The sequence below is a fragment of the Neofelis nebulosa genome, chromosome 7 (genome assembly GCF_028018385.1).
Source record: "Neofelis nebulosa isolate mNeoNeb1 chromosome 7, mNeoNeb1.pri, whole genome shotgun sequence".
Classification (NCBI taxonomy): domain Eukaryota; kingdom Metazoa; phylum Chordata; class Mammalia; order Carnivora; family Felidae; genus Neofelis; species Neofelis nebulosa.
The window spans coordinates 68,466,919-68,611,097 of NC_080788.1; the positions used below are offsets into that span (position 1 = coordinate 68,466,919).

At 37.6% G+C, this 144,179-nt stretch overlaps 2 protein-coding genes across 3 annotated transcripts; both read left to right on the plus strand.

Moving 5' to 3' along the window:
* The first annotated feature begins 1,199 nt into the window (after window positions 1-1,199).
* Window positions 1,200-12,317, plus strand: ZNF770 (zinc finger protein 770). 2 transcript variants are annotated; one of them, XM_058738277.1, is made up of 2 exons: window positions 1,200-1,379; window positions 7,530-12,317. In XM_058738277.1, the coding sequence occupies exon 2, from the start codon at window positions 7,583-7,585 to the stop codon at window positions 9,662-9,664; it is 2,082 nt and encodes a 693-aa protein (XP_058594260.1). In that variant the 5' UTR covers window positions 1,200-1,379; window positions 7,530-7,582; the 3' UTR covers window positions 9,665-12,317. The 2 variants fall into 2 exon arrangements, with proteins under 2 accessions (XP_058594260.1, XP_058594259.1); XM_058738276.1 differs by lacking the exon at window positions 1,200-1,379 and adding an exon at window positions 2,906-3,027.
* AQR (aquarius intron-binding spliceosomal factor) lies at window positions 8,822-107,780 on the plus strand. The gene is made up of 36 exons (XM_058738275.1): window positions 8,822-8,942; window positions 14,615-15,107; window positions 18,464-18,520; window positions 21,971-22,011; window positions 29,874-29,909; window positions 32,615-32,735; window positions 35,125-35,265; window positions 36,956-37,024; window positions 38,118-38,218; window positions 42,097-42,173; window positions 43,762-43,826; window positions 45,484-45,600; window positions 46,920-47,033; window positions 48,981-49,084; window positions 54,147-54,249; window positions 56,744-56,864; window positions 59,783-59,924; window positions 62,992-63,170; window positions 66,716-66,883; window positions 68,164-68,333; window positions 71,973-72,214; window positions 73,678-73,824; window positions 74,645-74,714; window positions 76,945-77,055; window positions 79,738-79,847; window positions 82,813-82,948; window positions 84,917-85,126; window positions 87,108-87,245; window positions 90,784-90,855; window positions 91,946-92,133; window positions 92,817-92,988; window positions 95,142-95,312; window positions 98,760-98,845; window positions 100,126-100,300; window positions 103,654-103,767; window positions 105,485-107,780. Exons 2-36 carry the CDS (start codon window positions 15,033-15,035, stop codon window positions 105,794-105,796), a joined length of 4,455 nt encoding a protein of 1,484 aa, XP_058594258.1. The 5' UTR covers window positions 8,822-8,942; window positions 14,615-15,032; the 3' UTR covers window positions 105,797-107,780.
* Window positions 107,781-144,179: the final 36,399 nt, after the last annotated feature.

Sequence of the window (144,179 nt, forward strand, 5' to 3'; positions counted from 1 at the left end):
CTCTGTGTCCTTTTCTTTTTTCTTTTTTAAAATGTTTTATTTATTTTTGAGAAAGCGCAAGTGGGAGATGGGCAGAGAGGGACGGAGGATCTGAAGCGGGCTCTATGATGACAGCGCCAGGGAGATGGATGTGGGGCTTGAACTCATGAACCGTGAGATCCTGACCTGAGCTGAAGTTGGACACTCAACCGACTGAGCCACCCAGGTGCCCCTCCTCTTCTTATAAGGCAAATCATCATTGGATTTAGGGCTTACCTCAAGCCAAGGATCACTTACTATCAAAATCCTTAATTCTATCTGCAAAGACCCTATTTCCAAATAAAGTCACATTTTCAGGTTCTTGGGCTTAGGACTTGAACACATCTTTTTGGGGGGACACAATGCAACTCAGTACAGGGCTGATGAAAGATTCCTTCTATAACTGCTACTTCCACTGAGTCAGGGTCTCTCATAGATCTGAACTGGGGACTGCCTCTTAGGACCCTCAGTGAGTGTCATGTACCACAAGAAATAAAGACATTTGGGGGTAATGCAGAAAAAAAAGGATTTTCATATTCCCTGAAATAGAGGAATGACAGCTGGAATGTAGACAATGATTAATTAAAAGTTTGTAGAATCCAGGAGAGTCTGGGTGGCTCATTTGGTTAAGTGTCCCTACTTCAGCTCAGGTCTTGATCTCGCAGTTGGGTGAGTTAGAGCCCCATGTGGGGCTCCGTGCTGACAGCTCAGAGCCTGGAGCCTGCTTCGGATTCTGTGTCTCCCTCTCTCTCTGCCTCTTCCCTGCTCACACTCTGTCTCTCTCTCTGTCTCAAAAATAAATAAACATTAAAAAATAAATAAAAACAAAAAAAGCCTCAGCTCAAAGACAGTCTCCACCTGAAGCCCCAGATAGCTTTAGACATTCCTCCTCCTCCCTCCTGCCCTCTACGTATCTTCTCTTATCACATTGTACTTCCTTGTACGTTGTTCTAAGCTGAAAACTACATTGACTTCAAGGACTTCATATGCTAAGAAATGAATCTTTCGCACTTTGTACAGGATATGTCATTGGTTGATTGATTCATTCATATGCCAATGAATGATTAATTATATCCCCATTTTACAGATGAGGGAACTGAGATTCAGAAAGGTTAAATAATTTTTAAAAAAAATGTTTTTTATTTATTTTTCAGAGTGAGAGTGCAAGCAGAAGGGCAGAGAGGGGGGGACAGAGGATCTGAAGTAGGCTCTGTGCTGACAGCAGTGAGCCTAACGTGGGGCTCGAACCCACGGACCCTGAGATCATGACCTGAGCCAAAGTTAGATGCTCAACCAACTGAGCCACCCCGGTGCCCCAAGGTTAAATAACTTTTGAGGACATATACTAGTGAGTTGCAGAGGTAAGATACTAACTCAAGGGTATGTCTTGCCATTTTTCCTTGTCACTTCTACCATCCCTCCCTACAATGTTCTATCCTGCCCTTACAGTTTCTGTTTATCCATATTGTACCCATTGCTGAGTCCCCATTCAAATCTTACCTAATCAGTGAAATCTTTCTGATGACCTATTTGTGATAACTTCTCCTTTTCCCCCAGAAGGCTCCTGAGATGGCTTTCAGAGTGAATGGGGGAAAGTTATGATGTAGGGTATGTGGCCTTGGAGAATTGCTTATTCATGTCTCATCTGTGTTCCACACTCCAAATTCAGGCTCTTGGTGCAAAGGCCTATGTATTTTGCAGGCAATGCACCCTCCATTGGTTCCAAATCTCACGTAATATTCTCTCACAGTTTCATATCTTTCCTGAGGATTTATGTGGCTGGTGATGGATGCAATTGTTTGCATGGTTTAGTCAGCTGAACTTCCAGGAGAAGCTGCAGAATGGAGCAAGTCCCCAAGGGTTATCTGAACACACAGAGTCCCCATACTGGGGTTAGTACTTAGGACACCTAAAGGTTTTCCCCTCCTCTCTCTGTCTCTGCTTCTGTTGAAAGTAAGGGCTTCAACCTTTTCCAAATGTGACTCCTCCAAGGTTGCTATATAAAAAGCAAAAGCTTATTTTCTATTAGCCATTTCCTCATGTTACCACACGGAAAATAGACACTTACTTTTCACTGGCCCAACTTTTTCCTTTTTAAATAGAGGAACGTATATCGACATTAGAAATAACCATTTTTGTTGTCAGTGGTCCTTGAAAAGTAATGCAGGAAGTTACTTACAGTTGAAAGAAAATGTGCTTGTTACCTGTCCTCATGACCTCATCTCTCAAGCTGAGACAGTTACAGTCTGAACCTGCAAAAATCCACAATAATTTTCCAATGTCTTTTGTACTTAAAATTTCGGGTAGATCTTATTCACATCTTAAACATCTTATTCAATAATAATGTGCCACCCAAGTCTGTAACTTAACTACAACATTTAACCCTTACTTGTGTCCACATACAATACAGAGATGATCTATAATTTGGGAAGAAGTAGTGAATTAAAAGTTCAGGTCTAGTACTAGCCTACCTGTGTTCAAATTCCATCTCTACCATCTATCAGCTGTGTGACATGGTGTGTTTCTTATCGCCTCAGCCTCATTTTGCTCATTTTTAAAATGAGATCCTATCACTTTATAAAGTTGTGTTTAATATAAAAAGTAATACATGATAAAGCTATTTAAGGGCTTACTACGCTCTAGGCACTATGTTGAGCACTTTACATTCATCTCCTCGAATTGTCAGAGCCATCTCAACAAACGCCCTTCTCCACTTTTCTATTCTCTTCCGCCCGCGAGGGCACTGCGGGGTGGGCGGCGCTGGGGGTAGGGACCCACCTCTGGAGCCCCCACCCACTATCACCCAGCCCCCTGGCAGACCACGCCTAAGGAAGGGCGGCCCTGGGGTGGGGGGAGCCGGTTTCCAGCCGGACCGCGTCCCTGGGCGCTCCCGAGCGCCGCGCCTGCGCGCTCAGCCCGTCGCCGCGCCAGCCCTGCGGACGTGCGCCCGTAGCCTTCGCGGCGTCTGGGCCCTGAGATGCGCGCCTACCCGGTCCGTGCCAGCTCCAGGTGCGTGAGGAGGACTTGAGGAGTCCGTGTGTGAGGTGGAGCGATCCTCGGGAAGGGTCGGGCCTGCCTCGATCTCTCCAAGGTGTCCGGGGACCCATAGCGGGGGCGCCAAGACCTTAGCCCCTTTCCTTTTCCACTTCCCCGCCTCCCGACTGCGTCTCATGGGGGACGGCAGTCTGTCTCCTAGAGGAAGGCGCAGAAAGGATGCTTTTCCCCTGCTGTGGGTCGAGTCGCCTTGTGGCATTTTTCCCCTGGCTGCGGCCAAAGCAGTTTTCACCCTTCCTTTCCTAGTGTGGGATTTTGCAGTCTCTGGATTCGGCTGGACCCCCTAGGTGCTTATTGGTTGTGGACGATTAGGGCGACGGCCAGATGTCAGGGTCCTCTGTCCATTTCAGCCCCTCTGGGACGAGAGGTGAGGGTTCAAGGCCACGAGAGTGGGCCAGGGGAAGTGGGGCAGAAGCGGCCACAAAGGAGGAAAGGTTGTGATCAATGTCGCCAGAGATTATTCCCCAGCTGGAAGTGATCCAAGTTTCTCTCCGGTCTTTTTTTGTTCACTTGCTTTTTGTGAGATCCTTATTTCGCTTTGATGGTGTTAGGTAAGGGTAAAAAACCAACAGGCTTTCAGTCGGGAAGCGTCTTGGAATTTTTTAAATCGTTTTTTACAGTCTTCCAACAGAGTGTTGTCTTGCAGTTGTCAGAATAATCTTCAGGTTGAACCTCTGAGGTTTACTTTTTTTATTTTCAATTTAACATAGGAAAAAGAACATGGTGTTGGCTTGGTCTTGTTTGTTTGTTTCTTCTTTGGGATTACCAACAACAAAAATATCAATTGAGAGCACAGAGAATCAGTTGAAGTGGGATTTGGAGCTTTATCAAATTAATATGCACCCTGTGTAAGTACATAGGGTACTGCACTTGGAGCATTGGGGATCCCGAAGCTATGGCTTATAAATAGCAGATGAGATCACTGGTTGCCACCAATGGTTCCAACAGTACAGGGCTCCCAGTAAGTGCTTTCCCACATGGTGTGAAGGCAAGTGACAACAGAATACAGTTTTAGTGCTAGTGGTAGGTGATCAGCCATAGACACTTTCTGGCATAGGAACCCTGTTAGAATCGGAGATGGTTGTTGTATGTGGTGCAAGTGTGGGATTTTTTCAAGAGTATTCCATGGAAACTATTAAAGAGGAAAACTATACAGTAGGAATCGAGGAGGTCAGCTGTAGGCCAGAATCCTTTGTGTGATCTTTCAGGCCCGACTGTAGACAATTGCATGGTTTTGGCTGGCTGGCCTTCTGGAGGAAACTGCCCTCTTCACACCAGACTTGTGCATGGCCAGTTTCTGGGGGGAGTTGCAGTCAAGGACTCACTCCTTCCCTCCTGCTACCCAGGCTTATACTAGATTGCATTGTTGGCTCAGGTACCTCCATTCTGAAGATCGTGGCTGAAGTATTTCCCAGGTGCCTCCGTGCCCACCAAGACCTCTTTGGGTAGGTGGGGGGAGGGACTTGCTTGAGGTACTTTTCTCCGTTTTGACTCAGGACCTTTCCACTCCTTCGTCTTCCCTTCCTTTGTCTTCCCCTGGCCCACAGATCCATGAGGAGGCAGAAGCCTTTTTGTTCTGGCCTCCTCTGCAGAAAGATGATTGTGTGCACTGCATCCATCTGATCCTCACCTAGTGTAGTTCTGTTCAATGGACCCTGGGGAACCAGTACTTGTTTTGCCTTTTGCTTACACTGTGGCAGTAAGTGAATAAAGGCTTGATTATTACTTTCATTTTGGCTCATTGTCCTAATTGACCACCTTGACACCTGATAGCTCGACAGGAATGAAATAAATTGCCAAGTTCTTGGCAATTTACTGGATTCATGACTTAATTTTAATACCCAAAACTGTTGCTGTGTTAGCATGTTTAGGGATTTGGAGGTTGTTCACCAGTAACTCCGTGTAGTGATAATGCATATTAATAGCACCAACAGCTGATTGTCGCTAACATGGATATCTGCGTTATATAGTACATTTTGTAAATTAATATAGTGGCTTGTAGTCAGAGTCTTTTATTTTGCATAGACTAGTGTGGCATATTCCATTTGGCCTCTAATTAAATTTTTTGATAAATTTGGGGGGTTATATGGGCCAAGTGAAGAAAATCAGATACTGTTGCTTTCCTTAGTAATCCTGTCTCATCCTGTGGGCCCCAATCTTACCTAATAGATTATTTGGTTACTTTGAATAAAGTGATTGATTTGTTGTGGGTTCCTCTGTCTAGTGTTGTCTGAAGAGATAACACCAGGAACAGCTTTCACAAACTTTCTTAATCTTTATACAGAAGTTTCACAAAACCGTATTTATCTTTACTATTTGTAATACAATCTGATATATTCTACTTTTTATAAACAAAATTGCTGATCATAACCCACTATATTGATTTCATAATCCATTAGTGGGTAGCGATGTACACTTTGAAAAACAGAGATAAAGCAACTGGTAGAAGATACTTGCTTAGTAAATGAATTTTTTGCATGTTTCTAATTCACATTGCTGAAGAGAACCACAGTGGGTGTGTTTGTGACTTTGTGTTTAAGGTGTCTTCTAGGACAAGGCAGTTAATAGCAAATAGCATATATGTTGAATATTCGCAAGATCAGCTGACAGAAAGAAGAACGCGGAGTTTCTGGTAGATTGATCAACTTTCGGATCTCAACGAGAAAATACATTAGATGAGAAAGCTAGAGGAGCTTTTTTTTTTTTTTTTTTTTTTTAAAATCTCTGATCCCCTTATTTAAGGTAGTAAAAGGATTAGAAGAAAATTGGTTTCTGATAAAAGGGAAGATAGGTTTTTGTGAAAATACCTGGTAAACTTTTGAATGTGTCCTCCAGGGGGATATTGGAGAAACCATTTTTATCTTCATATTAACTTCAAGACCAAAATGATCCTTTTATTATATTGTCTGAAAAGTGAACCACACTCAACTTTCAAATTACTTAACCATTGATAAATATAGAAGTAGCCAATTTGCCTCATTGCTTTTGTACATGTCTTTTGAGAGCTGAACAACAAAATGCAAAGAAGACATAACTACAAATTTAGTTAATGTATTTATTTCTTAGGTAGAAACCCTAAAAAAATATGCAGACGAGGATAAAGCTTTAAAATTTGATTAGTGTTGAGCTAAGTAATACCTTACATTTGTGTATTGCTTCACAGTTTTCCAGCACATTCAGATGCATTATCTCCATGATTCTCACAACAACTTGATATGGTAGGCAGGCCAGGAGGCATTTTCCCCATTTTAGAGATGAAGAATCTGTATTTCTTTCTTTCTGCCACTGAGATCATATGGTGGCAAATCTAGGACTAGAACTCCAGTTATCTGGGCCATTTTCTCCCAGCTGCCCATGTTGTCTTTGTTGGTCCAAAGAAGTAATTAAAAGTAAATACTGTTATGGGCGCCTGGATGACTCAGTCAGTTGAGCAGCTGACTCCATTTAGGCTCAGGCGTTGATCCCAGGGTCATGGGATCAAGCCCTGCATCAGGCTCTGAGCTGAGCATGGAGCCTACTTGGGATTCTGTCTCTCTCTCCCTCTGTCCCTTTGCCCCGTTCACACTCTCTCTATATAAAAATAAAAATAAAAAAATAAATACTGTTAATGAGGTGGCTAAGAAATCCAACTTTGGTATCTGAAACATTGCCTTCTCAGATTGTGCCCATGGTATGCTATAATTAAATGCAAATACATCTTATTTTTAGTATTATATTTTAATTCTTACACTTCTTACCTGTCTAGATTAATTTTTTTTAATGACAAAACAAATACTGACAAAGCTACTTACTAGAGAACTAGGAAAATTGGAATTAAAAGGTCTATTTAATGTTAAGAAATTCATTTCAGTCCCCTTTTAATGCATTATCTCAATTAGAAATCCAACTTTAAATTATATTGATTTTTAGATATATATTTTTTAATTTATTTTTTTAATTTCCCTCTCTTAATGTTTATTTATTTTTGACAGAGAGAGAGCATGAGTGAGGCAGAAGAGGGGCAGAGAGAGGGAGATGGGATCCAAAGTGGGCTCTGTGCTGACAGCAAAAAGCCCATTGTGGGGCTTAAACTTAGGAACTGCAAGATTATGACCTGAGTCGAAGTCAGACGCTGAACCAACTGAACCACCCGGGTGCCCCTAATTTTAGTTTTTCGAGTAAACTCTATACCCAACTTGGGTCTTGAACTCACAACCCTGAGATCAAGAGTCCTATGCTCTATCTCCTGAGTCAGCTAGACGCACCTAGAGATTTCTTTAATTTAAAGACTCATCATTTCTATGTATGAAGTTAGTTTTATGATTCTAAAGTATTCATCTAAAATAGTTATTAACTTACTTATAAACATAGAAAAAGTCCAGGTTCCTCTCTACCCTTAATATCTTTAGCCAAAAGACAAATTATTTCTTTCATATGGATAAATTTTAAATTAATACATTTTTATTTTTAATTTTTAGACATCTGTGGAGTTTAAGAACATGGAGTTCATCAGAGTATATCACTGAAGAATATGATGGCTGAAAACAATTTAAAAATGCTAAAGATTCAACAGTGTGTAGTAGCCAACAAACTACCTAGAAACAGGCCATATATTTGCAATATTTGCTTCAAGCACTTTGAAACGCCATCAAAATTAGCTAGGCATTATCTCATTCATACTGGTCAAAAGCCATTTGAATGTGATGTGTGTCATAAAACTTTTAGACAACTGGTTCATCTGGAGAGACATCAACTAACTCATAATCTGCCTTTTAAATGTAGCATTTGTCAACGCCACTTTAAAAATCTGAAGACGTTTGTGAAGCACCAACAACTTCACAATGAAACCTACCAGAATGACGTTAAACAGGTCAGAAGATTGCTGGAGGCCAAGCAAGAAAAGCCGGTATATGGGATATATCATACTTTTACCACAGAGGAAAGATGGGCATTACACCCGTGCTCTAAATCTGATCCTGCATACAGCCCTACAAAGAAAAGAAAGAATATTCATGCATGTACGATCTGCGGCAAGATGTTTCCATCACAATCAAAACTTGATAGGCATGCACTTATTCATACTGGTCAGAGGCCTTTTAAGTGTGTCCTGTGCAGTAAGTCTTTCCGACAGTCAACTCATTTAAAAATTCATCAACTCACGCATTCAGAAGAAAGACCTTTTCAATGTTGTTTTTGTCAAAAAGGATTTAAGATTCAAAGCAAACTTCTGAAGCATAAACAAATCCATACCAGGAATAAGACCTTTCAGACTCTTTCATTAAAGGTGAAGAGTCCAGAATCATGCCCGCTGCCTAATAAATTAAATGCAAAGCAGGATAGTTTGGAAAATGGTGATTTAGGTGAATCTGAGGAGAATAATCCACTTGGTGTCCACTCTATTTATATCGTCCCTTTTCAGTGTCCAGAGTGTGAAGAGTGTTTTGAATCAGAGCAGATTCTCAATGGACATAAGTGTTTTCCTGCCAGAGGTGGCAAAATGCCAAGCAGGCTCAAAAGAAGCCACAACTATAAAACCGTTGTTAAAAAAATCTTGGCTAAACTTAAACGTGCTGGGGGTAAGAAATTAGATAATCTTCGATCTGAGAAAAAAGTATTTAAAAACAATTTCTTGGAAAATTGTGATCTTATTTCTGGTGAGCAGAGCCCTGAACAAACCCAGAGAACATTTATGGGTCCTCTTGGCAAGCATGGAACATACAAGACAGTTGGCAATAAAAAGAAGAAAACATTGACTTTGCCATTTTCTTGGCAAAAACACTTCCAGAACCAAAATGTGGGTAAAAACTTGAAAGGTATCCTTACAACAGAAAACATGTTAACTATAGATAATTCAGCAAATAATAAAGACGTATCTATCTACGGTTCATCAGGTGAGGAATTCTTTAATAACTGTGAAGTGCTTCAGTGTGGTTTTTCAGTTCCAAGTGAAAACCTACATACTGGACATAAGATGTGTCCTTGTGACAAATGTGAGAAAGTGTTCCCTTCTATATCCAAACTACAAAGACACTATTTAATTCATACTGGACAGAGGCCTTTTGGCTGTAATGTTTGTGGGAAATCTTTTAGACAGTCAGCTCATTTAAAAAGACACAAATTAACTCATATTGATAAGATTCCTTATAGACGATCTCTTTGCCAAGTAGAATTTGAAAATTTGAACCAACTTCTCATTCATCCAGGTGATAATGTTAACTATAATGCTTCCCAACAATGTCAGACTCCCGGTTTCCAAAAATATGAGGCCTCAGAGTCAGATCAAATATCAGAAATAAAAGTTAAGGCAGAATCGGAGGATTTCATTCTTAGTCCCCCCTATAGGAACAGGCAGCCCTATCTCTCCAGTGTACTTTTGCAGTCAGAGCAGAGCCATCATGGTCACTGTTGTGGTTATTCAGGGCGGGCGGAGAGGAATGATGGCCTTCTCTACCAATGCAGCGTTTGTTCCAAGAGCTTTAGATCTCCATCTAAACTGGAAAGACACTATCTAATTCACGCAGGGCAGAAGCCATTTGAATGCTCAGTCTGTGGCAAAACATTCAGACAGGCTCCTCATTGGAAGAGACATCAACTTACTCACTTTAAGGAGTGACTAACCACAAGAGAAAGTGGTTCTCAAATTCAGTTACGTAACTGACAGAACCAGTAACACATTCGTAGTCTCTGATAATCTTGGTCTTAAAGCCTGTATCATTTTAAATGTATTTTTACCAAAAGGCCTTCACTAGGTTGGGTGATTTCATAGGCAGTTGCTTGTTCTGCATAGTAGGAAGCAAGATACAGTATGTAGAAAATTAATAGGATGTTTTAGGAACAGCCAAATTAAATTTAGGGGGAAGAACATGGTTTGATGCCACACAGTAAGCATTTATTTTATTTTAATATATACTTTGGCTGTACTGAAAATATAAATCCAAGATGTGGTACAATAACTCAGTTCATTCATTTTTTTTTTTAAAGGACTTATTCCTTAAGGCATGCCATCTCCTTAAGACTGAGAGATAAAAATTGGTTTTTAGCTGCAGCAAATAGCCCCACTACCTTTTACTTGTTTTATATTTCACACGAAAGCATAATTTTGTCCACCTATGGCTCAAATTCCATTGCAAAATTTTTTTCTCTTGTAAGTAAAAAATACAAAAGCAGTAAAAGTGAAGATGGATGAGAAAATCACAGTATTATTTTCATTGGTCTTTTGCAAGCTATTCTTAGGATTCTGGTAGCTTCACCTCCTTTTCCACAAGTGATTAGAATTGGTTTTTTGCCCAGCTTGCTGTTTTTCCCAAATTTAAAAGTAGGAGAGAAGTTAGTATGCACCTGTATACATTTACCATGTTTACTTATCAGGAATATTGTCCAAGTGCCATAATCTCTTTGATGTTCTGTATGCAATGTTATCTTTTCAGAGGAATAAATGCAATTCATCTATTTACTTGGTGATTGACAGCAGTAGCTGTAGACTTAAGACTCCCCTTTAGATCTGCATCTCCCTAAGACTTTGATTTACTTTAGTAAAACTTTGTTTTAATGCCTCATGCATTGGGTGGTTATATGACTTAAGTAAATCTGTTAAGTTTGATCAAATGGCAAGGACTAGGTCCAGTTCTAGTTTATTTTCTTTTTGATTTTTTTTAATGTTTATTTATTTTTGAGAGAGAGTGAGAGCATGAGTGGGGGAGGGGCAGAGAGAGAGATGGAGACACAGAATCTGAAGCAGGCTCCAGGCTCTGAGCTGTCAGCACAGAGCCCAATGCTGGACTCAAAACTATGAACTGTGAGATCATGACCTGAGCCAAAGTCAGAGGCTTAACCAACTAAGCCACCCAGATGTCCCAGGTCTAGTTCTAGTTTTTAAGTCTATGTTTCTTGCAAGAGTCTAATGCTAAAGAACATTATTTTGATAATTCATAAATTGTTTTGATAAGTAAGGTAATTATTCCCATATAGGAATAAAGTGCTTGCAGAATTGAGGGTATCCTTTTTCTAAACAGCACTGTCATTATTTGGGAAATATTGAATCTTAAGCTATAAAAGACTTACACAATCACAAATTGTCCTTCATATTTGCCATTTTTTAGTAAAATCTTTAAGAATGAGATTTCTTAGTAATTAAAGAAAATAACCATTAGCTTTCTAAAAGAACAGGTGGGTATTTGTCCTGTCACAAATATAGTGGCAAGCCCTCTATTGAGAATGGATAAAATGAACATTCTTTGCTTTGTAAGCTCTGTGTCATACTCTAAAAATTGTCTTTGTGTAGCAGGAGAGAGGAGGGGACATTGGTATCTTCTTTTCCAAACGCATTTTGAGAACCTTGGGTTTAATACACAGACATAAAACAACAGTACAGAGAATGCTCAGTGATGTATAAATGTGCAGGAGAATCATGTTTTAAAGAATAATTTATCTTAAATTTCCTTCAGATATGTTCCTCCAGTGCAGGCAACATGATGGTTTACAGAATTTGCTGTACACAAAACTTTTCAAGAACATACCTATTGCATAAAAACAAGGAATAACTAGTTCCTGTTTTCCAAGAATATAGGTTCAAGGGGTTTTCGTCTGAAGTTATGTATTTTGGGATTTTCCAAAACTATTTATGTAATTTTATTTGAAGTAAATGTCTCATTTAGTCCTTTCCCAACCCAAACAGGGAGAGTTCTAATAGTGTTGTGCTTGTATGATTATTAGACTTTCTTTACTTAAGTGATAACTACTATACTTTTTTTTGGCCCATGCCTTTTTAAGCTGTTTCATATTGAAAGTTGGAATATTGTACAAATTTTGTCAAAGATGTACTGTAGTGCTATTTGAAGTACCTGTAACAAAATACTTATTTACCTTTATCATTGCAAGCTTCTTGTGGAAACTTTATAGGAATGAAAGTAAACTGTATACATCCATAAGAAGATTAAACATTAGATGTTACATGATTTGCTGCATGCTAGAACTGTTGGTATTGTTGAATCAATCACTTTGGTTTTCTGAAAAAATAAACTTTATAAATATCTTTAAGGAGATTTATTAAAATTTTTTTGTTTTGGTGATTCCAGGCTATAGCATGATTACTTCCTGAAGTAGTTTGATTGGCTGAGTTAGTGGAATTATTGTTTCTTGTTTTGTACTGCAGTAGGGCCAACAATTTTAGGACAAAATGTGTGTGTGTTGAAGGAAAGTAGATGGTGATTAAGAGTCTTGGAGAATTCAAATTTCAGAATATTTTAAAAATAAACTTTCAAATTATACAGTTTGGACTTTTTTTTTCTTTAAAAAGGGAAAATCACATAATACTGGCATAAGGTACCAATTGCCAAACACTTTCCTGGGCCCACTCCAATCCACCTTCTACACTGAATTTCCTAACATGGATATTTAATCATTTCCATTTTTACCTATTTTTTAAAGTGTATTTATTTATTTTGAGAGAGAGGGGGAGAGAGAGAACCCCAAGCAGGCTCCACGCTAACAGCATGGGGCTTGAACCCCGGAACCATGAGATCGTGACCTGAGCCAAAAGGAGTGTGGGACGCTCATTTGACTGAGCCACCCAGGTGCCCCAACTTATTTTTTACTTTTCCTTTTTATTACATTTCTTTGATAGCTTCTTTTTTTTTTTTTAATGTTTATTTATTTTAGAGAGATTGAGCAGGGGAGGGGCAGAGAGAGAAGGAGACACAGAATCTGAAGCAGGCTCCAGACTCAGCTGTCTACACAGAGTCCGATGCGGGGCTCAAACTAATGAACTGCGAGATCATGACCTGAGCTGAAGTCGGATGCTTAACCGACTGAGCCAGCCAGGAGCCCCTGATACCTTCTTATCACCTACAAAAGGATATGTTAACTCCATTTCATGTCACATGATCTACCTGCTTAACCATTTATCCTCTGCCCTTCCTTTCCAGATTTGTACTAAAGAAATACAGAATTTGTTCCTCCCATGTATATTCTTGTCTCCATCTGGTTTACCTACTATTATTTTAAATTAGATATAGACTTTCACACTCTACTCAAAGATTAAATTTAGTTGAGCCGGATTTTATTTGGTTTTCCATAATTATGGGGAAAACTAAAGTTTAAAACTGGCTTGCAGAAAACTTTTTTTGAAATGATGAACTGACTTATTATTATTATTTTTTATTTTTAAGTAATCTCTATCCCAACATGGGGCTTGAACTCACAACCCTGACATCAAGAGTCACGTGTTCTACTGGCTGAGTCAGCCAGGCACCCTGAAAATATTTCAATTTACATGTTACAGAAGACAACCTATTAGAACTGCAGTTTTAAGACATAGCAACAATTTCGAAGTCTAGGTAACTTATGAGAATTTTTTGTTAGAAATAACATTTTCAAGGACTACTGTTTGTTTTAGTAATCTCTACACTGAACACAGGAGCTCAAACTCAAAGCTCTGAAATCAAGAATCCATGCTCCACCTACTGAGCCAGCCAAGCACCCCAAGGTGTGTTTGATGGTACAGAATATCTGCTCTTTACAATCAGGGAAAGAACATTTAATTCCTATCTTGTCGAGCTTTCTGTTGCTGGTTAGAAGAGCTTAAGTTTCAGGGCTAACTGCTGGAGTTCTGTTAGCATTAGGAGGGGGAAAGAACTGAAAAGAAAAATGGCACCATGGTATTATTAAATGAATATGGAACACATAATATTTTGCATATACATTGGCAAGTTTCTACTCATGCTTTGAGTTTGAACTTAAATGTTACAACTTCCTTCAGAAGCTTTTCTGATTTGCCTTAAACACTCCATCCCCTATGCTCGCACTGCTTTTCGTTCATAACTCTCTTGTCACTGTTGATCAGTGGTTTTTAAACTTTAGTGTGCACTGAAATCATGTAAAGGGTTTGTTAAAAGCACAGATTACTAAACCGCACCCTCAGAGTTTCTGATGTCTGGTGTTGGGCCCAGGAATTTGCACTTATGCAGGTTAGCTGTTATTGCTATATTGAGACTACTACCCTTTGAGAATCACTGAACAAAACTACATGCTTCTGGAAAGCAAGGGAATGCATCTTTTTATGTTTTCTATTTTACATATACAATATAAAACAGTATGGATATGGATAATGGTTAAATTTGAAGTTGTGTTTGGAAAGAAGGGAGGATAGGCAATCAAAAATTTCCACTGCGCTTAGCGTAAAAAGAGATACCCCTTAAGACAAACAACGTCAGTCTTATCTGTTCTCAGGTTACTGTTATATTTTTTTCCTTTATGTTGAAAATGCATTTTACACCTACTTCCTCCATTGCCTCTTCAGTCACGAACCTCTTAGCCCCTTATCTGGGCGACAGGGATGGATTGCAAAAGTCATGAGGAAACTTTGAGGGGCGTTGAATATGCGTATTATCTTGATTTTGGTGATGGTTTCACGGACGTATGACTGAAAACGGATCAAATTTTACACCCTAAATCTGTGCATGCAGTACATTGTATGTCAACTTATATACCTCCATGAATCTGTTAAAAACAGTTAAAACTGAGCCCTGCATACCAGGCTGGTTTTTTTTTTCTTTTTTTTTTTTAGGGTGGAGAGAACCCCCTCGTCAAGTCTCCCCCCTCCTCTGCAACTAACTCTACCACGAAAAACCCTCACAACACCACCTACCTGAGATTTATCACTGAGACCCGGTCCAGACTGCTGGGTGTGTTCTCTCAGATGTCCGCTAGGGGGAGCATGCGGAGGAGGCCGAAGCCCCTGCTTTCTCTAGCTCAGACCCAACGCCTACACGAACTTCCGGCCCTGTTCAGTTCCGCTTCCGGGGAAATGTACGGGCTGTTGTACGCGTTTCTTGTGGGACTGTGAAGGCTGAGGACCTACTGGCTGGCTGGCCCTTGCTTCGGGGAATTAGGCAGCCGTGGCTGCCTGTTACGGGAAGTGTATCGGGTTCACCGTTCCTCCTACGGACCTTTCCTTACCACTGGAGCGTAGTAAGAGTGCTGCCATGGCGGCCCCTGCTCAGCCCAAGAAAATCGTGGCTCCTACTGTGTCCCAGATCAACGCGGAGTTCGTAACGCAGGTGCGCTTGGGCGACTCTGGTGTGTGTGAAGGGAGGAGATGTCGAGGCCCCAAGTCCTGGGGGGTAGGATTTTCCTTGGGACTGGGAGCACCCAGGAGGCATTCGTTCGTCGCTTCATTCACTCGTTTCTTCGCAGAAGAAACAGCACCCTAGCCTATTTGAGACTGGCAAAGTTTCGTAGCAGAGATAATGGCTAAGAGAGGGCGGAATAGGGTTTTTCTTAGCCGTAGAATAACTTAGGCTTTGAGTGGAGTGATGAGAGTCTGACAAGACACCTGCTCCAAGTAGATGCATCTGTGACGAAAGCAATCGTTTTATCCGAGAGCGTGCATTTACAACCTGTTTACTGTGTTGCATTGTGAACCGCGGTTGGCTGTAATTAGGGAAACAGCCCTGTGGCCCTCAGCAGCATAACTAATCTTTACATTTTACATGTTTCTATTCTAAGTATCTTTTAAATCTGTCTGCTTCTCTGTAGACTAAGTCAGGTCGCCCTTGTTTTCTCTCTGGACTTAGGCATCCAAATCTTTTGTCTTTCCTCTTGCTCTCCTCCAGCCCATTCTTCATATTGCTCATATTGCTGTCAGTGATTTTACGCAAATGCAAATCTGATCATATCACTTACCTTCTTAAAATCTTTAAAGAGTTATAATTTTCCTTAGGGTAATGACTAGGATCCCTCAAAGTATTGGCCTGTGCTTACATCCATTTTTCTCTCTCTTTCTAACTCTGCTTCAGCCACACTGAACTGCCTGTATTTGAATTTGCCATGCTTTTACCTCCTGGTCTTTCAGCATTGTTCCTTCTGCTCAGAATCCTCATCTTTTCCCACCTTCCTTTATATGGTTAATTCATTGTCATCCATCTACGTTACTTTGGAGTAGCTTTCCTGACAACTTTAACTAGATTAGATCTCCCTTTTCCCATTTACCTGCATTTTGTGGTTAAAGCCGTTTATTAGTTTCTTCATTTTAAGAAGTTTGCATTTTACAGAGATGAGTCAGACAAAGGTGCAGTATAGTTTCAAACAGTAATAAGTGCTGTCAGGAAAATGAAACGGCGTTGTGACAGTGATGGGGGTGGGGTGTATGAAAGGCAGTCAGGAAAGTCCTAGCTGAGGTGACATTTGAGCTAAGACCTAACTGCAAAGTAGGAGCCAGTTTTGGGAAGAACAGGAAAACAGTCCAGGGAATAGCAAGTGCAAATGCCCTGTGGTGTGAATATCAAGAAGGCCAGGATAGCAAACATAAGAGACAGGAGAGAGGGGCACCTGGGTGGCTCAGTTAGTTAAGTGTCCCACTCTTGGTTTCTGCTCAGGTCATGGTCTCCCAGTTTAGTGGGTTCAAGCCCCACTTCAGGCTCTGTGCTGACAGTGCAGGGTCTGCTTGGGATTCTCTTTCTCCTCTCTCTTCCCCTCTCCGATTCATGCTGTCTCTCTCTCAAAATAAAAAAATAAACTTTAAAATTTTTTTTAAAAAGTAAGAGAATGGTATGAAATGAGAGTATGTAGGGATCAGATCATATACACTTGGAGGCTGAGATAAGTTTGGATTTCATTCTCAATACAGTAGTTTGGGGTTTTTTTAATTAATTTTTTTAAATATTTATTTTTGAGAGGAGAGAGCGGCTATGCTAAGTGGGAATTGGGAAGAGTTTCTATTTTGCGTGAGGCTGGAGAGTGTTGGGGAGGGCAGTATATTCCTGGAGGTGGTAGTGTTGGAGAGGTCACAGGTTACACCCTAAGGGAAAAGCTGTATCATATATTTACAGTAAGCAGTTTGGATCAGAAGATAAGATTTACATATTTGTTTGGAAGACCCTGAATCATAAAAACAGAGCAGATTCAGTTCTCTTGATGGTATGAGGTAAAGAAAAGATGGCTAGATGTCATAGGCGGTGGAATAAGGAAATGAGACTAGCATAGAATAACTGAGGGTGAAGTGTTTTCTCTCAGGTTGGAGGGTGATTGATAGTTTAGTAAGGTATCACATAAGTGGGCCGTTATTTTACTGGTTTGGAGAGACTTGGTCAAGACCAGTGTCCTCACTGCTTGAAAGGCCCTTTGAGTGTGTTTACTGTGATAAGTGCTTAGCTATAGAAGCAAAAAAGACATGGGTCCCATCTCATAAGTGTTCCAGTTAAGTGGGCAGGAAAGCTAGATAAGCAATCAAATAATAATACAGAAACACAAGACTATTCAGTAGAGTTCAGAAGTAATTATCACCATCAGGTAGGGTTGAGGAAAGCTTCACAGAAGAGGTAACCATTTCAGATTTTATTTTATTTGTTCATTCATCCATGCACACATGCCTACATGCATGCATCAGTCCATCAGCTATTATTTGAGTTCCTCCAATACACTAGACCCTGTGCAGATTCACTTTTTTATGAATATATTGAGTCTTTGTGCTTGCTAGAGTTTTCATTTTTGAAGAGATTGTAGTTGAGTTTCTTTAAAATTTTTTTTTTTTTTAACGTTTATTTATTTTTGAGACAGAGCATGAACGGGGGAGGGTCAGAGAGAGGGAGACACAGAATCTGAAACAGGCTCCAGGCTCTGAGCTGTCAGCACACAGCCCGATGCAGGGCTTGAACTCACGGACCGTGAGATCATGACCTGAGCTGAAGCCGGATGCTTAACCGACTGAGCCACCCAGGCACCCCTGTAGTTGAGTTTCTTTAAAAAACATATATTAATAAAACCACTTTTTTCTTGAATATAATATTATGCAATCCAACTAAATGTCTGGAAATATTGAATGTATGTGTTTAGAATTCACAATTTCCAAGTGAAACCAAATCTGTTAAAGTATACCAGCTCTTTTATTCTCTGTAATAATCCGCTTATAGATAACTTTTTAGGTTTTGTTACATGTGTCCACTAATCACTTGAAGGTTATTGTTTTATACATATAACTGAAGATTTTGAATCTGTTTTTCTAATACTGGCTCAACTCTTAACTAATTGTAATCTTGGGTAGCTCACTTAATCTGTAGGTTCTAGGGTGTTCTTTCTAGGAGGTTCCTGGGTTTTCTTATCTCTAGCTGAAGATATTTGACTGTGGTTATTAATTGGGTCCTACCATTTCTTTAGCGGTGATTAGAAAAGTATATTTTGTTTTTTAAAATTACAATGACAGAGTGCAGTGCAGGGCCTTACTGGCATTTAGTGGGCTGGGGCCAAGGATGCTAACTGGCCTTCTTGCCCATATAGTCCTCTTAGAAAGTAGAATTACTCTGTCCCCCAGTGCCTGTAGTGTTTGTTAAAAAATAGCTTATTGATATATGATCTCAGTCTTTGTGCTCGACAATGATATGAACCTGTGACTTATTGTTTATACTATTTACTTTTGCAGTTAGCATGTAAATACTGGGCTCCGCATATCAAGAAAAAATCACCTTTTGATATAAAGGTAAGTATTTTTGGTTTACAACATTCTTTTTGAATAGGTACGTTCTTTGTATCTCTTTTTTTAAGGGCTAATTCAACAGAAGCATTCCATGATTTCTTTTTAAGTTCAAATTACACTTTTCTAATTATCAGACTAACAATTACTCATGTTAGAATATTTGGAAAATGTAGAAGTTACACATTAGAAAATAAAAATCACTACCCAGAGATCACCTCTACTGTCATTTTACTGTGTTAAGCTTTTCAAAAATTGTGTGTATAATTTGTTTTCCTGTTTATAGATTCTTAGATTATTTTAAATTTATTATTATTATAATGACCATGTAATGAATATCTTTGTAAATATACAGGAATTTCTGTACAATTTTTGACAGTACATGTAGGATAGAAGATATATATTTTTTTAATTTTTAGGTTGATGAACTGAGATAAAAATTTGTAAAACTGGTGGAAGCAGTGGGAGTTGTTTAGGGTAGAGGATTAGATAACTAAAGACCAGTAATATTTAAATAAGGGAATGGACTTATGGTTCAACTGGAACAATTTAGGATAAATGAAAACAAAAATTCCTAAATGTAGGATTCATTCTCATTGAAATGTTTTGTTTTCTTTTGTTTGTTTGTTTTGTTAATTTATTTTTGCTTATTTTTGAGAGAGAGCATATGAATGCTTGTGTGGAGCTGAGGAGGGTCAGAGAGAAAGAATCCCAGTCAGGCTTTGTACTGTCAGCACTGCGCTGGATGCAGGGCTTGATCTCACCAACCATGAGATCATGACCTGAGCCAAAAATCAAGAGTCAGACACTTAACTGACTGAGCCACCCAGGAGCCCCTGAAATAGATTCTTAAAAGAGAGATCTTTAAATGAAACAGATAACATTGAATGCCATTTAACAAGTATTGACCCTTGATCAACGTAAATTTGAACTACATGGGTCTGTGTATACATGTATGTATATATGCATCCACAGTATGGTGCTATAAATGTATCTTCTCTTCCTTATTTTTTTTTAATGTTTATTTTTGAGAGAGAGAGAGAGAGAGAAAAACTAGTGCAAGCAGGGGACGGGCAGAGAGGGAAGGAGACACAGAATCTGAGGCAGGCTCCACTTTCTGAGCTGTCAGCACAGAGCCTGATGCAGGGCTCAAACTCACGAACCGCAAGATCATGACCCAGCCGAAGTCGGATGCTTAACCAACTGAGCCACCAGGCTCCCCCTTTATGGTTTTCTTAGTAGCATTTTCTTTTTTTCTAGCAGTGTGTAATACAGTATATGCAGTAAGCATACAGTATATACTATATATATATATATATATATATATATACACACTGTATATAACATACAGTATATGATACAGTAAGAATACAGTATATAATATATATAGCATATGAAATGTGTTGTTTATGTTATCTGTAAGTCTTTCGTTCAACAGTGGACTATTGGTAGTTAAATTTGGGGAAAGTCCAAAGTTATACATGAATTTTTGAGTGTGTGGGGGATTGGCACCATTATTCAAGGGTCAGCTAATGAAGACTCCCTTTAGGTTCTGCCATTGTAAATTGAGTTGTGATGCTTTAGGCACACTTGGTAAAACTGAACTTAACCGAAAAGTTGTTTTGTTTTTTTTTTTTTTTAATTTTTAACACTTTATTTTTGAGAGAGAGAGAGAGACAGGAGGGGCAGAAAGAGAGAGGGGGGGACAGAGGATCCAAAGTGGGCTCTGCACTGACAACAGAGAGCCCAGTGTGGAGCTCGATCTCACTAACCATCATGACCTGACCCAAAGTTGGACGTTTAACCGACTGAGCCACCTAGATGCCCCTTAACCAGAAATTTCTTACATTATTTGAGCTTAAATGTTTCATTTGTAAATATATTTTTGTTTTGCCTGCAATCCCTGTATTCGTCGAGAGGTATTCATAAACATGTATGTGTTAATCACTCTAATTACTACCAGAATTGCTTTATTTTATATGCTGTTTGTATGTGTTTGTGTTTGTATATGTTGTCTGGGGGTTCCTAGGGTCATTTTTCACTAATAACAAGAATATTTTAATGATGCAACTAGATTGAGTTGAACCTAATTGTTAAGATTTTCATATATTTTTATTTTTTTAATTTTTAAAAAATGTTTTTATTTATTTTTGAGAGAGAGAGAGAGAGAGCACGAGCAGGGGAAGGGCAGAGAGAGAAGAAGACACAGAATCTGAAGCAGGCTCCAGGCTCTGAGCTGTCAGCACAGAGCCCAGCACGGGACTCAAACCCGTGAACCGTGAGGTCATGACCTGAGCTGAAGTCGGATGCTTAACTGACTGAGCCACCCAGGCTCAGCTCTATATTTAGATTTTCAAAGATTATATCCAGATCATTTTAGTTAACACTAGTTATAATACTGAATAAAGTTATGTATATCTGTTTAGAAGAACTTTATTGTAGGTTGGTATTTAAAGATTATGCCTTTCATTTTATTATTTAATTTGAATTTTTATAAAAAGAAAAGCAATAACAGAAATTTTTTCTAAATTGAATAAGACTTGTTTGCCTCACTGTCTTCCTCCCTCTATCACCCACATTTACGTGACAAATAACTTTGAGCAGTTAAAAGATATTATAGCTACAGTAAAATATATGACCATGTTAAAGGACTTCATAATTTTACAGTAGGATTTTTTAAACTATTATTAGTAGCATTTCTGTTACTTCTGTTGGTAACTGTTGTTAAAGACTCACCATATGCCAACATTTGCACTAAATTCTTTACATGTGGTATCTTATTTATAGCAACCCTGTGGGATACTTTTGTAGATTGGGAAAGTGAGCCTTAGAGCTGTCCTAGGCAAGGTTTCTAGCTATCTGCAATGAAAATGGGTGATTTGAACCAGGCTTCCAACATCAATGCTGATTTCTGAAGTATCACAGCATCCTGGCCTCACTAACCCAAAAGAATTGAAATTCTGAGGCTTTATTGTGTGTATTTGGAAAACCAACTTGTAATCTGCTTCTTTTATGTCTTCACACTTCTAGTTTACTGTCTGGCTTTTGAAAGTACATTGTTATGATTCTTAGATGGAGTCTGATAACATACACTTTTAAGTTTTTTAGAATATTCTTATTTGTGAATTTTTATTTTTCCTAGAAATATTATGAATAAGTCATCTTAGACGTTCACAATAGAGCCGCCTTGAATATATCGTTTAATGATTGTTTATACGAATCTTTTTATGTAGACATATTTTATTATTTATCTTCTTCTACAACTTTGCTTTCTGTTATTTTACATTTTGAGGAATGTGATGAGATTATATAGATCTCTTAATTATTATTTCATTAGTATTTGATATCCTAAACCAACTTATTTTGTGTAATCTCAGTAACTCAGTAATAGAAAACTATCAATTTAGGATAAAAAAATGTTTGAAATATTAAACATTTTTATATTTTTGATAACAGGTCATTGAAGATATATATGAAAAAGAGATTGTCAAATCGAGGTAAGAATGAGTTTAATTTTCTTTTTTTTTTTTTTTTTTTTTTCAACGTTTTTTATTTATTTTTGGGACAGAGAGAGACAAAGCATGAACGGGGGAGGGGCAGAGAGAGAGGGAGACACAGAATCCGAAACAGGCTCCAGGCTCCGAGCTGTCAGCACAGAGCCCGACGCGGGGCTCGAACTCACGGACCGCGAGATCGTGACCTGGCTGAAATCGGCCGCTTAACCGACTGCTCCACCCAGGCGCCCCTGAGTTTAATTTTCATACATAGGGATTAGGTGGGATCAAATTGGATCTCTTCTGTATTTCTAAGCTAAATGGGATCATAACTTGGACCTTTTATTTTTCTGTTAGATTTTGTCATCAGGGAGATGGTGGCTAGAAAAACTTTATATGTAGCTGCTGAAGAGCCATTTTCTTGCTTCCTAATTTTTGACTTCGTTTAGAGGGATTAAATCCCATCAGGTTTATTTTGTTTCTGATGAAACGTGAGGGACAGTAAACATGGAAATTTTATTTCAATTGAACTAATACTAATTTTCTTTGATAAATCTTTTAAAAATATTATTAAAAATTATAAAAGTAAAACATACATAATAATACTTTATACAAAGTAGTAAAATATACGTTTTATAAATGATGTATAGCATATATATAAAATAATAAAAATAAAAAATGAAAATTATATTTGAACAATGTAAAGAAGGAGGTAAGTTTCAAGAAATCTTCCCTATCCTTTAACCGTCAATTTATCTACATATATATCTGTATCTAGCCCCCTCCCTGATTTTTTTTTAAATACAGAAAGATTATACTCTACACACCATTCCATATCGTGTCTTTTTTTTTTAAACTAATGTATTTGAGGCATATTTTTATATTTGCACCTGCAGACATGGATGCCCAGTGAGTATCGTAGAAGAACAGTTGACTAAATGTGTTGTTTTTTTTTTTTTTGATGTTTGTTTATTTTTGAAAGAGAGAGACAGAGACAGCATGAGTGGGGGAGGGGCAGAAAGTGGGAGACACAGAACCCGAAGCAGGCTCCAGGCTCTGAGCTGTCAGCACAGAGCCCTACACGGGGCTGGAAACCATGAACTGCAAGATCATGACCTGAGCCGAAGTCGGACGCTCAACTGACTGAGCCACCCAGGTGCCCCTAAGTGTTTTAATATGAAATGAAAACATTTAGGTTATGAATGTAACAAAACTTTAAAATCTCAGATTTGTTATTTTTCATGTGTTTGATTCCTAGAAGGTTAATTTTACTAAATACCGTGAAGGTAAATCCATGTTATTGTCAAAATAAGAGGCTAGTTGTTTTTGTTTTAATGATTTATTCGTGAGCATGTAAAAGGAGACAGGGCCAAAGACCATGTTAAAGATTTTGTTTCTTATTTGAAGAATAATGGGAAGCCAGTTAAGAGTTGTAAGCGTGATGATGATCTTTTAAAAAAAGAATTTAGAGTTGATAAGAAGCAGGAAATAACGGTGAGTATTGTAGTAGTTAGGTTCACGATAATGATGGCTTGAATGACGTTTGAAGGTGGAGAAGAGTGCCAAATTGAGATAGAAATGAAAAGACGGTTGCTCGTTGGACTTGGTGGGTTAGGGAAAGGGGGGAATCAAGGGTGACTTCTAAGTTTTTGGCTCAGGTTGCCCGGTGATTAGTGAGTGATTCCATTACTGACTTCTGCTATTGTCATTAGGGCTGGGGTTGGGCATAGATCATAGTCCACTTTTGGAAATGTTGAATTCTAGGTACTAAAGAGCCATTTAGATGGAGATGTAGAATAAGCCATTGGGTATCTCCGTGTAGAGCTCAGAAGAGGACAAGGTTGAGCCTACATTATATCAACCACCATTTCAATGCTAAGGGTACAACAGTGAACATGACAGATAGTCTCTGCTCACCGAGCTTATGCTCTATTTCTAGTCTAGACAGATAGGAAATATAGAGGTATATAATGTCAGCAGGTAGTAAGTGCTATGAATTAAAATAAAGTGTGTTTAGGGGCACCTGGGTGGCTCAGTTGGTTAAGTGTCCAACTCTTGATTTTGGCTCAGGTTATGATCCCAGGGTCATGAGATCAAGCCCTATGTTGGGCTCTGTGCTGGGCATGGAGTCTGCTTAAGATTCTCTCTCTCCTGGGGCGTGTGGGTGGCTCAGTTAGTTGAGCATCCAACTTCAGCTCAGGTATCACAGTTCATGAGTTCGAGCTCCACGTCCGACTCTGTGCTGACAGCTCAGAGCCTGGAGCCTGCTTTGGATTCTGTGTCTCCCTGTCTCTCTCTACCCCTTCCCCGTTCACACTCTGTCTCTTTCTTTCTCTCAAAAAATGAATAAGTAAACTTAAAAAAAAGAAGTGTGTTTAGGGTAGTGACAAGGGCTTTTTTAGATTGAATGATCAGGGGAATCCTCTGAATATATGAACATCTGAGCAGGTATTTAATTTAACATATGTCTCATTGGTCTGGCATTGGGTATGGATGAAATTGCCTGAGAAAACTTAAATGAATGGGTAGATAAATTCTAGGATTCTTTTTTCTTACATATTAAGGATATACCAATCTGAAAATTATCTTGGACCTTCACAACTAGTTTTCTGTCTTTTTCAGAACAGGCTTTTATTCCAGTGGATAGTAATTGCTTGTTTTTTGTTTGTTTCATTTAACTTTAGCTATTAATATTTCTTCTTTAAAGATAGTTTTTATGTAACTAATAACCACTGCCAGTGATTTATAAGTTATATATTTGGCTACATTATTTTTAATTGCTGAAGGAAGTAACTTGTTGGCCAGACTCACTAGGACTTATGGCTCTCTTAATAGCCATTTTCTCGTCGTGTGTACATTGTTGAATACTTAAATGAAAGTAAGCTGATTACATTCTGCTTCCAAATCTCAAAGTTCAAAAAGTTAAATGCACTTCCATAACACAGAAACTATAATGTATATATGTTTTTCATCATGATAAGCATAGTCTTTAATCCCTATCCCTAATGTAAATGATGTTTATTTAAATTTTTAAACGACAATTTTTTAGACTAGTGCCTGAGGAAGCTGTTTTGCTGAGTTATGTGCTGATAGCATCTTCATTACTGGGGAAATGACTTGATGTAAGATTATTAACTTGTTTGTAGGCTATCAAAATAGGCCACTTATAGCCAGCCATAAGGTACTCTTTAGTATTCTACATTAAGGTTCTTGTAATATGCATTTTTGCATATCAACCCTATTTCTGAAGGAGGCATCTGGGAAATAAATCAGTCAGTTCTTAATATTCTCATGGTATAAATGATAACTTTCAGGATCTCAAAAGTAGTAAAATATATTGCCCAATAAGCCATGTGATTGATTCATATTTGCTATCTTTACCATTATCAAATTTGGCAAGCGTGTCTTAACACATTTTCATCTGTTTAATTTTAAAGCCTTCAAAATAATCGTAATTATTATTTGTTGAGTGCTTACTATGTGCCACATTCTGTTCTAAGCACCTTGCATATATAGTAGCTCATTTTTCCTCACGACAACCCTGTGCTACTCACTGTTATTATCCTCATTTTATTGATGAGTAAACTGCAGTACAGAGAGAGGTTAAGTAGCTAGCTCAAAATGTTTCCCAGTTAGAGGAAGAGCCAGGTATTAAATCCTGGTTCTTTGACTATTTTCCAGTACTATGTTCTTAAGTAGTACAGGGTCTATTGCCTTTTAGAACTCCCCTCACCAGTACACTTTGGTTATGACTGTTAATTCTGTTATGAATACATCTAAGTGGGTTTTGTGCAGGAAAAAAGTGAGTTATTGTGTAGTTTACTTTTTCCCATGTTTATATTTGTTTTCATTTAAAATATTTAAACCCCAGAGGGCCTGGCTGATTTAATCAGAAGAGCATGCAACTCTTGATTTTGGGGTTATGAATTTGAGCCCCACATGGTGCAGAGATTACTTAAATAAAGAAAAAAAAGACTTAAAAAATGTTTAAACTCCTTTACTATGAAATTTAACACAGAAAAGAGCATAAAACAGAAATGTATGGCCTTCTGAATTGTTATCATTCATAACCACCACCAAGTTAATAAAAGCCAACATTTGTCAGCATCCCAGAGGCCTTTTCATAGCCTTTTGCTTTAACACTGTAAAATGTAAGTATGGAAACATGAACACTGTAGTTTTGGTTGTTTTGAATAAATGGAACCACATGGCATACACTCTTTTGTGGCTGACCTCTTTTGTTCACTATTATTTGTTTTTTTAAATCATCTACTTTATTTTTTATTTATTTTTTTAATGTTTATTTATTTTTGAGACAGAGCGAGACAGAGCATGAACAGGGGAGGGGCAGAGAGAAATGGAGACACAGAATCCGAAGCAGGCTCCAGGCTCTGAGCCATCAGCACAGAGCCCCATGCAGGGCTCAAACTCACAGACTGTGAGATCATGACCTGAGCCAAAGTTGGACGCTTAACCGACGGAGCCACCCAGAGACCCCTTAATCATCTACTTTATAATAAATCTGGAAACAGGTAGTTCAGAAATTCATGTGAGGGCCTTCGTCAGCCTTTTCACAGGTGTGGTTTTTTTTTGGCTTTCCCTGTATGGTTGCAAGGGGGCTGCCACAACCTTAGACTTCATGTTTTCACACAACCATATCCCAAGAGAAGAAGCAGTGGGCAATTACAATAGCAAAACTTATTGGCAGAAGCATAAAACTCCAAATTTAATGAGTATGGCCGAAATTGCTAGAAGAGAAATTGAGTGTTTTTCAGAGTGTTTTTGTTTTATCTTGACCCATGACTTCTTTTTTTCTTGTCTAGTCATCCAGAAATAAATGGGCCACTTTGCCTCTTTTGAGTATGAGGAAACTGGGTCCCAGAGTGTTTCAAAGATGTTGTCAGGGTAACACTGAATCATGACCAGAATACTGTCTTCTGTCTCATGTGCTGGTATTTTTTCTCTCTTTCATCATGAGGTCCTATTTGGCTGACGAAATGAAGCATGCAGTTTTGTGCATAGTGGGCACTGAGTGAATTCTGTTCTCCAGCATGCTATTAAAGTGAAATGTCTGCAGCTGGAAGGAGACCTAGTGTGTCTGACACACAAGATGTTGTATCCACTCAGTGACCTGGCTGGCTGTAGAGGCCAGTACCTTGCCAGTGTTGTATCTTTGTGCTTTTTTGCACAATAAAAACCTGCATTTTATTCTCACTAAAGTTCTGTGACACTACTTGCTTAGTGAAACTATTTAAGAGATCAGAAGTCAGTGGAACAGGATTTTGACAGGATAATGGTCTCCTGGCGTATTATAAATTCATAATGCATAGACATTTAACTTTCTAAGCTGGAGAATATTATCTAGTGGCAGTGTTCTTGTCTGACTGCTTTATTTCCAGTATACTAAATGATAAAACTAAATTAGTGGACATTTGAACCAGCCTTTAGAGAGTTACCTGGTAGCTACAGCATCATTTATGCATGAAGTACAATACTTGTATTAAAAATAGACAGTAAAAAGAGCTAATATTCCTTCCACAATTTTCTTTTCTTTTTTTTTTTTAATTAAATTCAAGTTAGTTAACGAACAGTGTTGACTTCAGGAGTAGAACCCAGTGATTCATCTCTTACATATGATACCCAGTGCTCATTCTGAAAAGTGACCTCCCTATGCCCATCACCCATTTAACTCGTCTTCCCACTTACATCCCCTCCAGCAACCCTCAGTTTATTCTCTGTATTTAAGAGTCTCCTATGGGGCGCCTGGGTGGCGCAGTCGGTTAAGTGTCCGACTTCAGCCAGGTCACGATCTCGCGGTCCGTGAGTTCGAGCCCCGCGTCAGGCTCTGGGCTGATGGCTCGGAGCCTGGAGCCTGTTTCCGATTCTGTGTCTCCCTCTCTCTCTGCCCCTGCCCCGTTCATGCTTTGTCTCTCTCTGTCCCAAAAATAAATTAAAAACGTTGAAAAAAAAAAAATTAAAAAAAAAAAAAAAAAAAAAAAAAAAAGAGTCTCCTATGGTTTGTCTCCTTCTCTGTTTTTATCTTATTTTTCACTTCCCTTCCCCTGTGTTCATCTGTGGAGTTTCTCAAATTCCACATATGAGTGAAATCATACGATATCTTTCTCTGACTTATTTCACTTAGCATAATACCTTCTAGTTGTATCCACGTTGTTTCAAATGGCAAATTTTCATTATTTTTCATTGCTGAGTAATATTCCGTGTTTTGTGTGTGTGTGTGTGTGTGTGCGCGCGTGCTACACACACACACACACACACACACATATACATACCACATCTTTATCCATTGATCAGTCGATGGACATTTGGGCTCTTAACATACTTTGGCTATTGTTGATAGTGCTGCTATAAACATTGGGGTGCATGTGCCCCTTCAAATCAGCATTTTTGTGTCCTTTGGATAAATTCCTAGTAGTGCATTTGCTGGGTTATAATTTTTTGAGGAACCTCCACATTGTTTTCCAGAGTGGCTGCACCACTTTGCATTCCTATCAACAGTGCAAAAGAGTTTCCCTTTCTCCGCATCCTAGCCAAAACCTGTTGTTCCTTCCACAATTTTCTAATTTTGTAGACTTAATGTCAAAACTTATGAAACCTTTGAAAAATCTGATTCCTGTGTTTGTGATATAGATACATGTGTCTCTTGTACTTTTAGGAGGGCATGACTTTCAGGTAGGATACCTGGGTGGCTCAGTTGTTTGAGGATCTGACTATTTGGCTCAGGTAGTGATCTCATGGTTGGTGGGTTTGAGTCCCACTGAGTGTGGAGGCTGCTTGGGATTCTCTGTCTCCCTCTCTCTGCCCCTCTCCTGCTCATGCTCTGGCACGCACATGCTCTCTCTCTCTCTCTCTCTCTCTCTCTCTTTCTCTAAATAAGCTTAAAAAAAGAATGTTGGTCAATGCTAAGAAATTAAGATAGGTTAGGTTTTGGCAGTTGTGATCCAGTGTTATGAATAATGATGAGCATCTGTGTTTTCATTATAATTATTTGCCTTATTCTGGAGCCTGCTTCTGTGTCTCCCTCTCTCTGTCCCTCCCCCTCTTGCGCTAGCTCTGTCTCTCAAAAATAAACTTTAAAAAAAATTACTTGCCTTTTTAACTTATATATTTCAGTGTGTTGTGGTGCTTGTGTTTGCTATATGAGTAGGATAAGATTTCACTTAAGTAGGGGTGCCTGAGTGGCTCAGTCAGTTGAGCATCCGACTTTGGCTCAGGTCATGATCTCACAGCTCGTGAGTTCGAGCCCCACGTCAGGCTCTGTGCTGATAGCTCAGAGCCTGAAGCCTGCTTCAGATTCTGTATCTCTCTCTCTCTCTCTGCTCCTAACCCACTCACATTCTGTCTCTGTCTCTCTCAAAAATAAACAAACATTAAAAAAAAATGAAAAAGATTTCACTTAAGTAATTTCTGGTTTTAAAAATAAAATGGGGGGCACCTGGGTGGCTTAGTCAGTTAAGCTTCCAACTTCGGGGCAGGTCATGATCTCACATTTCATGGGTTCGAGCCCAACATCAGGCTCTGTGCTGACAGCTCAGAGCCTGGAGCCTGCTTTGGATTCTGTATCTCCCTCTCTCTCTGCCCTTCCACTGCTCACACTCTGTCTCTATCTCTCAAAAAGCAATAAACATTAAAGAAAAAAAGTTTTAAAAATAAAATAAACTCCCCTTACGAAATACAAAGAAAAAATATAAAAGCAAATTTAGCTTTTGTCAATGCATATTAAAATATGATTATTCTGCTATGTGAGTCAATATTAACACAAGATTCCAAAATGCATCTGCATCAGTAACTCTGAAATGTTTGTATTTTCTGTTTAAACACTTTTATTTTTACTTTTACACTTTTAGGTTTGCCATCAGAAAGATAATGCTCTTGGAATTTAGGTGAGTTTAAAGACGAAGTTAAAGATGGAGTATACCTTTTTTATTATTATTCTACTATAGTTAATATACAGTGTTACATTAGATTCAGGTGTACGATACAGTGATTCATCAATTCCAACTCTGTGCTCATCATGACAAGTGCACTCCTAAATCCCCATCATCTATTTCACCCATCCTCCCACCCACATACCTGTATCATCTTGAGCAAATCATTTACTCTCATAGCCTCGATTCCTCATCTGAAAATGTAAAGAATGGGTTTGGAGTTTGCTGTTAGTTAACTCCCAAAATAAAACATTACTGTTAAAAACTGTGGCAAGCCAGTGATATCTCTGAGGCATGTGGCAGAAACAAATATACACTTATGTATTCCAACTGTATTGCACAAAAATTCCCATAGATAAAACCCTGGTAAAGGTGAGTTCAAACTCCCAATTACAAAGCACGTTAGGATAAGAATCAACTATAAGCAAGTTGAAAGAACAGAATTCGTTCTCCACCCTGCCCACCCAGGACCTGAGATAATTAAATTATTTATATATACCACCAAATAGTATGTTTAAAGTTACTATATAAAATATATAAAAGAAGAAATTGAATATGTGAACATGGAACAAGATGCTAAAAATGGGTAGATTTGGAGAAAATGGAAGTAAAAACGTTTGAGATTTAAAAATTCAATGGACAAATTAAATGCAGGCATACCTTGGAGATATTGCAGGGGCATTTCCAGACCACTGCAATAAACCAAGGCAGACGTATTTTTTGGTTTCCTAGTGCATATGAAAGTTATATTTATAGTACCTATATTGTAGTCTATTAAGTGTGCAGTGCCATTATGTCTAAAAAAATTTACATGCCTTAATTTAAAAATACCTTACTATTAAAAAATGCTAAACATCTGAGTTTTCAACAAGTCATAATTACTAATCATGGGTTACCATAACAAATATAACAATAATGAAAAAGTTTGAAATATCCTGTTGCCAATTTTTTGGTAAATCTTACTACCAAAACGTGACAGACACAAAGTTAACAAATACTGTTGGAAAAAATGGTGCTAATAGACTTGCTTAGTGCAGCATTGCCACAAACGTTCAATTTGAAAAATGTGACATCTGCAATGAATAAAACAACGCACAATAAAACAACATAGGCCTGTGGCAGATTAGACACAGGTAAGAGGGAAATTAGTGAATTGGAATACAGGAAATTAATTAGATAATAGCAAAGAGAAATAGGGATGACAATATAAAAGGAAATTTAGAGATACAAAGGCTAAAATTAGAAAGTCCAATCAATTTCAGAAGAGATTTAGAAAAGAGGAGTAGCAATTTAGAAGAGATGGTGGTTGAGAATTTTCTACAGTTGAAATATGTGAGTCTTAGATTCAGGAAGTACAGTAAATTCTGAATAGAGCAACTGAAGAGTGGCAAAGATGGAATGAAGATCTTACCATATGCTAGAGGGGAAAAAAAACATAAAGAATGCATAGATTGTAGATTTCTCAGTTGTAGTAATAGAGAATGGAATAGAATGAGACTAATACAAGAAAAAAATCACCAACAACCCAGAAACAATTGTATAACCAGCTAAACTATCATGAAATAAATTTCAGACAGATAGATTAACACTAACAGACTTGTTGACAGACGTTCTGAAGGGTATAATTCAGGAAAAAGGAATTTATACTTGTAAGAGAGGAATGAAATGAAACTTTGTGCATATTATTTATGAAAGAGCACTCAGGTATCTTACTTGGAGCCTCTTGACCATTATTTCAGGTAAAATTCCACTTACTCAGTTTTCAAGATTCTTCTAAATAAACTAAGTATTGCTAAAGATAGACCTGTGGAAATACTGATGTAAGCATAAGAGGAAGTAGAAAAATTACAGTGCTGTAAAGGAGTATAAACACTTAATATGGGTGGGTGTGCGTGCATGGTTGCATGTGTGCATACATACGTACACACATATCTGAGTGATTGCAGCATGCATGCGGAGTGATTTAAAGTGGGAATAAAACACCTTGCTTTTTTTTTTAGTGCTTGAGGGTATTTTAACCCCTGTACAAAAATTGACATTTATAACTACCCTGAATGATTAAAAAAAAAAAAAGACTTAAGTTGTATTTTAGAAATTAGAAATACTTAAATTTCTTGAGGAATATTTTCACCACGGTCTTAAAATAAGAATTTTGGTATTTTAAGAGGAAAATGCTAGTTACCTTGTAAATCGACTTATGTTGAATATACCTAGTAAATTAGGTATTAAAATTAGCTTCTTTTTGATTGTTAAATCTCTTTAGTTTCTAGAAGTCAGTTGGTCTTTGTATGAGGTAGTATTAAGGTCTTAGATACATTTATCTGCTGAACCTGCCCATTATATCATTTTGGCTTTTTACTTCACAAAGAGACTTAGGGAATATCCAGTGTTCTGAGGGTGATAATTACATACGTTAGTAATCTTTGCTGTCTTCCTGCCTTGAAAGTGTAAACTCTCATTCTACAAAGCTGCAACTGCTGTATATAAGTTTGTAGCAGGTAGTGACCTAGATTATAGGTAAATTTGTGAAGGATTCTCAAGTTACATAGTTTTTTAAAAAGTTTCAGAAAGTTTTAGATAATTAACGCTTTTCCAGGCGAGTGACATATAGTGAGTGGTGATAACTAATGAAATATTCTGTGCTTTTTTACTCTTCACAGCCAGTATCTTGAAAATTACCTCTGGATGAATTATTCTCCAGAGGTGTCCAGCAAGGCCTATTTAATGTCAATCTGCTGTATGGTGAATGAGAAATTCAGAGAAAATGTCCCTGCATGGGAGGTAACAGATTTAAATTACTTTGTAGCTTTCATACTGTGCTCACTTTAAGCGATTAAAGAGTAGCAGAACTTTTTACTGATAATAAATAATGCTTTTATATATTTATTTTCTAGGTTTATTTATTTTGAGAAAGAGAGAAAGAAAGCGAGTGGGGGGAGGGCAGAGCGAGAGAGAGAATTCCCAGTTGTCTCTGCACACTATCAGCACAAAGCCCTCCATGGGGCTCGAACTCATGAACCCTGAGATCATGATCAGAGCTGAAATCAAGAGTCAGACACTTAACTGCTGAGCCACCCAGATGCCCCCAAATAATACTTTTAGAACAAAACTTCACCCAATAATAAAGTAACGTTGACAAAAAAATGGATATATGAAAAATGCTATTTTTTTTGGTTTCAATACATTGTTCAAACTAATTTACTATGAACTGAAAAATTATGAAAGTGAAATTATTTTTGTTTTGTGCTTGATATGAAGAATGGCATGGATTATAAAGACTTGTGCCTGAGATTAACATGAAGTTTGTATTATTAGCACAAATAGTGCTCAAATAGGATAATATTTTTCAGTGTCCTTTTTCACAACAGGGAGTATATATTTGTAGTTTTACGTACAGTAATGTTGCCAATGTAAAGACAGATGTTTATATTGTAATTTCAGTTTTCTCTTTATCCCTGATTTAGAGTCTGCTTTCCCTTTTAGAAATTTCTAATAGACATTTTTTCTTTGTGCTAGTGTAATAGAGGCTTGCTCAGTAGAGATCCAAAGTCTAGGTTTTCTTTGGCTGCCATAAAATGGTCAGCTCATCAACTCTTTTAAATAAAAAAAAGGCATGGGTAATTGTCATCTTTTTGTGGCAATGGTCTCTGAATTAAGAAAATGTTAGATTCTTTAAGATAAACCCATAGACCCTTCTCTCGAATATTCATTAAATAAGTGCCATCTTTGGGCAGATGAGAGCCCAAAGGAAACTGTGCTTTGTGTACTATTGAAAGGTCTTGGGTATTTCTTGAAGTTTATTCAAGCTACTATAGGAAGGGAGAAGGAAGATTTTTTTTTGAGCTAAACAATGACCTGATCAGTTTGCATGTTAAAATGACCATTTTGGTGATTAGGGCTTGAAAAAGAGAAATACAGATTAAGAAAAGAGGTTACACACAGATTTTCTAGAAAGTAGAATTGACTGCATTTCATAGCTGAATAATTAGTATTAGGGAAGGGTGTTATTTTCAATAATTTTCCAGGCTTGGGCAACTGAGTATAATAGATGATTCTGCCATTTACCAAGATAGGTAATCATAGAGGGTTGAGAAATACTCTGAAGGGTACAAAATTGTTGAATTGAGTTTTGGACTTCCTGAATTTAGATTGCCTTTCAGTTATCTAGATGAAATTGTCTAGTAGGCAGAGGAATCTTGGGATCTAGGGTTAATGAGAGTAATCTGGACTGAAGATATATATTTGGAATCATTAGTGTGTGGTCTTTGAAGTCATGGGAGGGAGAAAAGAAGAATGGGATTAGAACCCTAGAATAGTGCTGTGTATGCAGCAAGAGAAGAGGAACCCTCAGCACATTGTAGAGGGCTAGGGTAGGGGGCTGGTAAGATTCCATTGTCTTTGATAGCGATAAAGATTCAGGGGAGTGCTGGGGTGGAAGCTTGTAGAGAAGTACATGAAAACAACTAGTGTATACCACACATTTGGAGCACTTCTCTATGAAAGAAGAGGGATGTGGAAGTAACTAGATGGGGGGCATAGTTCAGTGAGAAACTTGAATGTATTTACCTAATTTACTTTTTTAAAATACTACTTTCATGTTGAAAGTAAAGAGCTAATACAAAGCAGGAGAGGCTGTCGTTGAGAGTCATCAGTGGGAAACTAACTTTTGCTAAAGATGTTGTTTTTCTTGCTTTAAGTCATAAGAATTAAAACATTTCAGATCCTTAGAAAACAAAGACTAAGCTAAATATGAACATAATCCATAAAAGAAAAAAAATAAAGGAATTAAAGCCATTATTTTAGGGGCACCAGGTTGACTTAGGCAGTAGAGCATGTGACTCTTAATCTTGGAGTCCTGAGTTCGAGCTCCCCGTTTGGTGTGGAGATTCCTTAAAAAAAAAAAAAAAATGAAAAAATAAAAATATTTTTAAAAAACAAGAAAAAAAAAACCCCATTATTTTATTAGGTGAAATTTTCTGCAACTCTTTCATGATCTTGCCAGAAACCTGTATTTGACTTGCTACTATTAATTATAAATAAGCAAATAGTCTTTTTTGCAATTATTTGCTTTTGTTAAAGACTTCTAAAGAATGACCAATTTTTTTTTAAGGGAGAAAAGAGAGGGCTTGCAAGCCATTTCAAATTAAATTTTTATTCTTTCTCTTTTCAGACTTTTAAGAAGAAGCCAGATCACTTCCCATTTTTTTTTAAGTGTATCTTGAAAGCAGCATTAGCTGAAACTGATGGTGAATTTTCACTCCATGAACAGACGGTCTTACTGCTTTTTCTTGATCATTGCTTCAATAGTTTGGTAATTTTACTTTATCTTTGGAGGAAACTCAGATTTTCTTGGTGGTGGTTTTATTTTTTATTTTAGTTTTTTTTTTAAGTTGAACATAAATGAGATATTACCTCTGTAGCCAACTCTTCATCCAATGGTAGTGGGGAATATGGATAATGCCAAAAGCTTAATTTTAGCCACTTCTCAATAAAAACATTTTAGAAGATCCATTCACTTTTTAAAATAGATTTGTACTGGATCTCTCCTTTTTTCTTAAGAAAAATGGTAATAGGAGCGGAAATTCTCCAAAGATAGAGCAGCAAAGAATCTGGTTTTTATGAACTTTGCATAATGAGATCTGTGCCGTAAGTTGCACACAAAAACTACCTTTATTACTTTTTCGTCCTGCTTCATGGCTGGCAGGCAAGAAGGAGAGTTCTAATTTGAGTTCACTCAATTAGGTGCAGTTTTCATCCTTCTAAAGAATTAAATATTTACAGTAATTAATATTTCATTTGCACTGCTCTGCTGTGGTTATCTGAAGGTCTATACCTATTTATTTAAAAATAAGTACTGCTGAGCTGAGAGTGCATTAGACCCATGCAGGAGAATGCATAGGGTTCTTTCTTATCCTGAAGACTGAATGTTGATAGATGGGTAGTTATTGCTTGTTCTAGGTCCTGCCTCAAATGAATCTTGTAAAGGCATTAAAAAAAAGATTTATGCCCCCAGTGGATGCCACTATTACCTCTAACATTGATTAAACTAAACAACGTCAATGTAAATATAGACATGATTATCAGAAATTAAGCAAAAACAAGATGAAATTAGTATTAGTAGTTTGGTACTTGGTTTAGTTAACTGAAAAACTTGTTTATTATTGAAATACTTTATTTTTTCCAACATGCCATCAGTACTTATTATTTGTGGTAGTTAGGTCTATGAGGCAGCTCCCGACACTGAATTAGCTAAAATTGAACCATTGCTCCTAGGGAGAATAAAGGGTTGGGTGCCTACAAGCCAATGTCACAACATTTCATCATTCCATCAGTACATAATCTTGTTTTATGTGTTTCTGTCTAAAGACACCTTATATAATATATATTGTTGCTTTATTGACGTGGAACTCATGGCCAGAAACACTATAACTTAAGTATGAATGAGCCTTCTGTAATACACTTATTTTCTGTATAAGACACATCACAGCCTTCTTGCACATAGGAACACTAACCAGCACTTCAACCATGTGCTTTACAATAGCAAAATCACCAACAAAAACCATAAAAATGTGAGAAAGGTAGCACTGAACAGACATACAGAAAAGGATGCTTCCTTATAGTATGAGAACTGAAACGAGAAGACGGATCATTACCTTGTTCACCCCCAGCTGAATACCTCAAGCCTGTAACCACTGCATGTTGGGCAACTTAGCATTTTTCACTGATCTGTGCCGCCCTTGGACAGCACTAGGCGTATTGAATTTGGGGTTACAAATACATATTTGTGAATAGATGAACTCGCAAATACAGAATCTGTAAATGGTGAAGATTGTATCTTTTTTGAAAAGTATTAAGCTTCTTAATATTAAAATATCATTAATTTGAAAGTATTGGTGACATGTTTTCACCCTGGGACTTAACAAGACAGTATTTCCTTATGTAAAGATTTAAGTTAAAATACTGATGTGTGTATAAATTTGTTTTCTTTGTGCCTTAAACAGGAAGTAGACTTGATACGGAGTCAAGTGCAGCAGCTTATCTCCCTCCCAATGTGGATGGGCTTACAGCCGGTAAGTATCTTCAGAAACTTAGGCGTATGTGTGTTACAAGTGGAAAATGTGGTTTTAGACTTTGTAGCTTTAACATAGGTATAAAATGGTGGCCAAAAACCCCTTTTCCTGTTTAGAAAATGTATTTATTATGCATTAATTTGTCATGGGTGCAGTTTTTTTCAGTTTTAAAGTTTTTATGTATCTGCAAGCTAGTAGATTTCACCTCATGTCAGTATTATAAGGTAAAATAAGATAATATCTATGGAGTTCATAAAGAAGGGGGATAAATTTAGCAAACTATGGTGATTATTTCTGCGTGTGCCTTTGGATGAGACTAAATATAGACTAGAATATTTTATTTTCTTAGATTAGAATGTACATATAGCTATAGGAGAAGGTCTGGAATATGTTTAATGACTTCCTTTTTTTCATCAAATACTTATTGGATAATATGTGCCTGTATCAAAACCCAATTAACTGATCTTGGGGAGTAAAGTTATAACTGTCAAATTTTAGTATAGTACTTTATTCAAAATACCATTTCCTACATATGGGTTTTTGCATAGAGCCAAATATGCAAGTTCATTCATAGGTACCGGCTGATGGTGATGAAAACAGGCATATATAAATAATTAGTGCTAAGCTAATTATTTAATGTTAACTGATAAGTGCCATTAGAAAGAATGTAGTCATATGGACATTTCCTTGTCTGCTTGTGACAGCTGTTTCTGTGTTCATTGTTTTAGACTCATTTTTCAAACTTCAGTGATTTTACTAATAAGTGTTAATGCTCATATTTTTCAAATTTAAATCCTTCATTTTAGAAATAAGAAATTTAATTGATTATTGAGCTTATGACCTTCATAAGAAAAGGCAGTTTCTTTTTTTTTTTTTTTTTACATTATTAGTAACAATTGTTAGAATTAAATAGTTTTTTTAAAATTAGAGTTGTTAGTTTCTTAGTTTTCAGGTTTTGTCATGTTGCTTTCAGGTTTTATCCCATTGCTTTATATTGTATCCACACATTAGAAAACTAGCTGATAGTTGATCTGATATTTACCTTTGTAAACTTCGAGGTTACTGGTGATTTAATATCACATCATTCTTTCAGGCACGATTGGAATTAGAATTAAAAAAAACCCCTAAGCTAAGAAAATTTTGGAACTTGATTAAAAAGAATGATGAAAAGATGGATCCAGAAGCAAGAGAACAGTATGTTGCCAAAATTTTGTTCCACATTGGTTTATTATTTTGGTTGTAAGTCCTAGATGATGTTGATTGGTTTGTTGTTTCCTTTATATAGGCTGAACTAAATAAATAAGAAGTGCTTTTACTGTCGTAGGAATATTTTTCATAAAGGTCTAAAGGGGAAACCACAACATTACCATGTTTTTCTTCTTTCTCTTCTCTCTGCTCCAGTGATAAGTATATCATTGATCCTCTCCCTGCCTCTTGACCGTAGTTTGTCTGTCATGGATGTTTTTCAATTTTCTGCACAATCTTCAAGCTATCAATCAACTTTTCTTTCTTTTTCTCACTCCCTTACTCTTAATAGTGACTTTTATACACTCCAGCCATCATTCATTTGTTCATTCATTTATTCATTCATTCAACAAATAGTGAATGTTTATCATTTTGCCAGGTGCTCTTCTAGGTATAGGGGACATAATAGAGAATGAAATGGAAGTAGTTCCTATTCTGTGGAGCTTACATTCTAGTTGGGGGCAGATAGCACCAAAAAAAGATCAATTATATAGTGTCTTAGATGGTGATACATGTTAGGGAGAAAGATAAGTCAAGTATAAGGATTAAAGAAGCAGGTGAGGATTATGGTTTCTTTTAATAGTAGTATTTATTATGAGTTGGGGAAGTCTGATAGCAAGTATTTATTTCACCACACAAAGTGCTATTAGTAGGAAACGGGAAGGATCCACATACTCTTAAAGAGGCTTTTCTCTGTCTCTCTCTCTCTCTGTGAGGCTAACTCGGTGACTAGTGCAGCGATACCCCTTGCACTGTCTCCATCTTTAAAATCTTTTTTTTTTTTTTAATGTTTATTTCTTTTTTTTTTTTTTTTTTTTTTTTTTTTTTTTAATTTTTTTTTTTTTAACGTTTATTTATTTTTGAGACAGAGAGAGACCGAGCATGAACGGGGGAGGGTCAGAGAGAGGGAAACACAGAATCTGAAACAAGCTCCAGGCTCCGAGCCATCAGCACAGAGCCCGACGCGGGGCTCGAACTCACGGACCCGCGAGATCATGACCTGAGCCGAAGTCGGCCGCCCAACCAACTGAGCCACCCAGGCGCCCCTTTAATGTTTATTTCTGAGAGAGAGAGACAGAGCATGAGTGAGGGAGGAGCAGAGGGAGAGGGAGACACAGAATCCAAAGCAGGCTTCCGGCTCTGAGCTGTCAGCACAGAGTCCGACGTGGGGCTCGAACCCACGAGCTGTGAGATCATGACCTGAGCCAAAGTTGGGCACTTAACCAACCGAGCCACCCAGGCACCCCGTGTCTCCATCTTTTATTGCTCTTTTCCATTCACTCCTTTTTTTCTGCATATGTATATATGCTGAAGACTCCCTTCCCTTGGACCTATGATGACTTTCTGGTTCTTTCTTATTGTTTGATCCACTCTGGAGAGTACTCTATACATGTGTAGCTGGTAATTAAATTCATGAGTATGGATGAGATTATTTAGTGAGATACATAAACCATGAAAAGAGGGTTGAGGACAAAAAGAAATGGAACCTGGAGTTGTGCTGGTGGTTACTGAAAATAGGAAGAACTAAGAAAAGCTACATGTCAGAAAAATGAGTTTGGGTGGGTGGGAGTGAGAGCCACGAGGAGAAAATATTAGGGACAGGGTAGGAAAATTCCTTCTTTAATTTCCAACTCTAGTCTCATTATTCATGGTGTCTTCCCACCCAGCAGCCTCTTGATTAGATTAATCACATGGCATCTGCATTACTTGACTATTTTTTCTTAAACCTACTCTTCCTGTTACCTCAACATGATTTAATCATAAATCTCTCTGGCCCTGTCTTTGAATAATTCTTTGCTGTATACAGTTGACCCTTGAACAGGGCAGGGATTAGGGGCACTGGCCACCCTCTCATACAGTCACAAGTCCTCATGTAACTCGTGACTTCCCAAAAACCTAACTGTTTATAGTCCTCTGTTGACCAGAAACCTTACTGATAACAGTTGGTGAACATGTATTTGTATATTTTGTATATCATATACTGTACTCTTATAGTAAATTAAGCTTAGAGAATAGAAAATATTATTAAGAAAATCATAAGGAAGAGAAGATATATTTCCAGTACTGTGCTGTATTTATTGAAAAAATCTGCATGTGAGTGGACCTATACATTTCAAACCTGTGTTGTTCAAGGGTTAGCTGTACTTCTGTTTGCCATGAATTCCAGTTTCACTTAAGTAACATTCATTGTTTTCCCTCCTAAACTTAATTTTCTGGCCAGTTTCTCTTAATTCTTTCAGAAATTGGGCTTAGAATATTCCAGTCCTTTGGCCAGCAATTTATATCCAGTCAGCCAATCCTGTTGATCTTTTGTCCTTCCTCTCTTTTGCCTGTTCACACTGCTGTCATCTTAATTCAAGCCTCCAGAGCCTCTTGACTAAAGCATTACAATGAATTCCTATTTGATGTTTCTTCCAGCTTTCCCACAACAATGAGTCTAACTAGCCATCTTCATAGAAAATTTTGTGGTTTTCCCATATTCACAAGCTTTGCCTATTCACAAGCTTACAGTGGTTTCCTTCTTAGAGGAGAAGCTCTAAACTCCTTGCAGTGGCATTCAGAAACCTCCAGCTGTTTTGTTTGTGACTCCCCCAAATCCCTGGGTATTGATTGTTTCTTCAACATTCCTTCCCTAAGTACCCTTTCCCCTCCACTCCACTTTATTGAAGGCTAACCTTCCCAACACTTCTGGACCAACTACTTCAAGCCACTGTGCTTTCTTCTGAACTTCAAACCACGCTGTGTGTTTTTTATTGAAACTCCAGCTGTTGGTATAATAGTTAAAATATGTGTAGTTGTTGAGGGGCATCAGGTGACTCAGTTGGTTAAGGTCATCTGAATTCAGGTCATGATCTCACAGTTGGTGGGTTTGAGCCCCATGTTGGGCCCTGTGCTGACAGCTTAGAGCCTGGGGACTGCTTCAGGTTCTGTGTCTCCCTCTGTCTCTGCCTCTCCCTCACTTGTGCTCCGTTTCTCTCTGTCTCTCTCTCTCAAAAATAAAAATTAAAACATTTTTTAAAAAAATACATGTGTAGTTGTTGAAAGAATAGGTTCTTCAGTTGGAACCTATTGGAACCGTAGTACCTGTTTAATGGGACTGTTGTCAGCATTTAATGAGATTATTCGAGTGAAGCACTTAACACAGCTCAGATCCTGACACAGTAAGTGCTCATTTAATGTCAGCCAGTTTTAGTAATTACATGTTGATTTGTGTTACTGCTTATCGTCATGTTATATGACTTGTTTCCGGTTATGTAGTCATTCCCCTCCTTTGTATTTCCCCCAGGACTGGCATAATCATTTACAGCTGTCCAATACCTGGTGAATGTTTGTTGATTGACTGGTACACAGTGCATCTTAAATTAGTAATGAGTAGAAAGTTGTTCTTTAAACCAGCATTTAAGTTTTAGACATTGTAATACTCTATTATATATAATACTTAAAATATACTAAAGTATAAAATTGCTTGTTTTAACTGTATACTTAAACGTTAAATTTTGAATGTTAAGGGCAGACTTTAAATGAAATTTTGAAAATTTCAAGTTCTGACCTTTAAATCTCAAGTGAAAACCTTCACAGTAACATGGTAAGAGAAAGTGGTGTTTTCTTTGCTTGCTCATTTAGGCCGGTAATGAGGCTCTTCTTTTCTTTACATAGTCTTGTGTATACATACAAAGAAGCAGGTGTGTGTTCAAATTATGATCCTAATTTCAGAGAGAAGTGGAACATTTGAATAGTGTAAGAAAAGCTTGTTCAGCATTTAAATTTTACTTTTGAAATAATTATTTTTCAAAAGCAATTTGGTCAACATTGTTCTCTGATTTTAGAGCCTACCAAGAAAGAAGATTCCTTTCACAACTCATCCAGAAGTTTATCTCTGTGTTGAAATCAGTGCCACCTTCTGGTAACTATCTTCTTCCTCTCAGCTTATTTGTGAAGTTGTGGTTTAGATGCTCCTATAGTATTGACTAGCCTCTAATCTAAAAACTGCTCCTAGAACAGTTTTAAATCATAAAGACAATGTACCTGCCCTCCCCTTTTCATATATATGACCAGTCTGAGTATTATGACTGCGTTAAAAATTCACATATTTTGGGGTGCCTGGGTAAGCTCTGTTGGTTGAGTGTCTGACGCTTGATTTCGGTTCGGGTCATCCATGGGATTGAGCTCTTCATTAGGCTCTGTGCTGAATGTGAAGCCTGCTTAAGATTCTCTCTTTCTCTCCCTCCGCCTCTCCCTCTCTCCTCTCTTTTTATATGGTTATTGAAATATTCATTTACTTAGCAAATCTTTTTTGAGTTTGCTTGCAAGACCTAGATCCTGAACAAGGTGCTAGGGTACAATGTTGAACAAGTCAGTCACAGACCCACATGGCATTTATCCTGTGGTACTGAATAGTGTTTTTAGACAGCATCAAATACTGATTGGACAGGAGACAGTGATTTTTGAGATAACAAGCTATCAGGCAAAATGGGAAAGATATTCCCTCCAATGTGGCCCCTATTTATTGATGAAACAAATACAAATATATACTATGTAGACTATGTACATGGCATAAAAATATGCCATGATTATACTGTATTTGTGTGTGTGTGTGTGTGTGTGTGTGTGTGTGTGTGTGTGTGTGAGACAGAGAGACAGAGAGACAGAGGGAGGGAGATACGCCTGTATATCCAGAGGGGCTAATTACATTATGTTGGGTTTGCAAGCTCTACATAGAATACTTTTTACTTAATAAAGGTGTATATATACTATGTAAGGTGTATCATTTGTTAATATTTTATTTCCTAAATGGGATATAATCTAAGAACAGTTCTGTAGATACACCATATTTATATTTTTGCATCAGAGATTGTTGCTTTGTTTACACTACAGTAGAACAGAATTACTTATAAATGCCAACCTTCCAAGTAATATTTTACAACTGAAAATCATACCTATAATTTAGTGAGGAATAGATACTAATGCTATACATCAGCTATACCTGATTTGAGGCATAATGTTACTCCAGCCTAAGTGTATAGAAAAACTTGTCATATGCTGATAATCTAAGTCACTTACTTAATATTAGTATTTTTATTATTTTATTTTTTTTTAATTTACATCTAAATTAGTTAGCATATAGTGAAACAGTGATTTCAGGAGTAGATTCCTTAATGCCCCTTACCCATTTAGCCCATCCCCCCTCCCACAATCCCTCCAGCAACCCTCAGTTTGTTCTCCACATCTATGAGTTGTTAATGTTAGCCATTCTGACAGGTGTGAGGTGGTATCTCAGTGTGGTTTTGATTTGTATTTCCCTGATGATGAGTGATGTTGAGCATTTTTTCGTGTGTCAGTTGGCCATCTGGATGTCTTCTTTGGAGAAGTGTCTGTTCATGTCTTTTGCCCATTTATTCACTGGATTATTTGTTTTTTGGGTGTTGAGTTTGATAAGTTCTTTGTAGATTCTAAGTAAGGAAATTTTAACATGTTCTGTCTGTTATGTCCAGAACCTGTCACTATGGACAAAGTTCATTACTGTGAAAGATTCATTGAACTTATGATTGATCTGGAGGTAAGAAATTTGCAGTGACTTTCCTGTTACATCATCATTACGGTGGATAAGGTTAAGCATATGATTGTGAAATATGTGAAATATTTCTTCATTACCTCAGACAGGCCTTAGATTTTACCTGTTTCTATGTGTAACAGAGAAACAAAAGTAAAATGCAGTTGGCTCTTTAAGTTTTCAAATAACTGTCAGATGGCTGCTATTTGTAGAAAAAAACATGTAGTATAGTTATTAAATATGGGTCCAGCAGTGGCAATTTATTTTCTATCATATTTTAATACCCCATCATGGAGTTTTTAATAGTGGCTGAAATTGTGGATTTATGGGCATCTCTTTAATCTCACTTTTCTAAATGTGCCTAATATTGTTGGTGAAGAAAGATATAGCTGCTATTGTCAATTTTTTAAATTAAGATCCTTGAAGAAGATTTCATAATACTAGGTGCAAGATTTTGACAGAGAGTTCAGATGCAGAGTTGGTATAATTCAGACTGAGTTCATTTCCTTTCCCTCTTTAATGCAGGAAATTGAAAGAAAATCCTTTGTGTTCATTTCTTATCTGGAGAGAGAAGGTAGTTTCTTGACATACGTATTAGAGTATTGGACTTGCAGCCATGCATGAGATCTTCATTCAGATTCTCATTCTGCCAGTAACTAATTTATAGCCTCTGAGGATCTCAATAACCTCATCTATAAAATGAGGATATTTGATTAGATTAGTGGTTTTCAAACTGATGATCCCAGTGTCTCAGCATTGTCTTGCTGACTGTCAGAGGACGATGTGGTAAGAGGAAATGGAGGACGAAGTCTCCATATAGGGGTCCCCAGTCCCTTTTCTCTCAGAGTAGCACCATTTTTTTTTTTTTTTTCAATATATGAAATTTATCGTCAGATTGGTTTCCATACAACACCCAGTGCTCATCCCAAAAGGTGCCCTCCTCAATACCCATCACCCACCCTCCCCTCCCTCCCACCCCCCATCAACCCTCAGTTTGTTCTCAGTTTTTAACAGTCTCTTATGCTTTGGCTCTCTCCCATTCTAACCTCTTTTTTTTTTTTTTTTTTTTTTCCTTCCCCTCCCCCATGGGTTTCTGTTAAGTTTCTCAGGATCCACATAAGAGTGAAACCATATGGTATCTGTCTTTCTCTGTATGGCTTATTTCACTTAGCATCACACTCTCCAGTTCCATCCATGTTGCTACAAAGGGCCATATTTCATTCTTTCTCATTGCCACGTAGTATTCCATTGTGTATATAAACCACAATTTCTTTATCCATTCATCAGTTGATGGACATTTAGGCTCTTTCCATAATTCGGCTATTGTTGAGAGTACTGCTATAAACATTGGGGTACAAGTGCCCCTAGTAGCACCATTTTTAAATCTATACCCAAAATATATTGAGATTTCATAGAAGATTTTGTTTGAAAACTACTGGCTTTCCTATCTGTGAAATTTCTTCTAATGTCGTATTTTATTTATAAACATTGCCACTGCGCCTATTTACACATGGACCAGACCCTTTGCTTTGTGCACAGTGTCTTTTGGGAGACTAGAGGGTACTTTGTACATGATTGACACTTCTGAGTGAAGGATCAGTAGAGTTTACCTCTAGCTGCAGAGAACATGCAGATTTATTGCCATGGTATTTATTTTTTTTAGGCCCTCCTCCCCACAAGGCGCTGGTTTAATACCATTCTGGATGACTCTCACCTTTTGGTTCACTGTTACCTTTCCAATCTTGTTCATAGAGAAGAGGATGGGCATCTTTTTTCCCAGGTGAGCATTGATATATCTGAACATATTTTCATTTCTAAATTGATTCTTTTTCTGCCATGCAACCAAGAGTGCCAGTGGTGATATAAAGGAAATTTTACTAAATATTGAATTAAGTAATGTAAATTCCCAATTAGTCATTTTAAAGTAAAATCAAATCTTAGTATAGAAGACGAATGAATGAAGAGCTTTGATTAATCATATGTGATTTTATTATTGGACTAAATTAGGATTTTGGCAGTGCAGTCGCACATACTCATATATTTTATGTTAGTAACCACTGTGGAATACAGTAGATGATGAGCATTAATTTCAAGAGAACTATGCCCTCCTCATGGCTGTCTTTCCATAAGATGGTGGTGACCAAAACCGTTGAGAGCATGGCAGTGCACTTCATTTGCTACCTTGAGTAGAGAGAAGTAATAGTGTTTCACATTTCCTGTTTCGCATCACCTCTTCAGGAAAGTCTTCTACCAAACTCCTAATACTTGCCTTTCAATGAGATCATAGTTGGAGATACAATTTTTGTGTGCTTATATATTCTTTTAAGAATTCTTTTATCTTGTATCTATATTTTTTCTCATTCTCTTACTAAATTTCTATCCAGTGATTTGCCACATACATTAAAACATACTAAAATTCTAGTATCTGTTCTGCCATAGGTTAGAATCAATAATGATGAAGATTTGGGGTAAATGTAGCCAGTAGACTGTGTCTCTGGGGAAAACAGGCCTTCATTATAGCAGCAGGAACTAAGCCAAAGAAAGGGCTTAATGGCTGTGGCGACTGATGAGAGGAATAAATATCTTAGCTTTCCTCACCTTGCTGCATTTCCCTAATAGTAGCAGCACACAGAGAAGAATATCTCCAATTATGAATTCCAAAACCCTCATTCAGAAAATTCTGTATTAAGTGGCCTACCTAAGTAAAGGACCTCAGGAGTTCCCTCTAGTGGTGTAGTTCCATAAATTGGCAGTGGTGTACTTTGTTTTTTTCCATTTAAGTGTTTGGCTTCCTTTGATTAAATCCTTAATGTCCGTTCAGTACTGGGATTTCAATTTAAGTTCCTCTCTGTAGAAGTAGACCGTGTATATGAAATAGACTCTTAACAATTTATTCACAAGAAACATACTTTTTCCTCACACAAATAAAACATGTTTGGATATGTTCTGAAGTGTTTGTTGCAGTGTTTATATTCCAGAGTTTTCCAGCACCTCGGAGAAGGTATACAGACTTACTTAATCTTTATAATAAGTAGTTTTTGTTTGTGGTTTCTTGTTCTTATGTTCACACAGTTTATTAATGTAAATGTATCCTTTCAGCTTTTGGACATGCTTAAGTTCTATACTGGTTTTGAGATTAACGACCAGACTGGGAACGCTCTGACAGAGAATGAGATGACCACAATTCACTATGACAGAATCACTTCTCTCCAGGTGACTGAAATGCAGTATAGCCTGTGCTTCTGCTCCCATCAAGTTGGTTCATAAATAATGTAGTTTCATGTAGTACAGGTATAAAAAACTACTAATTTAATAGTGTTTCATCTTGAACTTTTAAAATATTACTTTTAAAATTTTTAAATACTTAAAATAATGCTAATTTTTAAATTTTTTTTTTTTTTTTTTTTTTTTTATTTTTTATTTTTGGGACAGAGAGAGACAGAGCATGAACGGGGAAGGGGCAGAGAGAGAGGGAGACACAGAATCGGAAACAGGCTCCAGGCTCCGAGCCATCAGCCCAGAGCCTGACGCGGGGCTCGAACTCACGGACCGCGAGATCGTGACCTGGCTGAAGTCGGACGCTTAACCGACTGCGCCACCCAGGCGCCCCATTAATTTTTAAATTTTTTAAAAATATTACTTTTAAATATTTTATTTAAATATTTTATTTATTTTTTAAGTAAGTTTCTAAAATATTACTTAAAAAATTTTTTTTAAATATAACTTTTAAAATATTACTATTTCTAATGAATTCATGGGGAAAAAAATGGCTTTCTTTATAGTCTTCAATCTTGAGAATCAAGATACTGATATTTGACACTCAGAAATGTTTGATTAATTACTGGGCCAATTTGGTGCATATACTTACCAGTTTTATTTATGAAAGGGTATTCCCAGTGTACCGAAAAAGTATGTGTGAGCGTTTTATAAATTTTAAAGATAAACACACGTAATGGGACCGAAATTGACCAGTACAGCTCAGCTGTGTCAACAGAGTACCTTTGTTTTCTGTTCTTGATTTCCTCTTGCTCTTGCCCTTCCTGGTGGTAGAAAGAAGCTTTTATTTGTCACTTTGGAGAAATTCAGTCCTTTCTGTTTCAGTCTTTTTGGGGAAAGAGTCAAACTTAAGTTCAAAATGTCTTTCATAATCAATTCCACTATCTCTCAGGGACTCTCTGCTCTCCCTCTTCTTTCCCCAAATGGCATCTGGGTATATGGAAGCATTGAGATAGCCTCATTGTTTTGGAAGAAGAGTGACCTGCACAGCTTAACATGTCTTTTCTTGCTTTGCTCAGAGCATTGGTGTTTTTGTCCTTCTGCTTCTGCCCTTGAAGTAACCACAGCTGGCGCGGCTTGTGGTCTGCTCTTTTGGCACAGGCATGGCGTGATGATTCCCGAGGAGCTTGGCTATCTCCTTGCTGACGAGGCCGCACTCTTGCTCTTGGTGATGCTGGAGTCCTCCAGAGAGCTGACTCCCATTCGTTTCCTAGCTTCAACAGTTCACTCTCAGGCTTGGGTTGCAGGGTCATTTCACCATTGCCTGTAGTAACCCTATGGCATGCTCACCAGTAACCTTGGCAGGTTTTTATGTCATCCCACTGTGGGGCACATGAAAACTTCCGGATTTCTCTGTGCCACATGGGCATTGAGAAGACTAGGGATGTTATCACATACACTCTTACCCGGTCACTGTAGTGCTACTATTTCTGTTTTCTTGTGGCTTACCCCATGTCGGCTGGGGGTGTTAACCCTGTGAAGTCCTTTCTTTCCAGAGTTCCTAAGTAAAACAAAGCACAAACTCACTGTACTTTTGGCTTCTCCCTCAAGCTATCTCTTCAGGTATTTTATTTCTCTCCCTTCCTGTCAGTGAAGGTAGCTTTATTGGCTGTTTCATGTATGTTCAAAATACAACTTAGAAATAAAAAATTGAACATTGACTCTTTGTTTTTGCGTTCCTGCTAGAATAATTCTGGTTTTCCCCCATTGTTTTGAATGCTTCTGGCTAAATAAGGCAGAGGTCACATATGAGACGCATATAAGAAACAGAAGTGCATTAATATATTTTTTGATATTTTTATTATATAGTATATAAATTGTAGTTTATTGTTAATATGCAGACATTAGTTCTTGAGTTTTGTTTTTGTTTTTCCCGTTTTCTAGAGAGCTGCCTTTGCACATTTCCCTGAACTCTATGATTTTGCACTCTCAAATGTGGCAGAAGTAGATACTCGGGAATCTTTGGTCAAGTTTTTTGGACCACTTAGGTAAGTCAACATGGAAAGAAAACTGAATTTTAATTTTCTTTGTGTTTTTAATCATTCTGCACTATCTTAAATAATGTAACTTGTTGCACCACTCACTTTGTTGACAACTAAAACTAATGCTTCTCTCCAGCAGTTAGTATCGTTAAGTCACTTCGCTATAATTATTGATCATCTATTTTGGGAGCAAAATTAATATTTATTAATTTAATGGTTTTTATTTTTGTTTTGGAGAGACAGAGCATGAGCGGGGCAGGGGCAGAGAGAGAGAGGGAAGCACAGATTCGGACATGGGGCTTGAACTCATGAGCCATGAAATCATGACCTGAGCCGAAGTTGGACACTTAACCAACTGAGCCACCCAGGCGTCCCAAAATTTATATTATTCATAACTTAAACATTTTTCCTAGATCATAAAGTTTTCTTAAAGTAGAACATAAAACTGGTATCCCATCAGTCATATCAGTAAATGTTAATATGTGACATCAAAGGTATGAGTTAGAAACCTTTTTGTGTGTTTAAAATTTATGAAATTAGTAATATTCTTTGGCACTCAGCTAATAAACATTTTTGAAAATGTAGTAATACGTTTGTACCACGTGGTAGGCACTCTGCTAAGTATGTAAATAATCCTCAAGACTTTCATTCGTGTGAGGAGTAGGTACCATTTTAGGTATAAGGTCACTGAGACACAGAATTGTTAAGTCATTTGTCTAGGTCAAATAGCAAGTAAGCAGCAGAGATAGGATTCAAACCTAACTTTTATTTTTTTATTTAAAAAAAAATTTTTTTTAACGTTTATTTATTATTGAGAGACAGAGACAGACCGTGAGCAGGGGAGGGGCAGAGAGAGAGGGAGACACAGAATCTGAAGCAGGCTCCAGGCTCCGAGCTTGTCAGCACAGAGCCCGACACGGGGCTCAAACCCACAAACCGAGCGATCATGACCTGAGCCGAAGTCAGACGCTTAACTAACTAGCCATCCAGGCGCCCCTCAAACCAGACTTTTAACTGTGCTCTGTTATCTCCCTATTGTCCTTAACTCTTGGGAGAAATTATGTTTAGCTCATTATGGATCTCTAAAATGAAACAAACTTGGCTTTAACTTAGAAGTTGATTAACTTGGAAGATTATTGAATCTTCATAAGAAGATTTAATAACTCTTTTTTTTTTAATGTTTATTTTTGAGAGAGAGATACAGAGCGTGAGTGGGAGAAGGGCAGACAGAGAGGCACAGAATCTGAAGGAGGCGCCAGGCTCTGAGCTGTCAGCTCAGAGCCCAATGTGGGGCTCGAGCTCAAAAACTGTGAGATCATGACCTGAGCCAAAGTCGGACACTTAACCAACCGAGCCACTCAGGCACCCAAATAATAACTCTTATAATGACGCATAGAATTATTTCATTCTCTTAATGAACTGCAGAAAGTTCCTTTGAATAACTCTGCCATATTATTTTGTGATCACTCTCCAATTGACAAATCTTTAATTTCTAAATTTTTGGCCATTATTAATGACTCACTAATGAACAACATCCTTTTTATTTCTATGTAAAAATTTTTGGCACTGATTCACAGAAGCACAATGGCTGACTCAAAGGGGTTATGTATTTAAAATTTGTTATATATTGCTAAATTCCCTTCAAAAGTATGTACCAGTTATACCAACAGAATTTGAGGATTTATTTCTTTCCCTACCAGCTAGGTAAATTAGTCTTTAATTTTCGCCAGTCCAAAGATAAAAGAACCGTCATTGTTTTACTTTGCATTTTGTGATTATGTTGGGGAAATTGAGCATCTTTCTATTTTTCTTGGCCATTTGCATTTTGTCTGTAACTTTCTTGTTATCTTTTGCTATTTTGTATTTCATTGCTTGTCATATTGATTTCTTTAAGAACCTTTATTTTGCATACTAATATTTTGTCTAGTTTGTGTTGTAATTATTTTCTCTCAGTTTCTCACTTTAGATTTTGTGTTGGTATATTTTGTTATTACAGCATTTACAATTTTTAAATTATATGTCAAGTCTTCTTAACAACAATATCAAATGTTTTATGTTAGAAGGGCTTCCTCCCCATAAGATTATAAAGTAGTATGTTTTTAAAACACCTTTATAGATTTTTTTTTTTACATTAAACGTAGCTGCATAATCCATATGGGGAATTTATTTTTGCCCATATTACTTCTTTACAATCTTGTAAATTATAGATGATGTTAAAAACCTTTTTTTAAATGTGGATTATAGCCATTATATTTGCTATAATAGAAATTAAAACTGGAAAAATGTTAAATAATTTATTTAAAAAGCTAATTAAAAGCCTATTATGTTAGCATACATATTATTAATGGAAAATATATTCTCCCAAATTAAAAAAAATAGAGTGAAAAGTGGCATTGTTTACACTTTTGCAATCTCTTTAATGTCTGACTTAATCAAAGACAGTTGAATTTGCAGATGTGCTTCTGTATTTCATTTATTGTGAGATTGTTTTGGTTGAAGTAAATGAAGAAAATCAGGCCTTATGCAAAAAGGAAATATATTTCAGTAGCTTTTTCAAATAATTGTGAATATTTTTCTTTGATACAATATAAAAACTTGACAAGTGGTAGTTTCTTAAACGTTAGTTTTAGTGTGGTATCTGAAACCATATTAAGGAACTCTGTGCAATTAAAGTGAATTAATTTTAGAAATGGCGATATTTGCCTTTCTTATGGATGAGAGGACTCAATTAAGGTATGAATTCTTCCCAAACTGATCCATAGATATAATTCAGTTCCAATCAAAATTCCAACAGAATATTTTCTAGAAATTAACAGGCTTATTCAGAAATTAATATAGAAAGGCAGAGATGAGAACAGCCTAAACCATTTTGAAAAAGAACAGAGTTGGAGGATCCTCACTACCGAATTTCAAGATTGCTTGTAAAGCTACAGTAGTCAAGACCCTGTGGTATTGAATAAAAGACAGACAGACATAGACATCACCGGAACAAAATAGAATTCAGAAATAGACCGCACATATATGGTTAGTTGATTTTTGACTAAGATGCCAAAGCAACTCAATGGAGAAAGGATAATCTTTTCAACAATAGTGGAACAGTTGGACATCTCTATGCAAAGTATGAAATTTAACCCATACTTCACATTCTGTACACAGATTAACACAAAGTGAGTCATAGACCTATTTATCAAAACGGGAACTAATAGGACATACAGGATATCTGTGTGATTATGGTTTGTACAAACATTTCCATAGACACCAAAGCACAGTCCATAAAGAAAAAAAATGGATATGTTGGACTTTATAAAAATTTAAAACTATTACTATTTGAAAAGACATTGTTAAGAGAATGAAAATACAACCCCAAAGGGGAAGAAAATATTGGCCAAACACGTATCTGATGATGGGCTGTCTCAGAAATCAGTGATAAGAAAACAATTTAAAAATAGCTCAAGGAGTGCCTGGGTGGCTCAGTCTGTTGGGGTGTCCGACTCTTGCTTTCAGCTCAGGTCATGTTCCTGGGGTTGTGGGATCAAGCCCTGGTCAGGCTCCGTGCTGGCTGTGGAGTCTGCTTGGGATTCTCTTTCTCCCACTTGCACTCTCTTTCTCTCAAATATATATAAAAAAAAATTTAGCTCAAGATTTGAACAGATACTTCACCAAAGATAATGCATTTCAGTAACGCCACAGAAAGATGCTTAGTATCATTAGTCATTAGAGAAATGCATATTAAAATCATAATGAGATACCATTACATGTCTATTAGAATTGTTTAAAAAAAACATGCAGTGTATTGACTTATGACAAGGATGTGGAGCAGCTGGATTCTCATACATGGCTGATAAGAATTCAAAGTTCGCAAAAATTTGACAGTTTCCTGTAAAGTTAAACATGTACTTACTGTATAATCTAGTATTCTCACAGATATACCCAAGAGAAATGAAAATTTGTGTTTGCACAAAAATCTGTGTGGAAATGTATATAGTGGCTTTAGTTATAGTTACCTTTTAAAAACATATCCTTCAACTGGTGAGTGAATACACATGCTGTGCTACATCCCATATGTTGGAATACTACTCAGCAATAAAAAGGAACCGATTACAGACATGCAGTCTGGGTGCATTTTAGTTGCGTTATGCTAAATGAAAGCAACCAGTGTCAAAGGCTACATAATGTATGATTCCATTTATTTGACCTTCTAGAAAAAGCAAAGTCGTAGAGATCAAAAACAGACTAGTGGTTACCAGGGACTGGGATAGAGTATGTGAGGGAATTTGGGGAGTGTGATGAAACGTATTTAAGTAATGGAAAGCTGTTCAGCTCACGGTGGTGAATGCAAGTTTTCTAGAATTCCAGTTTTTCACTTGGCAGTTCAAATTTTATCTTTGGTAACAAATAGTGTCAGTTGTTTTCCTTAAAGTTACTGGTTTGTTCAGATTTGAAATTTTTTTGCCATTTATTCAGGTCTGAATAACCATAGTTTGTCAGTTCGTTCAAGCAAAAATTGTGTGCAAAATGTGTGCATCCCATTCTGTCACACAGAATTTTTTAAAAGCATAGTCAAGAGTCCAAATTTAATTATATTAATAATTAATTTTAATTACTAATTTAATTTTAGTTAATATATTAATTTTGCTGCTTCATTAATTGCATTCTTAACTTTTTTTACTCTGCATGGGGTAGTGAGGAATGCTATGGCTACTTACAGTCCTGGTTGGTGCCACCACCTTACCCTATGTCAGCAGTTTACCCACCATTGCTTTACACTGTGTGGGAAAGACAGTGGAAAAAAAACAAATAATGTCCTAGTATTAATATAAAATAGTATTTTTCTTGCATACTTTCTAGAAGGGTCTCAGGGACCATAGGGGTAGGCAGATGATAATTTGAGAGCCTACATTAAGGGGATTAACTTTCATTGGTAATTTTTTTTTAATTTTCTGCTATATCGTATGATTATATTTTCTAGGTAAAATGTTTTAAGCCATCTGTAAAATTAGGTGTTTCAAAAATGAACTAGGGTTAAATTAATAGAATACTCTTGATCTGAATATTCCTTATTCTGCAGTTCAAATACACTCCACCAGGTGGCATCATACCTCTGCTTGTTACCAACTCTTCCAAAAAATGAAGACACAACTTTTGATAAAGAATTTCTTCTAGAATTGCTGGTAAATGTTAATGTTCTTTGAATTTTCCCTACCATTTTGAATCATACCTAAAGACCTGGGTATGTCTTTTTTTCCAGGGCTAAAGGGTAAGTAGATCGTTGCTACCTATTTTACAATTACATCATCATTTGTTTTTGTCAGATTTCTTTTCTCATCTGTTAGATTTCTTTTCTCAAGACTTTACCACTCACAACTGCTTTATGGCATGAATTCATTGCATACAGACATTTATGAGCAGCTTCTTTGTCAGGCTCTGGATTCAGGCAATGGGGAATGCATAGATAATTGACACCATTCCTGCCTTTTAGAGGTCACAGTTACATACACACAGGTAATACATATGTATTCATATCTGTCTATCTGTGTATTTTAGAAGTTATTTAAAGTACCTTGAGTATTGACATATACCTTTATCATTAGAAAACTCAGGAATGTTTAAAGAAAATAAGTTATCACTGACTTAGTGGTTTAAGAATTCTAAGGGATTTTTCAGTCATTTTGGAAAGTGGTGGACTTTATCTCTCAAACTAATACTTTTTTTTTGGTAAGGTTTTTTTTTTTAAGGTTTTCTTTTTTTTAAGTGCAGTTTTAAGGCTCACAGAAAAATTTGAGGGAAAGGAGTATACCTTACTTTTAGCTTTAGTAAAATCATTCATAAAATGTATGAGTAATTATGTCTACACTATGAATATTTAAGTTGTTTGCAATGTTCACTTAAAAATAATGATGTGATCCTGGCACATGCCTCTTTGTGCCTATGTGGGGACATTTAGGAGAGGTACCTAGAAGTGAAATTATTTGATTAAAACATGTGCTTATTTAAAAGATAGGATGCAGCCAAATTATCCTCAAAGAGGTGCATTTCCTACCAACAGTGTGTTAGAGTATATCTCCTTAAGCTTGTACCAGCATTGGGTGTTATGAGTCATCCCAATTTTTGCTAGTGTCATGAGTTAAAAAAAAAAAAAAAAAAAAAACTTGTTTTAATTTTTTGTTTTCTGTTTGCTATTGAAAAGATCCTAAAGGACTTCCTTCCTCTGCTATAGTTTGAGTAGTTTTTAGTATGTTTTTTATAACTTTACAGACATACACTATGTAAGAGTATATATACATCTTTTAACATAGAGCCATAATGGGCACAGTTTTGTGACATATATTCCAAGCTAATGCTTTTAATATAGGGTATAAAATACAATTCCTTACTGTAGAGAAGAAGATATGCTACTTTGGGAATAGTTACCAGAAACCATTATAGCAGATGTTTTAAGCCTGGTGACAGGTGCTTCAGTGCCATTTGGAGAGAAATTCCTGGAGTTTTAAATTAATTCATGTGTGGAAAATACTTTTTTATTGATATATTTACTTGTGTGAAATGTATGTCTCGGGTCACCATCTTTGCCTTCTTCGTTATTTCCGAGTGCCAAGTGCTTTCTAAAAATTCCTTGTCCTATTTTCTGACAATGTAAAATCGTTTCTCATAAGTCAGGTTTGGGGATTATTAATAAATCCTTACTATACAAAGAAATGAGGATTTCTTTAGGAATCTTTCTAATGGAAAACAGGTTTAAACATAAGGCTTGATTTTATGCCTTTTACAGTCTTAGAGCTAAGATTTTATTTTTGAAATTGAAATATTTATGCCAAAAAGAAAACGGTTTTAAAAATTTAAAAATTTATAGTGCTACAGCGTTATCTCTCATTTCCTCTTGTTCCTAAACGATTTCCTCAGGCTTTGGATTCTTCTAATATCTGAATAATGATGAAGAAGTTGAAATATGCATATTGGTTAGATGATATCACACTGTCTTCTTTCCTAAAATAATACTATCTCTACTGAAGAGAACATGACACATTTTTCAAATATATCATTATTTTAACATATTAATTAGGGAACAAGCTTATTTCTGTGTTTGAAATAGAGGACTACTATAATATTAACAATGGAAATCTACATAGAGGCCATCAAGTCCACCTCTCATTTTACAAGGAAGGCTGAGACCAGGTTATTAATAAACAAAATTTTCCATATTGTTTAGTTAGTATAAGGATAAAAACTTTAATCGAGGACTTAGGGCTCCCATTTTTTTCTTACATTGATGAATACTAAGTGCTGCCATGTGCAAGGCACCTTGATGCTATTTTACAGTATTCTATTTCATTTTCATAAGAAACCTGAGAGGTAGGTGGTATTTTATCTGTTTTACTGAAAGATTGCTAAAATCAGGGAAGTTGAGGTATCTTGCCCAGTTTTTATGTAGCTCATACATAGAGGTTCTGGGAGTTGAACTCAGATCCATCTGATTACAAAGCTCACCGTAATGGGTGCCTCTTTCATCTTTGATTTATGGAGAAATTGAAAAAAGGAAAGAAAAACCTCTAAGTACTACCATAACTGAAAGAAATGAAACTTCTCATTTCAAACTTTATGGTGAATTTCTCCATAAATCATTTTAACAAAAGATGCTTCTGACTTTCTACATGAACCTGTTTCTAGGTATCTCGTCACGAACGTCGAATTTCTCAGATTCAGCAGTTGAACCAGATGCCTTTGTATCCAACTGAGAAAATCATTTGGGATGAAAATATTGTCCCAACTGAATACTATTCTGGGGAAGGTAAGCCAGAGAAGCACGGGATTCAGGTGTGCCATGAAATTTAATTTAGAATTTATCATAGGTAACTGAAAGTACTTCTGTCTGTTACATACATTAGGATAATATTCTGGTACCTTCAAGTTCATTTTAAAGCTGGAAACTATTCAGTATTTGAATGCTTAGCATTAAGGATTTTTATTAAATTTAACCATGTCCTAATGTGTGTATGTGCATGTCCTCAGATGTGCACCTGTATACATATTTTATGTCATGTACATATGTCGTCCTTTATAACATATGACCATAAGCAATAAAAATACTGTACGGAACATAATAGTATAAGAAGTGTAGCTTTCATTATGTCACTGTAATAGGTTTTGTTTGGTAGTGTTTTATTTCAAAGCCTTTTTAGAAGTTCTTCTGAATTCCTTGTTAAGCCAGTTAATGACCACCAAAAATTGTCATTAGTTAATAATAAACCCCTAGTCTGATTGAAAATGGTATTCCCTGGTTTGTTTACCTATTTCAGCAGATTTGTTCCTAAATGCTTTTGTTCATCCTTTAAGGATGAGAATTCGCCAAAATTGAGTATATGCTGAAGTATATTGTGACATATTTTGAAGGCATATTTCAAAAAAAATTTTAAGGAAATTTTTTGAACAATGGCATCATTATGAGAAGCTTAGCTGTTTTAAAGACCTCACCAGTGGTACATTTATTTAAAATGGATATTTCAGAGTCCTGTCCTAAAGCCGTAACTTTAGTAAACCCACACCAAAGTTTTTCTAGATTTCAGAATAGGCAGTCTTCATTTTTTATTTTTTTCATTCTTACAATGGCCAGTGCATTGTTTTCTCACTTTTTCCAGTTTGTTCATGCTAAAAGCATTTATGACCATGGATGTATGCCATCTCTTTTCTAATCAGTTCCTACAAAGCAGATACCACTTCATACTTTGTTTGGCAGTAAATAGCTTATATTTTCTTAAACATAGACCTAGTCATACATGTACCTTTTGGTGCTACTCAGTCACACTGGTCAGCATATAAAACACATTTTGCCAGGTATAGAAAGTATTGCTCTTCTTTCGTTCCGGTGAACTTAAAGGAAAAGGGATTTAAATCTTTTCAGCTTTCATAGCAAGAAAGTATTTCAGAACAATATTAGTTGCCACTGTAATTAAGCTGTTTTCAGAGCCTTGACTATATCATGCCATTGTTCTTTCGTGACCATGGATGGCCCTGTGTTTTGGGGGCTCAACATCTGCTGATAATAAATAGGCAAAGATCAAAGCTAATACTGCATGATACAGACTGCTTCTGGCTCCCAGGGAGAGGAAGAAATTGGGACAGATATAAAAATAGATATATTGTAAGATTTGTAAAGAAAATTCTTGTAAAATCTTTTGCCCCTTTTTTGGACCTTTTTAATAAACACAGATCTAGAAAGCCACACAGAATAAATATAGAGCTTAACTAAGTGTCATAAGAGAAATAACCACCTTGTTAGCCATCCCAGAACCCTCCTATAAGCTCCTTCCTAGTTACTGCTGCTGCCTCCACTTGAAAGTAACCATGTCTTCACTTCCATAGTAATCACTATATATTTCTTCATAGTTTTATCACCGAATTGTGCATCCACATATGATAGTTAATCGTGCACATTTTTTAAATGTCTTTTACTTTACAAGTACCTCATATCCCTTCCTTTTGTTTTGAAGAACCTGAGTTGTTTGTTCCACAGTCTAGCTTTTTTTTAGTGACTACTCAGTATACACCCGAGTATGTCCCTCTGCTCTTTATTTTTCTTACAGATTGGTATCTGAATGCAGAAGCTTGATCAGGCTTAAGGTTTTCTCTCTGGCAAGATTCTTGGTAGTGTTGTATTCTTTCATCAGAGGCATATGATGTCTGGTTGTTTTTGTGGGTCTGATGTTAGCTGCCATTGCTGCTTAACAGCTAGATTTGTTAATTCAATGACGGTTGCAGAATGGTGACATTTTAACTCTTTTTTTCTTTTTTTTAATAAGATTGTGCTCTCAAAGAGATGCTTTCCCTTAGCCTCTGGCCTGAAAGATACTGAGTCAGATTATAAATCAGAATTTATGAACATAAATGATGTGAAATAAAAAAAGAAATTTTTTTATGTTTATTTATTTTTGAGACAGAGAGAGCATGAGCAGGGGAAGGGGAGGGGTAGAGTGAGAGAGACAGAGAGGCAGACAGACACAGAATCCGAAGCAGGCTCCAGGCTCTGAGCTGTCAGCACAGAGCCTGATGCAGGGCTCGAACTCACAAACTGTGAGATCATGAGCTGAGCTGAAGTTGGTCGCTTAACCAACTGAGCCACTCAGGTGCCCCCCATTTTTTTATTTATGTTTTTTGCTATTAGGTTCATTATTGCTTCGGTACAGTGGGAATGGAAGTAACTCCAGGAATAACAACCAATGCCGTATCCTTAAAGTCTAGCCAAAAGACAAGATTCAGAGCACAGTAATGACCACTGGAGATAGATTTATGCATTGTAGCATACTAATTAGGTTCTGCGATAAATTTGTCATGGGGTTAGTTTATGGTCATTGATTACTTCAAGCTTTGCCAAATAAAAATTAGTAAAGGAAGAATTTCTAAACTACTTGAGACTATATTAATTTTAAGTATCTTCAAATATTTTTTAGAAGATTGTTTGTATATGAATTATTGGTATGTGGTTATATGTATTAATGAGATTTGTTCTTCCTTTCCAGTTCTTAATAGATAGTTCTTAACCTGGTTTCAGTTCTGTGTGAAAATAAAAATAGGACCTTATCAAATATGCTGTATTTCAGCATATTAAACATTAAATTAGACTCTACCAAATTTGTGGTACATTTCTTTATACATAGTACAGCTGTCTGAGTAAGAGAATAATTTGGATGTGGATGTTGTTTTCTTTTTCAGGTTGTCTTGCTCTTCCCAAGTTGAATTTGCAATTTTTGACTCTCCATGATTACCTTCTAAGGAACTTTAATCTCTTCCGCTTAGAATCAACTTACGAAATTAGGCAGGACATCGAGGATAGTGTCAGCAGAATGAAGCCATGGTTAGTAAATTGGTTCCATTTGTAGTGAAGAGATGCAAACCGTGACATACCTCTGTCAGAAACCTCATAAGTGTGTTTAGAAATAGTATACCTGGCTTGTAGATGCCCTCCAAAATATGATATTTATTCTTTGAGAAATTGTCTGATTTCTGTAAATTTACTCTTTGAGAAATTCCCTAAATTCTCTAATGTGGATTAGAGTATATCAAAAGTGCTAAAATATAAAATATGTATCTGGATCCTTGGGGGTGGGGGACTGGAAATAAGATAAGGGGAGAGAGGTCATCATTCTCGGCGACAGGGAAGAAGTGTAGAGGAGAGTAGGTTGAACATGAGTAAAAGGGTAAAGAGGGAGGGTATGGGCTGACCCAGCGGGCCTATACTAGGGCAGGACGGTTTAAGTCCTGGGAGCTTATAATAAAGGGGTCTTCTGCTACCCCAGCTGCTCTTGTGGCTGTCACCAGTACCTCAGTTAGCCTCTCTAAGGGACCTGACAAGAGATGAGGAGCATTGCTGAGCATCACATGGAATGGAACGTTGGGAAGTCTTCCTTGGCCCTCCATCCATAGATTACCTTGAAGAGACTAAATCAGGATTTATTTGGGGGCCTGTGAGTAGGGCTTATTATTTGATGAAGTCTTCTGCTTAAACTCCCTGCCTACTAGCTCATGTCTGGAATTCCATTAGCTAAGAAAAGACTTTCATTCTAATTTTTGGAACCAGCTGTGCATTAGATTTGTGGAGGTTAGTTTTGCGTTTTAGACATGACTTTATGTCCTTCATTTATTATTTCATTCTAAGTATGAAATTGATGAGGGTAAGTTATATACCACAAGTGACCATAAACTAGTAAAATTAATTCTGTAAAATGAATTTTTATTATAGTCGTACCATGTGTGCACATATAATTATGCTGCATTCTGTATGCAAAGCTTAACACTTTTTGAATATGAACTGATGCAGGTATTTTCCAGGCTTCTCTCCTTACTAATTACAGAGAGCTACATGGACACTGTGATTATGATCTATTTTTTTCACTTCCACATTTTATTTTATACACACTTCTATTTTTTAATTAATTCTTATGTGAAAAGTTATTCTGGGTGAGACTATAAAACACAACATAAAGTATTTTTGACTTAATAATCAGTTGAGTCAGTAGGCAGGCTAGCACTGTGAGATTTGTATACTCACTGGCTGATCATCCCTGCCCACAGCTTTGCTGAAATTATTGCCTATTGTTTGGACCCCCGGGGGGAGTGTTTGATCGGAAGCTTCCTTTCAGTTTATGGTTACCTTGCGTGTATATGCTCAGATTCTGGACCTAATTTTGGCTATTTTGCAAACTAGGGATTTATTAATTAGCAGATTATCAAATAGAATTCACTTATATTTTACTTAAATGTCAAATAAGCCAAAAATACTTAGAGTTCTTCTGGTCTATTAACAAAGGAAATTTTTTTAACTTACATTATTTTCTGCTAAGGAGGAAAAATATCATTTTTGAGAGTTTTAACTTGTGATAATAAACTTTTCTAGATTTTCATAAAAATGATGAGATCTAGGGGCACCTGGGTGGCTCATTTGTTTGAGTTTCCGATTGTGGCTCAGGTCATGATTCTTGCATTTGTGAGTTCAAGCCCTGCATTGTGCTCGCTGCTGTCAGTATAGAGCCCGCTTTGGATCCTCTGTCCCCCTTTCTCGCCACCCCATCTCAAAATAAATAAACATTAAAAGAAAAAGATGAGATCTAAAAAGAGGCCAGACTTCTTTCTGCTCGTGTGTGCTGAAGGTGGAGAAGAGAGGCATTTTTACTCAGTGCATGGTTCTAATGATCATGTTTTCAGGCTGCTAAAACCACTGAGCAACATACAGGCAGAAATCTGTCCTCTTTAATGCTTCATGTTGCAGGTAGATTTTCTAAGCAGAAGTTGGGGAGAATAGATTAGTGGTTGCCTGGGTGTAGGAACAGGATTGACTGTAGTCAGATGAGAGGGATCTTTTATACATAGGATGGAAATGTTCTCAAATTACATTGTGGTGATGGATGCACAACCCTGCAAATTTACCAAAAATCATTGAAATGTGTGCATTTACAGTGAATGGATTTTATGGTGTATAAACTAATACTGTAGTAAAATTGTAAAAAATGGAGGAGGTGATAGTTATTACCTTTTAGAAATTGTACTAAGCAAGTCACTGGATGCAGAACATTTGTTTTTAATTAGTTTTACTCTTTGATATTACAAAATGTGTAGGTTTTTTCTTATAACACAAAGACTTTACATGGAATATAGCTTTTCTTTATCTGTGTAAGCATGTTATTTTTGGCAGTGCTTTCCAATTTGGGAGTGTGGCTACAGAATTTATGTTACAGATTTCCCAGATATACTAGTTAATGTAAAATTTAAAGCACTACTTAGACTAAGAAGAAATAATGGGTATTTGAATGTTACTGATTCTGATTATTACAACTAGCTTATTTGTACCCCTAATTCATGGCAGCATCTTTTAAATGATTTAACTATTACGCCCTAAAGCAAGCATTTGCATAGATATTAATCGTTTGTTGGTTTGGTTTTAATTTTTAAAATTCTAGCTTGTTCTAAAACAGCTTATAGAAATACCTATACATAAAATGGAAATAGTTGTGACTATCTTGATGAAAAGAGGAAGAGGATAAGAATATAAACTAAAGCTAACTATGCTAGATTATTATTATAATCTAGGTTATTCTATCATTATAATAGATTATTCTTTGACAGCATGGCTCTGCTCTTATGTATATAGTTACCTTTTTTTCCTGGGTGTGTGTAGGCTACTCCTCCTTTGTCCCTTTCTTTACTGGACCATGTTTGCCAATTCATACTGTTGAATATATTCCTTATATATTGGGACTTGGTTTTTGTTTTTTGTTTTTTTGTTTTTAAGTTTATTAGTAAGAGTTACTAATGTCAGGGCTTAGTTAGGAGCTAAACATGTATTCCTCCTTACTAATTGTACTTGTCCCAAAGTTGGGGAAAAGTCCTTTTTTGTTTGAGTAATCATGCACTTTTTTGGTTTTCAGGCAGTCTGAGTATGGTGGTGTAGTGTTTGGTGGCTGGGCACGAATGGCCCAGCCTATTGTCGCTTTCACTGTGGTTGAGGTTGCCAAGCCCAACATAGGTGAAAACTGGCCAACCCGAGTTCGTGCGGATGTTACCATCAATCTGAATGTCAGAGACCATATCAAAGATGAATGGGAAGGTAATTCTCTATTTCAAAAAGTAAAGCTACCTTTTGCCTTTATAGTTTATAGATTTTCACTTAGAAAATTGGCAAAACACTTGCACTAAATATTACCCTTCTAAACATTGTCTTTATATTCATTAGTAGTAAAAATAACAAGGATCATATAAGAATCATTAAATGTCTCAATACTTTAATAAAAAGCATAAAAGAGCATACATATCACAGTATTTTGAAAATTGCTGTTTGCGAAGCTGAGATGAGAGCTCTTTAAACGTCACATATAATGGGGCGCCTGGGTGGCGCAGTCGGTTAAGCGTCCGACTTCAGCCAGGTCACGATCTCGCGGTCCGTGAGTTCGAGCCCCGCGTCAGGCTCTGGGCTGATGGCTCGGAGCCTGGAGCCTGTTTCCGATTCTGTGTCTCCCTCTCTCTCTGCCCCTCCCCCGTTCATGCTCTGTCTCTGTCTGTCCCAAAAATAAATAAAAAACGTTGAAAAAAAAAAATTTAAAAAATAAACGTCACATATAGTAAGATGATATTTATGAATTTGTAGGATTGGTATAAAAAGAATTAAAATATTACTGTTTGCTAAAGAAGGGGGGGACAGCCCATGTATAACTTGTACACATGCAGAGTTGTTATGGAAAATTGGTATTTTTAAGAGATAAAGCAGCCAGAGTGAAGAGAATAGGGATGTATATGGTTGGTGGAAAATAAAGACACAATATCAAAATTAGACAAACTCAAAAGCAGTTCTAAGGGGATCTGGGAAAACAACTCAGAGAGAAATAATGGTTTATTTGCACCAAAGGGAGGAAGTCAGATAAAGAATTAGTGGTATTAAATGTATTCAAGGATCGATAATAGATGCAGAGAAACTGAATGACTTATTTCCCCTGCTCTTTCCTAGGCAAGATTTTAGGAATAGGAGTTCCGTGTCACTGTGAATTTTATGTAGAAGCAAATATGTTCGTAGTTAGTAAGACAAATAAAGAGTTAAAACATTAATAACACCTGTACCATAAATGGCACGTGAACTAATTTTTAAGTGGCACTTTTATGTTTTTCCCCCAGCTGTCTATGAGAGCTCTTGCTTGCTGTCCTGTTGTGAGAAACAGTAGCTGGCAGATTTCATCTCCATCCACCTTCTTGGCATGCCAGAAGGAAAAGGATAGTCCCTTAATGGATCAGTTTTCAGAAATTACTACTCCCAACATAGCTGTTTATAACCTTAGGGACTATATGATATGTTTATCCAGCAATTCTGAAGGAATTCAGCAGCAAAGCTGGCCAGATGCTTAACAGATGGCCACTGTAGTGGGTATAGTTGTAACAGATTGTTTTTGTGACTCCTGTATCCTTCAAAAGAGTTCCAATCTAATCTAGTGCATCACACATCTAGAATAATGTACACCTTTATTGTTGCTGAACCTTAAGAAAGGCATTAAGTTGCTGGAGAAGGTTTTATACTTAATACCTTTGACGCTTAAGGAGGTATTAAAATAAACACTGTTTTACACAGTTACCTAAACTACTTTCCTTTATTACTTTGGAGGCTTCTATCAGAAGGACGTTAAATAGTCTTTTTTTTTTTTTTTTCTCTTTCATTCTTTCATCAGGCCTCTGATGGAATGAGAAATCTAATGGGTCAATTTTGATGAACAAGATAGGGAACAGTAGGGTACTATAGAACAGTATATTCATTTTCCTATTATGCGGCATGGTGGGGAGAAAAGTGTTTCCTGGGAGGCCAGAGCCAAAATTCAGGCCCTGTGTTGATCACAGATGGATTAACTAAATAGAAAATGGAGGCAAAAAATCAGAGGGGAGTTCTATAAGTACTAATGAATATTGTCCTGTAGGAACAGGATAGTTTTGAAGAGTTTAAGTTGAATATATAAAGCATTCTTCTTGTTCCTTCAAAAAGGTATGAAGCTCAGGCCCTTAAATACCCCATTTAAAATTAAGGAAACTGAATTATGAAACAGGAATGCTGGATTCTGCTCTAGAGGGCACAGCCAGGACAGAGTAGGTACATACAGATGGTTGAAGGAGAAAGATAGTTGAGCTGTTATCTAAGTTGTTTTTTGTTTGTTTGTTTTTTATGTAGATATGAGATGTCCCACAGTAAAATGATCTGCTTTAGCAGGGAATAGGCGGTCATCCATCAGTGGTGCCAAAAAGTGACATTGGTGGGGACCTAATTACTTCTTTTTGTTTTTTAATTTTTTTTTTTTTTAATGTTTGTTTATTTTTGAGAGACACAGAGACAGAATGCGAGTGGGTTAGGGGCAGAGAGAGAGGGAGACACAGAATCCGAAGCAGGCTCCCAGGCTCCAAGCTGTCAGCACAGAGCCCGACGCCGGGCTCAAACTCAAGAGCCGTGAGATCATGACCTGAGCCGAAGTCAGACGCTCAACCGACTGAGCCACCCAGGTGCCCTGGACCTAATTACTTCTCAGGGCCACTTTGACTCTAAGACTTAGAAGTTGTAATGAGTTGTGCAGATCAGAAATCCTAAAGGCAGTACAACTCAGATAGTAGAATAGTTCCCCTTCTCATCACTTCTCCTGCTTCTTTACATAGAATTTGTTGGGAAATAAGCAATGAAGTTATTATCAGAATCAGAATTGTTTCTAGCACACGTAAACCCCACTCCATATTAAAACAAACCAGAATGGTCCCAGTACTGTTAACCACGCACTGACTGAAATTGCTGATTTGATTTAGTTGTAGATCATATTACCAAGATTATAAGCAAGCAGACCATTTAAGTTTGCATTTACGTCCTACATTGGCTAACAGAACGAATCAGGAAAGAAATGAAGATTAAGTGGTGTGACATTACATGATATGAGATCTAATTTTGCGTCCCTTGTGTTCCCATGTGTCTCCTTTTAATAGAGCGGGGGATCCAGTTGAGTCTAGTATTTGATGTAATTATTAAGAAGCTATGGACTTTGGCACAAGTTTCCTATTTCTTGACATTTATCTTTAAAAATGTTAAGTATTTGCCAAATGAAACTATATATTCAACATGTTCTCAGGATGGCATCTATAAACAATGCTTTTATGCCTTGTTAAATTATTCTTGAATTGACCTCTTTCGGGGAGTGCAGTTGAACTGTTGTTGGAATGGCAGTGATGGATAGTTTAAACCGATGTTAGAAACCTGCTGAATATGACATAGATGGACTATATGCCAGCCATATTTTTGGTTACTTATTAAGAATGTTAAAAATAAGAATGATGACGAGCATCCAATTTTGGAGCTATAACATGACTTGGAGGGCTTATTCGGTAATGTATTCATGGCATAAAAGTTTCTAATTTTAATATAAAAGAAATTTTCATTTAATTATTGCTGTCAGACATTGAGTATTAAAGATGATAGGAAAAAACCCGTAATTATATTATAATGCAAATATAATCATCGATCGCATCTGGTATTTTAAATGTTTCTTATATCTCTGTTCCAAAGATAAGAGGATGAGAATTTGCCAACAAAAGACTGAAAACAAGAACATTCTAGTAAGTGAAAGCATCTTTATGTTTTACCAGGTCTTCGTAAGCATGATGTCTGTTTTTTAATTACCGTGCGTCCCACAAAACCGTATGGTACCAAGTTTGACCGGAGGAGACCTTTTATTGAGCAGATTGGCCTGGTTTATGTCAGAGGCTGTGAAATCCAGGGCATGCTAGATGATAAAGGGCGTGTCATTGAAGACGGTATGGTGATCTATATTTTTGAAAGAGAGTGTGTACATAATGATAAAATTCTTCACCTTTTTTCCTTTTTGCATCTTAAGTAATATTTTTTAGTTGTTTTACATAATAAGTCATCACAAAAGGATTATGTATAAAATATGTGTAAGTTACCTACTACCCAGTTTTAGAAATAATAATATGGTTTCTAAACTTTTTATTAGATATTGGAAAGGACAGGATCTTTTGAAGTTACCTTTATTTAAAATTTTTGTAATACTTTGCAGTATTGCTTTTTAAAACCTCTAAACACCTCTTATGACATATTTGCCTAGTGTTTTAAGTTTTATTGTTTTGATTCATTGTAGCAGTGGCTCTCAGTTGGGATTAATACTACCCTGTATTTTGAAATGTATGGTGCTATTTATATTGTCATATGACCGGGGTAGGGTTGGGGAGGGTGAGCTATTGGCATTCGACAGATGGGGGCTCGGGATGCTAAACATCTAAACAGAACTGCCTTGTCTAAGGAATTGTCATACCTAAGATGCAGACATTACCCATTTAGAAATACCATCTTACAGGGTTAGTCAGCTCTTTGATTTCTTAGATTGATTTTTCTTTGAAATTCTCTCATTGATTATCATTGATTTTTCTTTGAAATTCTTTCTTACGTTGTCTTGACTTGGTACAGCTGTTAGATTATATATGCATCTGTGTCCAGTGCTTACTTTCCAATTTGTTTACTAAACTTCTCTCAGAACTAGAATTAACCTCTACCACCTGTGATTTTAAGATTGCACCATTGCTCAAAAGTGCTGATAATTAAACTAATCTTATTACTACAATAAAAGAAAATGGGAAAGGTGGAATAAACATAAGGCCACATATCGGGACCAGAGTTAGAGGTCTAAGACAAAAAGAAAGGAAATTTCCTTTCACACTGGTGATGTTAGGAATGGTATGTGGATGACAAAAGTGATCAGCCAAGTAAGGCGGTGGTAGGAGCTATGAGTGACTGACAAAGTTGTTTGACTTCTAGGGCTCTTATTTTGTTTGAGGACATAGATAACTGCAGTCCGTGGCATTGCATCATAAACATTATGTGACTATTCTGGGAAAAGAAATAGCAAGAATTTAAGGAAAGGAGGAAATATTTTCAGCTTCGTAGCATCTACTCAGGGGAATGACTGGAGTTAACTCTGGACAGTTTACTCATCATTTCTAGAAAAGGAATACTGCTGACTTACTTTGATACTTGAAAAGTGTGTATTTCATTTACCAAATCTTTTCAAAATGTCTAGGACCTGAGCCAAGACCCAATCTTAGAGGAGAGTCAAGGACATTTAGAGTGTTTTTGGATCCAAACCAGTATCAACAAGATATGACCAATACTATACAAAATGGAGCAGAAGATGTGTATGAAACTTTCAATATCATAATGAGGAGAAAGCCAAAGGAAAATAACTTTAAGGTAGTTTTTAAGCTGTGTGTAACTAAAAGTAGTACTATGTTTAATTTGAATAACTTCTAAAACGTAAATACATAGATATGAGGTAAAAATGATTCGTTAAGAAAATGATCAACTGCTTTTGATTCTAAACAATTCTTTTAAATTTTTCCCTATAGACTAAATATAAAAACTTAAGAAAATTTATTTACTAAATCTATGTTGTCTTTTGATGAGTGTAGAAACTTAAAATATAAATTAAGCCAGGTCAGACTCCTTCCTTGCTGTTGGTATATTAGATACTCAGTATGGCCAGTATGAGGTAAAGAAACTGCTTGTTTATGTATTTACTGGGAGTTCTTTTTTAAATCAAAAGTAAGCGTACTTCCAAATCACTTTACAAATACAGATGTGATACCTCAGGGCTCTGAATTGCTGTGATAAAACATGTTCATTGTTTACTCATTAGCAGGAAAAGAAAGGTTTAGTGGCTGGAGAATTTTACTTTCATAACTTAATGGAGACAAGGAGTTTTGATAAAAGAAGATTCTTTATTATTGCAAAGTGTATTACAAAACGTAAACGTTGAGCGATTTTTAGCATTTGGTAATGCTAGCTTCGGCACAAGTGCCTTTCTTCATTCTCTCCCCCAAAACAGTGCTTCTACGTTATCGCTTTATCATCTTTTTTTTTTTCCTTTTCTTATGATTATAAAAAGAAGACCTCACATATGAAGGAATCTATTCTCCATTTAGCCCTGTTGTTGAAGACGAAACAGTGGAAGTACTCTTGATTCCTTTTTGTCTCCCACTGCACATCCAGTCCATCAGTCAGTTTGATTAGCTCACCACCTCCACTGATGCCACGTTGAAGATACCTTCATCGCTCACATCCCTGCTTCCATTCTTGACCGCCCCTCCCCTTACGCTATTCTCCACATAGCGACCGAATGCAAATTATGCCCTGGTACCCCTGTTCAGCTCTTTTTAATGGTTTGCCATCACAGTAGAAAGTTACCACCATAATCCAAGAGGCCCCTTCATTATCTGTCCTCTGGCCACCTCTCCCAACATCATTTTCTAACACCTATCTCTGATTCAGTCCATGCCAGCCTCACTGACCTTTTTGCTATTATTCAATAACCCATACCTTTTTTACATGGTGTTCCCTCTACCAACACAGTCTTCCTCCCAGGGATTTACGTGCTTCGCTCCCTCACTTTGTGTGGGCAGCTCTGCTTAGATGTTACCTCCTGAGGGAGCTTTTTCGGGAAACCCCCACCGAAAGTGGCATCCCCCCTTCTCATCAGTCTTAATCCAATTATCTGTATCTTTCCTCATAGCTTTTATTATACCTGCTGGTTATATATTTGTTATTTATCTGACTTCACCATTAGAATGCAGGTCTATGAGGGCAGGGTCTCTGTTTCTCAGTAATGACCGGATTTCAGTCACTGTACTAAAAATGAAAAAAAAAAGGGGCGCCTGGGTGGCGCAGTCGGTTAAGCGCCCAACTTCAGCCAGGTCATGATCTCGCGGTCTGTGAGTTCGAGCCCCGCGTCAGGCTCTGGGCCGATGGCTCGGAGCCTGGAGCCTGTTTCCGATTCTGTGTCTCCCTCTCTCTCTGCCCCTCCCCCGTTCATGCTCTGTCTCTCTCTGTCCCAAAAATAAATAAAAAACGATAATAAAAAAAAAAAAATTAAAAAAAAAAAAAAGAAAAGAAAAAAAGTTCCTTGTGTTCATTCATTTGACCGGTTTATTTAATGCCCACTGTGTGTCTGGCATTGTCCTGAGTTATATGGAGTCAGTAAAGATGAGTAAGACACAGCTTATACTTTTAGAGAGTTTAGACTACCAATAAGGGAAGTTAAAAATACAGATAACTAAGTTGAAGTGTTTAAAGGTACCAAAAGTCATAAGAAGGATGCAGGTAAAAGTGCCATGGAAGTAGTGCCTGCCTGGCTCAGTTGAAAGAGCACGTGACTCTTGATCTCAGGGTCGTGAGTTTGAGCCCCACATTGAGTGTAGAGATTACTAAAAAAATAAAAATAAACTTCAACAACAACCAGAAAGTATCATGGAAGATCAAAAGGCATTCAGGTTCCTATCCAAGAAATGGGCAGTGATTAACTCAACCTGTGTTTGGGAAAGGACGAATGCTCTTTTGCTGTGTTTGGTGTTTTGTTACATACCTGGGCAGCATCCCTTATTTCCTTCTCTCTTTTCCAGTCCATACAGCCTGTTCTGACCTGGATATTTTATTTCTTGCCTGAATAGTTGCACTACATAGCTTACTCTGCCCTACCTTTGTTCTCCTCGTCAGTCACCTGTTTTTCATGTGTTTCCGCTGACCATTTCACTCTGCTTCTCAAAACATTTCTGTGACTTTCCATTAATGATGAAATAAACCAAAGCTCCTTCACAGATCCTTTACTTTGAGCTAAATTGAAATGCCACCTTCCTCCATGAAACCTTGCCTAAGGTCAAAAGTCTCCCCTCCATGCATCTCTCACCTACTCGGAACTGTGTTCCCATTGTATTTTGGAATATTCTTTACCATTTGCCATATTCTGCTGTGTAGTGTCATTGCTAAGAACATATTTTATCTCCCTACTAAAATTTTAATTTTCTGAGAGAGTAGAGCTCTCATTTTATCCATCATTATGTGAACGTACTCATTCATCTGTCCATCCAGTGTCTTTACCCATCTCATGGTCAAATTTCCTAGATCCCTGCTCTCATGGAAGTGATATTTCTAGTGGGGATTAGACAGATGACAAACAGATAACTACATACGTGAAAAGAGAATTTCAGGTAGTGATTAGTACAAGAAAATAAAACAAGGTGATGTGATGAGAGTGTGATTAACGTATGCCATCCTGTTACTTTGTTATCCTGTTGGAGTATTTAGCATTTATGATATAAAAATGGTTGGTTTGGTTATTTTATTCCTTGAAATTAATAGCCTAGCCTTCTGACTTTCATATGTGAGATAGATCGCTGTGTCAAAGTAATTATTGGAAAGTCTAAGAGTTTGCCTTGACCATGTATATGTTAACTACCATAATGACTTTTTATTGTAGAATGTTTCTTCCATTTTGAAATTTTGACATTTCATTTTTACCATTTGTCTGCTTTCCTTTTTATTTCTTATTTCTTCTAACAGTGTTAATTTTAATATATTTAAATTATGGTATGTTTCACAATTGAGGCATATGTTGATATGCTTCTGGTTGTGTGTTGTCTTAGCACTGAGGAACTATAGAATATAAAGAGGAGAAAGCTCCAGGAGTTTCCAAGAGGAAGCGTCCGCTTTAAGGGTTTGTTCTATAATGTTTTCTTGCTGTTGTATAGTCTTGATCAGATTTTCATTATGTCCAGCAGGAGTCAAGTGGTAAACTCATTTATGACATTCTGTCTAAATGAACTCCTAACGGATAAACTGTTCTTGCTAAGTTTGGTCTTTTGTTTAACTCAGTGTATGGTATCAGCTGAAAATATAGCTGTTGATTCAGTCTAGCCAAGCACCTGTCAGCAGAAAATAGCTTCTTGCCTTGAAACACTCGGGAATTCTGGATTAGTGCAGCCGGCTCTGCATTCCACTGGAGTGCAAATGTTTGGGATGTCTTCTTGACACAACTCTTTTCTCTCCTTTCACTGACAGGCTGTGCTGGAGACCATTCGGAACCTGATGAATACTGATTGCGTGGTACCTGACTGGCTGCATGACATCATTTTAGGTTATGGGGATCCAAGTAGTGCACATTATTCAAAAATGCCCAATCAGATTGCCACTCTTGATTTCAATGATACGTTTCTTTCCATTGACCATTTAAAAAGCAGCTTTCCCGGTCATAATGTCAAAGTAACTGTGGATGACCCAGCTCTGCAGATCCCGCCTTTCAGGTAATGTCAGCACTGGATATATTCCTTTCAGGCTTTCGGTAGCCACCCTCAGGCCATCAGACTGCAGCTAACGTTTTGACTGTCTTGATTTTGTTTGGGCACTCTACCTTCACCATGTAGTGACAGGGATACATTTATTTTATTTGACTTGTTTCTCATTCTTAGTACAGCAACTATTTTAAGCCCATAATAAAAGTAGCCTCACATCTAGTAAGGGATCAGTAAATGCTTGTTGTCTGAAGAGTATTGTATAAACATATTCATAGCATTTGACTGAAGAAACATGGGGCACCTGGGTGGCTCAGTCAGTTGGGCGTGTGGCTCTTGATTTCAGCTTAGGTCATGATCTCACAGTTCGTGAGATGGAGCCCCGCGTCAGGATCTGTGCTGACAGTGCGGAGCCTGCTTTGGATTCTCTCTCTGATTCTCCCCTACTCACGCCAGTATGTTCCCTCTTTTTCTCTCCCACTCTCTCTCAAAATAAATAAACATTAAAAAAAATATGTCTTTGCAAATTATGCATAATCTGGTATGTTTCCTAATTAATGGACATACCCATGGGATATTGAACTTTCTTTTGTTTTTTCAGGGAAAAATTGTTTTTCTTTTAAGCTTTCTTACTCCACAAAATTTAAATATTCTCAATATAGTTGTATGTAATGTTAAAGGAGCTTTGGTTTTAAATTGTGACTAGAAATGGAAGAAAGAACCTGATGCAACTCCTCACTCTTCCCTGAATTCTCTTGTGTGGAAAAGGTACACACAGAGAATTAGTTTTTTTAGTTTAATTTTAAGGTATTTGTTGATTTCCCCAGGTGCCTAGGGAGAGTCACCTCCTGAGGTATCCCTGACCCCAAGCTAAGAACTCTGCCCCGCATGCCCCTCTCCACCCCCAGTCTTTCATGGAAAGCTAAAGCTTTTACTTCGAGATTGAAAGTATTAACCCTTACTGGTATATCTGCCTTAAAGGCTTGATATTCCACAGTGTTATAAGAGGGCTCCAACTTGTCTGTCTAGTTTTCTCTATTGTATCCATTCTGACAAAACTGGCCACTTGTACTTGAACCTGTATATAGTCTTACTTCTTCCTAGACTAGCTTCTCTCCCATGTTTATATGTCTAAGTTCTTTGAAACTCATCTTTGATGCCATCCCTCCCATGAAGCCTTTTCTGATTTAAGGAGGGACAATGTGTAAAGCACTTACAGTGCATGGACATAAGTATGTAAATCCTGCTTCTTTGATTCTCCCTTGTTCAGCTGACTTCTTCTTATCTGAACTCCATGAACACACATTTTAGTGCTTGTATGTCTGCTCTTTTCAGAATGTGTGTACGGATAGTGAGTTCCGTTAAGCCATAAGTGTTTCTTTCTGATCTGATTATCCTCTATACAATGTCATGCACAAGGTAGGTGCTTGGTAAATTGTTAATTGTAAAAATGAACAAACATTTTGGTCTTGTAGGATAACCTTTCCAGTAAGGAGTGGAAAAGGAAAGAAAAGGAAAGATACAGATGGTGAAGATGAAGACTCCGAAGAGGCAAAAAACTTAATTGTTGAACCTCATGTCATTCCCAATAGGGGCCCTTATCCTTATAACCAACCCAAACGGTAATTTTACTATCTATGTTAATTGTAATAATGAATAATAGTTTGCTATTTTGTATTAATAATGTTTAAAAATTTACTTATCCTTTAAAAATCCCAGGAAACTTAGGTTTCTGTACCCTCTTTCCTTGTATTCTGTCAGCTAGATAGCTCAGACATTTTTGGCCGTTCTGTAGTCATATTTCCAAAAGAAACATTTTCAGGTCCTATGAACAATAAATGTTAGAGGGCTACCTTAATTTGAGCACAGTGTTCTTACTTCATGGCCATGTGCTATATGTAGCAGCTACCCTCATGCATGTTTGCCAGGACTATTAAACTGGCATTATATTTGGTATTACATTGGGAATTGGAACTTTGACATTCCAAGTGAGATATTGGTTGGGCTAAGTGTATTGAAAAATAACTGTAGTCTTTTCTTTCTGTAAGATTCACTCAGTTTCAATTGGTCTGTAGAGGGGTAGGGGTGAAGGAAATCATTTAGAAGAGACTGGTTCAGTCATGTAAGATGTAAAAGTACGAGATTTGCTATCCAACATTGTGCTTGTAGTTAACGATACTGTAGTATGCAGTTAAAATTTGTTAAGAGAATAGATCTGTTATTTTTTTTTCTTTACCGCATACATGCACACCCACCTACCCACCCTACCCCCCTCCAACACACACACTCACTCACTTGAAGGGCTGGGGTGAGGAAAAGAAGAGATTGGGAGAACAGGGGCATATATAGAGCAGACGTTTGGACTTCTGGTTATTGTCTAATTTTTACTAAATGTTGTTCATCTGTATTTTTAACCAACTTTTTATTTACTCTTATTTGTAGTAATACAATTCAGTTCACTCACACACAGATAGAGGCCATCCGTGCTGGAATGCAGCCTGGGCTAACTATGGTAAGAAAGGCATTGTTCCACATGTTTTTACGTGGATTTGGATAAGATAAGCATCAAATGTGTAGAGTGTATTTGAAGCACAAAAACACAACTGAATTTAAGTGTTCATAAGTAATTGTGGCATTGTTTGCATATGGACATTTTGCCTTCTACTTATTTCAGTGTTCATAAATAAAGTTTTATTGGAATATAGCTATGCCTGTTTGGTTACGTATTGCCTCTGTCCAGCTTTGTGCTGTAACGGCAGAGTTTAAATACTTGCAGCAGAGATTGTATGGCCGGCAAAGCCTGAAATGTTTACTGCTGGCCCTTTACAGAAGAAGCCTACTGACAACTGATTTAAAACTATCTTTAATTTCCAAGTATTTAGAGATTTTCCTGTTATGTTCCACTTACTAATTTCTGTTCTGAGTCCTTTATGTTCAGAGAAAATATGTTGTGTGATTTCAATTTTTTGTTTTTTTAATTTGCTCAAGTTTGTTTTGTGGCCCAGGATATGATCTGTCTTGGTGAATATTTCATGTGCACTTGAAATGAGTGTTTATTCTATTGTTTTGGGGGGCAGTGTCCTACATATGTCAGATTCATTTGATTCAGTATTTCTCTGTACTTACTGATATTCCACCTACTATTTCTGTTGATTACTGAAAGAGGATTATTGAAGTCTCCAACTACAATTACATATTTATCCATTTCTCCTTTCAATTCATTCAGTTTTTGCTTCATGTTTTTTAAAGCTTTATGGATAGGTACATATACGTTATCATATCTTCTTGGTGAATTGATGCATTTCTTATTATGTAATGTTTTTCTTAATCACTGGTAATTTTTTTTGTCCTGAAATATACTTTGATATTAATATAGCAACTTCAGTTTTTTGATTAGTGTTCACATGATACACCTTTTCTCATATTTTGTTTCTAACCTACATATTATATTTGAAGTGAGTTTCTTGTAAACAGCATGTAGTTGGGCTATGTTATTTTCTTCATTCTGATAGTCTCTGTGTTTTAATCAGTGTGTTTAGACCATTTACATTAAATGTAGTTGATATGTTTGGATTTAGACCTACCACTTTATTATTTATTTTATTTCCTTTGTTTTGTGTTCCTGTTCCTCTTTTTTTTTTTTTTAAACTTTCTTTTGGGTTAGATAGTTTTAGTGTTTCATTTTAATTTATCTATTGTGTTCTTTTGTATCTCTTACACAGATTTTTCTTAGTGGCTGCTCTAGAGAATTACAATATAAATATTTAGTTTTTCACAGTCTACTTAGAATCAGTATTTTGTCTCTTAAGTTGAATAGAGGATCTTTACCTCCATGTAGGTCCCTTTCCCTTTTCCCTTTTATGTCAGAGTTGTTATGTGTATTACACATACATACATTGAAAATACCGTCAGGCAATGTTAGAAAAGCAAACATATTTTAAAAACTCTAGAGAAAAATGAATAGGCTGTTACAAATTTGCTGTTTATCCTTCATCCCTGATATTTTTAAGTTTTCTCTGATGTCACTTCCTTTCGGTCTGAAAAACTCTTACCATTTTTAAGAGCAGGTCTGCTAGCAATGAATTATCTTTGTTTTTCTTCATGTGAGAATGTCTTTCATCCTCATTCTTTGAAGATATTTTCACTTGGACATAGAATTCTGGAGTTCTTCAAAATGTTATTCCACTTCCTTTTGGCTTCTGCGGTTTGTGAGAGAAACCCATAGTCATTTGAAACATCCTTTTGCTATACATAAATATATCAGTTTCTTCTGGTTGCTATTAAGAATTTTTCTTCAGTTTTCAGCTATTTAATTATGATGTGTCTGGGCTTGGATTTCTTTGGAATTATTCTCTTTGGAGTTTGCTGAGCTTCCTGAGTCTGTAGATTTTGGTCTTTTGCCAGATTTGAGAAGTTTTCAGCCATTGTTTCTTCATATATTTTTTCTGTACTATATATTTTTTACTCTTATTCTAAGACTTAAGTGACATAAACGTAGACCTTTTAGTATTGTGCCATAGATTCATGAGGCTCTGTTTCTTTAATTGTTTTCAGTCTTTTCTTTTGCTTTTTTTTTAGGTTGGGTGATTTCTATTGTTCTGTTTCAGATTCACTGACTCTCTTGTCCATTCTGTTACTAAACTCATCTGGCAGTTTTTTAAATTTCTCTTTCAGTTTTAGAATGTCTGTTTTCTAACAATATGATAACTTAGTAGTTTGCTGTGTTTTCATCTCCTTTTTAGGTTGTGGGTCCACCAGGTACTGGAAAAACAGATGTGGCAGTCCAGATCATATCCAACATCTACCATAATTTCCCAGAGCAGAGGACTTTGATTGTTACTCATTCTAATCAGGTAAGTGTGTATGTGTCCCTGAGCACACGCATAGATATGATGGATGGTAGAGGAGGTAAAGAAGGAGTGGGGGGATGAATGAAGGCACAATGGAGATTCCTACTTGTATGATAACCCGATCATAGGGACAACAGTACTGAAATAGTGTTTCCTATTGAGTAACTCTTGGATTGTTACTGGTCGTGACCAGATTATATGAGGAAAATATAAAAACAATCTTTTATTTCTAATAAAGAAGGTCAAAATGTGGGAAGCTAAGAAGAATACTTGGATATATGGTCAAACATTTGGATTAAATTAAGCTGCCTCTGCCCCACACGCCTCCCTTCCCCCCAGTCTTCCATGCAAAGCTAAAGCTTTTACTTTGAGATTGAAAGCATTAACCCTTACTGGTAACATTTTTCATCCTTTAGTAGAATGAATATTACCAAAAGACTAAGGCTTAAATGTATCAACACTAGATGAAGTTTTATTTCATTATGAAGTCTACATATAAATATCTGTATTACATGGAAGGACTATTTTATGTTGTAGATTCAATACATAAGGCATTTATAAACTGTTAATGTAATAAAAACCAACTTTTTTACATAAATACTGTCTGAAAAATGATCTTTACATCTATGTGTGTGCTGTGGTAGTTTTTTTTAAATCTCAGTGTCACAGAAATGAGTAAGACACCTGACCTTTACTAGCTCTTCTGTATAACGTAACAGGAAGCTCTCAGAACATCATGAAACTTGCAGTATAGTCTAACCTCTAAAGGTACTTACGGTTCTCTAAAGGGTGACTTCAGTTGACCACTTCTTTAAGAGTTGGTCTACAAAGAAGCACTGGATTTTTAGAATGCTAAATGTCACTTAGTCTATTATTTGTCAACTTTTAGTCTATAGGTTTTTAAAATTAATGCTATCCAATTCATTCACTTGTTTTTATATCTTTGAAGTTTGTAAGTAATGGTGACATTATTGTACAGTATACTAAAATTGTGCAGGGGAGAAAGCTGACTGAAGCTTAATAAAAGAAACAAATTATGTAATTACAAATTATGCCGTTTTTCTTCTATTTAATGAAATTTAGTCTGTAATAATCTTACCTCTTTCCAGACTCAGAATGAATAAAGAATAATTCATGTGTTGTTGTTTTAACAGTAGTTTTAGTAAGTTTTGTCATAACCTGATAATGACTTTCTGTAGACTCTTCTACTCATGATTGACTTGTATATTACAATTATAGAGGTTGTTTTATAGAGGTAGCCAAAGACTTCATTGTTTGTTAATGATCTTTGATAATCATATCATCCTTGATATCAATTGTTGATTTGTTCCTTTTCATTTGTCAGATCTTCATCTGCATACTTAATGCAAGCAGTTCTTCAGTATTACTTTAATTCATAATGAGATCTTGCAGGGTTTTTTGAGTGCAGTGTGATAGTATTTTTTGTTCTCTAAATCTTTGTGGTTTCTGAGTTTGGCTAGTCAGTGATGAATGCTATGTGGTCTGATCCATTGGATCTCAGGTTTTGGATGGAGAGCATCAAGAGTTTGAATATTGGGGAATTTTTTTCTGAAAATTTATGTTCATTTCTTCAATCTGAGCTCTAATTGTTAGAGTTTTGATAGCAAAAGATATCTGTATTTACATTATGAGACTGGATGTTGGCTTATGGGTAGGGTTAGAGTGATGGTAAATTAAGAGAGACATTTGGCTGACTTTTAAATGATGTCTTTCTTAATGTATCTTTCCATACTATGAAACTTTTGCCTGTCTAGAAAATGCTGTAACTGTAGATGTTCAGGTAATTGATACTAAGATTCGAGGGAGCCCTAAACACGACTATTTTATAGGTAGAAAGGAGTGCTTCTAGATGGCCTCCATCAGCATAGTTTGCAGTTAATGAGTGCTCTGTTCATTGTTGTATAGAGAACTTCAGACCTTTGGCCTAAGATTTGAATAATGCAATTTACCTTCCCCTTATGTGGTCTTCTTGACATATTCTCTCTACACACTCACTGCTTGAGAGTCCTTTTCCAGCTGCAAAAATGTTTCAGTTTTCTACAACCCATGGATATTCTGTGGAGTGAAATCTTGGTGTGTTTATTAATTATTTCAGTAATTGTTACTATTTGGGGAGAATAGAAACTGATCCATAGTTTTTCTTTCTTTCATAAATTAGTGGAAGCAGAGATTTAGTGGTTAGATGGTTTTCAGTCATTCATTTGGCCAAGTATGTGTAGGCAACAATATCAGAAATCAAGAAAAATGCTATTTTGTTTACATTGTAAGTAACCTAGTATAAGACTTGTTTTCTTCTGTGTTTTGAATTTGATTCTTATCTGACTAGGCAGTGTTCATTCTTTTCTGTCCTTCTAAATGTTGGTTTTTGTTACTTTTATAATTTTTTTTAATGTTTATTTATTTTTGAGAGAGACAGAGACAGAATGTGAGTTGGTTGGGGCAGAGAGAGAGGGAGGCACAGAATCTGAAGCAGGCTCCAGGCTCCGAGCTGTCAGCACAGAGCCTGACGCGGGACTCGAACGCACGAGCTATGAGATCGTGGCCTGAGCCAAAGTCGGACGCTCAACTGACTGAGCCACCCAGGCACCCCTGGTTTTTGTTACTTTTAAAAGAGGCTGACAGTTCATTAAAATTCACTGTCATCCTTTTCGTTTTATTCTCCAGGCCTTGAACCAGTTGTTTGAGAAGATCATGGCTCTAGACATTGATGAGCGCCACCTGCTGCGTCTCGGTCATGGAGAAGAAGAGCTGGAGACAGAGAAAGATTTCAGCAGGTGAGCAGACGGGGATGAGTTTTGAAATGGTACACAAAACAATTTTTAACCTTCCCTTCCTCTTCTTTATTGAAGAAACGCGAGGGGACAAGAGCCATGAATAGTCAAACTTAATTCTGAAAGATTCTAGCATAACTACTTATAGTTGACCTAAACATCATCATCTCCTTCAGCTCCAGTTCTGTTTGTTTATGCCATTTTTTCCCTGAAGAGTACAGTTATTTCAGTAAGGAGAGTTATCTTATTCATCTTTTTAAAATTGCAGATTGCCATTTGTTCTCTATTTATTGAGGTCATTTTTAATGTTGCCAACTCAAACTGTACAAGTTTCCATGATTCCTTTTCACATTTCATTCAGACACCTAATTTGCATATATTTTAGGCACCAATTAAGAAGTTGGTTCTTTAATGAAACACAATCGGAGATTAATGATAGTATAAGCTTTGAGGTTTTAAGTATTATCACAGGTACTTAATTGCCATTTAGCTGGACTTTATGTTTAACATTACATATTACAAAGTAACTAAAATTTTACAAATCGAAATTTCTCCTACTGTTAGTATTTTAGATTTCCCCTTCAAAGTTTGTTTATAATAGCTCATTTCATTTATATTGAAATGCATTTTTAAAGCATGGTTTCAGACAATAGTCGTAACAAACAGCTGCACATATTTAATACAGCCTTTGGCTATTGAACATGACCTTTGACTAAATTGATCATAGACATCAAAAGAGCTAAAGGAGTGTTAAATTATTATGTTGCATCTATTTTGAGTTCTTGTATTACAGAGCTCACCAAACATTTGTTAGCTTCTAAAAAGTCATAGGGCAAAGAACAACACACACTAAGTTATATTTGGGGCTCTAGATTCTTAATTTTGGATTAGCCAAAGTTACTTCTCTGAATTCTTGCCATGGATATTTCCTCATATTAAACTTACAGAAGTGGGCTAGACTGTAAAATGTAATAATCCAGCGTTCAGTGAACATAAAGGTGGTATTATAATTATACTGCAGCAGGGTCTATAGTTTTTTAAAGAATATTAGAACAGAACCGAAGTAAAACTTAAAAAAGGATTTCAGGTAATACCAACTTTCCGAAGAAAATAATAGTTTTTGCTTTCTGATGCACAAGCCAAGCCCTGGCTCTATTAGTAGGTATGTGCTTGCTGCATTGGGCATGTTCTTTCATTTCTCTCCCTTTTTCATAACTAAAAGGAAAAACAGTATCATTTCATAGTAAAAGTAATATCATTTTGCCTAAAGAAAAATTTTCAAACCTTGTAAGATAGAGGAGGAGTGGTCATACATAATTCTACTACTCCAAAACAACTCTTTGGTATTCACCCTTTTAATAATCAGCTGTGATCATGCTATTATTGACAATTGTATACATTGCTTCTTTAAATTAAGACTTTTTTTTTAGTATAGTTTTAGATTTATGGAATAATACAATAAGTAGTAGTACATAGAATTCCATTGTCTGTTTTACATTTAACCCTATATCACAAGAATTTTGGCATTTTATTACAGACTCCTTTATAAGCATCTTCAATTTTTTCCTCATTCCTAAAGTGTTTATTATAGAAAATGCTTTAAGGTCTAGATAAGCAAACTTTCTGAAAAAAGTTACCTGCTGTGATGTTTATATCCTTCTGAGTTGGGAAATTCTTTAAACATAGACTGTGTCTTATAGCCCTTTTATTCTCAATCATTCTTGCTTCCTCAGGTGAATTTCAGCTGTGGAGCATTCAGGAACATGACTTCTTCCTTTGACCAGTCTTTAAAAATGAGAACAGCAGTGTTTACACTATGTTAATTTTTTTTTTTTTTTAATAATGTTAAAAGGCTATAGAAGGCACTTTGTTATTGTGGAAAGAGTATGTACAGGTTTTGGGATCCAGTTCTGATACACTGCTTTTTTTCCTTAACTACATACCTCTGGGCCAGGTACTTTTCAAATTTCAGTTTTCTTACTCATTTAGCAAATATTTATGAACATAGTAGATTCAGGTGCAATGGTACATGCTGGGACAACAAAGAATGATCAAACATAGTTTTGGGTTTGTTTGTTTTTTGTTTTTAAGTTTTTATTTATTTATTTTGAGAGAGGGGCATGAGTTGAGGAGGGGCAGAGAGAGAATCCCAAGCAGGCTCTGAGCTGTCAGCACGAAGCCCAACTCAGGGCTCCATCTCACGAACCGTGAGGTCATGACCTGAGCCAAAATCAAGAGTCGAACACACAACCGACTGAGCCACCGAGGCGCCCCACTCACATACATTTTATTTTATTATTTAAAAAAAATTTTTTTTAATGTTTGTTTATTTTTGAGAGAGAGAGAGAGAGAACGCTCGCTAACGGAGGAGGAGCAGAGAGAGAGGGAGACGCAGAATCCGAGGCAGGCTCCGGGCTCTGAGCTGTCAGCACAGAGCCCAATGCAGGGCTCGAATCCATGAACTGTGGGATCATGACCTGAGCCGAAGTCAGACACTTAACTGACCGAGCCACCCAGGCGCCCTCAAATACATTTTAAAATTATTTATCAAAGCTTTTAGAACTAATCTATCTCTATGATAGTGTAAAACAGTGCTGTTCAAAGCAGCCATTCCATAAACTATGTATTCTTGGTCTGTGATAAGATGAACTAACACCAGAATACACTGTACTTCTTTGTGAAGGTCTTGTTATGGAGGTGAGGGGAGCAAAAAAGAATGGTGATTTAGTGGTGCATTTAGTGATGTAGTTGACTTTCCTTCCTCACAGACCACTAACATGTTTGCAGATCAGCACTGATCCAAGAACTACCACTTTTATTAAATAAAAACAGTGTTTTCTACAGGTTTTTTTTTTCTATTTGGCCATTTATGGTTTTTACTATGATTTTCTTAAATATTTTTCTGACAGTCTCCTTGAAAGTTCTCTTCTTTATATAATTTTGCTTTTTACTTAATTGAAATTTCTAGGTATGGAAGAGTTAATTATGTCCTGGCTCGAAGAATAGAACTTTTAGAAGAAGTCAAACGCTTGCAAAAGAGTCTAGGGGTTCCAGGAGATGCTTCATATACTTGTGAAACTGCAGGCTATTTCTTCTTATATCAGGTAGGAGATTAAGAGTTTTTAAATCATATGGTCTTCATTTGGAAACTGGGATAGGTTCTTGAGGTCCTTCCTGAAAGCTTTTTTGTTGAGTAGATTAAAATTTATGCTGTTGTCAAAGCTATATTTGTGAATATTAAGTGTTTGTATTTTCTGTTAACTTCGATTTTCTTGACTAAATGACTGTTTGATGACGCATTCGCTGAAAGGCCAGTGTTGCTACTTTTTAATTTTTTTACTTTTTTCTTTCTTGCTATTGACAAATTTTTTAGTCTCTCTTGTTTTCTTTACTGTGGCAAGACAACTAAATATGCTAACTACCCAGTGGTAACAAAGTACAGTTCTGTAACCTACTTTTACTCTTCACGTTAATCAACTAATGAAGAAAAACACATTCTCCTTTCAAATTTACAGAAATATATTAATTTTACAGCCAGTTTCAAAAGTAGGGGTTTAAGTTAAAAATTCTTTTGACTTCAGTGTAAAGGTGTGCTTTTTTTTTTTTTTTTTTGCTTAGGGTTAATTTTTTGGGGTGTGAGAACCATTGAGAAATAGAAAGCTAAATAAAAAATGAACAGAAATAAACCTTAATAATCAGTTGGTTTGCTAATAATTTTAAGCAGAGTAAGGCATAATCATATAATGGAGAATTTTGTATAACATTATTTGTTCTTTTTGTATTCATGTTACTCATATTTTAAGTCTCAACTGTAACATTGAAATTTTAATATGTATTTGAAAGAATGGGTGTATGTTCATTATAAGTAGACACCCTAACCAGTTCAGTCCATTTAAAATGATCAGATTTCATGGTTCCTTGTGACACAGAGAAGATATACCTCATCTTGCAAAGTAGTCTGTCTGCATTAGACTCAGGCAGTTTAGAACTTTGAATAGTGGAATAAAGATCATGCCTAAATGTATATTTGGCACAAAATAAAAATCATTGGGCTCTCAGTGAAAACTACCTTTAAAAGTAGGAGAAATAATCTATACATTTGTGGAGGCTTAAGTAATCGACTTGGGAAAAATTAACAGTACAGATTAACAATTGTAAATTTTTTTAAAAATTAACAGTATAGATTAACAATTTTCAACACGTAAGAATCACAGTGGGAAAGTTATTTTAAGATAAAAACAGAGGAGGGCAAACCATAAGAGACTCTTAAATGCAGAGAACAAAGTGTATTGCAGGAGGGGAGGTGGATGGGAGGATTGGGAAGTTTGTCTCCAGAGATTCTCTCTCAGTAAGAGGTGGCATCCAGGAATCTACATCTTTGTTTTGCCTCTCAGATGTTCTGCCTAAGAACCACACTTGGAGAAACCCTGAAGTTGTAAACGTAAAAGGCTAGGAGAATTACCAAAATTGAGATAGAGCGGGAACTGCATGGTAGCGGCATAGTACAACATACCAGGATATAATCGAGCTCTATCACAAAGTCATAAAATGAGTTTTCAGATACATACTCAGTTTAACAGAAGTTCATTGTAAATGTACAAAAGAGGATTGGAAAAATTATTAGGGTCTGGGAGAAGGGTTGGAAATGCCAAATTTACTTAAATGGTGCTAAAGTGGGACTTCCCATATATGGAGAGAAACTGAGATGAAAAAATAAAAAATTTCTTTGTTTAGGAGTTGTTTTGTTTTGTTTTTTAAGCGTCAGTAATACTGTTTTGAGTATCCATGGAGAGTCTGAAATGTCTAAGATCAAAAAGTCCCATGAGATGACCCTGAGGTTCTTTCTAGCTTTTACATTTTTATTAAAGAACCTTTTTCTTAAAGGTCACTTTTATAAAAGAAGGGCAGTCTGTCAGTGACTCAGATAAGAAATAGTCCTGTTGGGTCAAGGACTGCTTTTTTTTTTTCTTTCCCTTAGCAAGTCTTATTTTTATTAGATATCTCTTTTATTTTATCATTTAAAGTATAATAACTAGCTGAGAAATTTGAAGTCAAGTCCCTTTCTTTTATAGGTCATGTCTCGTTGGGAAGAATATATCAGCAAAGTGAAAAATAAAGGTAATACACTGCCAGATGTCACGGAAGTCTCCACTTTCTTCCCTTTTCATGAATACTTTGCAAATGCCCCTCAACCCATTTTTAAAGGCCGATCTTATGAAGAAGACATGGAAATTGCTGAAGGATGTTTCAGGCACATTAAGAAAATCTTTACTCAGCTTGAGGTAAGGATTCTCAAGTTTTTTTTAACTTTCCTTTTAAGGTTTTGAGTTTAGTTGGGTTTCGGGTTTTGTTTTTAATGAAGTAAATGTAGAATATTCACATGTTACAAACCAGATTGTTACTTTTAAGTGAGATTATTGAAAACATTCATAGGGGTGCCTGGGTGGCTCAGTCAGTTAAGTTTCTGACTCTTGATTTCAGCTCAGGTCATGATCTTATGGTTTGTGGGATGAAGCCCCGCATCGGGCTCTGTGCTGACAGCACAGAGCCTGCTTGGGATTCTCCCTTTTCCTCCCTCTCTGCCCCTCCCCTGCTCGTGAGCTTTCTCTCTCTCTCTCTCTCTCTCTCTCTCTCTCTCTCTCTCTCTCTCTCTCAAAATAAATTATCCCTTAACAAGAAAAAGAAAACATTTATAGTTTTAGTTCAAGAAGTGAGTAAAAATTAAGATATGAATTGAATCCCCATTATTTTTGCTTTTCTGGTGTAAAAGTCTTCTAATTTAAGAAAGGAATGCTTCCCTCAGGAGATTCAATAGTGTTTCTTTGAATTAGAATCTGAGACTGCCACATGGCCAAAAGGCATGTTCTTTATGCCTTCTGACCAGTGGCAAAAAGTGAGGTTGCTTTGTTAGCCAGGTTGATTTATGTTGAGTATTAAGGTAAAATAAGAGAAAAATATGTCTGGAATCCAGGCACCTATACCAGCCCCCTTGTGCTTCCTACTTTTCTCATTCCCTATGGAAAACATCATTTGAAGACTATAGCATAAGTCTCACATTCAAGCTCACATTCCTCAGTAGGATGATTCAGGATTATTCCAGGTAAAGGAGCAGTGGCTTTGTTTTATTTGTACCTTTTAGATACAAATACTCTTCTTCCTAGAAGAGTATCTGGCACATAGTATATGTTTAGTAAATATGTATGAGTAGGTCGATGGATGGGTGGATGGACAGGAGGTACAAAATAATAAATATACAGTATAATAATAAATTTTAAGAACCTATGAAACAATATTAGAGTATGCTTATGATTACATAAACAGAAAGTAAAAGGAAAAAATATACTTAATTCATAATAGTAGGTGTCTTGGGAGAGGGTGGGAGAGATTTAAATAGCATACCTCTCCTGTACCTGTATTGTTTTAATTATTTAAAAAACAAACATGTTCAAAATGTCGGAAGTAAGTATGACATAATGTTCAGATTTTAAAAACTTTGTATTAGGTACTCTGCTTGAGCTTGTTTGCTCCTCACTCAGCATCTGCTGTCCATCCTCTACTCTGCTCTGTGGGGGATCCTCTGCCATGGTCAGAGGTGGGGCTGATCCTGCCCTCCCTTATCAGCTGACTTCTGGCTCGGTTCAGCCAATAAAAATGTGGCAGAAAAAGAGAAGCTAGGATATTTCTCCACCAGCTGCCTTGGATTTCATCTCTTCCATGGCTCCAGTTTCAGTTGGCCTGGCTCACTATGATTGTTCTGAATTATTCTGGTACCCCAGTCCCTGGGCTCTGACAACACTGCCTCCTTCCCTTGTCTATCCTAGCCTAGGAATGGTCAGATTCTACAATGGTTCGTACTATTGCTAATCTCTGGGTTACTTCAACCATTCCCTGACTGGCTTCTCTCACCTGTGAAACCAGACCCCTGCGTTCAATTCCCTTTGTTATGAATACTTGAAATGGTTTTCATGGAGGGACCTTGAGTAAAATAATGAGATAGATGTTTTATTCAGTAATCTTATTGATACAGTAAATATTTTACATTATACAAAAACAGCCTAAATTATAGCTTGAATATCAGTTATTATTTGAACACAATTAGTATCTAATTAATAATGAATAAAATTATGATTCATTAGGCTTAGTTTGTGATTTATTTATATTAGCTCATCAAGAATTAATTCTGATAAACTGGATTGTAGGAATGTATGCATAAAATGTGTTTATCTTCCTAACATAGTCTCTCACTGACTCCCACTCCCATAGGAATTCAGAGCTTCTGAACTGCTTCGAAGTGGACTGGACAGATCTAAATACCTTTTGGTGAAAGAAGCCAAAATCATTGCTATGACCTGTACTCATGCTGCCTTAAAACGACATGATTTAGTCAAGCTAGGTTTCAAGGTAGAGACTTAGTTCCTTAGTTCATCATCTGTTCAGTTGTTAGTGTTTTCTTTCCTCTCCTTTCTTTTCCTTTTTCCCCTTTCCTTTCTTTTACCTACGCCATTTTCCTTGGAGATTGCTTACCTCTGACTGAAGTTCACACTCAAAATTACTTAAAAACGTCTCTTCTGAAAATGATGATAACCTCGGATGTTTACATGATTAGTGTACTCTAAATCTAATTTTTCTAAGTCTACTTATTGGACCTATGGCCACTAAATAACATTATGACCATGATCATCTAACTAAATTCTAATGTCTGTTAAGGTAAATTCATCTGTTTTCACTATGTTAAAAAATCTCCAAACAGAACTAAAACCTATAAAAATAACATTTGACAATGTTTTTCACCTATTAGACATTTATATGCTTGCATTATTCATGTTTTGAGTACACATTCACTCCCAGTTATTTGTTCATTCAGTAGACGAAAAGCTTTCCATATAAGGATATGGGATCCTCATTTAGATTGTAGGATGAGCTATTAAAATGATTTCATCATATGATAAAAGACAGAGTTAATGGGCACCATAGCCTGATAGCCTATGACTCATTTAAAGTAGAATGTAATAAATGAGCAGTAAATTTGAATCTGCAGGCTCTTTGTGACTTTGCTAGTGATACAGGCCTAAACTCTGATTTTAATGCAAATCATTTCACTTCTCTGAAACTGGTTTATCTGTTGTTTAAAATTAGGGTTTGTGTACTGGTTTGAATTCAAGGTTAGCAAGGCATTTGTTGTTAATGAAAGTAACTGAGAAATTTTAAATGTTGTGAGCTCACTGGAAGGTAAGTGCTAAAAAAATTCAAGGTGATAGAAGAGTTGCTATCTTGGATGAAAAGGTTCCTCAGCTGCAAGGTAACACAAGTACGATAAATTATGAAAAGGTACTGTGAACTTACACGAGTGGTGTGAATTTACCCTTTTGCAAATTATTAGTGAGAATTTTTCACCTAAATATTTTGTTTCTGGGACTGACATTATATACTTGGGGCGCCTGGGTGGCTGTTTGTTGAGTGTCCGACTCTTGCATGATCTCACGGTCCATGGGTTCAAGCCCGGCATGGGCTGTGCGCTGACAGGGCAGAACTTTCTTGAGAACACTCTCTCTCTGTCTCTGCCCCTCCTGCATGCTCCCTCTCTCTCTCAAAATAAATAAATAAATAATTGTTAAAATAAATAAAATATGCTTTATTTGATATTAAATACTATCAGTTTAATAACAAGGGAAATGGTGCAAAATCATAAATAACATTTTATGGTCATGCAACTTTTCGTATGCACGTTCTAAAAAGCATTACTTGTAGCTTATCAAATTTTCATTAATCATTTATTTAATTGTGCTATTCGTATGTAGTTAGCATGAGTGCTAATAGTATTCCTTACATTTTTTTATATTTTCAATTTTGAAGTTTTATTTTTATCAAACTTAAACACCTGCATGTGGTTTAAACATTTAAAAACCTTATAGAGCTACTTAACATTAAGAAAGGTCAGTCCCTTACTCCCCTGATAATCAACCATTCTTTCAACTCTTTTAGTATATCCTTTCTTCTTTCCCTTTTAGACTTTGTCATTTGACCTTGTGCTGTCCCCACGGGGACATGCATGCACAGTCATATGCTCTCTTCCTGCCTTAATATGCCCAATACGGTTATGTCATAATCTTGCTTGGTGATTAAAATCGTCTTTTACAAAGTATAATCTATAGATATGTTTTTGGTAAGTTAAATTGCATTAGATTTTCAGTTATTTTTCAGAAAGCAGGCTCTTTAAAACATCTTTGAGCTGCTCCCACTCTTTTTCATATCATGTCTATTATCCTGAGAGTCCATGCAGAGACTTGTGAGAAAATGTGGCTCTTAGAACTCCTCCTAAGCTCCTACAGGGATGACCTAATTAATCCTTGTAATAGGGAAATTCAGCATCAGATAGAGCTAGAGAAGACACCCATCTACATGCCTAACCCTTTAGTCATTTTCAGTAGAAAACCGTATATAATTGAACCTTAACTTTCATCATTGGATATCCAATGGAAATTCATCTTAGCTACTTATCTTGGACAAACAAATAGGTACAAGCAGAGTTTGGTAAAAATTAATAGCACAGAAATTATAGTACTGTATATATAAACAATACAATCCATTTAAAAGCAGAGGGTTAGTTAATCATTAAGAGTAAATATATGTTCCTACCTTCTGCCTCTCTAGAAAACAGACTAAGAGGAGAAAACTTTAAAAACACAAAAAAAAAGGAACTCTAATTTGTATTTAGTGAGATTCTCAAAGGTATTTTACCAATAAGACAAGGAAGGGGATGTCACACTAACAATCAGAATTAGAAGTGGAGGGGAAGGAAAGCATGTCGAGAATAGATCTAGCAGATAATTGGGCAGATGGAAGTAATCATGAAAAAAAGAAGGAAAATTCCTTATGTTGGAGAAAGACTTGATTTTTCATTATTTTATAATTGTGCAGTACTTGGCGTTACCAGAAACTGGGCTAGTGGAAGGATACAGATACCAAACAAGTAAATATACAGATAGAATTACAAATCGTGATGTGCTGTGAGACAAATGGACAGAGTTCTGTGAAATCAGTTTTAGATTTGGAGGTGAGAGAAGACCTGGATAAAGTGGGTTTTAAGCTGGTACTTTAAGAATAAGAAAAAGCCAAGCAAACAAAAAAATGAGAGAATAGTATTACAGAGGGCCTGAAGTCAGAACATTTTGCCATTTCTAAGAAAATGAAATAGGTCAACATGGTTAAAGTTTAATTAGTAAGGAGAAGGGTAGGAGAGGAAGACAGAGACCAAATTGTATATAGGCCCTTATTAATCTCGTGCAGGCCATGTTCAGGGATTTCTTTCCTAAGACAATTAGAAGCCATTGAAGGATTTGGAACCAGTCAGTGACATGATCTGATGCCTGTTGTATCAGTGGTTTATGAGAGGCAAGCCAGGAAGGGGAAGGGCTAGTAAAGAGATTTCTGGCAATAGAGAAGTGGCTTGGATTTCAGTGGTCGTGGTGGTAGAAATGGAGAGGGAGTTTTGAAGATAAAATTTCATGCTTTGGTGACAAATTGCCAGGGATACAACAGAGGTGGATTATCATGTGCTGGGTAGAATTCATAAGGGAAAAATAAATGCTCCCAAATACTACCTAGGGTAAGAGTATCAATGGAAATGACCTCATATATAATCATAATTTGATTCTTGCTTATGTAGAACTTAAAGAACAGAATTGAAAATAACTTAAGTTGATGGGCAATGCAAGAAATGATCTGTGAGATCTCCTCAAGGTAGTTGTTTAGAGGATTTCCCTGAGGTCTAAGACTTGAACTAGAAAACCAGGGGCATCATGTTTGAATAATTTGTATGATGTTATTTTTGTCTAATATTATTTGGGTTTTTTTTGTCTAGTTGTTACAGTTATGGTGGTAGTTGTTTAGATTTCAAGCTGCCTTTTTGACAAGATTTCCTTTTTTCTCCCTTTCTCAGTATGACAACATTTTAATGGAAGAGGCTGCGCAGATTCTGGAGATAGAAACTTTTATACCTCTTCTTCTACAGGTAGGAGGAGACTGAGGTCTGAAACAAAGAAAGTAGAGTTTGAAGAATTCCGGGGGGCAGTGTCAAAAAGCTACACAGTTTTGGGGTGCTAATTGCCATAATTACATATTCTCTTTAACTTCATTATGGTTGCTAATCTATTTTAAGCCTGTAAACTTCCTTTAATCTGTTCAGTGGTTATTTAGTAGTTTGTTTTGTTTCCGGGAGTACTATTTAAAAATTCATAGTTTATCTTTAAGTTTTGAAAAGGCTTAGTAATTTTAATCAAGAAAATTACGTTGTTATGCAGTTTGGAGGGTAGATGAGCTATTTTTTCATTTCTTTTGTTAAGAGTTGTTTCTAGAATTGTTTTTGATGTTCACTGAGTACATTGCTTTTCTTTATTTTATGCCTAAATTTTTTTAGTCAACTGATGATGTTTAAGAATGTTTCTCACTGTACCATAGTCTTTACTATGGAAGAATTAAAAACAAAATGTGGAATCCCAGTTTAAGAATAAAGACTGCTTTAATTCATAGATAAATTGGGTTCTAAAAGTTGTTTTATAAGCCAAATTATTTTGGACTTGGAATGCATTTTATCAGGGTATGTTTCAAGGAACAAGGAGAGCTATAAAGCAGGAGATGGAAGTAATACTGTGGGAAATATTAAAGACATAATTTTTACTGCTTTGGAGGTTTTCAGAACTGGTTCTCAGTGTAATTGTGATATGAGGTGTCTACTCTGACATCCTTCCATTTTCCTGTTTGGGCATCTGTTTCTTTCTGTGTACCCTTTGCTTAATTCTGACCAGAGTCTTCCAGACCTCTTTGGATTGCCCTACCTGGTAAAGCAGAGTTAATTTCATGCTTGCCCTCTCAATCCTTCCACCCTCCCTCACCCACTGTGAGCCACGAGGGTGATGGCACCTGTTTGTGGCTCACAAGTCATTCTGTACATTTGCCAGATGTCTCTCTGTGGAGCTGGTGAATGAGAATTAGTAAGCTAATAAAGCTGTTTTGTAAATAGGACTCTTGTATGATAAATTGGAGACTAATAGGATAATATATTAATCAGAGTATTTTGTCATCTCCTCACTTTTCATTTCTAGAATCCTCAAGATGGTTTTAGCCGACTGAAACGCTGGATTATGATTGGTGATCATCACCAGTTACCTCCAGTCATTAAGAATATGGCCTTTCAGAAGTATTCAAATATGGAGCAGTCTCTGTTCACTCGCTTTGTCCGTGTTGGAGTTCCTACTGTGGACCTTGATGCTCAAGGGCGAGCCAGAGCAAGGTAAAGGAGCCTTAAGTATTCCCTGTTTAAGGACCCCTGTTCCGTAATCCAAGTATTTGATAGCATATTCTGTAGAGACTCTAGTATTCCCAGCTGTCTAGGAACTTGGCGTCTACAAATCTGAAAGTGCCTGTATTGCCTTTTGCGTGGTATGTGAACTAAGTAATTTCCTGCACTTCGTTCACTAAGATTAATGTATGTGATTTGTGAACTGAGGGCTTCTTTTCTCTGTCACTTTCACTGTCTTTATGCCCCCAGAAGATATACAGTTAATATCATTTTGAAATCTAAAGCAAAAGGTAAACGAGGAAAACACACCAGTTCTTATTTATATTGAGTATATAGGCCCCATCTCATAATTACCTCAAAATAATTCCTCAAGTTACAGGCTCTTCCCTGATTTTTTTTCCTGGTTTTTTAATTTAAGGATTAAAGATAACATTTACCTCAGAGTACACAATAGAGCTTCATCTCTATAGTATCATCAAGTCTTCTGACCTTTGGTTGCTTGAAGCAGGGAGGCAAAGTTGAAAAAGCATCATTGCTAAAACGATGAGAGCAAAATGGTTAACATGAGAATTAAAAGGAACAGCACAGTTCCTTAGGAACCCCCTTATGTATATTAGAAGAAGATTTTACATTATTAACGTTTCCTGTTTGGGGTGGGATTTGTCTTTCGGAAGCTTGTGTAACCTCTACAACTGGCGATACAAGAATCTGGGAAACTTACCCCACGTACAGCTCTTGCCGGAGTTCAGTACAGCAAATGCCGGCTTGCTTTATGACTTCCAGCTCATCAATGTGGAAGATTTTCAAGGAGTGGGAGAGTCTGAACCTAATCCTTATTTTTATCAGGTAAGAAAAAACATGAAATTTTTAGGTTTATTTTGCATTTGCCTAGCTGAATTACTACCTAAATCAGTGATACCGAACCATTTGGCTAGCCATTGAAAAAAGGAAAACTAGGTCCCTGCCTCATACACAACACAAAAATTTCAATTTCAGATAAAGATACATCAAAGAAAAAAAAGTATAAACACACTAGAAAGAAGAAAATACTGATGAATACGTAACGTTGGGATGAGAAAGGCCTTAAACTCGTTACCAAAAGTAGACGTCATAAAGAAAAATATGATTGGAGATAAAATTTATTTTTAAGATTTAACAAATTGTGAATTTGAATTCTGAACATATATACAGAACTCCTATAAGTCACCTTTGAAAATAACACCCAAACAGACAAAGGCAGTAAGGACGAGAATATTGTGTTTCACACAAAAAAAGAGATTCATAGCAGCTTTAAGTTACCGGACCGTATTTTCACCTCCAGTAATACTCAGCATGGAGTTGGTTTGCGGAAATTCTATACTCTTGCAATGCTAGTAGGAAACCAGTTTGGTGAACTGTCAGTATGTATTAAAAGCAGTGTTCTCACTCTAAGGAATTTATCCTAAAAAATTATTGGACAAGTTTGCAAAGACTTATATGCTAAAATATCTATCATATCTTTTTTCTTTTACTGCATAGTATTTTAGAAGAGAGAAACAACCTAAATATCAGTGGGGAGTAATTACATTATTACCTATTTCATATAATGAAATAATGAATAGGCATTAAGAATCCTAAGATTATAACTTTGTTTACTGACAGGGAAAATGTTTATGCTATATTAATTGAAAAAAAGGTTTCAAAATACGTTGTATAGGATCCCATTTTATTTTTATTTTTATTTATTTATTTTTTTAAGTGATAGTAATTGTTTTTTAATGTTTATTTATTTTTGAGAGAAAGACAGAGCATGAGCAGGGGAGGGGCAGAGAGAGAGAGAGGGAGACACAGAAACCGAAGCAGGCTCCCGGCTCTGAGCTGCCAGCACAGAGCTTGACCCAGGGCTCCAACCCTTGAACCAATAGATCGTGACGTGAGCCGAAGTCAGATGCTCAACCCACTGAGCCACCCAGGCGCACCCCCCCCCCATTTTATTTTTAAAGAGGATCAACAAAACATAGGAGTGTATACAGATAATCTATATTAAAGATCCAGCAGCATATACATCAAAAGATTTTACCTATGTTAGAGCTGATGTTTAGATAAATGTAGTTACTATCAGTACAGACAACAGATTTACAGTCATGTAGCTTCTCTTCCCTCCTGTCTTCCAAAGAACTAGAAAAGTTAAATGAAAGAGGTAACTCAAGCTGTGAGTGTAACCCAGAATCAGAATATAAATGATTTTTCTGAAGGTCTTCCAGAATTTTCCTTTTGCCTTTACATGAAACCCAGCTTCCAGCTTCTTGTCTTTCTCTTTTGATTTTCATGTTGTGTTTTATGTTCTCATTTTACTTTTTTCTGTCTTCTAATGCTTTTGATTTAGTCGCTACTGAACTGGACAAAGCTTTGGGTTCGCTTCCTCGCTTTCAGGTTCAGCTTAGCATAAATGTAAGCCAGACTGACCAATTTGAGGCCGCATTCTCTTCTCACTTTAAAGTGGTCTGGTAGAGGTGGCAACCATAAGAAGAGACCAAACATAAAACACACAAGGAAATACTAAGGAAAAAGGAGAAAACATTGCACCCCAATTGAGAGTCCACTGCTATTAGACTGGATTTTTCTGCTGGCTTCTTAGATGGTTACCTTGCTCCTTTGTGTTACTATTTCATTCATACCTACAGTTGCAGTGTATTGTAGCAGAATATTATTGATCTTTATTATGATTGTGGTGGTCCCAGAAATATTAAGCCGTTAAGTTGGTAAATTATTTTATGATTATTCCATATATCACTGATATATTCCAAATATCAAAGAGAAACAATTACCATATACTCTTTATTTATCATTATTAATCTAGGATAGAATTATCCCTCAGCTTTACAGAAGGTGTTCAGTTATCCAAGTTAATGTCACTTCTTGAATTGTAATAAATCAACAGTTGTGCCAGTTTGCCATTCTCTCTGTGACACTGAAATGAAAGGAAATAAAGACATAATCTGTTTATGTTTACATTACAGAATCTTGGAGAAGCAGAATATGTAGTGGCACTTTTTATGTACATGTGTTTACTTGGTTACCCTGCTGACAAGATCAGTATTCTAACAACATATAATGGGCAAAAGCATCTTATTCGTGACATCATCAATAGACGATGTGGAAGCAATCCATTGATTGGAAGACCAAATAAGGTAATTTTATGAATATTATATGTTCTCTTATTCATCATGTTGGCAAGTGGAAAAATTTGTATTTATTATGAGTTATTTATGTTCTACTTTGTCTCTTTGTTATCTCCTTTCATGATGTGAGAAAATGAAATAATAGGAACTATAAATAATTCTTTGGCAGTCCTAGCTGAGATTGTTGTTGGTTTACTGTGAACTTCTGTCTCAACTATCACATTAAAGACTTTTGTTGGTGATAGTCAGAAGTAAATGATCCTGAAACTTTTTGTTGGTAAAATGAAGGATAATGAAATGACATTATTTATGTACTGTTATAATAGAAATAGAAATTATAGAACTTTTTAGCAACGTGGATGGAACTGGAGAGTGTTATGCTAAGTGAAATAAGCCATACAGAGAAAGACAGATACCGTATGTTTTCACTCTTATATGGATCGTGAGAAATTTAACAAACCCATGGGGGAGGGGAAGGAAAAAAAAAGAGGTTAGAGTGGGAGAGAGCCAAAGCATAAGAGACTCTTAAAAACAGAACAAACTGAGGGTTGATGGGGGGTGGGAGGGAGGGGAAGGTGGATGATGGGTATTGAAGAGGGCATTTTTTGGGATGAGCACTGGGTGTTATATGGAAACCAATTTGACAATAAATTTCATTAAAAAAAAAACATTTTGACAAATTGCATTTCATCAAAATTGAAACCTTCAAAAAGGAAAAAAGAAATTATAGAACGTTTTATTTTGTTATTTTGCAAAGGTATAATTTGTACTGTTTTTTACTGTATGTGTGTGGGAGAGTGTTTTTTCTTGAGAATCAGAGAAGATTGTAAAGTACCATCAGACCTGACGATTATTTTTATACTTTTTAAGTTTTTTATGTGGCATGGAGTAATATCAAATAAATATGAAGACACTTGATTATATCAATAAAGGGCTGAAAGTTAAGGATAACAAATATATTACTAATGATGAAATTAAGACCTTAGTTGTAAACATGGCTATATCAAAGTGCTCTCACTTTTTCTTGGAAATCATCCAAGAGTAACAGGAAAATGGAAGGAGAAGACAAACTCCATTGTTAGGGAGATGACATAGATCAGGTGACCAAGAACAGAAAGAATGTGGGAAGAAGAGAATTTAGGGGACCAGTCTTAAAAGCACTTTCTGAAGGTGAGTGGCACACTCTGAAGTGTAAGAGCCACCTTCTTATTATTCAACAATAGATGTGGGAATTAGAAGTGTTCCTGGTCCCAGATTGGTTCAAAGAAGCCTTCATGTTCGCCAAAAAGTAGACTCGTCTCTACAGCAGCAGAGGAAATGAGAACCTTCTGTTGTGAAAATGCAGCCTTTAGGAAACTGTCCAGCTCACCCCAGTTTAACCTCTTGCACATAGCTAATCCAAGAAACCCACTTATTCAGTGATGAAAGAGTCAGACAAAGGAACCTAGCACAAAGCATACTGACAAGACGTTTGCCTCAGATAACGCATTGTCCTGGAACAGATGAAAACATCAAATACATACTTGGCAGTGGATTTTAAAATGCTTAATGAAGTAATCATTTCTGTGAGGGAAGGCTACAAAGCAGAGAAATGGAAGAACTCGGGAAGAGATGAAATGTGAGCTGGAAGAAAATAAAACAAAAACCCAGAAATGGAGACAGTTGAAAAGAGTACAAGGACACACCGGCCACTCCATAAGGAATGTGGAGCGTGGAAGTGAGAAACTAATAGCTTTGAAATACAGAGAGTTGAGAAGTAGAACATCGGTATCTGAGTCCTTTTATTATTTATAACACAAAAGCTTAACTGAAATAATAGAAGAAAGTTACTCTCTCACACACAAGAAGACGAAAATGGAATGGCTCCAGGGTTGGGTTACAGAAATGACTCCATCATGTCATCAAAGACCAAGATTCATTCCATCCTTCTGCTCTGCCATTCTCAGTGTATGAACCCATTTCTCAGACAAGCTCTCCACACGGTCAGGTTGGGAACACATTTCCAGGGATTATATCCACGTGTAAGAGCAAAGGACTTAAATCCAAAATATAAGAACTCCTGTGACAGTCATTGTTAAATAAAGACAACCCAATACAAAATGGCAAATGAATAGGTACTTCATGCAGGAAGACATAGGAATGGCCCATAAGCACATGAAAAATGCTTACCATCATTCATTGTCAGGGAAATACAGATTAAAACTACAATGACACACCAAGTAGATTGGCTAAAATTGACGAGGTTGACAGTATACCAAGTGTCGGCAAGGATGTGGAGAAACTGGAACTCTGAATCTGGAACAGTGCTGGTGGATGTGTAAAGTGGCACAGCACCTTTGGAAAAGATTTTGACAGTTTCTCGTGAAGTTAAACATACACTTACCATACAACTCAGCAATTTCACTCCTAGATAGTCATTCAAGAGCAATGAAAACATGTTCACAAATCTACTTATACATGAACTGCAGCTTTATTCAAGGTAGCCCCAAACCAAATGCAAACTGCTGCAGCCCCTGTGGAAAACAGTAAGGAGGTTCTTCATAAAATTAAAAATAGATCTACCCTATGATCCAGCAATCGCACTACTGGCTATTTACCCAAAGAATATAAAAACACTATTTCAAAGGGATATACGCACTTAGGTACAATAGCCAAGATACGGAAGCAGCCAAAGTGTCCATGGATTGATGATAAAGAAGATGTGTACACACACATACACACACACAGTGGAATATTACCCATTAAAGAAATAATGAAATCCTGCCATTTGTAGCAACATGGTTGGAACTAGAGAGTACCATGCTAAGGGAAATAAGTCAGAGAAAGACAGATACCATATGATTTCATTCATGTGGAGTTTAAAAAACAAACCAAATGAGCAAAGGAGGGGGGAAAAAGTGTGACAAATTAAGAAACACTTCTAATTATAGAGAACAAACTAATGGTTACCGGAGGGGAGGAGGGTGAGGGAATGGGTTAAATAGATGATAGGGATTAAGGAGTACTCTTGCAGTGGTGAGCACTGCGTGATGTGAAGAATTCTGAAATCACTGTGCTGTACACCATTAAATCCTAAGTGAGAATGCTAGGTTATGTTGCTGGGCATCAAACTGGTATACCAGGTAATAAGATAAACAGGACCTGTGTCCATGGACTTGGGTCGTCTAGTGGGGGAAGACTGTTAATTCTACAGATAGTTACTTCGTTGTCAGCAGAGGTAAAGATGAGTGCTGTTAAGTGTAAATAACATGGGGACATAGTCTAATCTGGTTCCTGAGATTTATTTCATAGTGTTCATCAACTGTTTTTCTCAATTCCAAGTATATGATCATGTTTCTCTTGGGATTATTCTAATGATAAGATTTTTGTGCTGGCATATGATTTAAATGATCTCTCTAAAGTCTTGTTATGGTGCGTTTGAAAAGATACCATATTTTCCATTTTTTTTCTCCCTAGGTGACAACTGTTGACAGATTTCAAGGTCAACAGAATGATTATATTCTTCTTTCTCTAGTACGAACCAGGGCAGTGGGCCATCTGAGGTACATAAGGAAAAATGTTTATATTATTAAACTTTACTGTCTGCTTCAATTTTGAACTTCTGTAGCTAAGTGGCTTTAAATTTTTTTAAGTTTAAAGTATAATTAATTGGTATGGCAGCTTTTGGTTTAGCAGCTTTTTGTTGGAGTGTAACAATATCAGATTCTTTATGTAGTTAACTATTGTCATTGCATCTGAATTTTTTGAATCTTTATTTAGTACATTTACTTTTTAATCTTCAGTAGCAGAGACAGAATTTTATTATAAAATCTTAATATATGATGTTTTTTGGAAACAGTGTCAGAAATTAAGAGTTAAGGTGGTAAAAATAGTCTTCAGAGTACATTTCTCATTGCATAGGATTTCTGACTTTTTCCTCACACAGTCTTTCAGCCTCACTGTTAGAGGATAAAGGAACCATTTGTTCTCCCAGGATTAAGAATTGTCAAAACAAACAATAATCTATTTTTATCATTTATTGTGATGTATTTATATGCTAGAGAACTATGGGAATAATACCTTCTTATTACAAAGCAGCCATTTAGTTTTGTGTAAACTTTTATCTCATATGACTTAGTGGCAAAAACTATAATGAGAGTTCATTTTATTATTTTATTTGGTGGATATAAAGAAAAAAATTCTCCAAGCTCTCATAATGTTGTCATTTAAGTCAAAATCTGCTTGGAGCTTAGCCCCGCTCATCAGGTTCCATTAGACTGATAACTTTTATGTAAGAGTAAAAAAAGATGTAATTTTCAAGAAATTGTTTCAGAATTATTGCATTCTAAAATAGTTTGTTTTTGCTTATTTATAGCTACTGTCTAAATACAGCATCATCATGATTTATGTAATTAAAATGTCTCCAAAACTCACAGTATGAATACATGAATACTGCCTCGTGCAGTCTCCACCTTTTTTTTAATTACTGTCTAGTGCTTTTGTCTTTTTCACATTCTTAAGACGTGACTTCTTGTACCATAATACTACTGTAGCTACTTAGATCTTTTAATCAGTGCATTGGTCGTGATTCCCCCCTCACAAAAACAAAAACATGGAGGTCAGTGATAAAGCATTAACTTTACTTGGTTTAACTAGTCACACGACACTGATTAACTTAATGTTTATTCTATTAAGTTTTTAAGAAGCTTAACTTTTTATTGCCATAGCTGAACAGAAATAATGAGTGGAATATGTTAAAAAAAAAAACAAAACAAGAAAACAAGCTGCATACTTATGTTATTAATCTTGAACTATGTTAATTAATTTCGTTTGTTTTCCAAAGGGATGTCCGTCGCTTGGTGGTGGCCATGTCTAGAGCCAGACTTGGACTGTATATCTTCGCAAGAGTATCCCTCTTCCAAAACTGTTTTGAGCTAACACCAGCTTTTAGCCAGCTCACTGCCCGTCCACTTCATTTGCATATAATTCCAACAGAACCTTTCCCAACCAGTAGAAAGGTAGGACTCTTTCTTCACTGTATAGAGCAGTGCTCTCTTACAGATGATCACAGTAGCTAGGAACATCATCACATAGATCATCCGATCACTGGTTTAGAGCGCTCCTTACACTGTGGAACTGAATTAGATTTTCTGCACAAAATAACAATACATGCTAACATTGAGTACTCACTAGCTACTAGGCAGTGAGTTCTTTACATGCATGATCTCACTTTAATAGTCCTTTTCAGTAAGGTTTCTTATTAACTCCATTTTACATATGAGGAAACTAAGGGTTAGCAAAGTTAAGTAGTTTGGTCATGCATCTCATAGATGGAGAATCCAAGATTTGAAAACCCAGGCAGTGTAACTCCAGAATCCTCCTTGTTAATCACTGTACTGTACTGCCTCTCTTCAGCTTTTTAAGGAGAACTTAACTAATTACTTGATAACAGAGTAATAAATGGTTTAGCTCTTGGAGAACCCTTTCTTACCTACATTTTTGGAGAATGTCAGAGGGAATAGCACATACACTTAACAAAGGACGTGCTCAGAAATGTCATTGCCTCCTCATCGCTGCTACTGTTGTTAAACCCCTCATCTTTGCTCCCCTTTTCCACCCCCACCCCAAAAGGTGACCAGTCCCTTTAATTTCTGGTTTATGCTTCCTACATTCCTTTTGCATAAAGGAGCAAATAACCTGATTATTTTTTTATATTGTTTTCTTTCTTACATAAAGGTTAGCATACTCATTAATCTTTAGGTTGTGACTTTTGAGCTTCACATTTTTCATTTAATGCAATGTCTTAGAGATCCATTTGGGTTTTAAATAAAGCTGTTTTCAATGTTCACAGTACACTTATTTGTCCCCCCTACTCCCCCTTTTGAAGAAAAGATTAAATGCTGTGTGTTTGTTTTATAATAAGGCTGAGTACTTTTTTTTTTAACTGCATTTTTTTTTTAAAGCAATGCTTCTGTAGAGGAATAGAAGGATGAGGGTGGAATGATATGAGGGGGTGGAGTCATGTAAAGCCTTGAATGTCAGCCTCTGAAGTCTGGACACAATCCTATGGCTCTGAACTTCTCGTTCTTTTGTGGGCTGATTATTAAACAGGCAGATTCCTAACACAGGGTCTGAGGCAATCTTTTTATCCAAAGGCTGCAGGGACACACCTGGAGACACGTGGAGGAGATCAGGCAGTACCAATGAACAGAAGGCTTAAAAACTAGTGCCTTACCCAACACCATGGAGTCAAGCCCTTGGGGGACTACCTGAGAGCATCTCCCCACCTTCTGCTCAAGAGATCAGTGTTGGAGCCGGGCGGGGCTGTGCCACTAGTGCTGCGTCTCAGAAGAGGCAGCTCCCAGCAGAGCCACCAGAAAATAAGCAAACAAACAAAAACAAAACAAACAAAAAGCCTTCCATGTTGTAAAGGTAGTATTTCATAGTTGTAACAGCATGGCGGTCTTGGCACACCAAAGTGGTGACCATTGCAGAAAGTGACCATTATCAAAAGAACACCTACTTACATGTAATACTACCGTCCTGCCTAATTCTGAGAAATACCATTTAATGCACTTCGTATTTCTGACGTTACATGCCTTAATTTGTTACTTTATGGTAAAATTTTTTACCTTTATAGTCTTCTGATTACTTCTACAGTGAGAAAGGGTGAGACTTTATAAAATATTTTAGAGTTGACTATAAATAGGAAAGTTGTTCATCTTTATTCTAGGATGGTTTAGGAAGAAATGCACATTTTTTATTGTCTTCATTCATGCTTTACCACTTTAGAGCAGTGTTTCTCAGATTTTTGTGGGAAACGACTGCATCAGAATCCCCTCATTCTGTGTTAGACCTACTGAATCTGGGATTCCCACAATTTAAGTCTCCCCCAAAGAGTTCTTAGATACCACAAAATTTGCACTTTAGACTAGCATTTGACCATATGCTTTATTAGGGAAAAATTTCTTGAATATTCACCCTTATGACTAACAAGTCTATATATTAAATACCAGTAATATTAGCTTATTTTTAGAAAAAAATAGGAAAAATAGGTTTAATATTTTCTTTCTGAATCAAATTGAAAATTGCCTTTGTTGCATACAAGGTATTAGAGACAATACTTTAGACAATGTTGATTTTTCTTTCTATTCAACTGATCATTTATCTCTTACTCTTCTGCATGAATTAGACCAAAACTCATAAATTTTACTTACCAACCTGAAATTGTATTATAAGGTAGTAACTCTTAGCTTTCTTCTAGTCTCTTTTACTAAATTTAAATTGAATCACTTTCTCTTTCTGAAGTCCTTATTGGACTCTCACACTTAACATCTTTTTTTTTTTTTTTAAATCTTTTATTTTTTTTTGAGAGAGAAGGGAGGACAGAAGATCTGAAGCAGGCTATTTGCTGAGAGCAGCAAGCCCGATGTGGGGCTTGAACTCACAAACTGCAAAATCATGACCTGAGCCAAAGTTGGATGCTCAACCGACTGAGCCATCCAGGTGCCCCAGTCATTCACACTTGTTTCTTTTTTTTTTTTTTAATTTTTTTTTTTAACGTTTATTTATTTTTGAGACAGAGAGAGACTGAGCATGAAGGGGGAGGGTCCGAGAGAGGGAGACACAGAATCTGAAACAGGCTCCAGGCTCTGAGCTGTCAGCACAGAGCCCGACGTGGGGCTTGAACTCACGGACCGAGAGATCATGACCTGAGCCAAAGTCGGCCGCTTAACCGACTGAGCCACCCAGGCGCCCCCACACTTGTTTCTTAATGTCCTGTGACTATTCTTGTCCTTCTTGTCCTTTTTTTTTTTTTTTTTTTTTTTAAATAGAGAAAACATGAGCGAGAGGCAAAGGGAGAGAGAGAATCCTAAGCAGGCTCCATAACCACGGAGGAGCCCAACCTGGGGCTTGATCCCATGACCACAAGATTATGACCTGAATGGAAATCAAGAGTCAGACATTTGGGGCACCTGGGTGGCTCAGTTGGTTAAGCATCTGACTTCAGCTCAGGTTATGATCTCACGATTTGTGAGTTTGAGCCCCGCATTGGGCTCTGTGCTGACAGCTCATAGCCTCAAGCCTGCTTCAGGTTCTGTCTGTCCCCCTCTCTCTGTCCCTCCCCCTTCATGGTCTGTCTCTCTCTCTCAGAAGTAAACATTAAAAAAAAAAAAAAAAAAAAAAGAAAGAAAGAAAAGACAAGGAGTTGGACACTTAACCCATTGAGCCACCCAGGCACCCTGTCCTGTTACTGTTCTTATGTCCTCCAAACCCTAGTGCTTATACATAAGACATGGGCTTCTAGAATGTTCGCTTTTAGCATATTAACTTTCTTACTGTACTTAACTTTCTTTTTGCCTTCTTCTAGAATGGAGAGAGGCCATCTCATGAAGTACAGATAATAAAGAATATGCCCCAGATGGCAAACTTTGTATATAACATGTACATGCATTTGATACAGACCACACATCATTATCATCAGGTGAGTTTTCTCAAAATTCAGTCTTATTTTTGTTGTTGTTGTAGGAAGAATCTTTGCCTTTGGAGATTATACCTTTAAAGTACTTGATTGCTGTGGGAAAAAGGCTAAACCAAACAGGGTTGTTGTTATTCATGTAACATCCATTTATTTAAAGTTTATTTATTTTGAGAGAAAGATTTAAAAACACCTTGGGGCGCCTGGGTGGCGCAGTTGGTTAAGCGTCCGACTTCAGCCAGGTCACGATCTCGCGGTCCGTGAGTTCGAGCCCCACGTCAGGCTCTGGGCTGATGGCTCGGAGCCTGGAGCCTGTTTCCGATTCTGTGTCTCCCTCTCTCTCTGCCCCTCCCCCGTTCATGCTCTGTCTCTCTCTGTCCCAAAAATAAATTAAAAACGTTGAAAAAAAAAATTTTTTTTTAAAATAAAAAAATAAAATAAAAAAATAAAACACCTTTATGTGGATAGAATTTGGCAAACAATAAGTTCTACATATTTAAGTATATAATTCAGTATGTTCTGACATATGTAAATACCTGTGAAGCCATCACTGCAATCAAGATAATGAACATACTAATTATTTCCAGAAGGTTCCTAGTGCCGCTTGGTAACCCCTCTGATCTTTCACCGGTCCCTTTCCCACCTTCTCCAGGCCCCCAGGGATCTTCCTGTCAATCGGTATACTGTCATTTCCTTTTTATTGACAAATAATGTTCCATTGTATGGAGGTACCAAGTGTACCCGTTGACCTGTTGCTGGACAGTTGAGTTCTTTCCAAGTCTGGCTATTACAAATAAAGCTGCTGTGAACATTCTTACACAAATCTTTGTATTTTCTTTTGGGTAAATTCCTTAGGAGTAGAATGGCTGAATAATGGAGTGAATATGTATTCAACTTTTAAAACATTTTTTTAAGTTTATTTGTTTATTTTGAGTCAGAGAGCGTGAGTAGGGGAGGGGCAGAGAGAGAGGGAGAGGATCCCAAGCAGGCTCCATGCACAGAGCTTGACACGAGGCTTGAACTCACCAACTGTGAGATCATGGCCTGAGCTGAAATCAGGAGTCCAATGCTTAATCAGCTAAGCCATCCAGGTGCCCCTATGTGTCCAACTCTTTAAGAAACTGCCAATCTGTTTTTACAAAGTAGTTGCACCATATTGCCAGCAACAGCGTGTGAGAGCTGTAGCTGCATATCCTCACCCACACTTGTCATGATTGGCCTTTTTTATTGTAGCTGTTCTAAAGAGAAGGCTAAGCATGTGGAGCTGCTCCAGTGTTCTGGTGGAGTGAGACAGAAGCTTTGTACCATGCTGTTCCCTCTTGGCCATGGTTTTGTCTGAAGGCTTGGTTCCTCCCCTCACATGGCTCCTTGATTAAAGTTGGCCCTTTCTTGAGCTGTTATCGGTCAGTCCTAACGAGCCAGTGTTTTTGCAGAAGTGTTATAGCAGATATTTTTGCTTTTTAGCTTTTTTAAGCTTATCAATTTTTATATTATTTTCTTCTCTGAAGATTTAATATGTACTTTGATCTTTGGAGTCAGGAAGACCTAGGCATTGTCGTCAGAGTTGTTACGTTTGTATTATAATATGGCCAGGAGTGTTTTGGAAAACTCTAGATTGAACAATATCTATTAAGAAAATAACATTAATGTGAGAGTTTAGCTTTGTAAGCCAGTGTTTTTCTTTCATTTGAGTTCATATTGATGTTTTCTTTTTTTTCATTAGACTTTATTACAGCTACCACCTGCTATGGTTGAAGAAGCTGAGGAAGTTCAAAGTCAGGAAACAGAACTAGAAATAGAAGAAGAGGCCAATCCTCCCCAGGCTGATCTGTCCAGTCTCACAGATGCCAGCTCCAGTCAAGAATCCTCAGCCTCTCAGACTGAGACCACCCCCGATCACACAGGAGCTAGTTCCAATCCAGAAGCTGTCCCTCCTGTGTCTGATACCACTGTTTCTATGGCAGGACCTGCAGCTGTACCAGCAGAGGCTAACGCCCCCCAGCATGTCACACCTGCCTCAGAAGAGACCAAGTAGCCCAACTGTAGCCTTTCTTAGGGAGGACATTTCATTCATAAAGTCTAAGTAAAGCTGCTTTTTGTATTTTATATTTGCTTCTGCTATTTTAAGGGTACTAATTAATGTTAAGTCCTTATTTTTGTTAATTGATCTCCGTGCTTGTCTTCTTGGATATGTTTAAAAGAAAATTGTATGTGTATGAGCAACTTCAGTTTCATTTCTTCAGTCAGAAGGGCAAATAGCCATTCCTTTGATATCTTTATAATTAACCAAATATATCTTATTCATACCTACATTAAAAGAATTTGCTATAGAATATATAAGACATACTTTACATTTTCAGTGAACTTCTCTAAAGAAGGGGATCAAATACACTGAAATCAACCATAAGCACCCTTAAGTAAGTGTTCAAATTGGGGAGGAAGTTGTTTCTTCTGTTACAGTATCAGATACTCAAATTGTGATTCCTTTTTTCTTACCTTTCTTGGCTGTCTTCCTTGATGTAAAGGCATTAACAGCCATAGATAGGTCTAGATTTCTCTGATCAAAGAGGCTACATGTATTTCCTGCCCCAAAGTCTCATAATGTATTGGAACCACCTAGAGTGTCTGTTCATTCTTGGGGCCACTCTTGACCTGATAAATCTGAATCTCAGGGTTAGGACTGGGTATTTGTATTTTAGCAAGTGTTCCTAATGTTTGAGTTGCTGGCAGAGTGGCATCAAATCAAGCTGGTAAGGCTGAGCCAGGGTATGTCATTCAGCTGAGCAAGAAGATCTGGCAAATCCGTCTGGGCAGGAAGAAAGATCCAGAGTCTGGGCAGTGAAAGTCAGTGAACCCAATTCCCCTATATAGGATAGAATTCTCACAATGCAGAGGTTCTGAATCTTCTGCCCTGTTTAGTTTTCTTGGTAGATAACCAGCCACAAGGAGACCTTAAGGTAAAATGTGCTCTAGATTTGGGAGGGCAGAGTAGGACCTTGCTACTCAAGTGTGATTTGCAAACTAGAAGTATCAGCATCCACTGAACCTTGTTAAAATTGCAGCAGTGTGGACTCTACCCCAGATCTATTAAATGTGAATCAGCATTTCAGCAAAGTGTCCAGGGGACTTATATGCGCTTTGTAGTTTGCGAAGCATTGTTCTGAGGTTACTATACTGTCCTCAATGTGAATGAAAGGTAGAGTAGATTCTGTGATGGTAAAATTAATAGTGTGACTGATGTTTTCTGACATGGGACCTCTGCTTATGAAGTTTCCTGGGCGTGGTGGCCAGAAGAGAGATGAATAAGGTAGGGAGAACTTGCCCACTACTTCTCTTCCCCATTTAGATGTCTGCTAGAGTGGCTAATGCGGAGCATTTCCCCCAAAGTATCCCCTCTCGTGCATCTACCTAAAGGTTTGACCATGTATAAAGAACCTTTGAGGAAATAGGCAAGAACTGCACACTGCCACTGAAATGCTTCTAATCCTGACATATTGAAGGAATGGACTCTTATAAAGAAATTAAACCAAGAAAGTCAAGTTAATGATTTTTTGACTGACTAGTGTTTGCTCACCTTTCCCAGGCTGTGGTGGAGATGAGTCAGACTCTCCTACTACACGGTGTCTTCCTTCATCAGAACACAAGAAAAGGAAAGGGAAGGGATGATGAGGGGAAGGAAACGCCAAGGAAACTATACTGGAAAGTCTTTATCTATTTGTTATCAGAGTAAGGAATGAGCCAGATAGTCTGTTACATAATTTCTCTGATTATAGGAATTTGGAAGCAGGTGTTTTGGGCATCTGTATGAGGAATAGGACTCACAGAATTACTTTCATCTGTGAATATCTAGTATCGGGCTAAGCAAGAGAGAAAGAAGCTTTACTGTATTACTGTGTGTCGTGGAAAAGATTGATGTTTCTCTCTACCTGTTAGAGGATATGAATCATGATACCTGCAACCAGAATAAGCAAACTGTTGGGCTGCTTTCTCATGAAGTAAACCATTTTGCAAACACTATATATCACTCTGTCTAGCTAGTGACTTACTTTTTTCTCTGCTGCTTGATTTTCAGTCACGCTAAAAGAAAATTTAACTGGAAGATGGGTGAATCCTTTGCCTTTGTCAAAGGAATTTTAGAAGGGATGATAGTGTTGGGATTTGAATTACTTAAATAAAATTTTTTAACATTCATTTTTGAGAGAGAGAGAGAGAGAGAGAATGAGCGGGGGAGAGGAAGAGAGAGAGGGAGACACAGAATCTGAAGCAGGCTCCAGGCTGCAGGCTGTCAGCACAGAGCCCAATACAGGGCTCGAACCCACAGACTACGAGATCGTGACCTGAGCTGAAGTCAGACACTTAACCAACTGAGCCACCCAGGTGCCCCAGGATTTGAATTATTTTAAATTGTTTATTCACAGGAATGATCAGTGAGTTGCAGTTGACTATAGAATTTTGGAATTTTTAAACGAACTTAAGAGATCTATTTTTATTTTAATTAATGAGGAAACTGAGTCAGATAGTCTTAACTAAGGTGGCAACTATGGAAGAACAGGTTAGAATCCAAGTCTATAGTCCTAGGGCAGTGTTTTGTTCATTATTTTTTGTTTTGTTTTGTTTTGTTTTTCAGTCAAAAACACAAGCATGATTGCTTCATAAATTCAAGAGTTTTCCATTTGGGATTACAACAGACACAGGTACTCTAGCCATGTGACCATTTCAGACTAGTGTTCTCATTGCCCTCCATCCTGTTTGCCATATCTGAATATGTCATGATTTTGGAAACTATTTTTAAAAGCAGACCAAAAAGATGTGTGCAAGTGAATGAGCATGAAATGAAGCAATTCAAGTATTTAGACTTTTTTCCACAAAATGCTGAGTTAAGAAAGTTCATTACCAGCAGTTGAGAATAAATAGCTCCATTGATTTGGGCAAATGAATGAGAGGATCTAAACATTATCAGGCCTCTTGAAGTTAGTGTCATGATAAAAGTTGAGATGTTGTGCTAGGTACCGAGAAAAATGGCATAAGTGGGTCATTTGTGCTCCTATATAAATGGAGGTTTTTTTATGATCGGGAAACTGCATGATACTATAAAATAGACTTTGGACTCTTGAGCAGACCTGGCTCAAATTTTACCTCATTTGCTTATCAACATTTGGTTTGACCTTGAATACATTTTATAACTTAAGCCCCAGGTTTCTTTATTCTCAAAATTGAAAAAAGGTCTGTTAATGACAATTAATTTGTTAATATTTGTGAAAATATTTTGCACCTGGGTGGGTGTTCAGCAGATACTAGCCCTTCTCTCTCCGTACCCCCCCCCCCAACACACACATTTTTGAGACAATAGAAGATAATTGCCAACCAGTCTTCTGACTTGGGTGCTTAGCTTTGCCCCTATTCTGAGAACATGGAAGATGATGAAGGGGACATGTGGCAGCAGCTGACATTTGAGGATCAAAGATCAAGTCTACTGATTGGGAGTGAGAATCAGTATATTGAGGATCACAATACTGAAGATGGTCTCTGCTGAAATGAAAATTCTGACAGAACAGAATAACCAGAGGGATGATACTAGGTTCCATCATGCTTCTGATGTATTGATCACTTCCGTCAATTCTGAATCCTGTACACCCCACCCCAAATCCTCTAATTGTTGCATTTAGTTAGCTTTGTGCCTCAAATGCCCTTTTTCTTTTTTATCTTGCAGCCACTCAGATGACATTTTTAGAGATGTTTCTTCGGTTAACATAAGATGAGATTTTTTTTAAAAAGCTGACCCTTTTGCGTGAGCCAGAAGAGCAGTTAAAGATAAGCAGTGCCTTGCTTCCTGTGAAAAAGGCTTGGCAGTTAGCCTTTGTAATTATGAAGCAATCATGTTAATAGATGTTTAAGAATAATGGAACTGGAGCTGTACTGAGCCAAGGATGGAATGAACACATGAGACCATTTTTTCTTCATCCGTTGGTACTCTTCAGTGTCCGAGGAGGGGATTTAATTCAATGGGATCCAGAAGCTTTGCACACTTTGGTTTGCTTCCTAGGGACACAAACCAGAGCTTAGTCCCCTGGAGCAGGACTCAGAATGTAGCATGGTTACTGCTGACTGATACTGTGCCAGTTTTATTCAGTTCTCCCATCTTTTGGCTTATACTTACTTCCATGGCTGTTCAAACTTCTGCATTACATACGAAGGTGGCTAATCCCATTACTTCTCAACATATGTTACAGGAAAACACTAGTCTTGAAAAACATGCTCCATGGTCAAATAAGGTTGAGGAACACAGTGAATTATTCCCGTTTTGCAGAAACATAGTGCATTGTTAGTTAATTAAATGTCCTGAGAACTCCTGCTGGGGAAAAAAAAAAAAAAAACAAAACCATGTTTAACTCAGCATTTCCCAAATTCTTTGGACATACAACTTTTTTGTTTTTGTTTTTAAATAAGACATCTTAGGGAACTAAATGCAGAACACGGTTTGGGAAACAATATCTTTGCCAGAGCATTTGAACTTTGATTTCCCCCTTAGAAAATTAAGGGGATTATAATATGGCACCCTGAAATGTGCCATTTCGGCATAAGGGTTATTTTGAGCTAAAGGCCATTGAGAAGCAGCAGATGCAGGAAGAACTGTCTGTCCTCTGCTTCTGCCAAAACTCAGGGCATAAATATCCCTTCATAAAAGAGACATAAATTTTCATTTGTCAAGGTGTCCCCTCTCTTCTGTACTAGGAAGAGGACAGTAACCTTTATTACTGGAAACAGATGGCACTCAGCTGAGTCCGCATAAACAAACCTTACTAAAATCACCCTTCATCCATTTCCACATTTTTTACTTGCCCCCAATTGGCCACTTCTAAAAGCCCCAAGCCCCTTTTTGTTTGCCTATTTGCTTCAGCATTTATCCCTCTTTGTTAAGATGGTATATAAACTTCTAAGCCTAACAGCTTCTTTGGGGTTTTTACCCAAAATGGATGTAAAGTTGAAAGTATTAGTTACATTTTTATGCCTCTTCTATTAACCTGTCTTTTGTTGGTTTAATTCACAGGCCCCAGCCACCAACCCTAAAAAGGTCAAGGTAAAATTTTTCCTCCCCTACAAAAACAACAAAAACAAAAAAAGGCTCTTAACTTTTTTTTTCCTAATTAACCAGAGGCTGAAGTAACAGAGCTGAAGAAAAAACTAGAGGTGAAGTGATTGGTACAAAATGTCATATTGTGTAATTTGTTGAGTGTCATGTATTAATAGCAACATCCTGAAGATGCAAATGAATACAAATCTGATCAGTGTGCCATGACATTCTTTCATGTAAGCCTCCTAAGAAAAGGTCACTGAGCATTCTCTGTTTAGATTTTAATTTTAGACTCCAGTATTTCACACTAGACCTTTCTCATTTCTTACCAAGCAGTGAAAGAACAGTTCTTATTTCCAATATGTCTTGTTTTCTCAGCCCTTTAAATGCATGTTTCTTCAAAAAGTTTAAGTTTCGAGAAGGGAAAAGAATGGGCAAGAAGGGTAGGCCAGAGATAATACAAGAAAATAAAGGCAAATACAGGAAATGACAAAACTCCTCCTTCCTGAGAACATTTAACATAAAGGACCCCAAAAGTTACCTTGCATTAGACATGTTGAATCCTCTCATTTGATCTCCAGAGGTGACTGTGCCCACCATGCCTCTCCTCTCTGTCTTTAACTTACAGAATACACTCACCTAACACTTCTTGAAGTGCATTTAAATTCAAGAGCCTCAGTGGTAGCTGCTGCTTCTTGGGAGATGCCTGGTTTAGTATAAACAGCTGTTTTGAGAAACTGCTTTTACTGACATTTTGAAAAAATTAAAAGTTCTGGATAAGAATTGATTGTATCAAATACTATCTTTTTCTACTTTGGTTCATTAGTTCATTTTGGCCACTTGGGAAGGTCTTTTTTTTTTTCCTTTTTAGTTCAGTTGTTCATGAATAAGTGTGCTTCCTGTACTACTATATTCTCGTTACCCCTTTGCTTCCGGAGTAGCTTCCAGTGTGGTTTTCTGATCCCAGACTGGCCCGAGAATAATAGTGGAACAGGAGTAGTCCTAGTTAATTTGCATTTTGTTTTGCTGGTTTACTACTTTTCACAGAAATTAATTGGGTTAAATATACAAAAAAGCTGGAAGATGTCTTTGAAAGAATTTAATTCTTGTGCATTACTGTTGAGAGCCTACTGTGTGATAGGCACCAATGCCAGAAAGAACCTCGTTAATTTGTAGGTAAGAACACAAAGGCATTGGTGATTTGCCTAGGACACCATAGTTAATTGAACTGGGGTAGAACCACCTTCCCACTTTCTGGAAAATCCCGTGCCATGGTGTTCTTTAAACTTATTTGCTTGAGGACCACCTAACTAGCTCAGTCAGTTAAGTGTCCGACTCTTGGTTTTAGCTCAGGTCATGATGTCCTGTCTCCCTTCTCTCTCTGCCTCTCTCTCTCAAAAATAAACAAACAAACAAACAAACTTATTTGCTCGAGACAAAGTAGAAGGAGCAATAACTACACCCCACACATAAGTAAAGCAGGCTTATTAAAGAATTCCTCTCATGTTAGAACTCCAGAGAGGATATGAGGTTGCCAAAAATCAGGCTAGAAGATGAGAGATCTATAGAAAACATGCTTTGATGTTTATAAGTTTATATTTATGGGTAAAAGTCAAATTAATACTTGTTTTGTTCTGAAAAAGGTATAAGAAACAAAATGGGAAGGAACTCTAGTACATAATCTGTGCCTCTGAAATGCTAAAGCTTTTTTTATTTTTAAGCACAGTCAGAAGAGGTAAAATAACAGTTTTAAAGTGTAACATACAATAAAGGGAAAGATAAGATTTACCAAAACCTGCACTTTCAATTAACATTATACACCAACTGGCTCAGCCTCCCAATTTAACTGTACCTACTACACCCAGTCTTAGAGCACTTGGGAGCTGTAAGAAAATCTATGTGAGTTGAAGTTCCAAGGAGTAAAATTTTATTAAATAATTCAAAGCAAGATGCTCTTATACAATTACAAAATCAATTATGATAAGTTTTTAGAAGCTACCATTGCAACTCTTGATCTAGTTTTATTTATTTTTGAGAGAGCATAAGCAGGGGAAGAGCAGAGAGGGACAGAGGATCCAAAGCTGGTTTTGCACTGGCAGCCGAGTCTGATGTGGGGCTTGAACTCACGAACTGTGAGATCATGACCTGAGCCTACTCAGATGCCCAACCAACTGAGCCACCCAAGTGCCCTTCTACTTGGACTCTTAGTAGATGAATGGGCTCATCTGAGCAAGTAGAGAATGTGTCTCCTCTGTAGAAATATAGCCCTCGCTTTGAAGTGATGAATGTCAGCTGTCATCAATACTTAAGGAATTAAATTGGTCACATAGTTCTCTTAAATTGCCATAGTACTATTAATATTGGGCATGTGAAGTGAAACTATTGGTCCTGGTCTAGAATTAAGTTACAAGAATCACCTGACCTTGACTTGGCTAGTCTGAAATGTCAAATGCAGGTCAAATGGATGCAAAGATCTCTGACATCACATTTGGCACTCTCACAACAGATTGAAAGTATCAGTTATGAGGAGTTCCTAAGTTAGTGGGACCTTGCAGAAAGTGCTACATACCAGTAGGCATTTGGGGATCCTAAGGGATACATTTAGAAACATCGTGTGAAATACTGACATTTATTTTTAGGAAAAAATGGCAATAGAAGGAGGGTATTTTGTTTGTGAAATGCATAAACTTCTTTGGCTCTGATGCCAGCCATGTACAGACCACTTTTTTCTGTTTAAGTAAACTTTTTAGTGAGGTATATTACACATATGGAAAAGTACACAAGTCAGGTGAACAAACTCAATGCGTTTTCATAAAGTGAATATAATCTTGTAATCATCACCCAAATCAAGAAACAGAACATTACCAGCTCCAGAAATTCCCTAGCAAGCCCCCTACCAATCATTATTCCCTATCCAAAGAAATATTTTGTCTTCTGCCATGATTAGTTTTGGTTTTGAGCTTTATATAAATGGAATCATACAGAATGTACTTTATGTGTCTGCCCTCTCAAATAGGTTTGTCTGTATGATATGACGTAGGGATCAGTTGAGCACTATTTATTAGAAGACCATCTTTTCCCTTGCTACACAGTAATGTCATCTTTGTTATTAATCAAAAGATAGTTTATGTGTGGGTCTATTTCTAAAATTTCATTTTTACAGTTTTCTTGTGCCAGCATTCTACTGTTTTAATTACTGTAACTTTATAATCTTGATATTTGGTTGTGTATATCCAGCAGCTATATTCTTCTTCAAGATACTGGCCTTTATTAATCTTTGTATGAATTTTAGAAGCATCTTGTCAATTCTACAAAAAAACAAACAAAACTTGATGGGATTTTTACTGAGATTACATTGAATCCATAAATCAATGTGGGGGAAAATTGACATCTTTACAATCTAGGAATGTGGTACTACTTTACATTTAAGCTTTTTAATCTCAATAATGTTTTATAATTTTTTATAGAGGGTCTTGACCATCTTTTATTAAATTTATTCCTAGGTTTTTGATTTTTGTATGTTCTTATAAATGGTGCTTTTTGATGACATTTTATTACAGTTTTTAATTGTTTGTTACTAATATATAGAAATACAATATAATTTTGTATGTTGACCTAGTATGTAGTAAAGTTGTTTAATTCACTGATTATTTCTTAGAGTTTGACTATAGATTCTTTTGGATTTTTTACATACATAATTATGTCACCTCTGAAAATGGTAGTTTGGCTTCTGTTTATAATCTTAAGGCTTTCTTTCCTTTTTAATTATATGCTTTTTATTTCCCTTTTCTGCCTCATTGGCCTATTGAAGACCTTCAGCACAATGTTGAATAGAGGTTGTCAGAATGAGTATTTTTGTTTCTTCCCAATCTTAGGAGCCAAGCTTTCAATATTTCGCTATTCAGTGTTTGCTATAGGTTTTGTGATACTCAATATCAGATTTCAAGAGTTTCCTTCTATTCCTAATTTGCCAAGTGTTTTTTTTCCAACATGTATGAGTGTTGAATTCTAACAAATTTTTTTTCTGTATTCATCCAAATGATTATAAGCTTTTCTCCTTTATTCTGTTAATGAGGTGAATTGCATTGATGCATTTTTCTGTTGATTGTTTTCTTTCTCCTGGTTATGGGCCAAAATTGCTACTGTTTACATTCCTGGTAAATTTTTATTGGATCTTGGAAGTTACAAATGTTATATTGTTGAATATTTGAATTTTGTTGTCTTCCTTTATTTTTTATTTTTTTAATTAAAAAAATGTTTTAATGTTTATTTTTCAGAGAGAGAGAGAGAGAGAGAGAGAGCAAGCGTGAGCGGGGGAGGGGCAGAGAGAGAGAAAGAATCCTAAGCAGGCTCCATGCTCAGCATGGAACCGGATGTGGGGCTCAGTCTCACAAACGCAAGATCATGACCTGAGCCAATATCAAGAGTCGGACACTTAACCAACTGAGCCACCCAGGTGCCCCAACAAATTCCATTGCTTTGGTGGAACTCTCTGTCTTGTATTTTTCTGGAACATATAAATCATAGTTAATGTATCTGGTACACTAAATTCTTAGTGGTACACACAACTCTCTAATGAGTGCCTGACATTGTATATGAAACATTGCATTGGCTCTGGTTGGTGTTTTCTCCCCCCAGAGAGGGCTTACCCTCTTCTCTCACAGCCAGGGGACAGATGGCCTCAATCTAGTTGGGGCCACACCTCTCCCAGACTGGCTTGCTGTTTCTGGGAATATCAGAGTAGCTCTGTCTCACCCTCAGTATTAGGATGTTGTCCTCTAGAATTGAAGGCCTGGGATATTTTTTCAGTCAGTCTTCCCTGGCTAGTTCTGAACTCCGTTTTTGTCTCCGTAGCATTATGAAACAACCCCAAACTCTGCTTTGCTATTTTACCCAATTTGTTTGGCTTCCAAGCCTCTTGTCCTGCACGACTTAATCAGTAAATAGCCTGAGGAAAACTGATGCTGGTGGTGGGCTCACATTTTTGCATCCCACTTTTGTCTAGGATCTTGATTCTACAATTGCCTTGGCAGCTTCAGACTTCAGTATTTACCTTCCCAGTCCCATCAAGTTCCTGCTGACTTCTTAGCTGTTTGCCCTGCACCAAGAATTGCCAAATGCCCTATCTTACTGCATTTGGGCTGCTATGACAAAAATAAGATGAATTGAGTGGCTCAAACAGCACACGTTTCTTTCTCACAGTTCTGGGGGCCAGAGAGTCGAAGATCTGTGTGCCAGCACACTGGGGTCTGGTGAAGACCCAGTCTTTTCACTGTGACCTTACATGTTAGAAGGAGGGCAAGAATGCTTTCTGTGGTCCCTTTTGTAAGAGCACTAATCTCATTCATGAGGGCTCCACCCTCATGACCTAATCACCCCCACCTCCAAACACCATGGCACTGGGGCTTCAGGTTTCACCATATGAATTTGGGAAGGACACATTCAGTCCACTGCATGTCCCTAGGAGTAAAATAATGTGCCAAAAGTTGGGATGACCTCAGTAAGCTCTCCTTCCCTCAAATCCTGGGTATCTCAGCAGGTTTCTAATAACTGCTAGCAGATTTTTCTTTAATCTAGCTTTTTCTGTATTGGTCAAGCTGTTGAATCAGAGTCAGCCTGGATCACATTTGAGAAACATTGATTTAAGGCCTTACTGTACCTATTTTTGTAATATCTTAATTCTTTTACTAAACTTTAAGTCTCTGCTGAAAAATTATCCTTAATCCTCAGCTTGGTCACACCCTGCCTCATTCCTGATACTGATGTGGTTTGAAATGTTGGGTTCAGAGCTGATGGCCAAGAAAGAATATTTGAGACATCTTTAGTGCAACAAGGTAGTGTTATTAAAGCACGGGGACAGAACCCGTGGACAGAAAGAGCTGCGCTGGGGTTGTGACAGGTGACTGATTATATACCTTCAGGTTGGGAGGGAATTAGGGATAGAGTAAGTTTCTAAGGAATTTGGAAACAAGGTTTCCAGGACCTTGAGGGGCTAGCTGCTGTTAGGAAATGGCCATGAATTACCATTTAGCAAAAACTCAGTCATGCGACCCTTCAGATTGGGGGGCATAAGCTTGGAGTATGATTGTCAACATATATCTTGTGAGGGTAGACATAAAGAAAATTTCCAAAGGAATTTTTATATGTTTAAAGTAGACTCACAGTATCCTGGAGAGTTGGGCTAAGATTCCCTTTTGTTCTTACCAGAGTGTCCACATCAAGGTAGCTGAGCTCCCAGAGGAAGATCACTCTGCCTGTTTCAAGGCCTTATCAATGGGATGTAGGCAGTAAGGAAATTTAATTTTTCATTTGCCTTTGTTTCCCACATCAATCTCCCTTGGCTTTTCTCTTCATCAAGGAACCTCTAGACCCCGCCTGCAAGTGTGGCCTTATCCCTGATTTCTGACCAATCCTGGGATTCATTAGCAGAAAGTGAAAGTAGAACACCCAGGGCCAGCCCTGTGATCCACAGCTTTGGGTCAGACCTGCTGCCAGCTGGGCTTAGAGCTTATGCAATAGACAGGAGCACTTCTGAGTTTTGGTGGGCCCAAAGCATATACAATTTTAAGGGCATATTTAAGAAAAAAGATGCAAATTTATGAATACAAAATTAGGTATAAGGTCTTAGAAGGGGCCATCCAAGAGAGGAGCCTTAAAACTAACCTTTATTTACTTCACACTAACTCTGCCTCTTTTCCTAAATTTGTATCTTGATGAGAAAATCTACTCTAGCTAGATCTGTTTCTTTCACACAAGGTTCTCCAAGAAGAGAGACCATGGAGCCAGGAAGAGGAGGCCCACAAATCAATGAGAGACACTGAAGGTAGACTTCTAGACAAAATATTAAAGATGTTTACTGGGTATTTACCACATGCCAGATACTGTGTTTTTACATGCTTTCTAATTTGATTTTCTCAATAGCCCTAAGACATAGGTATTTAAGATCCCCATGTACATTTGAGAAAACTTCTCTAACCATTATTTATCCAAAGTCAGAAATATTTATTTAAAAAAATTTTTTTTAATGTTTATTTATTTTTGAGAGAGAGACAGATTATGAGCAGGGGAGGGGCAGAGAGACAGGGAGACACAGAATCTGAAGCAGGCTCCAGGTTCCAAGCTCTCAGCACAGAGCCCGACATGGGGCTTGAACTCAAGAACCATGAGATCATGACCTGAGCCAAAGTCGGACACTTAACCGACTAAGCTACTACCCAGGTGTCCCCGAAGTCAGAAAATACGTAAGTGAGAGAACTGGGATTTGAACTTTGACTCCAAAGTGCATCATTCTCTAAACTGCTTCAAAATATAATCATTTTGTTGTATCTATCTACAAGGGCCTGGGTCAGAGGTAGGTTGCACTGTCTGTGGTGATATTAGAAAAGTTGCTTCATGGTGTTGAGATCACCATAGGTCATAATTATACTGTTCTCCCTATTAGATGGAGATAATAAAATCTACTCAAGTGTTTTGCCTATAACAGCCGTAGAGTTTGTTGCTTTCAGGCACTTGATTTTTGGTTCAGTCCCCATGGTTATGAATTTATTTACATCATTCTTATTGAAACATTTTTTAGTTACTTGTGAATGCAGTGTCAGAGAGATCTCCATTGGCATTTATTCCTAATTTGTACCATAGTATATTCAGTTTAGAATATCATAGGGATAAGTGCTCGTGATCATTTCATGATTTATTACCAGATGAGTTGGTATTCCTCTAGCATAAGAAGAGAAACCAAACAAACACTATCTCATTTTAGCAGGCTCTGGGGTTGTACTGTTGCCTTTTGTCAGCTCTGCTTATGTAATCCAGAAGAAGAGCACTTACCACTATTTAACAGACTTTTTCAGGAGGGCCTGGCTGTACAGCACCATGCCAAGTTTCCCATTAGCTATGGAGAAAAGCCATTTGTATTCTGAAATTGCAAATCAGCCAGGCAATCACCACACAGAAATAGCCCCCATGAAAATAAAGCAGTGCTATATTTGAAGCCTTAATCATGTGTATTTATAGACCTGAGTTTAGTTCTATTTGGAAATTTTCGCATTATACAGTAACATTGTGCTTACCAACATGCTCAGAGGGTGAGGGGATGGGACTTCTGATCCATTTACATTTTCTGAGTAATGGAGAGTTAGTCAGAAAGAATTTGTCTGTCCACCCTTTGCTAAATGCCCTTCACAAACTGCTTTAGTCAGCTCATAAGGAAGGCCACCTATGAGGTATCAGGAGTAGAAGGCGTAGGGGAAATGTGTTCTCACTAGATTTGAAAGCAATGCATAAAAATCCACCATTAGAGATTCAGTCTTAGAGCTTAGAACCCTTTCCCACATTCAAATGAAAAACATTTGAGTTGGCTAACATACTGTACACATTAGTGTTTTAGTACTTAGTATTGCTGAGTTTATCAGGACATTTCCTGAGAGAAGATTGAGATGATGGTGAATACTTGAGGGCCTTGGGTACCTGGGGTGAGAGAGCAATTTTACCTGTTTCCAGATGCTGCCCTGGTAGTGACTGTCTGCCCTTCCTCAGTGAATATTTGGCACTGATCTGTGATGACTCAGCATTTTACTGGCCCCTTCAGACTCACATCAGCAGAATGACTCACCAGCTTTTTCACCCTCACACCTGCTTCTGTGACAGTCACTGTCTCCCCATCTCCTAGTCACTCATGCTGGTAAGGGAAGAAGACATTTGGATTCCTGGAGGAAGAATATTCTAGGCAGAGAAGATGGTGAGGTGAGGGTCCGGACCCAGGATATGGCCCAGGGTATTAAGGAGGACGAGGGGGCAGTAGAAGGAGAGGGAGGCCAGAGAGGAACATGTGTGGGCATTTTCCAAATTAGAAAGCTTAGAGTTGGCTTTGACTTCTTTCTCTGCCTCTATCCTCCATCCAGACCTTCCCCAAGTACTCAGACACATTACTCACACTTGTAACCTCCTCTCCATTACTCACACTTGTAACCTACTGTATGAGATCCATTCCTTCCAGAGCCTCCCTGACTAATGGCTTTACCCTTCCCCGATCTGTCCTCCATTTCTGTTAGCTAGCTTTTTACACCACATGTGGTTCCCCTCTTTACCGCCCTCAGTGGCACCTCATTATCTAGGCCAGTACTGTCCAATAGAACTTTCCGCAATGACGGAAATGTCCTATAATCTGCACTAACGTCCATATGTGCATTTGAAATGTGGTTAGTGAGACTGAGAAACTGAATTTCTAATTTTATTTAATTTTAGATAACTTAAATAGTCATGGGTAGCTACTGGCTACATCATTGAACAGTGCATGATATTTGGTCTCTGATCTTTTGAGAAAGTATTCCCTTTGGGAATCTAATGAAAGTGTCACTTTCCTTTAATATTTCAGTGACGGTATTTTTCCTAGAATTCTAGTGGTTCATGATTCCATGGATCTGGTCCATGTATCCCACATTAAGTATTCTTGACCTACAGGGTAAAGTCTAAGCCCAGTTCTGGGACTAGGAGGCAGATAGCACATGGATAATGTCCTTCGTCTCAAGCTAGATTGGATGGGTCAATTGTCTGGAATTTCTGGAAGTAGACTTGTTGGAGGGATAATGATGATCAGGAAGGGAAGCTGGGGGGTTCTCAGAAGGGCAGTATTAAGTGTCAGGTGGCACAGTATCAGGAGTTGAGGAAAGCAGAAACAGACTGGAAATGCAGTGTCAGATGGGGCAAGGCAGCATGGTCCACAGTGGAGGTTATGAGTGAAGTGAGGCGGTCGTACCAGTGCTGGGACACACTAATCCACTTACAAGGACTGTAGCCCCATTCCGTATGCTCAGTGCCACCATCACACTGTGCCAGTCTGTCACAGTTTCCCAAATCCAACATGCTTCCATATCTTTGCTTCTATGGCCTCTTGCTAAAACGCTTTCTTTTTTGTTTTTGTTTTTAATGTTTATTTATTTAATTTGAGAGACAAAGAGGGAACAGAGCACGCAAGAGCAAGGGTGGGGCAGAGAGAGAATCCCAAGCAGGCTCTGCACCATCAGTGCAAAGCCCAACTGGGGGGTGGCAGGGGGATCCATCTCACAAATCTTGAAACCATGACCTAAGCCAAAATCAAGAGTCAGATCCTTAACCAACTGAGCCACCCAGGCACCCCTAAAATGTTCTTTCTTTCCTGTTCACCTAACTCATTCTAGAAGGCCAAATTCATCTCCTTTGTGATGCTTCACCTCTCTTCCTTGTGAAATCAATCAGTCACTCTTCAGCTACCCTCTTAACAGCTTACCAGCTCTTACTAGCTTACCTTTACCCTCTTACCTCTCCCAGCCTCCTAGCCACCCAGTGTGGATTAGTAGTTTTAAAGTCAGGCAGACCTAAATTAAAAGTTGATAAAACAGCTGTGCCACTTGCTAACTGGGTGACCCTGAACCACACTGCATTAGCTTTCTCATCTACATAATTGGGGTAACAACACCTTTCCTAAAGAGTTGTTATAACGATTAAATGTGTTGAGTTATGGTAACTGACTAGTATTATGCCAGACACACAGTGGGAACCCCATAAACAGTAGCTGTCACTACCATTATTATCATCTATCCAAATGTGGCTTTACCACATGATGTTACCATTACTTGCCTATGGATGTTCTCTTCTCTCCCACATTAGATGGATTCCAGAGGGCCTCTCCTATTTCCAGCAGTTTAGAAGCCACCTGATATGAAGAAGGGGCATATGACTTGATTTGCTAGTCAAAAAAGTTAAGGAATCATTTAGCTAAAAATTTTTAGGACACCCTAATTGTGTATCACACCCTTCCATTAGACAGACTGATAGTATAATAAATATGTACCATCCAAACCTGCTTTATTGCGTGGTTTATAATGTTCAAAAAGATCCAGTCAAGGGACACCTTGACCCGTGGCTATTGGTTAAGTGTCGGACTCTTGGTTTCTGCTCAGGTCATAATCTCACAGTTCGTCTGTGGGATGGAGTCCTATGTTAGCCTCAGCGCTGACAGCACAGAGTATGCTTGGGATTCTCTCTCTCCCTCTCTCTCTGCCCCTTCCCCACTCTCCCTCTCCCTCTCCTCCTCTTCCTTCTCCTCCTCTTCCTTTCTTCTTCTTCTTCTTCTTCTTCTTCTTCTTCTTCTTCTTCTTCTTCTTCTTCTTCTTCTTCTTCTTCTTCTTCTCTCTCCCTCTCTCTCTCTCTCTCTCCCTCTCTCTCTCCCCTCTCCCCCACTTGTGCTCTCTCTCTCTCTAAACAAAACAAAACAAAACAAAAGTCCCTTTCTAGCTCTGGTATTGTTGGAATGCTGTTCTTTGGGTATACCTTGGTTTAGCAGACCAGTATCAGCACATGAGATAGGGCTACTGTTCCCCAGCTCTGTCCCTGCGAGTTGAGGGAGAAAAATACAGAGCAGGCATAATCTCAGTGGGGAAAAGACCTTAGACCATGATGACGATGACGATGGTGATGATGATGATGATGATGATATTTATTGAGCACTTATGCCTCAGATACTGTTTTATGTGTTTTACATAAATGATTAAGTTTGATTCTTACAATGACCTTATGGTACCATAGTTTCTGTTTTGTAAGTGAAGAAGTTGAAGCTTAAATTAAGAAGCACATCCAAAGTTTATACAGCCAGTAAATGATGCAGCCATGATTTGAAACAGGATATTTGAGTACAGAGCATATGCCTGTGACTGGCTCATACATGGAGGTGCTACCCAGAAGGGTGGACCCAGATTTTGCAAAAGGGGAGGGACTGGCTGGTGTGTGCAGTTCTTTGCCACCAAAAACAAGATGGAGGTGCTGGGGGTGTGGAGAGGGGCCTGCCGAGAAATCCATTTTTATCTACTCCCAAAACATGTGTATTGTGTAAACTGGCTCCCTCTGGCCTCTTAAATGAGTGAAAGCCCCACTCAGCTTTCTGAAATGTATTTCTGCGGGTAGTGATGCCTTGACAATTGTTTACATGTTGCTGGTGGACCAACCTTACCTATCCTTTGCCAATGTTGTCAGCAGCATCACAGATGGACAAAATGTGTTAAAGTAGCATTCATTCCTCAGCCCCACAGTGGCTGCTCTTAGATTGTGTTTCCTTTTATTAGTGCAACACATAATGGGGTCATTCGTATCAGTTCTGAAGGAAAAAACACAGCTCCTCCTCATTTTTTTTTCTTTTTTCAGAAATGACTAGAGATCTGGCTTCAAAACAGGATGAATGACTGCCCAGTGCTGACCCCTTCCTCAGCCGCCACAGCCCTGGCCAAGAGGGAGGCCTCTGGCATCTGCACAGTAGCCACCTCCTGTTAAGGTGGTGCCTGCTGGGGTAAGTCTGCTCAGAGACCTCTCTTCTGCTTCTGGCTCATGGCCCACACCCTTCCCTCGATCCTGTTCTGCTCCTTCTTACCACTGTTCACTGTAATCTCCCAGTGTCCGAGGCCTTGAACTTCTCACTGCCTTCCCCACATCTGTCCCAGTCCCCTGTCCTGACTGGCCTGTTTTCTCCTCGCCCTGAGCCTTGATGCCTGCATTCCTGCATGGGTCAGGAGCCATTGCTCACCTTCCTTTTCCTTCCCACTCCCACCTTGGCCCAACTGAAATGTCTTCTCTGTCCTTCATCTGCTGTGATAGAGAAGGTGTCCAGTGTCATTTTAGATTAAGATGTCACCTAGCATAAGCCTGAATCCCAGCAGTCTTGATTTAACCAGACCTTTAAGGCCATTCTAGCCCTGAGCAACCATGATTAAATCCTGCCTGCAGCTTCGAACAAGGAAGACCCTTGCCATTGCAGACTAACTAAAACATCTGAAATTTGACCGCTGGGAGAAAAGAGGTGCATATATTGACAGGTGTTCACATGGGGAGAGGAGCTGAGCGAGAGCTCATCAGCTAAGGTCGCCTGCTTGGTATGTGGGCCAAGCTTTGCTAGGATGTTATTGCCTGCATTTCTTTTCAAGCCTGGGAAGCTAGCACAGCCCCATTTAACAACTCAGCAGGGGCAGCTTACCAATCCTGTGCTCATTTGTTTGGAGCATCTGAAGGATGCCAGCTGTCCCACAGCTTTATATGTTGCTCGGGGTAGGCATCAATCATTACCTAGTAAGCCCCAAATACTCACTCACCTGAATGCAGTGATATGCAAAACAAAATCTCAAAGGTGGGGAATTCACAGTTGGATATCTTAGCTTCTCTACAGGCATCTTTTTAAAAAGATTCACTAACTCCCATATCCAGAGAGCCTAAGAGATGCCATAACATTTCTAGGCCACTGTTATCAACACCATCTTTAGAAGGGGTGAGAGGAAACCAGTCTTGGGTCCCTCTCACAGCCTCCTGCTACTCGAGGCTGCTTGCAGTGTATGTAACCCTCATAATTTTGAAAGAAAATTAATTAAATGGAAGTTCTGTGCAGTAGCTGATTGGAGGAAGCATAAAGGTGTTGCCAAAAGCTTCATCAAGCAGAAAGATATTTTATAAGGAAACTAGATATCCAAGCCTTTCCATATCTGTCCCAGGAAAACAGAATGAAGCCTACCTGGTCGTCAGCTCCAAAGGAGAAGGTCCAGCAAACCTGTGTGAGAAACATCAAGCTGCAGGATTTCTCAGGTTAGCAAAATAATAAAGGCTCTATGCTTGAAGGCAATCTATAAATAAAGTACCTCCTGTGAAGACCAAATCTTGAAGCTATGATCTTTGAAGAGAAAGTCAATATCTGCACACAGATCCATACCTGTGTGACAGAAATGACTTGTACCATAAAGATGAGACTGATATGGAGGCCATTCTCCATCCACACTGGTTAAAGTGGATCCAATAGCTTATTAATGAGACAGAACATGAGATTGATACTGGAATCCTCTGTATTCCTTTTATGATATAGTAGGGTGTAGATTGCCATTCTCAAGAATACCCTTTGTCGGGGCGCCTGGGTGGTTCAGTCAGTTAATGTCCAGCTTCAGCTCAGGTCATGATCTCATAGTTGGTGAGTTCGAGCCCCACGTCGGGCTCTGTGCTGCTGACAGCTCAGAGCCTTGAGCCTGCTTCGGATTCTGTGTCTCTCTCTCTGTCCTTTCCCCACTCACGCTCTGTCACTCTGTCTCTCTCAAAAATAAATAAACATTAAAAAAAAAAAAACACCCTTTGTCATTATTAAGTTTTGTCAGGTTTAAGCAGCCCCTTTAGGCATAGTTATGTGTCGATATCTGGATCTTTCTGTGTCATTTTTGAAAGAAGATATTCATAAAAGAATGCATACATTATGATTCCATTTATATAAAATTCAAGAACATGGTGATAGGAATCTGTTGTCTGTGGATGTAGAGACTGTCTGGAAGGGGGCCTAAGGGAACATTCTGGGGTGGAGATGTTCTATATCTTGATCGGTTACATGGATATATACATTTTTTAAACTCATCAAGTTACACACTTAAAATATGTGCACATCAGATTTGTAATTCTAAGATAAGATTTATAGAAATTTAATTCAACATAAAAGGAAAAAATTACTCAAGCTCTCAGGTTACTGCAATGGATAGCTATTTTCTAGAATAGCCCTTTTATCAGAGCATATTCTTTATATTCTTTATATATATATATATATATATATATATATATATATATATATATATATGTATGTATATATATACACACACACATATATACATACACACACATATACACATATATACATACATATATATGTACATATATACATACATATGTATAACATATATATGTATATACATATATATACACACACACACATATATATATTACATAGTTAACATACAGTGTTCTATTCATTTCAGGTGTACAATATAGTGATTCAACACTTCCATACATTACTCTGTGCTCATCAAGATAGTATACTCTGAATCCACTTCACCTATTTCACCCATCCCCCCACCCACCTCCCCTCTGGTAACCATCTATTTTGCTTAGTATTATATTCTCTAGATCCACCCATGTTGTTGCTAATGGCAGGATTTCATTCTTTTTTTTTTTTATGGCTGAGTGATCATCCTTGTATATGTACACCACATCTTCTGTATCCATTCATCTATCAGTGGACACTTAGGTTGCTTCCATTTCTTGGCTACTGTAAATAATACTGCCATAAACATAGGAGTGTATGTACCCCTTTGAATTAGTATTTTTGTATTCTTTGGGTAAATGTCCAGTAGTGTGATTACTGGATCATAGGGTATTTCTATTTTTAATTTTTTGAGGAACCTCCATACTGTTTTCCAAAGTAACTGCACCAGTTTGCATTCCCACTAACAGTGCACCAGGGTTCCTTTTCCTCTACATCCTCACTAACACTTATTGTTTCTTGTGGCTTTGATTTTAGCCATTCTGACAGGTGTGAGGTGATATCTCATTGTGGTTTTGATCTGTATTTCCCTGATGATGAGTGATGTTGAGCACCTTTTCATGTGTCTGGTGGCCATCTGGATATTTTCTTTGGAGAAATGTCTGTTCATGTCTTCTGCCCATTTTAATAAGATTATTTGTATCAGAGCATATTCTTACCTGTCAGGGTTTCAATTCTCTTTTCATCTTTAGCATCTAAGGATTTCTGTTTCTTACAGAGGCTTCTATACACTTATAAAAAATTACTGCTCTACCTTATCTGGCATTTCTAGCTGCTTTTCATGGGATAGTTTAAGCTTATTCTGGTACATTATCTGCTGGAACCAGAATTCTTTGCTTTCCCTAATGATTTTGTCTAAACCACCTTTTGCCTTATATGTGAAATATATGTAACTATATGTACATATATGTAAAAAGTCTATCTTGGGTAGCTTTGAGATTCTTATCTGGGGTTAAACCTGTGCTTTAAAGGTTTAACTGTTGTCCCAAATCTGTTAGGACAAACCAGCTTATATATTAGGTATACCTAAAGGCAGTTATCAGTAGTGTCTGTCTCAGTCCTATACCTGACAGTTGCTAACTGAGCAGCATGCTGCCCAGTAAAGCATTGAAAAAGAAAACAGAAAAAAGCATCATGAAAACCAGCATGTCCTTTGGGAGGCTGACAGATGGCTATGTCATCTTCTGTGCGTGTTTATCTTTTATCCTTTGCCTTATATTTTTCTCCTGTGGTTAGGAGCCATGTTTAACTTTCCCCTCAAAATGTCACATATAACCTCTTTCTTGAGTTTTAGAAAATGATTGGCCTTAAATAATTAAAGTTATATAAATCAACATAAAAATAATGCAGTTTCATTTGTCGTATGATTTAAGTGCCTCTAAACACAATAAAAATCAACGTTAGGATCACCGCTACTGTTTATACCTAGGCATTGTGCATACATGTGATATTTAGAAGTTCTTCACTGTTCTATTTAGAATGTCCTGACTGTTGTAAATTCCCCATGATATTGTCACACTGAAATTATCGTTTGCACTCTAATATTTAAAGAATGGAAAATGGCACCCAATCTGTGAGATTGTATCACTTATGTGAGAAGTGTGCTTCTCCTGATGGCATGGATGTGAGATCGAAATATATTTACTGTGATATTGGAGGTTTTCCCACATAGGTGATGTGTGTGTTCATGTGTGTGTGAAAGAGAAAGAGATTAAAATATATATACGTATGCTTATGAGAAAAAATATGTATGTATGTACATGCATGTTTATGAGAATATTATATTACCTGGATTCTAAGGTGTGCCCTTCTCTCTATTGTAACATTTATAATCATTATACGTTTTCTAGAGTGGTTTCTTTTTTCCCAAATATCTGTTGCTGAATCAATGGTGTATTTCATGGTCATTAGCCTCCTAGACACGGAAGTACTGTGTACACGGAGAACTGAGACTTTTGGTGGAAAGGGTAACATCCTAGTGAGCATTTCATCAGATACCAGATGCTGGTATATACTAACAAGTTGAGAACTTCAAGTTGTCAGGTTGTGCTTTCTGGAGGCTGCTTCAAACTTGTTTTTCAGATATCTTAACAACCCACCCCCCCAAAAAAAAACACATTGGAGAAATTTTTTTTTTAGTGTTTATTTATTTTTGAGACAGAGACAGAGTGTGAGCCAGGGAGGAGCAGAGAGAGAGGGAGACACAGAATCCGAAGCAGGCTCCAGGCTCTGAACTGTCAGCACAGAGCCCAATGAGGGGTTCGAACCCACGAACTGTGAGATCTTGACCTAAACCGAAGTCAGACGCTTAACCGACTGAGCTACCCAGCTGCCCCTAGAGAAATACTTACTTTAATTTAAAAAAAAAAGTTTAATTGGTTTGGCCAAAGTTTCAAAGAACTTATGCTAAATGAACAAAAATGTAGCCATTTTTATGGCATTCTAAAATACATAGATTGGATGCCTCTAAGAAACATTTATAGGTAGAAACAGGAAATACATTTAAAAACTTGGGGGCTTTGGAGAATAAACTTTCCATCTTTCCTTCAGCCTGTTTTATTGTAGCAAGCACTCTCTTACACATAGTTGATATCCAGGTATTTAGTCAATGATTGCAAATATTTATTAAGCAAACTGCTTAATAAATTTTAACTTTTTTAACTTAATAAAAGTTACCCGTTAAAAAAAAAATAGAATAATTTCCATCTTTCAGTGAACAAAAATCAATCTGCAAATGCTAATAATTTGCTTGGTGCAGATATGATCTGAGATACTTCTTATAATATCTTATGTTCATATCAGTGACTGTTACATTAAAGTGCAGATATAGCTGAAATTCTGGAATGGATGCAAGCTGAGTGATGCTTTTGGGTGACCTAAGACTTAGCCCCTTATCTCAAGATTCATTTCTTTCCATCCAGTTAAAGAGGACAGATTACTGAGCTGCTGAAATCAGGAGCAACGATGTTTTTTTCCTTTTTTCTTTCTTTCTTTCGTTTTTTTTTTAATACAAGCTTCCTAGGTTGATTCAGTAAAGTGATAATAGGACAACAGAAAATAAAAGTTGATTGCAATGAAGTGTGGGCAATTTGAAAACACTAACTCTAAGTGGGAAATATGACTCTTGTAGAATGTAGGTGATGGCTTTTCTTGTTTCAGCTTTAGCACTAACTGCCTAAAATATCTACCAAAATTAGCATTTTAGAAATAGGACCATATGCTAAAATGACATAACTTTAGACCTCTGTGCTTTTATATGTAAATGTAAGGACATTTTAAGCTATAATGCTCAATAGAAGGGAAAAAAGATGGGCTGTTAAATCTCCAACAGTGATCCAACTGACTTTTATAAGACTATTATAGGAAAACTCTGCCTAGATCCAGCCGTCTTTGCTAGTCTGTTGCTTGCAAAGCTGTGCATTCTCCAATTCAGTTCAATTCAATTCAATTCATTTAGTCCCTCCCATATTTTCAAAACTTTCTAATAATAATATAACTATTGGGGCACCTGGGTGGCTCAGTCGGTTGAGCGTCGGACTTGGGCTCAGGTCATGATCTCTCGATTCATGAGTTCGAGCCCCACGTCGGGCTCTCTGCTGTCAGTGCAGAGCCTGGAACCTGCTTCTCATTCTGTCTCCCTCTCTCTCTGCCCCTTCCCCACTTGTGCTTTGTCTCTCTTCCTCTCTCAAAACTAAATAAACATTAAAAAATTAAAAAAAAAAAGAATATAACTATTAACTTTGATTCCTCCCCCCTTCCACACAATCTTTGGGTTTTGTGGTTTTGTTTTATTCCTGAAATATTAGCAAAGCAAAGAGGAAATGCATCTGTTCTCTACTTTGAAAAGAATTTCATTCCTAGTAGATATTTCATAGTTACATCTTTTACTAGAATTTGTCTTTTTGCCAGTTTTATAACCTATATTATGAAAATACTATGTTTAACCTGGCTTGATGGTCTATAGCATATCTTGCAGAAACAGCATGTGTCTTTCCCTTTCCTTTTATTCCTAGACAGATTTTCCTTGCTGTATGGTTATTCACATTGCCATGAATTTCCATACAATTTAAATATTTTTTAAATGCAGTTCTGTGCAAATCAATAGCAAAACAAACAAACAACAACAACAAAAACAAATCTGATAAAAAAAATAGGCAGAGGAACTGAATGATCAGTTCCCAAAGAATATATACAAATGTCCGATAGGTACATGGAAATGTGCTCAACATCAATAATTATCAAGGAAATACAAATCAAAATCACAGTGAGATATCACTTCACACCTGTGAGAATGGCTATGCTCCAAAAGAAAAGAGATAACAAGTGTTGGAGAGATTGTAGAGGAAAGGGAACCCTCATGCACTGTGGATGGGAATGTATATTGGTGCAACCACTGTGGAACAGTATGAACATTCCTCAAAAAAATTAAAGATAGAACTACAATATGATCCAGCAGTTCTACTCCTGGGTATATATCTAAAGGAAATGAAATCACTATCTTGAAAAGATATCTGACCCTCATGTTCGTGGAAGCATTATTCACAGTAGTCAAGACATGGAAATAACTTGTGTCCACCGATAGGTGAATGGATAAAGAAAATGTAGTATAATTATACAATGAAATATTATTCAGCCACAAAAAAACAGAAATTCTGTCATTTGCAAAACACGATGGACCCTGAGGGCATTATGCTAAGTAAAATAAGTCAGACAGAGAAAGACAAGTACTGTATAATCTCACTTATATGTGGAATTTTAAAAAACTGAACTCAGAAAGAGAACAGATTGGTAATTCAGAAGCAGGGTGTGGTAGGGGAAATGGGGTCAAAAGGTACAAATTTCTAGTTAAATGATAAATTCTGTGGATGTTATGGATAGCATGTACATATGCAATATTTATTATACATAACCATTTTGCAATATATACATATATTAAATCATTATGTTGTAAACCTGTAAGGCAATGTTTTATGTTAATTATGACTCAATGAAAACTGGGAAAAAATATAAAAATGTACTTCTATTCCCTTCAGACTACTTTTAACATGTTCTAGTTATAAGTTTCATTTCGCCAAGTCCGTGAAACCTATGAGATGATTCCAAGTTCATCCAACTAGCTGTCCACTAGTGTATGGAAATAAATGAAGACCACCAAATGAGAACAAACAGAGGCTATTTATTCACAGCTAGCTATAGCAAGAGAGTCAGCCAACTTCACTGGCATTTGGCAGGACTCAAAGCAGGTAGGGGAGTGGAAAAGCTTTATAGTGTAAAAAAGAGAAGGCTTCAGGTGTGCTCTGAATGGAGGGTTTCGGCATGGAAAAGCTAGAGGCTGGCTAACTAGAAGTGGGGCATCTTATGTAATTGGTTTGGAAAACATATTTAGCAAACTCTGCTTGGTCCTGAATTGGAAGCAGGGATGAAAACTAGCGAAGTTGGCAGTCACTGACCAAGACCCAATCATTCTGGACTGATTGAGACATAGGTTGAGGTTTAGTACCTGGATTGGTTGCTGCAGAATTTGTGGGTTAGAGTCCTATTGTCATATATGGTCTTACTATTGTCTGTCTGCATATTCAGTCTCTCTTGTGTCAGAATTTCAGCCTACTAGCTGTTTTCACCGGACCCAAGGGTGGCTGGTAACTGGGTTGATTCACTGAGACATGGCATAGGAACTGGGGTGGCTAATGGAGCATCTTCCTGATGCCTGGCAGCCAAATTTTACATAGTAGATGATGGGCAAAGTGGTATGGATGGGGAAGTAGATGGAATGACCCCAAAGACCTCCTTCAACTTTCTGGAAGATAGTCATTGACAAAGTCATTCATGAGCATGCAGTCTTTCAACTCCTCCATGGTCGTGTAAGAATGGGCTTTGGCCCTGGAAGACTTCCTCACCAAGAGATAAACCCACAGCTTGTGCTGGGCTTATCACATTGTGTGGGAATATCTTTTCTTGTTTTAGACTAAATGTGTGCTCCTTTGTTCTGATTAAGTCTGTGTGTCATATGGCACCTGGTCAATACTGTATCTCTTCCTGGCGGGGAGGGAATCAGGTCCTTCTCTTGCAGTATGACAAGGATGCTTGCAGACCATCACCCTGCCTCAGCCGCAGGACAAGATCTGCTGGCCACGGGGGACCAGTACACACGACTGAAGCTGATCTTGCTCTGCCTCTTCTCTATGTGACTAAAGCATTGTTCCATCCAGTGCCTGAGTGAGTTGTGTCTCTCTGGGAGACCCTCAGCCATGGAGTGTGTTGATATCCGCACTGTTGCTCCTGGCACTGTGGGACTTCTCCCCTGGAAATGATAGGAGGTGTCATTTGCTCAACAGTTGTCATTAGGGAACTCTGACTGCAGAAAGAGGGGACCCAGGCTCGAGGCTAGGACTCAAATGGAGAATTTAAACCTTTGTTTCTAGAGTACTGTCAGATACACAGTAGGTAAATAAATGAATGGGAGGACTCAGAAGAAGAAAGTACACTGGCTAGCAACTTATGAAGATAAAAACCAGTGTTGGATCTGGGTAATAACGGTAACAAAGATCAAGCCAGAACCCAGGCACTATGAATAGAACAAGGACATGAGGTCCTGTTTGATGCTTGGCTACTCTAAATTCTTCATAATTAGAAAATAAATGGGCCCTAAACCACTTTATCTGAGGCTGTGGCTGCCTGGCAAGCAATGTCACAAGCCACAAAGTCTCCACTAGGGCCAGTGCCCACCTGCCTGTAGGAGACTGTTGGGATTGGCTTGTTCATGCTGTTCATCCTCCAGAGCTCCACCCTCTCTCTCCTCCATATACACCCTTTCTGTCTCCAGAGTCTTCCTGTCCCTCTGGGGCAGCTGCCAGCTCCCCATTTCCCTCAAACTTCTTAAAAGGGCTTCTCCCTCCACTTCCCCTCATTTCTCCCCAAGACCTCTGCTGCCAGCCCCTCCTCCTGCACTTGTCACCATTGCTGTCTTTCCTCTTATAACAAATCCTCTAAACCTGTCTTTTCACTGTTTAAATCCTTTGCTATCTTCTAATATTTTGTAACAATGCTGACCTTTGTCAACACCATCAATTGAGGATAAATAAAAATTCCTACTACACATATGGATTTATGTAGTAGAGTTTATCTGTAGCTTAAATGAACATGCTCCCTACCTCCAGGTATGGAGATCTCCACCTCACACTCTTGGGCCATGTACTCATTCATCCAAGAAATATTTTTCAAGGGCTACCTCTCACAAGACACTGAGGCAAACACTGAGGATGGAGTAGTTAAAAAAAAAAAAAGAAAGAAAGAAAAGAAAGAAAAGCAGACTAGATCTTTACCCCCTCAAGGAGTTAAGACTCCAGCTCAGTGTTTCTCAAACTTCAGTGTACATCAGAATCACTCTGGGGGCTGGTTAAATCCCAGAATGCCAGGCCCAACCCCCAGAGTTTCAGATTCAGTAGGTCTGGAGTGGGGCTGGAGAGTGAGCATTCCTAACAAATTCCCAGGGGGTGCTGATGCTTTTGGCCTGTGGAGAACACTTTGAGAACTCCTGTTCTAGCAAGGCACACAGGTAAAACACAATTACACAATACATTATTTACTTACAGTAGATGCTGGGGAGAAGCACAGGGTAAGACAGGCTAGGTTAGCAAGGGCTTTCTTGAAAAGTCATCGAGCTGAGCCTGGGGAATGAGCTAGAATAGGATAGATGAAAAAATAGAGGAAGGAAGGGCCTTTGTGAAGGTTTGATGCAATTGGGGAATTGAATGAAGGCCTACTTGGGGAACAGAACAAGATTGAGAGAGACATATCCTTGGATAAAGTTAGACTCTTTTCCTTTACCAGTCTACTTAACAGGTGATGCTTCCCCTTGGTCAACTAACAGAGTGTTTTGTTCACCCTGAATGCACACTGGAATCACCTGGAGAGCTTATAAAATTACTAATTCCCAGAAATTCTGATTTGATTGGTCAGAGATGGAATCTGAATTGTGGTCATTTTAAAACTCTCCCCGAGTTGTTCTGTGTAGCCAGGGTTGAGAATCTAAGAATACTGCATCCTTTATCCAAAGGACTTGTTTCTTAGTATTTTCTCTTTTCTCAGTTGGTTGATATTTCCTCATAGTAATTCTTCAGTGCCACCCACCTCCACCATTTTTAATATATCCTCTGAAGTTAATTGTAAGATGAGGGGAAGCAAGACAAAATTCACTAGTAGTATTTTCTTTTTTTTTTTTTTTAAGTTTTATTTACTGAAGTAATATCTACACCCCACATGGGGCTCAAACTCATGACTCTGAGATCAAGAGTCACACCCTTTTCTGACTGAGCCAGCCAGGTGCCCCAGTAGTGTTTTCTTTTAAGCAAATATCAGAGTCAAGCAACAGTATCAACAATAACCAAACTATGGAAAGAGCCCAAGTGTCCATCAATTGATGAATGGATAAAGAAGATGTGGTGTATATATAATCAACGGAATATTACTCAGCCATCAAAAAGAACAAAATCTTGCCATTTACAATGATGTGGATGGAGCTAGAGTGTATTATGCTAAGCAAAATAAGTCAGGCAGAGAAAGAAAAATGCCATTTAATTTCACTCATGTGGAATTTAAGAAACAAGACAGATGAACATATGGGAGGAAGGAAAAGAGAAAGGGAAACAAACCACAAGAGACCCTTAACAATGGATGGAGGTGGGTGGAAGATAGGCTATATTAAGGAGGGCACTTGTTATGATGAACACTAGGTGCTGTGTGTAAGTGATGAATCACTGAAGTCTACTCCTAAAACCAATATTGCACTGTATGTCATCTAACTAGAATTTAAATAAAAATTTAAAAAGAAAAATAAAGCAACCATCAAAGTAAAAATTGAAACAACAGAGGAGAAAGGCAAAGGCTTATTATAGTCAGCAGGGGAGTACCCCCAGGAAATCATTCTTATTTTATGTTAGGGCCATTACCTTTCAGACCATAGAATTTCTATTTGAGGTTGAATTTTTCACAATGTAGTCTTACTTAAAGTAAGGTTTGTTGTTCAGATGTGTGGAATCATAAACATCTAAAGAGAAAGACTATGTCTTATATAACCAGATATTTCCCACGAAGCCTGGTATTTAATGACTGGATGAAGAGCTAATGTAGAACTGGTCATGATTTTGCATTTTCATCCCCTTTTACCTGTAAGTTCATGGTCTTTTCCATCATTCCTTTAAGGCAGACCAACAATATTATTCCATTCTTCCCTCACATTGCCATTTGAATCAATACTTATAATTAATACTTACAAAGGGAAAGGAGAGAAGGAAGGAAGCCTGAGAGGGAGGGAGCAGTGGAGAATGGAGGAGCGAAAAAGCATCAAGAACAAGCTTGACCTAAGGGTTCCTGCCCATATGGGAGAAAAAGAGAACCAAGGGGAGACAGCTGTGGGTTGAGTGTTGGTTGATGCACTCCACCCACCTCATTTCCTTCTATTTTCACAAATACCCTGTATGATGGGTACTATTTTTCCTATTTTACCCATGAGGAACAAAGACTCGGAGAGTTTACATAACTTTCTTAAGGTCATACATTTTACTTTATGCTCAACACCATAGGAAGCACTTTCATAGACTTATTTTATCACCCCTCACAATTACTTGAATTTTGCACCCGTATTCCGAACAGTCTTAGACAGGCAAAATCACTTACCTAAACCTGCATACCTAATAAAAGGTGAAAGTGCAGTTTGAGCTCAGGCAGGACCTACTCTATGCTCTGTCATATGACGAAGCTGAGATGGACTTAGATCTATATGATATCACAGTGCAGAGGAAGAGGGCGACATTTGCAGCATGGAGAAAGGAGCATCACTTAGTCAGGGAAGGGCTCAGAGAGGAACAGAGAAGATGAGACACCAGAAGACATTGGTTGGCACTTATGAATGTCATTGCCCTGGAGCAACCTATGTGGAGCTCCATACCTGGCTTATAGAAGTGGGGAAAGGGGGCAAAAAGTCATGACTTCTATTCTTAAAGATTTGAGAATATAAATAGACACTGTGTGCATGAGAACACAAATGGAAAAGTGACACCTTATAAAGAGAAGCGATTAAAAATGCCCACGTGCTAAGAACACTGCTGAAACTAGACTGCGGACTAGACAGGGAGTGTTAGCCTGGGAATTGAGGATGAGCTGGAAAGGAAGGTGGGTTGGTGGGAAAGAAGGGATGGGCAGGAGAGATGCTTTGAAGATGACTGTGTAAGGAGCAGAGGATGTTGACTTTGCTAGGATGGGATGTAGTTGAGAACTGACTCAAGATATGGCAAAAGACGAGGGCAGTGGGGTCGCAGAGGTGAAAGACTGAGAGACACCACCCGAGTCCTGAGAACCATTGAGAGCAGATGAAATGCCCTGCCCAAAAGGCAGAAAGAGGATCAGGATTCCACCTGGGCTGAGTAACTGCATTCTCCAACCAGAGTTGGGGATGGCCTTAACAGAGTATGGAGTCTGATGTTACTCAAAGTGTAGTCATTGGACCAGCCGCACATACATAGTCTCTGAACTTGTTAAAAATTCAGTCTCTCATCTTGAAATCATTGTTGCACTATATGCTAACTAACTTGGATGTAAATTTTTAAAAATTAATTAATTAATTAAAAAAATTCAATCTCTCAGAGCCCACCTCACCCTGAATTAGGATTTGCATTTTAACAAGATACCCAGGTATTTGCATACACATTGATAGTTACCAAGCACTGAAGAGGAGTGCATAAGAGATAAGAGTTGCCTCTTGTCAAATGTGGGAAAGACCTATACCCAGAATGGAACCAAAATTTTGTCAAAGAGGGAAGAGGCTTTTTGCTGCTTGTTGTGCTTCCCTAACATTACTCAGTCCTGCTAGAATATGGAACTTCATGAAAGAGGAAAGGTGAGTTCAAACGTGGAACAGTAGAATACATGGGTTAGTAGCCCACAGGTTTAACATGAGTGACTTAAGGATGCTCAGCTGATCCTGGCTGCTGTCACCCTATTATCAAGCACAAAATCTCTACAAAGACCAGAGAATAGAGGCCCATGGGAAGAGCTGTCTAAGGAATGAGAGGGGAACATGGTGCAATGCAGATAGCCCAGAGAACTAGAACGGGCTCCCAGCCTCTCGAGTTGGTTGTTAAGTATTTCAAAATGGTGAGGGGCGCCTGGGTGGCGCAGTCGGTTAAGCGTCCGACTTCAGCCAGGTCACGATCTCGCGGTCCGTGAGTTCGAGCCCCGCGTCGGGCTCTGGGCTGATGGCTCGGAGCCTGGAGCCTGTTTCCGATTCTGTGTCTCCCTCTCTCTCTGCCCCTCCCCCGTTCATGCTCTGTCTCTCTCTGTCCCAAAAATAAATTAAAAAAAAAAAAAAAACGTTGAAGAAAAAAAAAAAAATGGTGGTAGCTTGAAATTGGCTGTGGTGGGAGTATTTCTACCACAGAAGTCAATAAAAACTACAAATCCAGACTTTGTATTTTTCAGAGAGTCAGTTTATCAGCATGCCACTGTGGGAGAGTAGACAAGTCAAAGGAGAAAGCCCTGGACTTGGTATGTGTAAAGTATGGAAGGAGAAATTCAGGAAGGGAAAAGACAAGGGACATCCTAAAAATTGATGCTAGAAAATGTTGCTAGAGATACCTTATTCTAAACTCATGGTAGGGGCTGGGATTCATCCAATGCCTTCATTTTTTTTTTTTAATTTTTTTTAACTTTTTTTTTTTTTTTAATTTATTTTTGAGACAGAGAGACAGAGCATGAACAGGGGAGGGGCAGAGAGAGAGGGAGACACAGAATCTGAAACAGGCTCCGGGCTCTGAGCTGTCAGCACAGAGCCCAACGCGAGGCTCGAACTCACGGACTGTGAGATCATGACCTGAGCCGAAGTCGGACACTTAACCGACCAAGCCACCCAGGTGCCCCCCAATGCCTTCATTTTTAAAATTTCTTTCCACAGGCCTGTCTCAAGAGTGGGAGTTCACTGAAGGTTCAAAGAGGATGGAGAAGATGTGAAATAATGTGGAGAATAAAATTCTGAACTGACCAAAGAAACGTATAAATGTGACTGGGCAGCCATTGCCCCATGGGGTAAAATGTCCCTGTAAGTTTTTATCTGCTGGGATATAAGCCTAGAGAAAGTAGACAGTGGGTTCATCTAGGGTGGAGGCTAGGGTGGAGGCTTTTTCTCAATCACGTGGATATTGTATTTAATAATAATAATGATACTTCTGGTGGCTTAGATTTACCTTCATGTTTCTGATATTATCATTATCATTTTGGTTGAAAAATAAGTTTTTTTTGTTTGTTTTTTTTTTTTTTTTTTTTTTTTTTTTTTTTAGAGAGAGAGAGAGCGTGCACATGAGCATGCATGTGAGAGAGAGAGAGGAACAGAGGATCTGAAGCAGGCTCTGCACTGACAGCAGAAAGCCCAATGTGGGGCTCAAGCTCACAAACCATGAGATCATGACCTGAGCCAAAGTCACATGCTTAACTGACTGAGCCACCCAGGCACCCCTGAAAAACAAGTTTCTGATAAAGAAGTGTACCATTGGAAGGTATCTTTCTCTTTTTATTTAAACTGTTAAATGTATTTAATAAGCTTCATCCCTAAACATCTCTGATTCAGCCAGGCCGCTCTCATTAGTTTCCACTGAAAGCATCTTGCACTTCCCCAACTTTGTGGCCTTGCTTTTTCTGTACCTCTTATCTGCAACGCCATTCTCTTTCCTGTCCTCCTGTTGCACTCTACCCAGACCTTCAGACCAAATACTACCTCTTCCAGGAAGTCTTCCCTGACCGCTCCACCTGTAGTAAACTCTTTCTCCATTCAACACAGGTAGTCTGGACAAAATCCTTGGGAATTGTGTCTTATACCTTTTTCAAATGAATAATAGGAGCTGTGGTCTATCCACTGCAGAATTCCAGCTATGGAGACTTAGGACAGTCACCTACATAAAAGCCCTTGATAAAAATAATACATATTTTTCCCTTTATAAATGTTCTCTCTATTGTCAAATTCCTCAGTAGCCCTCTAAGTATGCTTCCAGTGTATCAGTTAGCATTCTTCTCTCTTTGTTCTAAAACGGACCTTAAGAAATAGCAATGGCACCAGTGCCCCTCCCTTTCATCATGGCACCAGTTCAAGCCAGCAGAAGGGATCAGCTGATTTGGGTTCCAATCTAAAGCTTTGCTTTAGATGATCAAATTGCATAAAACCTAATTTAAGTAACGAAGAATAATGTGCATTTATAATACAATAAGCTTACCCTTAAAAAAAAAAATAAGCTTACCCTTTCAGGGCTAAAGGGAAAAATAAATATCTTGATAATCCCAAATGAGTCTCTAATTAGCTCAACAGGACTGGGGAGAAGAGAACAAAACAAATATTCACGGAGACCTGCTCTGCCCAGCCCCCCCTCCCCGCCCCCCGCCTGCCACTTCAGGACACTCCAGGACCTTGGGCAGCACAGTTGAGTAGCAGAGTGTCCAGATCAAGCAGACATTTTTCTTATGTATGGGGCTTTTTCTTTAAAGAGAGGATTTTTTTTTTTTTAACCTCCTGGGGCCTCACGAAATGCTCACACTCTATTCTTTCACAGGACGTGACCAGATCTCTGGAAGAGCTTCTAATTATAAACATGGTGTTTATTTTCCTGGCCCTGTGTCATTTGACTTTCTTTTCATTTGTATGAAATAGGAGACATCAGTTTTGAAGACTTGCTGACACTTTAATGAAAAGAAGTTTGGTTGTGAGTGGGTTGCTCTTTATCTCTGTTTCCATGTCTTTTCTAAATCAAGTATCTCAAATTCACTTTGGAGGTGACTGGCATCCTACTTTCCACTAGAAAATATCCATAAGTCAGCACAGGATGGGAATCTAACCCTTACTATGAAGGCAGGGCAGAGGGACAAGTCCAACATAGGTCTCTGGGATACCGGTGATTTTCCCCTCCTTTGTTTGGTCAAGGTTAAATTGTTTTCCATTGTATTGACACAATGTTTACGTAAGCACCCTAAGCCCAAGGCAGAAGCTATGTATCCCTTGCTGTCCTTTCCTCAGTTTATAGGTACCTTAATTTTTTTTTTTTTTCAACCCAACAACCGAATTTGTCACAGGATAAGAATTCTTTCTCAGTTCATGGCTCAGAAAATATGTAACCCTTTGTTTTTCAAGGGCAAATTCTTAACTTTTTTTTCTTTGCATGCAAGCATTCTTAATAATCAAAATACAGAATAAACGTTCCTTTTTAAGATGGATAAGAATGAAGTTCTTCAGGACATTTCATTTTTCTTAGCTTACTCAGTCAAAATTGGCACTCATTAGTAGGCTGTGGGGGAGATACGCACTATGGTTCCTGCCCTTTGGAAGCCAAAATTTCATAAGGAGAGAAAGGATGACCACAACAAGGATATTAAAGGCACTTGACCGAAGCTCATGTGTATGTCATCTCTAGAATACATAGAACAAGCCACCTGTATCTGCCTAGAAGATGGGAGTTGGGGAGCAGGAACTGGCTAGGGATGAAGGTACAGGAAGGACTTTATTCTTGCTTTGGAAGTCAAGTTGGCGTGGTGTTGTGCTGGAAAGATTTTTTAACAGGGAATGCCAACAGAGATCAGAAGAAAAGTAGAAACATGATTTGGCAGGAAAGATTAGAGATGATATTCTGGGCAGAGGGCTAAGTGTGTGACGGGGGTGAGAGAGACAGAGAGACAGAGAAAGGGAGAGAGAGTCTTGATGATTAAATTGGTAGGGCTATCTGGCCAAAGAGGTAAAATCCTGAAGTCAAGAGATGGAGAACAGCAAGGCAAATGCTACGTTAATATAACACTTCCTTGACTTTATTTGGTATTGTCAGTCTTAAATTTTAGTCATTCCACTGTTCTGTGATGGCTGTTCATTGTAATTTTAATTTGCATTTCCCTGTTGCTATTGAGATTGACTGCACTTTAAAATGCTGATTGGCCCCTGGGATACCTCTTTCGTGTAGTGCCTATCTAAGTCTTTTGCCCATTTTTATATTGGCTTGTCTATCTTTTTTTCATTGATGTATAGGAATTCTTTATATAGCCTGAATCTAAGCCCTTTGTAGGGTGTATGTATTGCAAGTATTTTCTCCCCAGGGTTCTTACCCCTGATAGATTCTTTGTTGAAACAAAGTTGTTGTTATTTCTTTATGGTTAGTGTTTTCTGTTTAAGAAATCTTTGCCTAGGAGTGCCTGAGTGGCTCAGTTAGTTGAGCATTAGACTCTTGGTCTCGGCTAAGGTCTTGATCTCACAGTTGTGAGTTTGAGCCCTGAATCCGCCTCTGTGCTGATGGCAAAGAGCCTGCTGGAGATTCTGTGTCTCCTTCTCTCTGCCCCTTACTTGCTTGTGCTCTCTCTCTCTCTCTCTCTTTCTCTCTCAAATAAAATAAAAAAGAAATATATATACATGTATATATGAGAGAAAGGAATCCTTGCCTATCCAAAAGTAATCAATATATTATCCTGTTATATGCTAAGAACTTAATCCTGTAAACTCACCCACTTAGACCTACAATTTGCTTAGAAGTGAATTTTGTATATGGTGTGAGATGGAGTCAAGATTCATTGTTTTCTTCATATGGCTATGCTACTGACCCAACACCATTTATTAAAAAGATCCTCACTTTCTCAATATTGTTCAAGTTGGCATTTGTCAAAATCAAGTATATATTTATGTATGGGTCACTTTCTGAACCATTTGTCTACACTTGCACAAATACAACATGCTATATTCATGGCTTTGTCATAACTCTTGCTATCCAGTAGGGCAGGTCTTTCAGCTTTGTTGCTCTTTAAGGTTATCTTAGCCATTCTTAGCCCTTTGCACGTCTATATAATTTTAGAATTAGTGTTCCCATACACACGGATAAACACACTACTAGTAACTGGATGCATTGCATTGAATCTAAAAATCAATTTAGGTTGAATTGACAGTGTTATAACATTGAATCTTCTGACTCATAAATGTGACATATGTCTCCATTTATTTAGGTCTTCTTTAACTTATTGCACTAATATTTTGTAATGTTATCAGTAGCACTTTTATATATCTTTAGTTGGATCTAATCCTAGCTATAGATGTTTCCTGATGCTATTTTAAGTGGTCTATTTCAAATATTATCTTTCCATTTGTTTATTGTTGGCATGTAGAGATAAAGTTAACTTTTGTATTTTGTCCCTTAATGCACTTTGCTATTCACTTACTAAATTAAATAGTTCTACCATAAATCCTTTTGTATTTCTTATAGTTACTATTAACGACAGCTTTGTTTCTTCTTTTCCAATTCTTATGCCTTTTATACATATTTCTTGCCTTACTGCACTGTTTAGGAGCACTGGTATAATGTAAAATAGACGTGATGATAGCAGACATCTGTGTCTTATTCACAATCTCAGGGAACAAGCGATAAAATATAATGTTGTAGATTTATTGTAGGTACTCTTTATTAGATTAAGGATTTTCTTTCTATTTCTAGTTTGCTAAGAGTTTTTACTATGAATAGATGTTAACTTTCATCAAATGTGTTTTCTGCATATATCGGAGAGATCATACGATTATTTTGCTATATTCCATTAATGTGCTGAATTACATGAACTGAATTTTAAGTGTTAAACCAGCCAGGCATTCTTTTATTCTCTTTGCTTTAATCTGAATATATTTTACTGGCCTACCCTAAAATTTACTAATCCTTTAACTGTGTCAGCCTGTTCTTAAAGTCATCTATTGCGTTATTAATTTGTTGTATGTTTAATTTTAGAATTTCATGTGATTGTTTTTAATAGATTCCAGTTCTTTGATGAAATTTTCTATTTTGCCATTTATTTTCCTGAGTATATTACTCAGTGTTTTAAAACCTATCTATCACGTATGTCTGATAACTTCAGTACCTGGATCTCCTGATGGTCTCTTTCCATTGTCCTTTGTTGTTTTATGGGTTTTCAGTTATGTGGTCTTGCCAAGTACTGCTTTATATATTTTATATACCCGGCACTATGTATGAAAACTGTACAGATAACATCTGTAAGAGGTTAGATTCCTCCAGTGGGTATTTACTTTTGGTTTTGACAGACAAGGCCAATCACTTTAAACTATCCTGGGACTGAGCTGACTCAATGCCTGTTTACTGTCCATCTGTCTTAACCCCTAAGGTGTAGACTATTGTGGGTCTCAGCTGAAGGCCTGGACTGTTTACCAAGGCCACTCTTCCTTGGCAGACCCTATGCTCCAACTCTGTCTCTCTCTACCACCCCACCCGCCCCTAACTCCGCCCCCCAGCCCCATGTGTGGCCAAGGTTGAGAACAACTGGCCTAGATTTTTGTTTGCTTGATAACCCCTATCTGTGAAACTATCAGTGTTCCCTTCCCTGCTTTCACATACTCCTGCCTTTTTTAGGTTCCCACGTCTTTTGCATTCCAAGAGCCACTGGGGATGGATACTCAGGGTAAAGTACGGACTGTGCTACTCTGGCCAACGCCAGCCCCGTCCACTCTGGCCATCATTCGCACAGCCTTTGTCACTTGCTCCTGACTGCCAACATCCAGGCTTCACAGATGTCTTTTGGTGCTGCATCTCAGGCTACGCATCAGTCACCGTTCAGTTGTGGATCTGGACCAGAGCAGGAAGGTAACTTCCCACCCTTTAAGTTCTGTTCTGTTACTGTGTGCTACCAGCTGAGGCCCTCAGCTCCTGAGTGTTGGGAGACAGCTCTGTTTGTTTGCAAAATATGCCTTCTGGTTCCAAGTGTTCACTTGCTCCTGGAGTAGTTCACTTGGGATGTTGTAAACAGCTACCATGCTGTTAATTGGAAACATCACTCCTCTCCAATCTTCGGGTCCTGTTGCCGAGTCCATTCATTGTGCCAGGTTCCACCTTAAGTAGGTATCAGTTCTCCTTCGAGGCTCTTTCATCACCCTGTGGTTTGCCTACTGTCATCAGCACCTGATTCATCAGACATTCCCATGGACATTGGAACCTCTTCAGCCCCAATGGCGCCTAACTCCACATGCCAGACCTATATTGGGTCAGCCAGTACTTCTGCTATAAATATAGGAAATGTGATATATTTAGTGCAGCTATTTAAATTTCATAATCTATGATCACCTGAATATAGGAACTAATTCATTCAGAATCAAACTGTTTGGAAAACTAAAACAACTGAATTTTTGTACCACCTAAACTTGGCTTTTAATACTTTTACATTTTGAGATAATTATAGACTGTACAAAATAATCCAGAGATCCCATATACCTTTATCCAGTGTTCCCCCAATGGCAACAACTTGTATAACTATAGTACAATATCACAACTAGCAAATTGATATTGATATAATCCAGCAACGCGTTCAGATATCACCAGTTTTAGTTTTACATGTACTCACGTATATGCCCGTGTGTCTATTTAGTGCTAGACAATTTTATTGCATACACGGGTTCACACGGCCACCAAAATATAGGACAGTTCCACC

Bases quoted from the DNA above. Each gene is read 5' to 3' on its own strand.
- ZNF770 (XM_058738277.1), top strand. From the start codon at position 7,583: ATGATGGCTGAAAACAATTTAAAAATGCTAAAGATTCAACAGTGTGTA.
- AQR (XM_058738275.1), top strand. From the start codon at position 15,033: ATGGCGGCCCCTGCTCAGCCCAAGAAAATCGTGGCTCCTACTGTGTCC. The intron at 47,034-48,980 runs GTGACTGAAATG...CCCGTTTTCTAG, and splicing joins ACAGAATCACTTCTCTCCAG to AGAGCTGCCTTTGCACATTT. The intron at 103,768-105,484 runs GTGAGTTTTCTC...TTTTTTCATTAG, and splicing joins CCACACATCATTATCATCAG to ACTTTATTACAGCTACCACC.